Source organism: Phaethon aethereus (genome assembly GCF_964289735.1).
Source record: "Phaethon aethereus genome assembly, chromosome: 2".
In the NCBI taxonomy this organism is placed as follows: Eukaryota; Metazoa; Chordata; class Aves; order Phaethontiformes; family Phaethontidae; genus Phaethon; species Phaethon aethereus.
Window position 1 is genome coordinate 67,675,516 of NC_138582.1, and position 143,840 is coordinate 67,819,355.

At 44.4% G+C, this 143,840-nt stretch overlaps 5 protein-coding genes across 6 annotated transcripts; 2 read left to right on the top strand and 3 right to left on the bottom strand.

Moving 5' to 3' along the window:
* Nucleotides 1-13,971: 13,971 nt before the first annotated feature.
* On the bottom strand, nucleotides 13,972-21,268 carry TDP2 (tyrosyl-DNA phosphodiesterase 2; the record flags this gene model as incomplete). The annotated part of the gene is given in 9 exon segments (XM_082015501.1): nucleotides 13,972-14,367; nucleotides 15,236-15,406; nucleotides 15,786-15,904; nucleotides 16,373-16,464; nucleotides 17,823-17,990; nucleotides 20,739-20,845; nucleotides 20,919-21,155; nucleotides 21,157-21,231; nucleotides 21,233-21,268. Coding segments are annotated over 9 exon segments (1,287 nt in total). The 3' UTR covers nucleotides 13,972-14,085.
* ACOT13 (acyl-CoA thioesterase 13) lies at nucleotides 21,225-27,694 on the top strand (the record flags this gene model as incomplete). The annotated part of the gene is made up of 3 exons (XM_082015502.1): nucleotides 21,225-21,305; nucleotides 25,166-25,350; nucleotides 27,538-27,694. The coding sequence occupies 3 exons, from the start codon at nucleotides 21,225-21,227 to the stop codon at nucleotides 27,692-27,694; spliced, it is 423 nt and encodes a 140-aa protein (XP_081871628.1).
* Nucleotides 27,695-36,665: 8,971 nt separating this feature from the next.
* On the bottom strand, nucleotides 36,666-42,004 carry LOC309417207 (uncharacterized protein C6orf62 homolog; the record flags this gene model as incomplete). Its single annotated transcript, XM_082014667.1, has 5 exons — nucleotides 41,181-42,004; nucleotides 39,028-39,204; nucleotides 38,333-38,455; nucleotides 37,338-37,472; nucleotides 36,666-36,791 (listed from the first exon to the last, which is right to left on the bottom strand). Exons 1-5 carry the CDS (start codon nucleotides 41,307-41,309, stop codon nucleotides 36,666-36,668), a joined length of 690 nt encoding a protein of 229 aa, XP_081870793.1. The 5' UTR covers nucleotides 41,310-42,004.
* A 12,422-nt stretch (nucleotides 42,005-54,426) lies between these two features.
* Nucleotides 54,427-60,108, top strand: GMNN (geminin DNA replication inhibitor; the record flags this gene model as incomplete). Its single annotated transcript, XM_082014732.1, has 6 exons — nucleotides 54,427-54,933; nucleotides 56,729-56,827; nucleotides 57,217-57,355; nucleotides 58,048-58,130; nucleotides 58,206-58,316; nucleotides 59,905-60,108. Exons 1-6 carry the CDS (start codon nucleotides 54,877-54,879, stop codon nucleotides 60,106-60,108), a joined length of 693 nt encoding a protein of 230 aa, XP_081870858.1. The 5' UTR covers nucleotides 54,427-54,876.
* Nucleotides 60,109-67,602: 7,494 nt separating this feature from the next.
* Nucleotides 67,603-101,681, bottom strand: RIPOR2 (RHO family interacting cell polarization regulator 2; the record flags this gene model as incomplete). Of its 2 annotated transcripts, none has more annotated exons than XM_081996780.1 (21): nucleotides 101,551-101,681; nucleotides 100,177-100,332; nucleotides 99,457-99,535; nucleotides 99,215-99,238; nucleotides 98,146-98,199; nucleotides 94,988-95,137; nucleotides 93,995-94,058; nucleotides 89,760-89,803; nucleotides 88,343-88,468; nucleotides 86,249-86,397; nucleotides 84,976-85,105; nucleotides 82,249-82,938; nucleotides 79,443-79,627; nucleotides 77,446-77,656; nucleotides 75,875-76,010; nucleotides 74,802-74,963; nucleotides 73,489-73,647; nucleotides 72,253-72,455; nucleotides 70,664-70,747; nucleotides 68,545-68,635; nucleotides 67,603-67,703 (listed from the first exon to the last, which is right to left on the bottom strand). In XM_081996780.1, the coding sequence occupies exons 1-21, from the start codon at nucleotides 101,658-101,660 to the stop codon at nucleotides 67,603-67,605; spliced, it is 3,108 nt and encodes a 1,035-aa protein (XP_081852906.1). In that variant the 5' UTR covers nucleotides 101,661-101,681. The 2 variants fall into 2 exon arrangements, with proteins under 2 accessions (XP_081852906.1, XP_081852905.1); XM_081996779.1 differs by having other exon boundaries at nucleotides 77,446-77,614; nucleotides 101,551-101,675.
* Between the last annotated feature and the right edge of the window lie 42,159 nt (nucleotides 101,682-143,840).

The following is a 143,840-nucleotide window of genomic DNA, read 5'->3' on the forward strand; positions in this document are numbered from 1 at the left end:
CAACCTGACCTTCAACGCTCCCAGGGATGGGGCACCCACAACTTCTCTGGGCAACCTGTGCCAGTGTCTCACCACCCTCACAGTGGAGAATTTCTTCCTTATAGCTAATCTAAATCTACCTGCTTTCAGTTTAAAACCATTACCCCTTGTCCTATCATTACATGCCCTTGTAAAAAGTCCCTCCCCAGCTTTCTTGTAGGCCCCCTCCAGGTACTGGAAGGCTGCTATAAGGTCTCCCCGGAGCCTTCTCTTCTCTAGGCTGAACAACCCCAAGTCTCTCAGCCTGTCTTCATAGGAGAGGTGCTCCAGCCATCTGACCATCTTCGTGGCCCTCCTCTGGACTTGCTCCAACAGGTCCATGTCCTTCTTATCTCAGGGGCCCCAGAGCTGGATGCAGTATGTTTTTATATTCTGGGAAGTTCATGGGTAGCTGACTTATGTGTTAGAAATAACTTTTTTTCAGTGAGGCCCAAAGAAAGCATGTTATTCACCCATATCTTTGAAATGTCTTCCTTGAAATCAGTAGGCTACACTGCTTTTACATTTTTGTCATCAACACCATAAAGCAAGTGTTAACCTCAGCAGTCATGCCAAATTAGTAGTGAAGAGAAATATTTTGTAATTTTTACCTGAACAGTGTAGTATTAAATACTTGGAAAGTATTATTCCACACATAAATGAAATTGTGGTCTGCCCTATTGCACTGTACGTTGTATTTTACTGAGAGAAACAGAACAAGTCCAGACAGTAGATGATAAAACCACAGCAATTCATTCTTGACTTACACCAACTTGTACCTCTCAGAGATAGAAATATAGGTTTCTGATCATCTAGAGTTTCATATCTACAACAAGATTAATAATTACTGACAGTTGCACTCAACTGGAATTTTGTTCAAAACTACTGAATTCTTTCACTTGAAATATTCTAGCTGGGGAGTTGTGTCCTCTGATGGAGTGTAAATTAGAGCATCTCTGTGTGGCCACAGGCTCCTTCCCAGTGATCCTACTACAGAATTGCTTTTCATTTTCAAATGGCCAGTCTGAGCTGAAGAGTACCAGATTTGTTAATGGATTGGGTCTGGCTGAGAGGGAGTTAATTTTTGCCATAGCAGCCCTCATAGTGCTGTGCTTTGTACTGGTAGCTAAAATGGTGTTGATAACACGCCAGTGTTTTAGCTACTGCTGAGCAGTGCTTGCACAGCATCGAGGCTGTCTCTCCAACATGCCCCCCACCACTCCCAAAGGCCAGTAGGGTGGGGGTGAGCAAGATCTTTGGAGGGGACATAGCCAGGACAGCTGACCCAACATGACTAAAGGTGCCCTTCCACACCATAGGGCATCTGCTCAGCAATAAAAGCCAAGAGAAAGGAGAACTGGGGGGGTGGGAGGGGGCATTCATTACTGCAACATTTGTCTTCCAGAGCAACCGCTACACGTACTGAAGCCCTACTTCCCAGGAAGAGGATGGACATCACCTGCTCATGGGAAGTAAAGAATAAATCTTCTGTTTGCCTTTGTTTCCACACATAGCCTTTGCTTTTGCTTTATTAAACTGCCTTTATCTTGACCCATGAGGTTTTTTCTGTCTTATTTTCTCCCCCTCCTCTCCTGCTGAGGAGAGGAAGTGATAGAGCACCTTGGTGGGCACCAGGCATCCAGCCAGGATGAACCCACCACAGTTAAGAATGATACTCCTAGAATTGTCACTGGTAATGATCTGGAAAATCTACCCAGCATAATTTACTCTGTAGAAATCATCCTTCAATGTACTTTGTTTTTCTCATTTCAGACATAGTTTTTGATTGTCATATGTTTTCAATTTGTAGTGATTTAAAGCCTTGCCTTTCTTTGCATCAGAATGAAATTTGGCTTTAACAATTGTCTCAGTGTGATCGGTGCTGCACAGATTTTTCTTTCCAAAAACCATGCCCTGATGGTGCTTTTTTATTTGCCCTATGCTTAGACTAATAAACAAAATTCAACTGAAAGGATCAGACTGAAATTATTCCTTTTTTTTTTGAAGTTGAATTGCATAGCTCTTGAAAGTGACTTATTTCATGGCAAAGGTCAATACCGTTAAAGAACAAAGAACAACTTTACTGAATCAACAGGTTGCTTAGAATTCTTTACAATATTGTCAAAATTAAACTTGGAGAAATGAAAAACATTCCTTTAAAAAAACCTGAGTATTTGTGAAATACCTCTACCCTGCAGGTCTAGGGTGGAGGAAAGTACAAGATCACTGTGTTTTATGTCTAGTTTGCCATACATACAAGCTGAAAGCTTCCTGGAAGGCCAATAGCTCATAGAGAATGTTTGGTTTTCCTTCACAGTCTGTAGTTGTCTTTGTTCAAATAAGCACAGAAATGCTTATAATAAAGCAGAAATATCCTCCAAGAACTTACTGAAGGGTATGCAGCAAAGCTTTCAGTCAAGCTTCAACAACCACCACCACAAAAGGAGCTAGCAGATTCTTCTTCAGCAGGAGGGAAGACAAGTTTTGATATAGCCCTTCCTTGAAAAACTCTGAGTAAAGTAGTCTTAAGAGAAAGTTCCCTGCTATGGATTACCTATAAAAAAGAATAAGAGAGATTAAGATTGAAGGTATTTCGTGGCTACAGACAAGTGATTTGTGATCACATTGTGCTCAGAGCACACGCAGGACCAGGAATTCGAAGCACGCCTAGCTGAGCAGCACATACGTCTATCATTTGCCTGGTGTGATGAAGATAACCCGACAGAGATCACAGTGTGACAGTTTTTCTTTTGCATTGGCTGCTGAAGGAACAGAAACTTTTTCCCACAGCCAGCTAGCTATTGATCCAAACCCCTTCTGCCAGCACTGCAGTGAATGAGGATTCCGCAGGCCAACCAAAGCCCCATTTTGTCTTCATTTTCATCTGAAATATGAGCTGGTCTTTTGTACTCTAGACAGTCACTTACTACTCATTTTCCTTTATCGATGTTTATGAGCTGAAGCACAAAATGATTCTCAAATGTAGTTTAACTGAGGCGACAGTTGACGTTGTGACCACGACTACTGCTGCCCCATCAGCTGCATTAAGTCCGTGAATCAAGGTTTGCTTTTCACTCATTTTTGGGGCAGAATACAGCAGAAAGCATCCTTAAAATGCAATTGTGCTGTAGTCGAAGAAACATATCAATTTGGCTGCATAGGGACTGAGGGGGAAAAAAGCACCCAAAGTCCTTAGCAAACAGCAACAGAGCAGTAAAGTGTTTCTTATTACTTCACATTCAAAGGCTTTTCCCCACACCGTGTCTTAGAAATAATTTGTAAAATGGTCTTTCTTATATATGTTTTAATATTTTTCTCACAGAATTATTAGTAACAAAATAAATAGAAGGAAGAGGTGCCATACAGAGCAAGAGGGAAAGCCAAGGCACATGATTCATTTGTAAAATGGTAAAGGATAATCAATACCCTGGGCAAGTACTTTTTTATATGCAGTTATTGACCCATAAGCTACAGTACATCTCATCTTATTTCAGCAACAGCTGATCTCTCCATTTACCCCTGGAAACCCCTGCAAGTCCCATTAGAAAAATCATAAATAATATGTGCTAATGAGATATGGATTTATTATGTTGGAAAAGTTGACATTTTCATCCATCATTCTAAATGATGTTTAATGATGGATTACCAGACAGTAATTCCTCTGATATAAAATTAAATAAAATAGCAGTCTGTTTCAGCAGGCTAGTCCAAGGAGATGGCAATAAATCTGCTCAATTATTGTATTACCAATCTGGTTTTCACTGCTTAAGGACATTATTATTTCATTTAGACTAGTTCATGCATCGCAGATTATTTTATTTCAGTCAGTCAGTGGGAGAAAATGCAGTATTTTTTTCTCAGAGCTGCAAAGAACCGAGCTTTGAGAGAGTACAGTACTGGCAGCTCAGCTGGCCTCAAGCAAACAGAAAAAAAAACTACCAAGCTCCTATCAGACCCAAAATACGTTGTGAAATCCATGTTTTCGAAAAGTAGCATTTCGTTTTCAACCTAGTTTGCTTATCTGAAAAGTGTCAGCCAAAGGATGCTGCCTGAGAAGCCGATCCATTGAAACAGAATTACTGAATCCTCTATGATGATTTGTACTTCACCTTGGTCCCACAGTATATTGAGAATTAGGTCATTTAGACTAACATCTTTTGGCCTGGAAAATTAGACTGCAAATAGCCGTAACAAAAAGGGTCCCTTTTTTTCCCTGCCTCATGCTTGGGAGGGGAGAAAGCATGTGAAGTTTATTAACGGAAGCCTCCCACAGAAAGTTATTTTCTCTGCCAGCCTGACCTTACGGTCCTGATAAGCTCCCCTTCCAAAACGAAACCAAAACCGCTGCACTTCACTCAGCGCCCACCTTCTCCCCAGAACGTTTTGTAACGACAGACAATACAACAACATGGAGCATGTCCAGTGCCCGGCCAAGCCACCCAGATATGGGGGAACTTCTGGATAGACGGGGAGGTTTTAACCATCTATCCCAGCCTGCAAATCGGTGGAGCAGTTGCTCTGTGGAAAACACGTCGCGCTTATAGCGTGAATGATCCCTGCTACTTCACTGGTTACTTTTCTGTAAAAGAAGGAAAGATGAGAACAACCGTTCCTCCACTCCCCAAACACCAGAAAGGCGGCAGCCTTTCAATACCAAGCTGCAATCTGTGCCTTGCGGAAGGGAACTTCTCCCACCCTGATCCAAAACCTGCTTCCCAGATTTTCACAGACCTGACGCTTTCCCTGTGCTGATGGGCTTCCCCAAAAGAAAGACAGCAATAGGGTAGAATTTTTCCTCAAAAGCAAGAGCACAAGATGACCTACACTCTAGCTGTGGAAACTCTACTGAAGTGCAGTACCTAGATGAAGAGGAGAGATGCGTGGAACAGAGAGTTTATTTCTCTCCTAGTTTTATCACTCAGGGGCCAGCAAAGAAGCGACAGCTGCCGAGGTGCAATGGAAGATTTCCTCCAGTAAAAAGTTTCCTCCCTGACTTGTTCCTGTTCTGCAGCCCATCAGAGAAGTTTTTATCCGATCGATAGACCAAAACAAGGACATGCTCCAGAATAGTGCCTCCACAAAGCATAACCGCAAGCGTCTAGGCAGTGCTGGACTGATTTAGTACTAGGGACGGCGATGTGGGAGTCAGTGTGGCTAGGTCTTCGGAAAAAAATCAGTTTGATTCTCATCATTAGTCAAAAAGGCGAAGAGAATTATTAGGAGCTACTGGGGCAGGAGGGGAAGTAAAATAAAAATGTCGTTACATCACTGCGTTGACTTACATCACCCATTGAAAAAGGGTATAGCAGAATTAGAGAATGCGATACGATCAAGAGCCAAGCCAGGCCTAACCTATTGAATAAATATTTGAAAAATTTATCACCAGCACAGCCAGATTCCAGCTACTGCTAAGACCAGCAGCGAACAGATCAGCAGCTAGCTGCATCACAGACATTGCACTTCAAAATGCGCAGCACTGCAGGTTTCCATTCTGGGCACCTCGGCAGTGTTTACTCGGTCCAGATTTCTAAATGTATTCATGTCACCCATCTCCTAGAGGTTGACAGTCAAAACAGTCACCCTGAAGATAAACCCAAAAGCCAAATAACTCGGCTAAAGGAAAAATTCCACACGCCGTGTCCAAAGCCACGTACAGAAGCCACGCACGCCCCTGCGCGCATTTATGACGAGGATGCTCCCGGGGCACAAGCTCCTGAGGTTGCGTTTGGCCAGCCTCGCGGTTTGAAATCTCTCTGCAGGCCCTGGCATGAGGAACAGAGCACCCAGGGACAACGAAGCCCGCTGACCACCGTGAAGGGAGGGAACAGGGTTTTTGCCACCGTGCTGCCTCGCTTGTCAAAACGGCTTTGTCTGAAAGCTGCGTAATGCAGGACATCAGCACAGACCTAGGAGCAGAGCCATGTAAGTGCTGTGGGAGAACGAGCGCAGCCTATAAAATCATTGCAATGCACGCAATAAACAGTAGGTATTTCATTCAAGTTATTAGCAAAAATGGTTCAAAGATGTTCATATTTTCCTAACATATACAACAATATATACCTAAATATATTCAAAGCGTCGTCAGTACCACACTCACCAAATGCGGCCAATCACAGTCGCTCTCAGAAGGGGGCCCAGAGGGACCCCAATAAAATAAGAGTCTCGCTTCAATGATGATCCTGCCATGGAGTCTGGAGTCAGCCAGGCGCTCCCGGCAAGGGTCCGGTCTGTCTGGGGGATCTCACAGAAAAGGCTTCGTGCATGGGAAGTTCTCAGAAAGACAGGCTCCATTTTGGGTAAAAAATAAGTAGTTTTCATATCGCAGAGACATAAGGGGGCATAGGACATCACCACCTGGAGCAGGCAATGGCTGCTGTTAATTTCCATTTTTCACCTGAGACAGCCAATAGACAATGATGGTTTCTATTTTCTCAGATCAATTTTTATTTTTCCAGACTGCTTTTCTCCCAGGTAGAACAGCCAATAGCTGTTGCCAGGTCCTACCTTCTCAGGATGTTTTCCCCCTTCTCCAGACTATTTTTCACCTTTCCAGATGATCGGTTGCTGTCACAGTTCCTTAGTTTTGCACTTATTGATGGTATCTCACGATGTGTCCAGTTTCTCAGTACTCAGCTGCTCTTCAAAGATGCCAGCTGCGCTTCCCATGGATGCTCCTGGTTCCCAGGCTGGCAGGCATTCTCCCTTTCAGCATTTCAGCAGGCTGCTGCTTCTGTTCTGTATTTTCCCCTTTATAACCCGCTCACCTTTATGGCTGCTCCCATCAGTTGCTGAGTTCTGCTTAGTCTTTAATAAATCGACAAACCTTGACTCAGGAAAATGGTATTTTGCAGGTGCTACAGGATAACTGAAAAAAAAGTGTTCTAAAGATGTAAAAATGTCATCTCTTCAGCTTACAACTGTTTTTACCTGCTCTTTTTACTTTCTTTCTGATTCCTGCTTTACCAATTTTTTTAACAATAACTGTATGACATTTCCTGAAGCTACTCAAATCTCCCTTGGCACGAGGAACTCATGTACTTGCTCTGTAATGCAAGGAGTTCAGTCTCTGACCTGTAATGCTGGGCTGCTTGTGGATATACATGAAGGAGCTTAAAGAAATTGTCTGATTGCATTTTCAAAAATATTTTTTCATGCTATGTTGCTATGTCAGTTTTGATCCCCCAGTTCTGCAATTTCCATGTTTAGGCCAGACTTACGGAGGCTGAAGTCTGCTCATTCGATGTGAAAACAAACATTCTAGTAACAACACGAAAGGATCAATGAGAATATTTTTGTTTTTTCTGATGTTTGACCGAGACTGCCTGGCTTTGAAGAGGAAGCGTGTGAGGAGAGAGGACGCCTGGGCACCTCTCCTGTGCGAGGCAGCCCCACTGCTCGTGCCTTGCAGCCTTCCCGACAGCGCCCAGCCTCGATTCACGGACCCAGCCGGGGAAGGTGACTGTCCTCCAATGCTCCGCACGCTTGTGCGTTCCTACTTTTACTGACTGTAAAAGCACCAGATATAGCCGCGCACGGTTTTTTATTTCTTCTGCAGGAAAGAATATTCACTTGTATATTCAATGCTAGCGCTTTTACGCATTTTAGCGTTTTTACTTTTTGCAAGTACGCAAAAGGCTCCTCAGTGCGGCGCAGGCATAGGGAGATAAGCCCTCTTCTCCTCCCGTCAGGAGGGACCTCCCACCATCTTAGTGAAAGCGGGGGGAAGAGGGTGAAAGCAGGGGCTGCCCCTCTTTGCTTTCTCCGCACGGCGGTAGCTGGTCCAGTGCCCTTGACCTTCTCGCACACAGACGTCCCTCTGCGTCGGGTGAGCGGGACGCGGCTGGTCCCGTGCAAGCACAAGGGCATCAGAGCAAGCGGCTCCCACTCCAGAAACCCACCAGCAGCACCTGCTGCCTACTCGCTGCCTGCAGACTCCAGAAACGCCACGAAATGGAGGAGCAGGCCGAGAGAGCAGGATTACCGCAGGTGGCTGAGGCCAAGATGGTATTTTCTTGCTGAGCCAATTCTTGCCTTTCATAACGCTGATGAGCTAACAGGCTTAACGCTGATGAAATAATAGGCTTAACACTGATGAAATAATAGGCTGAGTGTGCTGTAATGCTATCTAAAGACCATTAAATCTTCAAAACATAGCCTACTAAGTAAATGTTGATCTGGTTACCTCCAGCTTCTTTCTGCAGTAGGTGCCTTCAGTCGGTCAGACAAAAACCCTGTGAAGCTGTCATCAGCCAGGACAGCTAACTCGCTGCCAGACATCCAAAGGTAGTTTAGATACCTGACAAGCACCCCCACCCCTCCCCATCACCACCAAATGGCCCTTCTGCTCGCCACTTGGTGCTGGTGGCACGGAAGCCCTGACTTGGGGCACGAGGTTACTGCAGCGTGCAGGGAGGTCCCTCCCGTCGCGGGGGGCTGGCGCAGCCCTCTGGGCACCCTGCACCCTGCTCCCCGCCCCTTCTCACCCAGCTTGCTCACCACTCCACCAGCTGCTTTGAAGTCTTTCACGTGACATCAGTTCCAAAGCGGCCTGGGAGATGCGCTAGTTTGGTTACCAGACCGTTGTTCGACTGTGTTGTGCTTTTCCAGAAACACCCTTTTTCCCCACCTCCCATCTTAAATGGGTAAAAATCTTGACCTGTTTCAGTTCAAGGAAGCGTCTGACAACACTGAAAAAGAGGGTTGTATTCACTTCCAGGGCATCTGAGACAGATTTTTTTCTGATTCTTCAATAATTGGGAGAATTTTTGAAAGCCACAATGAGGCAAGTTCCCTTTCTTGGCCGTATTTGTCCAGCATTGTCAGCTGTACTCGCGTGCAATATCTACTGCCACGCTCAGGTAAAGCTTCTGCCTCCACAAATGATTTCTGAGTAGGTTTTCGTTAGCTTCTCTGCCCCACCAGTAAGAGTATTAGAAAATCTAATAGTGCAAAATGTTAGAATGACATGGTGCAATCCTTCCTTTCTTTCTTTCACTGATGTATGTTATCCTCCATCAAGGCTGACGAACACTTATCCTTTTTCTTGGTGAAAACTGTAGCTCTGCTGTATCTCTTTGTGTTAGTAGGCCCATTTCTTGTCATACGTGCATAAATACATAAATAAAGATAACACCAGTGATTTTACTGTGGGTTGCTGCAGGTACAGTATTACTTTCATTTCGATTGTTGTGATTTAGCAACATTTCTGGCTACTGCACCTCCTGTTTAAACCTGCTATTTTCTCAGCCGCTACCAAAATGGCAGTGTTAGACCGACGGCTTCTCAGTCGCTGGGAGTCTGTTTTCTCTGAGCTGATGTTACACAAGCCTTGCCTCCAAGAAATAAAAAGATGCTATTTATGAATCTTCATTAATGAGTCTCTGTTGTACTCTTAGTACTCTTAAACCTGGAAAATTTACCCTAATGAAGGTGAGTGAAATCATTCTGTAACCCTTGCGTGGGTTTACTTGCGCTGGGTATTTTCAAGACAGCACCCACAGGCACCGCGTCTTCAGCAGGATTTTGTGCCGGCTTGCCTGCCACTGGGTAAAAGCACATTAAGATACGCAGAAGTGATAACACGACCTTTGCGGAGTTTTTCAACCGTGCTGAGCTGATACAACTGAAAATCACGCCATATTTGTTCATCAAAACACGGCCCATGTTTCTGTGTAATTATTCTCCTCCTTTATTTTGTACAGCAACCATAACAATAGGCTCTGCAGGTGTTGCCATAATACAGGCTATCATGTTTGTATTTGGATCTAGTCATTTTGGATATTTCTCGTCTGTTCTTGTATCAAATTGACTTCCAAACCTGTATATGATGTGTGATGTTCATAGCTTTAATCTCCCATGCGCTTCCTCTTTGTAAAACAAATTTTTATTAGTTATAGTTTCAGATGACTCCCTACAGTCAAGAGCATACATATTCTTTAGGTATATAAAGTAGTTTTCTGCTGTTACTGTGATTATGCCTGCTACTATTTTTTCCTTTTTTTTATAATACATTTATTTATTATTTACCTCCCTAGATGTTTAACATTTCTTTATTTTGTTCTATGTATCTCTCTTCTCTTCTAGTAAGTTCAAGCTCTTTTGATGTAGAAATATTTAAGACTGGCTGGATCCTCAGAAGAAATTGTTTCTCTTGATACCTAAACCAAAGTATTAATAAAATAATGCCTCTGATAGCACATGATTTCCACAAGGTCCATTGTTGCTGTTAATTATTAATAGCAGAGAATTATTGCATTTTCCCCACATTCACAAGTTTGTGTAAGTCCTTTGAGATGTATAGATGCCATAATATTATGTTACTGAATCAGGAATACAAATCAAATTGCAAGTTGTAGGCCAAGAAATCTTTTGCTTGGTTTAACTTTGTTGTTTGCATTCCTTTAAGTTTTAGTTGCTATATTCAGCAGATACTTTACCTTTTATATCACTGAGTAAATTAAGAGGAAAATTAATTTAAGGGTTCTCAATGCTCTTGATTGTCAGCAATTTGGATGCTCATTAAGTGGTTTAAAGTATATTTAATTAAAGATGTATTGCTTCACATCCAGTAGTCAGCAAAACATTTAGCATTTATGTCTTCTTAAATTTATCACTTTTTCCGTAGTTCAAGAAGAAGAGTTTTAAAGGCTGTATGCATAATTTCATCATTCTGAAAGAAGGACTAACCACTAATTGCACTGAATGTAGTCTTCCTCTTGCCTATCTTTTATAATTAGAAAAATGAATTGGCCCTTACAAGGTGTAATGTCTTTGCTTGTTCCCAATAAAAATATCACGTCCCCACCCACTATCTATTTCAAAGGTTAAGAAAGACTGCCGATCAGAGGCGGGATCAGTTAGTAAATGCTAGAGATGGGTCTGGAGTTTAGGCATCGAGCTAAATCACACACTGCTCTGAATCCTTTTTTTTTTTTCTGTTCTTTCTTCCCAAAATTATTCTAGAACAACAGCAATCAGCCTTTTTCAAAGGCTTCCAAAACGGTCCAGAAGGTGCAGCCACATAAACAAGAGCAGCCATAATACCGAAGGCCACATCAGCTGGTGTTTCTTGTGACGAAGCACGAGTTTATTGTGCTTTCCCCTTCTCCAACACCTTTAGCAAAGTTAAATCTTCATCCCCTGCCTTCACCTTCCCCACAAATGCTTTGCCTGTAACTACTAGGGAGGAGGAGGAGGTGTAAGTGGTGAAAACAGACCCCAGGCCCTTTCTTTGAAGCCTCTTGGTGAGGAAGAAGAGACCATGCAGCAAGTCAGAAGGTGTGACTGTGCCAGCCCCATTTCAAACCCAGAAGGAAAATCCTGTCAGCTGTAGATATTTTTTTACTTTTTTAATAGACCTCTTTATTTGGGAATAGAAAGAAGAGGTCACAGGCCCAATTTGAGCTAAAAAAAGTATCAGTGACTTCTCCCTCCTTGTTTTTGAAGCTGAGTAATTACAAAATAATGGGGTAAGTTGAGTTTGATCAAGACACAAGGATTTGGACATCCTTCCCAAAACAGGCCAGCCTCTGTTGCCTTTAGTAAAAGGAACTTGGGGTTTGATGTTTAAAGAAATGAAAGCAGAACTGGAGATTTCTGAGGCTGATTTCTGTGGAGATGAATTAACAGAAAAAACACATCTACCTCAGGCCTCCCTGTTCCTGGGACGAGGTGGAGCTGGTTGAGGATCCTGACTATTTCAGGGCACAGATCCAGATTTTTCTTCTGCTGCCTAGTATCGCACCAAGCCCCACTCCCCGTGTTTTCAGGGTGCAAGACAGAGGCGGGAAGGGCAATGTTTGGACATGCTTCTTCCCCTGCACTTGGCTGGTCGGCGCACGCAGGCAGCCGTGTCAAGTTAAGCAATAATGGAGTCAGTGGAGTTTTCCTTGCTGGGCGCAGAGGGCTGCAGGGGAGTGCCACCACTGATTGCCTGTGTGAGAAAATGCTTTGCTTTTTTTTTTTAATAAAGTTGCAGTGGGTGTGGAAGACCCACCCCAGAGCAGAGGAGAAGTGGAAGAGGGAGGGCATGGCCGAGAGGCACGTCTGTGCGCCGCTCCTTACCTTGCTGAAGGGACAGAGTGGGACCTGTGGCAGTAACAACAGGAAGAGAAGAGCCTGGAGTGACAGTGAGCCAGAGAAAGGAGACAGAAAAAGGCATATTTTAATGTTTGTCTTCTCGCTTCCCAATACCCAAATCAGTAATTAAATATCTGTATGAATTGGCCATAAATTAATTTCCCCAAATCAAATCCTTTTTGCCCATGAGGGTAATTGGTAAATGATCTCCCTGTCTTTGTCGTGACCCATAAGCTTTCTTGTTTCTGTTTTTCCCATTTCCTCCTCCCATTTCACCAGGGACTGAGCAAGCAGCTGGGTGGGTAAGCGTGGCTACCAGCCAGGGCCAACCCACCGCAGCAGTCCAACAAAACACAAGTTGTTTGTAAACTTTAGGCCTAAGACAAACAACAACAGAAATAAGTAGAAGAGTTTAGGCTGTCAGCCTCTGTCTTCACTTTGCGTCACAGGGGTTGCCTTGTGCTTCCTGCGACGGTGAGAGAGACTTCACTGTGAGGTTCAAATTAACAATATATTTGAACTTCACTCACAGGACCAATACGCCACTAGTGCAGGTTTTTATGAATACAATGGAGGAATGCACTACTGCAACTCTAAACCACAGGCACGCTAGATACTAATACCTTGAAGAGTGCACTAATCACAATCTTAAAGCGTGCCAAATACCTACAGCCCAGCTGTGCCGTTGGAAAGACGGCCCCATTTCGGCCCAAACCTTACGGGCTTTATCTCCTGATTGGATGGGTGGGGGCAGGACTCGGCCGAGTGGATAATTTTTAGTCTGGTGGTGTGATGGCCCATTAAGTCTACCTTGACACAAGGTTATGAATAGCGGTGGAACGGTGCTCCGTGCATCTTTGTTAAGGGATTACTGAAGGCGCCATTCCGGTTTCAGTTCTTACCATGGTGCAGTGTTCATGTGCCGTTTGTGCAGCTCCCCCCGGGTCACCTCCACATAGGTAAGGGTCTGTCAAGGTGAAGCAAAGCTGAGTGATTCACAACTCCCCCCATCTCGCCTTTGTGCTCAGAAACCGGTCTAGTCCGGGTGATCCCTTACAGTGGGACATCCCTTACACTTCCTGTCTATGCCTGTGCACTGAACTTCACATGAGAAAGAGAGAAGACTTTCTGTTTTAAACCAGCTCAGTACTTTGCACATCTATAAAACAGCTGGGTAAGAAAGCGTGTCTGATCTTTTGCAAAGCCGGGGAGACCTTGAGCTGCTCAGGCTTTGCACAGCAGTTTGTAAGAGCACTGTTTCTAGAAGCTCACTGGAAAGATACCAGGTTTTAATCTGCAACTCCTATCCAGGCTGATAAACACAAAGCAAGGTATACACCATCCCACGTGAAAAACTTCCATGCATTTGCCTTTATCTTTTTCTTGTCAAATAGAAGGCTTACGGTTCTTAAATCTGTTCAATATTAGCTTAATTTTCACTTAAGAAACCCTTACTCTGTGAGAATCTAGCCCTTCTTTCCTCAGCTCCTTTATCTTGCCTGAAGGTGTACCTACATACAACAAACTTCAGAAGCTAATACAAAACACCCTACAAGAGAGAGATGTAAAGGATGATGGAAATGGTTACAAAAGAAACAAAGCAGGCATAATAAAAACATTTTCAAAATAAAAAAAGCACCATTTATTACAAGACTATAATACATGCTAAAATAAAAGTCTTTTCAACCACCGAGTACATTTATGAATTGTATTTACAAGTTTTTCCCTCCGATTTTAAAATGAGCATTTGTTTTTGTATTTGTGTACATTGTTAAAAAGAAATATTTAAGAACATGGTTCAAGAATAGATGCATACAATGAGGAAAAGGGAACCCTGTCTTGAAATGAAGCCATTCCAGCGTAAGTCAAGAGCAGAGAATGCGTTAAGGTTGAAAATTTAAATACATCCTACTTAAACTGAGAGGGCAAAATTTTGTAAAAACAAGAACAGAACACCTAAAAACTAACAATGCAAACCTTTTTTCTTTTTTATAATATCACGTCAAAGTTACACAGAAGACCCCAGTGATCACTAGGAAATCTGCCACAGTCTAGTTTTTCCAATCCAATTAAGTCCATACTTCGTGGAATAATATGTCCCCCATCTGCTGCAGGCCGAAAGTAAATGCGGTCAAACCTCATCTTGCACTTGTACTCTGCATCCAGGTTGGTATTGGACTGGGTGTCCCAAGTATAGCGGCAGTGTTGAGGTTTACCCAAAAACTCCCAGATATCTGTAATGTTGTTCGGTAAGTTACCCAGTTTACTAACCTGAAAGTAGGAAAGGTGGGGGGGGAGACGGGATGGGGACAATGGACACGGGACATGAGAAATCCACAAGATAGTGAATTCACAAATTTTACCTTCAAAATTAGAACTGAGTTGTCACAATATCACTTTTTTCTGCAAAACATGAATTTTTAAAAACAAAGATATTGGAGATGTTTCTAAATTGTGTTATTTCTCAGGATACTCTAAAAGCGTGACCAATTCCTGTAGTACTTTGTAAATCCAAACCATATTACAAAATAAACATTCATCCTGAAATTTTGAGGTATGGGGTTCAACACCATATTCTCCGAAAGCGTCGTTGCAGTTCACTGCAATGGAATTTCACGACAGGTAAAGATGAAACCTTTTAGTAATAACGCACAAATTTCACTTTTAATATCAGCAGCCAAAAACTACTTCTGATTTTCAATGTCTCTGTGATGGGGGATTAATTTTAAACCCCCAAGATGTATTTCTCCAGAGCACGCTCTTCTTTCATTGATTCTATAAAAATTAATTGTCTGATAATTGAAGAGTTGAGCAAGTAAAGATCAGGTTCTCAAAATAAGAAGATGCTTTTGAAGTTGAAGCTTCATCGACTATCCCTGCGTTTTGTCAGATATAAATACTGCCAATAAAGCATTTTGGTATTGGGGCAGATCTCTTCATATACATCTCCTCAGCTATAACACCACCTCAGCATAGCAATGCCACAGCTTCTACTTAGTCACGCTTCCACTTTTTAAGAATAAATGTTGCATATCTCTGTTCTGCCTCAGCAGATCATTTCTCAAAGAGAACAGAAAAGCCTGAGAAGATTTTGTCAGAATACCTTCCCAAAACAACAAGGTTGCTTATTTCTATTTACCTCACTGTCTCTGAGGTTTGTATCTCCTCCAAATATAACAGTGGTGGACTCAGACTCCTCCTGCATTCTGTTTAACACTATTTGCAGTTGCTTCATACGCTCTTTAGAGTGATTTTTAGTGCTTTCCAGATGAGAGGTCATAAGGCAAAGTTCATTACCGGATATGCTCACCTGCGCATGAAACAAAGAGGCAATGTTACTACCCACACCACAATAAGAAGTTAAAAGACAAAATCTAATCACAAAGTAAATTACTGAATGACAGAGCTCTGGTTAATATTAGTTTTACATTGAAGAGAAGTGGCTTACAGGAGGATAACACGCTTATATTTTGTTTTCAGAGGTTATGAGTCTTGAAAACAAAGTACAGCTAGTAACTTACATAGAAGATGTAAGTTTGTTAGTATCAAATGCAACTGGGTTTGTATGTTAGAAGAAATTGTTCTTCTGCTGTTTGAGACTGCCTTAGAGTAACGGCAGTCCAGCCTTTCTGGGATTTTTTGTTTTGAAGGCAGAAATACAACCGTTTAGTACATACTGATTCACTCACATACACAACCAAAAGGTTCCTCATCATGGAGGTTGTTGGAAAAGGTATTATCTCATGTTTCAGTAGCTTCACTCTTGATTTCTTCAACATTATGGCAGTGAAATAGCCATCTATGTTACCTAGAGAGGAACAGGGAAAGAGGATACCTTCTGCTGTGATATAAAGAAGTTAAGGTTCTGAAAGAGACCTTTTTAACGTGATCTGGGAGGATCACTTTAATTTGTAAGGTGTACAAAGTCATTAGTTAAAAGCTTCATAATAGTGGTGTGAATTTCTCAGCCTTTTTAAAATGCAAATATTTAAGAAATGGCTTATCTATGGCACTTTTTTTGGCTACCCTTGCTATCAGTCTTTCAAAATGCAGAAAAAATACAAAGGAAACCACCAGGCAAGCAAGCTTTTCACATGCATAATTTGCATCAAACTACATCCTGGTATCAAATCACAGAAAGTAGTTAAAGTGCTTCCTTCTTCACTTTACTCTTTTCATTCCTACAAATGGTCACAGATTTTGGCCACAGAGACAGAATAAAACCGAACTTACTTTTTCCCGTTTCTGTCTTTAGAAACGGAGGGTTATTTCTTACCTGGAATAATAGTGTAACTGCCTGCTCTCATCTGTAGAATACAGAGATGCGGTGGGATGACCTCTTGTAAAAACACAACATCTGGACTGTATCTGAAATTGGCAAGACAAGAGTTCAAATTAACTACTGAAAGGTAGTAGTGTTACACTCTGAGGCCAAATGGAACAGGGTCAGAGATTTCAGGTGCACCTTGACCTCATCTTCCTAGATACTGTAAGAATCTATTTTTTTTAAAAAAGAAAAAACTTTCTCCATCTTATTTAGTAGCAGGTAGACACACTTCACCATTGTTAAAAGAGAGGAAACTGATTATTGTGGACATGGAACTGACATGGTAACAAAATGCATGACTTCCTTATACCTTGGTCTTGCAAACAGTTGCACGGGTTTCATACACTACATAGATAAGGAATTCAACTTAAGCAGCTGAAAAGCAGCTTTGGAACATGTTCTACAACGTCTAAGTTCTCCAGGAGATTCCAACCGCCACCTCACTGCCTTACAACAGATCCTCTCAAGTAACCTGCCATTCATTTTCTCCAGTCTCACCGATGCCAAGCTCTTTTACTTCTTAGAGCTGTGCAATCAGTAACAGTTCACGTGGGGCAGCAGTCTTGAGAACGCTGATTTAGACATGGCTTTATAGCTGTCCCTGTTTTTCCTACATGGCTGAATAGCCCTGCTCTAGGCAGGTGAAGGACAAACCTAAGGCCTTATTTACAGAAGAAAAGTAGTCACCCCAGATTAATAAAATCAAGTGAAAAATTGATTTAGTTAAGGGGTTTCTGCTGTTCTAAGAGGAACATGAATTACCACTTGTTTAAAACATTTAATGTACACTGATAAGTTACTGTATTAAAACAAATCTTTTTATGTAATTGCTAAATTGCTCATAAATATATTCATGGGAGGCTTCCACTCGTGGAAATATAAAAAGGTAATCACAGATTCTATTGCTTTCATCTTACCTCGCACATTTTCTTTTTTGATAGACAAGTAACAGTAATGGCAAGAGAGCCACTTTTCACGTTTGACTAAAGGAATCTTTTTTGTTGTTTTAAACAGTTTGCTCTAGTGTGAAGTTATTCATACTACTGAAATGAGACAAACAAGTTTCTTGCAGTTTTACCCTTCTCTCATGTACAGGATGGAAGTACGAAGTATGCTCTTGATGTATGACTGTAACTTGAACAATATTGTTCATTATAAATAAGCTTTTTAAAGTAGCCATCGCAAAATACTTAACCTTTGGGATTCTGCATAGGTTCACAGCTCTTCCAACCAGTATATCACCTTTTATTCATCTATTTAGGATTTATAAAGTGATTGTATTGTTGCATCTAATGTTAAGATAATTTGGGCATGAAGATTTGGAAATAGCTAAAACAAGAAGCTTGCTTTTTCCTTTAAAGCTGGGTACATGACAATACAAAGATTAAGCTATACTTACAAGGCCAGGTAAGAACAGATTCCTCTAGCTCGTTCTTTCAGATTTCCTAGATCCAGCCCATCAACGTTCCAGGTTATCAGTGAGAAGCTGCTGTCATCCTCTTGTTGCCTCGAGTCTGCACTATTGACACCAGCATTACTAGTAGTTGCATCTGCTGTGAGGTCAATACTAAAGAGAGAGTTTACTTGTTTGTCAACACGCATAATATTATTCTCCCCGCAATTACCTCCCTTATCTTCTACAGGAAAATGTTTTAGACCCATCACAACTTACAGGTGGCCATCTAAAACTTTCCCAACAATTAAGTTAACATGTATTGATCTCAACATAATTTAAAAGCACAGTAACTAAAACATTCAGACCTCAGTCATACAGAGCCTTAGCACACAGGTGAAGTAAGTGTTTTTTTCCTCCTCCCTATAGACACAAGTTAGCATTTACCATTCCGCTTTAAGTTTGATAATCAGACAGCAACCAGTGTAATCCAAAGCACTTGAGTAATTCAACTCTTTCCCCATGCTAGAGGCAGGTTGTATATATTAGTTTCCAAACACTTTCCAGCATATTAGAGCAAAAGAACTGCAGCCAGGACTTGCTTTTATGTGCCCATTTTTGGGCACATACAGCTGAGATTCTTCCAATTGCCGAACCCCCTTAGGGAGGTACATGTGCAAACTCACTCTGTTACAAACTGATAGCCCTCTTCTTTGGGAATATTGACCCCAAAGTCCACCTCAAAAACACAGGCTCTGTCTACCCTGTTGATTTGACAAAGGCCAAACAACACCGTCAAAGTTTGAGTGCCCAGCCTAGTAACTGTCTGGGGACTGTGTTGCTGAAGAGAACCAGACTCTACCTGCTAACACACGATTGTACTGGTTTTGGCTGGGATAGAGTTAATTTTCTTCATAACAGATCATATGGTGCTGTGTTTTGGACTTGTGACCGAAACAGTGTTGATATCACAGGGACGTGTTAGCTGTTGCAAGGAGTGCTTAGACAGCATCAAGGCCTTCCGTGCTTCTCCTGCTGCCCCGTCAGTGAATGGGCTGGGCAGGAGGCTGGGAGGGGACACAGCCAGGACAGCTGACCCCAAATGACCAAAGGGATATTCTATATCATATGACATCATGCTCAGCATGTAAAGCTGGGGCAAAGGAGGAGGAAGGGGAACGTTCAGGCTCACAGCATTTGTCTTCCCAGGTAGCCGTTACACATGATGGAGCCCAGCTTTCCTGGAGACGGCTGAACACCTGCCTGCCCATGGGGAGTGGTGAATGAATTCCTTGTTTTGCTTTGCGGGTGGGCACAGCTTTTGCCTTCCCTATTAAACTGTCTTTATCTCTACCCACGAGTTGTCACACTTTTACCCTTCCAATTCTCTTCCCCATCTCACTGGGGCTAAGCTGCCCACCAAGGTTAAACGACAACACTGATCCAATGTAAACTCCATGAGTAAAGGGAAAGTCTGTAACAAAATACATTAAATAGTATAGCTGAGACTAGACAAACTGTATTTTGGCAAAGTTGGGATACTAGAATTTTGTTTTTAGGAATTTGTATGCACACATGAACTTAAGGCCTGGAACCAAAACAAATCTATTCCCTAGAACTTAGTACTGGTTTTGTACTTGGTGCTGCACAAACGACGTAAGATTCTGCTACCGTGCACATGTAATCTAAACTGAACAGAAAAAGAAAAGCAGACAAAGGAGAAGAAGCTAAGGGATATTTAAGTAGGTAAATAACGTGGCATATGCCTCCAGTATTTCCATGATGACTTTATATATTTATACTGTAACCTGAAGGACTATGAGATGAAATATAGAAGTCTGCGTCATCTGCAGTGATCTTTCCCTGACTGGGAGGTCTCCAAATAGTCCTCCCTCCCAACACATCCTGCATACAAAAGCTCAAGACAGAACCCACAGTACAAAGACAGACAGAGGCTAGAAAAGAAAAAGGTGCTGCCAATGTGATACAGATATATTCTGACTCATCATGGACTACCTAAAGACCAATGCTAATGTTCAGTAGGCTTCCACTTTTTCATACATACATATCAAGCAAAAACAGGTATGTTGTTATCAAATATAGCTTATTCATAACTATAATGGTCATAAGGGCTCTTCTATATAACATGCAAGTCCATAATAAATATAATCTATAGAAAAAGAGCTTCCCTCGGGACTGTGAATAGCAGGTATCTGTAAAAGTGCAATTCCACACGCAGTTCAATACCCTTGGTATGCCCTACGAGCAAGCTGTGAAATCCTCTGTGTATGTAAGACATGGATCTTAGATCTTAACTTCTGCAGGTACATGTAACAAGTTGTGCATGCTACATGCCAATTTTATTTATAGAAATATAAATATATATACATCTAGTATATGGCATACATGCACAGTTTACACATGTACAAATGTGTGTGTGTACAGTAAAATCTGCCTATGTATTGCTGCACAGGACAAGGCAATAGAAAGAAGATGACCTTGTCCCTCCTCCGAAAAGCTCACCATCTACTAGCCCAGAGGAAGGTGGCTGAAGCACCCACAGAGGGAAAGTGCAGCCTCAGAGCCCCTGGAGAGGAGCTGGCTACGCCCCTCGAAGGGGCAGCCTTGGGAAACAACGAGAACCAGCGTGGAAACATCAGTGTGAGGAAGGGAAACTACCTGCCTCACCGCATGTCAGCCGGGTGCGAAGCCGGGCGGGGAGCGCAGCGCTGCGCCCCGGGGGGGAAAGCTACGACCCGGAAGACGGCCCTCCCCGGATGCCGGGGCCCCTGCCCCTTCCCGCGGAGGAGAACCTGCCTGCCTGCCTGCATGCGGGGAGGTGCGGGGAGGGAGGAGGGGCCGCTCCCCTGGCCCCCGATCCGCCTCCCTCTGTCGCAGCCCCCCGCCGCGGGGGTCACCTACCAGCTCCCGGGCCCCGCGCAGGCCGGCGACACCCCGCCTGCCGCCGCCGCCTCCTCCTCCTCCTTCTCCTTCTCCAGCGGCGGCTCGAAATAGGCGTTCAGCGCCCTCTGAAACACAGAGGCAGATGGCAGGGAAGGGGCCGCCGCGTAGTGCCGCGTCGCCGCCGCCCCCCAGGCGTACCTGCATGTGCCAGCCGTTGCCGGCCAAGAAGCTGCGCGCCACCGCCGCGTCGGTGGTGGTGATGGCGGCGAACTCGGAGCACAGCGCCTTCCTCCGCTTGGCGGGGTGTAACGCCTCCTCTTCCTCCTCATCCTCCGGCAGCGGCGGCTCCCCCATCTGCGGACACCGGGCCGCCTCGTCCTCCTCCCGCCACCCCTCCGCCGCCTCCATGGCTGCCCCGCGGTGGGCGGAAGCCGAGTGGAAGCCCCGCCCGCCGGGGTTGCCGTTCCGGGGCGCGGGCAGGTGGCCGTCGGCAAGGCGGGCGGCATGGGTTTCACGGTGGAGAGCCTGAGGGAGGCTATGAAGTACATGGTGGAGTCGCAGGGCTTCGACAGGGTGCTCCGCAAGGTACGGGCGGGCCGCGGGGAGGAGGGGCAGGCGGGGAGGCGGCTGGCTGTTAGCGGCAGCCTCTGACCGGAGAGACGGCGGTTCGGCCGACGCGGGGCTGCTCGTTTAAAAGGCGTTTTTTCCCCCTGCCGGAATAAAAGGCTGGACCGCGATTAGGCGCGTTTCCCTACGCGCGGTCTCGCTGCTGGGGACGCGGCCGAGGTCTGGCAAAGCCGTGCTGGCCCGGGGCGGGCAGCGGCGCGGCCAGCGGTGGCAGCGGGCCGGGCCGCCAGGGATGGGGAAGGGCCGAGGACTGCGGTGGGCCCGCCTGCCCCCCCGCCGCGTCCGCGGGCACCTCGGGAGCCCGGAGGTGCAGGCCTGCCGTTGCTTTCCCCGGATTCAGCGTCTCCGAACGGAGGTGCGTGGCTGTGACGGTAACACGCGGTAGAAAAGATGTTACTCAGTAACGCTTTTAAAATATGACAGCTGCCTTCCGGTATCTCTCTGAAGGCGAGGATTGTGCTGAGTAACCTTCCATGAGTTATTTAGCAATTAGTATTCCCCTCTTCCTAGTACCTGTGACTAACCTGTGTCAGAAATAGTGTGGCCAGCAGGAGCAGGGAAGTGATCGTGCCCCTGTACTTGGCACTGGTGAGGCCGCACCTCCAATACTGTGTTCAGTTTTGGGCCCCTCACTACCAGAAGGATGTTGAGGTGCTGAAGTGTGTCCAGAGAAGGGCAGCGAAGCTGGTGAGGGGACTGGAGACTGGAGCACAAGTCTTCTGAGGAGTGGCTGAGGGAGCTGGGGTTGTTCAATTTGGAGAAGAGGAGGCTGAGGGGAGACCTTATCGCTCTCCACAACTACCTGAAAGGGGGTTGTGGCGAGGTAGGTGTTGGTCTCTTCTCCCATGTAACTAGCGATAGGACGAGAGGAAATGGCCTAAAGTTGAACCAGGGGAGGTTTAGATTGGATATTAGGGAAAACTTCTTTATGGAGAGAGTGTTCAAGCATTGGCACAGGCTGCCCAGGGAGGTGGTGGAGTCACCATCACTGGAGCTGTTCAAAAAATGTGTAGACGAGGCACTTCGGGACATGGTTTAGTGGGCATGGAGGTGTTGGGTTGATGGTTGGACTTGGTGATCTTAAAGGTCTTTTCCAACCTTAATGACACTATGTTTCTAAGCTAACTTTCAGGACTGTGAAATTATTAAATAAATTATGACTCTTCTCTCTTTAAAAATACAAAAGTAGCTTGTTATAACATCTCACACCTCACCTTGAAGTCGGACTGAATGCGCAAGCACCTCAGTGCTCTGTGAGTTTCTACACAAGGCCTACTATAAAAGAAATGTATTTGACTGGTATGGCTCTGATGTAATGCTACGTTATGATCAAAAAAGTTGAAATGATGTTACTGTGTTGTCTTAAATTTTGTACTGCGCAGTAGCATAGCTGATGTGTTGTTGAGCTCCTGTGTGGGGTGGTCCTGTGAAGCAGTTTCAGTGTTCTCATTGAATTTCACAATGCTAGACTTCTCCATTTAGTTTCTATTTGTCTGTGTAAATTTTTCATTTAATTTCTATTTATCTGTGGTTCAGTAAATATATCTAACTATGTCGAAATTTATATAGTTTGTGTTGTAGAGGAGCAAATGTACTACTGGATTCAGTGCTTTCATTGACAGCTCCATGAGCCAATACATTTAATAGAAAGTAACTATTTGCAAAGCAACTGTTACTGTCTTTTTCCCCCAAGACATTTTGGTCTTGTTTATAAAAAGTATAAACCTTTAAGTTTAAGAAGCTCATTTATTTATAAAGAGTCCAATTAGTTCTTACTCACCTCTTCACTGTGATAACTTTACTCTCCTTTACCTTAATATTCTACTAAGTGGAGAGCAAATGCGGTATTTCATCTCATAAAGGTAACTTGCTGGAAGCAAGCCTGTGAGACAGGCTTCCAACCTTGCTCTGGAATACTGTTAGACTTTTTCTGCAATCTCCTTCTAGAATTATGATGCTATGAACATAATCATAATAACAATAAAAGTACAGTTTTGTTTCAGTTTAAAGTATGTGCTGTTCTTCTGTCAGATACCTGAAGCCTTTCTTACTGTAACTAAACATGACTCAAGATCTTTCCTGTTCTGGAGAAGACAGATTTTAGTCTGAAACTTTTCAGCTCCAGCATCAGACTTAGTTTATGGTTTAATTCCCATGTGATACCTACATAGGGCTTAACGACTTTGGGTTTTAAAGCCCTTTCTCCAAAGAAGTAGTGCATTGCAGTAGTGGCTGGAAGCTGAAGCAGCATACTGCTCACCGAGACAGACATGGGGGAGGACAAGCACAGAAGGGCTGTGAGAAGTGCAAACCAGCAGCTCTGTAAGTCCTGGAAGTGTTCAAATGCTGAACTATTTTCATCAAGGAGAACAGGCAGCTAGTGCCAGATCAGAGGAATAACAAATGAAACCAGATACTTTCCTTGCCTCGCTGACGGATTGGAGCACTCCCCGGCGGTAGTGGAAGCCATCTGCTCCCAGTGTCAAGCATCAGTAAAGTCCTCATTAGAAATTCTGTCAGAAACGTAGGCCTCCAGTCAGTGCAGCATGCCTCGTTTAGGACTTGGGATTTTCATTGATCAAGGTGCTATTTCTGTATTAGGACACTGCCTCAGTGATTTCCCCTCTGCTTAATTTCAGCTTTTTCCACTCGTAGATGGACTGTGTACTAACTACATCATTTATCATAGTATCATTTCTCTGCAAAATTTGGATAAACTTTGGCCTATCAGAAAGGGAGATTGGCTGAAACTGAGCTCTTACATTGCATTATAAATAAGGAATAGTGAAACTGGAGAAATTTCAATCTTAATTCCTTTTAAGACTAAAAAGATTTAAGTCAACTCAGCTGATATGATATGGAAACATGTACGTTAAAAAAAAAAAAAGGTTTGTAAAAAAATGAGGAAAATTAGTAGGAATTGTAATAAATATTATGCCCACATTTCACTTGTGACAGTCTGAAGGTAATTCACAGTCTTAGTTGTAGGTGTAAATACATATGCTGAACTTACCCCAGTTTTGCATCTGCTTTCAGTTTTTGAATACATTTCAGAATTCGAATATAGTGCTACTAGCTGAAGAAACTTGAAAAAAAAGATTTTAAAATACTGAATTGCAGTAACTTCTTGGTCTCAAAAATACAGCTTCTTGTGTTGGTTACAGGGGGAAGCATGGTACCATAGATGTACTCTAACTTTTCTATTTAACACCTATGGGCTGGAATAAAAGCATATATGCAAGTCATGATTCTGTAATACAGTGTGATACAGCCTTGGATACTTCAGCCAGGAGTATGAACTTCAGTTCATGGAGGCCAATCTGATTAGCATTTCCAGTGCTTATTTCAAAATACTGATTTTTACTGAGGTTGCTCCAGTGTAATGACTAATGAACTACTGTCAGTCTCGTTTCCATTTTGTGAGCTAACAAACACGCCTTCACAGCTATGGTACACACAGTCAGAACAGTTTTGTGTTCCCTCTAATCTGGCTTTTACAGTCACAGATTAAAGCAAAAGGAAAATTGAAGAAGAATGTTGTCTCCTAAGCAATTCCTGAGAGCAAAGAAAATACTGAAGTTTTGTTAAGCTGTCTGTTTAAATATTTAATTGCACTAGAAATACAAATTTTTCTAAGACAATCTTCTGCTCAAAATTTATGGAAATACCTAATGTGACAGTTGAATTACTGTATTTTCCATCTTTTAATTTGTCTCAGGAGTCCAGAATTAAACAAGATTTACTTTCAGTTTGATTCAGGGCAGTGTCGGGTGTTGGTGCTGTTGTAAGTTTTTTATTTCTTCTTTTTGGTTATACAGATGAAACTTCTTTCTGCAACTCCTGGAAAAATTGTTTGTGAAATGAAAGTAGAGGAGGAGCATACAAACAGAGGTGGCACATTACATGGAGGTTTGACTGCCACACTTGTGGATGTGGTGTCAACAGCAGCATTGCTGTACACAGAGAGAGCCCTGCCTGGGGTCAGCGTGGACATGAACATCACGTAGGTATCATCCACCATGTTTACCAGAAAATACTAACTTTTCTTCCCCTAGCACAGTGTTGACTCCACTGTATGTCATTTCTATGCTGTAGTACTCACTTAAAAAAGGTGTTTTTCTTTGGTTTCAGAAGTCTTGTTTTGATAAATTAAAGGAGGGTTGTATTTGGAGATATTGCCATGTGGTTGCAAAATTCAAGTTGGAGTTTCTTAAGCTTTTGTTTGTTATACACGTTTAAGAGACGGTACCCGTTAATTCATAGAATGTGAAGGGATAGTGGTATGTGGTAAATTATAGTCCTATAAAATTGGCTCAACTTCTGTCTTCGCTTATGAAGATAGAGTATGTCCTCAAACACCAAAATCTAGGGTAAGCAGCTTTCTATAAAACCATTTTTAGTACTAGTCCATAAAATGTTAAAACAGGAAACAGTTTAGCTCTGTTGTGTGCTCACACAGAGGGTGAATTACAGATTGAATCAGAATTTCTCTCTGGAGGAAGATTCCTTTGCTCTAGGTGATGTAAAGGTAGTTTTATATTGAGAATAGCTCTTCCTGTAATGCAAATTTAAAGCACAGTGTCTTTAAAAAAAAAAATGTTTTTCTGAAACCTTTGATCATGCTATTATAGCTTGTCAGCTTTGCTTCATTACTTCTAATGAAGAAATTATGACTGGAATTGGAATAACTTGGAATAATTAACACAGAGCATTAAAAATCTTGGAAAAGTAACCCCTTGTCAAAACTGTCTTTAAAAAACCCCCAAAACTTTACAAGTATGTGGGGAGTGATGTATATCTTTACCCGGTTCCCTCCTTTCCACCCCCAGCACCCTCTCATTTCTCCACTGGGACCGGAGCATCTATTTAAGCTTTATACTACCACTGTGATTACCAGGAAATTACTGGAAATTAAAACTTGAAATTCTCCTATGATTATGTTTTTTTCCCTACAGTCGTATAACAAGAGGCCAACATCTGAATTCTTTACACTGTCACGTATGCCTACTCAATTACATAGGGGTGAAAATCTTAAGAAAGTGCTCTCTCTGGAGGTGATCCAAAATGATTGAGTAGCATAACCTTTAGGAAATGTTATCTGAAGCAATATTAATAGCTTTGTTTAACCCAGACTACTGCCTGCATTGAACAAGTGATACTGGATATCAAATATTGCTATAATACAACTTCTTCCTTTTTGGAAAGTAGCTTTTTAAAGGGTTGTCACGAGGAAGCTATTTCAGTAATGGAAAGAACAGATGGAAACAGAGAAACGTTTATTTTTTTTAAGTCACAAGAGGATCAGCAGCAGCCTCTGAGAATGAAGCGAGACTGAAACAGGATTGAAACCCTGCCCCTGTCAACTAATGGGGCTTGTGCTACATCAGCATTAGGCATGACTGACATACTTTGGACATGGTGTCATGTATAAAAATGGACTGATGAAATTTATCTCAGATTTATATCCAGCAATTACACATTCTCCTCTAACATTTGAATATTGTTCCCTTACCTCAGATCATGGTTGGATCATGTTCCTCCTAATTCTTTCCAGGCGTTTTGTGGAGGAATTTCTTCCTATTCCCTGCAGAGTTTGTTTTAAAAGCACACCCTCCTACTCATGTAAATAAAAGCAAGAGAGTTATCTAATGAATGGAAACAGCGTTAAACCTGGGAAGCTTGAAGGCCTCCCAGATTTCCATGACTTTTCTCTGACCAGGGTGTGGGAGTTAAAGCAGTTAAACTATGCTTAGGTTCCATACAGAAATGACCTTCTCGAGCCTTGGCAACAGAGACATTTTGCAACTGAACCAGCCAGACTGGTTTAGAAAGGCTGCAGGGAGCCAGCAGGGCCTGGAATAGGACTTGGAGCTGAACTTTTAACTAAAGTCTTTGATAACCCAATTGTTTCTCCCTCCAAAATGGAACAGAACTTGCTTCCTCAGAACTAAGCCAATGGCTTGCTTTCTAACCTCCATTTCCTCAGAGAACTCTTATGCTGAATTACTGCTTGCAGTACTTAGGGGAACTCAAGGACTTTTAAGCAGTGGGGATTTGCAAGCAGGCAGGCAGAGATGTATCTTTATTACTCATTTTTGCTAATTCCCTTCATGATAATTTAAATGCAGGAATATTCTTGGATTTGTGCTCTGTACAGCCTCTTACCTGTTAATTTTGTTCTTCATTGAAGATACACTTCTGCTGCTAAGATTGGAGAAGAGATACTGATTACAGCTCAGATTTTGAAGCAAGGAAGAAATATTGCATTTGCCAGCGTGGATTTAACAAATAAGGCGACAGGAAAGTTAATTGCACAAGGTAGACATACAAAGTATCTAGGAAATTAATATAAGAAAGCAATTTTAAAAATAACTATGTTGGGCTTAAGAATCCCGTATAGAATGATTTTCTCATTTAATGCAATAAGACATCATCTGCGTAAAGTTGTGGTAGTCTATATAAAGTTAATTCATCTCACTCCCATAATAAATGAACAAATTTCTTAATTACCACCAGAATCGCTCCAAGCCTAAAATTAGTACCTATTTTGGGATGAACAGCAGAGTGTGATAGCATGGGGATGCATCTGGCTTTTTTTGGTCAAGATAGCAGGAGGAAAGAGCATATGGTTTACCAGCATGACAATGTTTTAGGAGATCTCTGTTTTCTTTGCCTGTGGTGTCCTTGTGTGACAAAGCAGCCCTGTCTTCGGGCCGTTAGAGTCACATTCAAACAACACTATATATGCTTACAAACAAAACTTGCTTGTTCTGTAAGATGGTAGTACAGAGTTTCTATAGCATACTGTGAAACTGGTAAGCAGGCTAATACAGAATGTAATTTACTGATGCTGTAACAAATCTAAAAGTATTCAATAAAGCTTCTGAAACTACCTTTTTAAAGATCATTTAATAATTTTGTAATCTCTTTGCACTGAGTAAAAGCTTGCCAGCATGGAGTGGCTTGAGAGAAGGTGTGGTAGAACCCTTGTACATGAATTCATGTGAGATTTTATCATCATCATCTCCCTGTGATTCCTGAATGTGAAAATGCAGGTACCTGATCAGGGCTTTTCACCTCTACCTCTGTGAAGCTCTGGCTATATTTGTGTAAAAATCATCAGCTGAGAGTTAGAGTTGTATCAAAATAACTTTGATGAGCCTTTTGTCAGGCAAAGGCTGTAGATGGTCTGACTTGCGTTGAACAGCAGCTTAACTCTACCAAATCCATCAGCTGAAGACTCATCTCTGCATGCACTGTTGTGGGCAGGTTTAACTGTTTGATTCAAACTGTGGACGAATGATCCTTAGTCAGGCTATCCCACTGTAATACAACCAGCAGTGCTATGCAGCCAGTGCAAGTTTACATGACCCATGACCTTAGTTTTTCTTCTCTATTGCAAGATTTGAAAAAGTTAATGTATACTAGTAAAGGGCATGCATGATTCTTTTTGTTAGGGGAAATTGACTCATTGTCTTCAATTATTTGAATTTTGTGATGAAGTGTGCAGTTAGGGTAGTTTTTTTCTGCATTCATAAACCTAAGGAAGTAACTTCCAATGAGCTGAGTGACCTGATCATGCACACTGTTTTTTCAATATGAAGTTGAACAAGTTTCTAATATGTAAGAAATCTTTCCAAAATTACTTTCAAACAAGTGATAAAGCTGGTAACTTACCCTTCAATGGAAGTTCTCTAAAAAAATACTTACAGTAGGCTCAGGCTATCCAACATGTATTTTAGCTGCAAGTTGAGATCATATATACCATGAATGAAGTTCTAAACTAAAGCTTTTTCTCCAAGGGAGTCTCAGAAGTGTATGTGGCTTACATGCCTGGGGCTAGTTGAACTTTTAATAGTAGCATCCTCTCTTCAGTGGTACATATGTAATGATTTTTTCCCAGTGCTCACACTCAGGCTCAGAATAATCCCTGAATCCCAGTTGTAGAAACATATGCTTTGCTAAAGCAGTTCTGTGAAGGTACTTACTACAGGAGCAACCTTTTTTGGTTTAAATCTTTTCTCAGTAGAACTATATGCTTCACTGTATTGTTTCTGACTTTACAGCTTCCTCTGTCTCTAAATCAATTACAGGTCTTAAGCATCTCCAGCTCCTCTGAACAGAGGATCCATCATAGCATGCAGACACACCTAGTGGCTTTTGCAATTGCTGTTCTGGTCGTCATCTTACCAACATGTTCTGGCATCTCCAGTTATCTTTTTTCTCATTCTTAACTTTACCAGTATTCTTCTGTGGGTTACCCATGTAGTAGAACGCAAGAAGTGAAGGAAATAACAGTGAGGATTAAAACTGCTCCCCTGACTACTATAAACCCACCCCCCTCACTGGAACACAAGAGTGATTTTGTCTATTATCTGAAATAAAATGTAGCAGAGGGTGAGAACAAAGGAGGTGCCGAATTCAATACATCCTGAAAGATTCAGAATGCTCTCAGCTCTGTGTGCTGGGGCAACTCTGTCCCTGTATAGCTGTCCCACTGCAACTTCACATCACTCCCCTCAATCGAAGCTGGCCACCTCAGGAACCTACCATAGTTCAGTGGTCTCATTCTATCACTTAACATTCATCATGTCTACATAATTACAATTGAAAAATGTCCAGGCAAATTAAGAGTGGCAAACCTCAACATGGAAACAGCAGTATCCTCCTGTACCCATTCAAGCCTAGCAAGGACTGTTGCAGGCTGAGAGGGAAACAGAAAAAACCCTTCCTGAAGTAAGAATTCTCCCTTCTATCAGACTGTTCACAGTATCTTAGTGCTGCCTAATTTGTAAAAAAGAGGGACATCGTTAATATGCAGGCTACTTATTTTAGAAGCAGTTCATGAAACTGATTATTTTAAGACAACCCTGTTTGTTAGCCCTCTACCAGCAGCAGCATGCTGACCTCATAATTTATTTCACAACTTAACTTAGGCTTGGAGGTCATCTTAGAAGGCTTTGTCACCATTGAGCATGCTTAGCTTTGGGAGCAAACTGTCAATCAGACTTAATATTTGGAAGCATTCTTTACTGATTTCACCCTAACCTACATGTTGAAAAAAATCTGGATCTTAGCCAAGTCTGAAAGGAAGTGACAGAAAACAGTCACCATAATAAGGACAAAAGGCACAAGGTTCCACCTGGCATCAGAACACACAGACCTCCTGTAGGGTTGACCTGGTTCCATCACCACAGATTTAGGCATAATTGCCTTACAAGCAAGCAAAGTGACTTGATGAGATCATCTTGCAGGTCTTATTAGTATACCAGATTACATATCCAATAACTGACAGACATCTGCAAGCTCCATTTCTTACAGCTGCAAGGGAGACTATCCCTCCGTATTGTGCTGGCTTGGTGTTTTTGGGGGTTTGGGGTTTATTAATTTTTTTTTTTAAACATACCAAACACCTACATGTCCTGGTTTTGGCTGGGATAGAGTAACTCTTCATTACAACAGCAAGCAGCTGCATGGTGCTTAGTTGTCAGCTGAGGCTAAACCACAACACTAGACCATACTCCTTGATGTCCAGAGGCCTGTCCTTATGGAGAGCCACACTTTTGACACAGCAGTGCGTGACAGTGTGGAACAATTTGTCTCCATCAGTGGCAGTAACTGCAGCTTTCCACTTCATGCAATGTATTGATCAGCCCAGTGTTTCATGCTGGTTTCACATCACAGCTACCGCACAAAGGCATTCAGGCTGACAGCCAGGTGTTCGCACCATGGCAGAACTGTGAAAACTGTGTGAACTGCCTCAAGAAAATGAGGCATCAAAACAGAATCTCACTGGTGTGTAAAACCAAGATACTAGTCAGGGCAAATACCGGTTACAGATTAAGGTGCTGCGAGGAGGGATTTAGTCAAAGATTCCAGCTCTTGGGAAGAAGCAACCTGTCAGTGATAAACTGGTGAGAGGGTAAAGAAAGACATCACTGCTGAAACAGGCATTAAACTATCAGGACTCCTTGTTATTCTTTCAGGTTGAGCCACCTGTCACTGGCATGTCATGGCTGAGCCGCTTCACCTAGGTTACTCTGCCAATTACAAGCTAGTTGGTTTACAATTCTCAAATTGGCAAGCATTACCACCTAAAGGGGATAGGGGCAGGGAGAATTAGGCTGTCAAGTAACTGTTCTGAACAGTAGTTCAATTCTGTTCAGCTTCATTGACTGGCTCTGAGCCACTGCCAGGGCATACAGAAAGTTTTCCAACTGCATTTTATCACTACCCATTTTAGAATTCTCTATCTGCAGAAACCATTTAGCCAGTAGAAAGAAACCCCAAAACCTCTCCCTTACCTTGCTGTCCACAGGAATGAAGAAATAAAACACTTTGATTCCTATTTTGCTACTTAAGAGTTCAGTAACAACACGACGGCAGGTATTACCTTTGTGATTCTGTAATGCATTCACTAGACTGCTGTTACCAGATCCCCTGGTCCCAAGCTGCCACACTTGTGGGACACTGCAGCATATACAGTTCTCACCTAAACCACAGCAAATTACCTGCAGGCTCTAATCAAACAAGATTTGGGACTTGTGGGACACTGCAGCATATACAGTTCTCACCTAAACCACAGCAAATTACCTGCAGGCTCTAATCAAACAAGACACACTGGCTATCCACCAGAAAAAAAAAAAGCCACAAACCAAACCGCTCTACTTTTGTTCACTAAAACAGTACCTGGGGTTGTACCACTGTAGTAAGATTCTGGATCTTTGATTTCTTATGCTTGAATAGTTTCTTAAAACTATTCTTATGCCTGAATAGTTTTTCATGAGTCTGGAAAAGCAGCTTGTAGAGCAGGTGCTCTAGCATACAGTAATCATGCTCAAATTAAGGGACCTTTCCATATGTAAATCCTTTCCAAGCAGAACTAGGTCATGGATATCTTCAGCCCTGAAAAGCATTTCAGCCAGCCACGCAAACAAGAAAAAGCTTCTCACTTTGCTTGCCTCAGTTACCCTGTGGAGCTGACACATTTCCCCCACAGCATCAGCACAGTGCTGTCAGCCTTGCCAACTCCCAGCTGTGGCACGCAGGTCAGCAAGCGGCAATGACTGCTGTAGCCAAACTGCGGCTTCCTTCTCGGGATTCCTGACAGCAGAGCGCTCACCTCTACTCCACCACCACAAGGAAGATTTAAACACCAAATACAAAGCCCCCAGCCCCTGTGCACTACAGCAGGGAAAGCACGAAGGGAACTTCCCGTTCTGGTGCGAGGGGCCCTCTGTGCCTGAACCTTTTAACGCACAGCCCTGCTGAGCTGCTGCAGCACCTTGGAAGCAGCCTGGCAGGTAGGGAAGGCACCAACAAGCTGAGGCCTTGATGCCACGCTGGTGGTATGACAGCACGTAGTACAGGTGCAAATGAAGGCCAAACCTATACACAGAAAGGTCCTTTCTGTGTGCTAATGATACTAAGGGACAAATAGTAACATTGGCCTTACAGTTTGGGAAAGAGTGGTTTGACTGTAAGATTGCTAAAATGAAAAGGTAGATTTGTTCCACAAAAGGAATTCTAGAATAAACACCACTCGGGCTAGTACCATCCCTGGAACATGCATGCTAACCTCTTTCCTAGATAAAGGGCTAGTAAAGCCCTTTATCTCATTATTTCATTCCAGAAAGCTGTTCCAGAATCTGCAGGCTTATACAGCTTATGCATTTGCTGCTGCAATAAATGCGTAAGTAAAAACAGGACAAGCTTTTCCAGGCTAATAAAAGAAAACAGCAATTAAGTAAACTCACACCATATATCTATCTGCTTAGTGGATGTAAACATAGTCTAGTAATTCTTGATTTCAACAATGATCATGCTAGTAGCATGAACTTTAATGTAGTCTTAAATTCATCCTGTAACAGCCCATTAGAATAATCTCACACTTAAGGAGCAAAAAACCCGTTAAGTGACCATTCTTGCCATTCAGCCCCCCGAGATCCAAATTTATCACGAGACGGCATTCATTCACTGCAAGTCATCCCATGACTCGGCACATGACAAGTGCAAGAAAATGCCATGTTCTGGCAGCAAACCAGAAATGGTCAAGAACGGAAGCCCACAGAGCTCACTAGCCAAGAGTATGTACAAGGAGCAGGACTTCATGGCACTTGTATCAGGTTTCAAAGTAATTTAAAAAGTAATACATTATGCCTTAATGTGTCAACAAAAAGATGTTGTCATTCACAAGACCACAGCACCTACCTGTAGGGAGCTAATCCTCTGCTTGTTTCATATTTCATAAGTACAGATCAAGTAGCTGTTTCAGAGATTTAATTTTTTTTTAAAAGTCCAGCAACTTTCAAACTGGCAAAACTACCATCCTTCCACCAGCTTTGTTTCTAATAGACTTAACATTTTGCTATGCAAAAAAACCAACTTGCAGCAAGACATCAGTAGCTTGAGCTAAAGCTTTCAATGCTCAAAAATTAGTTCGTTTGAGTAACCATTTTTTTTTTTTAAAGAGAAACACTGAATAATCCCAATGCATTTCTAGTACCCAACAGATCACTTAATGCAGCAATTTTAGTATAAGGCAATAGCTTTTAAGAAACAATTTGTGCTTTGTTTGTGACAAAGGGCATCCACTGCAAACTAGCTACAGGCCTATCACATTTGGGCAATGCTTGTACAAGCAGTTTGTCCATCTTCACTGTATTTTTGGTAACATTCGTGCAGCTGAAAAAGCTTGAAAAGCAATGGGAAACTATACAGCCATGTACAGGCTCGGACCCTTAAGTTTTTCCTCATCATCTGGGAAGCACCTGACACAAGCCCTCCTTTGCTAGAGACTTCGTTTAGGTAAAAGATTTAATGGGCTTCTGCCTACTTCATTTTGCTGCCTCCACATGTATCCCTGCACCATTCACACTTGCCTACCAAAAAGCCACTAAGCTGATACAAAGAGGGCCTGAAACCAAAATCTAGATACTGTGAAGTGCTTCCATTCACTTCTGAAGGGCATTTTGCTGAAGAATACTCCGAGATTGAACTAGAAGCTCTATTGAGAAAGAGCGGGATGATTTAAAGTTTAATCTTTGCCCCTTCAAAGTCAACCTGCTGAAGTGGAGGAAGAGATACCTTTCAAAGACACCAGATGACTGCAGAACAAATTCTCATATTCTCCCAGAGATTTTCATGCTCTGAAGCCTGTTGTTCTCCGTTATCTTTTTTTCACAACTTACACAATGCAGATGGCTGTAAAAAAATCTGATAGCACAGCAAAAGCATGACATTTGTTAGCTGGGTAGAAGAGACCACATTCAACATAACTGGCATTATACAACTACGTTCTCCCAAAAAAGCACAGTATTTAACTCTGGGATCGCTGTCACGAAGAACAAATGAGTAGCTTGTGCATCTTACACATCCCATACAAAATTAAAAAAAGCAATTAAACTGAACAGGTTGTTCCCTGCAAGACAGAGAATTAAAGTTCAAGATCATACCACTGCCGACACTTAAAAAGCATTGCACACAGCCACTCAGGCCAACATCTTAAGAAGCTAGAATGAAATAAAACAAAATTCCTGATGTGAGACCTACTAAGTCATTTGCTTTGCTAACCAAACTAACTATGGCCATATTCTCACTACTGTGAGATGATGTCCAAAATGGCAAGTTAAGAAACAGAAGGGATTGCATTTAAGCAGCAAAATCCAAACCCATGAAACCGGAATGTTCAAGACCCTACAAGACCTCTCTCAAGCATCATGTGGACACTTATCCTACAGGCCGTTCAAAGAAAGATCACAAAGCTGGGAAATTTTAAGTACTAATAGCAGGTATGGTGGTTACTAAGTATTCTAGAAGTCAGCATTCTGTAAAGCAGCATTTTCAAGATACTTCTTTGTAACTTAAGGCCTTTATTAATGTGAAGTGGCAGCTTTCAGGCAGCACTTTTCCAGGGTGATCCAGTTTAACCTGTAGGACCTTATGACCAAAGAACTAAAAATATCCATGTACCAATACAATAGTATGCTAGTAATTCGATTGTTTGACAGCTGCTTTTGAAAACAGACATTGCCCACATATGTAACACCACCTTTGCCACTAATCTTTGTTAATCTTAATACCATTTTACAGTCTGTACATTCTCCGTTTGCAACGGATCACAAGATGTAAGACACTAAAATTCAATTCATAGGATTTCCATAAAGCCAGTCATCTTTCACCTAATTTATTTAAGTTCCAATTTTTTCCAATTCCAAACAAAAGCTAAATACAAGTTTTAAACAGGTAAGCACTAGTTTTATCCAAAGGGAGCAGGCTTATGCAGTTTTTACTCAAGTACTCAACCCTTAAGCAGAGCCTTCTTTGTCTTCAAAGCTATACAGTAGTCTTCCTTTTATCATTGCACAATCTTAAAATGTTGTGTCAGAACCAACTTTTGACACTCCAAACACTATTTTACATTGGTTATGTCTATTCCAAAAGAAAAAACCTCAATGGATTTTCCATAAGAAATGTTTTAGAAACCAGTATTTCCTGCACAGTTCACCTGCCAGTTTACAAGTCTCAACTCTCAAGAAAAAAAAATAATCCTCTACCAACATTGTTTCTGCAGCTATTATTTTACTTTATTTTTAGCTGCTTTAGCGGCTTCAGACTCCAGGTCTGCCTCATCTGTATAAATGCATCCAACTCAAAAGAATATTTTCATACAGTTATACAGCAACTTGGGGAAAGAGATCCAAAACAAAAGTGCCAGTAAACTTAGACATGGCCCAGCAAAATTAAAGTGGCAAAAAATGCCTAGACATTAAATGAGATGCTTTTTTTTTTAAAGAAGGATTTCTTTCCCACGTTTACTTCCTATTGTAATAGCCACTTTTCCGTTCATTACAATGAATGATAGTGCTCTTTGATACAATCATTAACAGCAAAGCTGTAAGGCTTTTATACCCGTTACATTCACTTCTCACCCTCCAATACTGATGGTTAACATTATAGATGTTAGGGGGCATGACCAGCACAAATGGGAACACCACCACAAATGATCACCTTGTGCTTTTAGGCACACTTGTTTCAGTGTACAGTCCCTTCATCTCACATTTTAGGAAGATGCTGATGCAGTGCAGAAGCATGCAGCGCATCTTCTCTTTCACAAGGTCCATGGAGAAAACATCTAAAAAAAATTGTAAAGTTCTGAGATACAAATGATAAAAAAAATCCAGGATGATCAAGTTTCACAATGTATAGTGTTCTGAACATGAGTCCATTTTCTTCTAAATTCTGAAAGAATAAAGTGGTGAGGAAAGTGAAAATCCACTGCTGCATTCTGTGATCTTCCCCATTTTGCTGGCCAGCACCTTACTCTGGCATGTAAGGACGGAGGTGATCCTCTATGGTACCAACCGTCCAGTGAGTGAGCTGCTCCTGTGGCAGGTACAGGCAGATGCTGCATAACTTGAAGATTGTAGCTTTGTTTTTTGGAGTCTAGAGGCAAAGAAAACCCAAAGAAAAGCTATTAAACATGAAAGTTAACTCAAGACTAACAGGCAGGCCCCCAGCAGATTGGGCTCAATTATTAGCTTGCTGCTGGTTGTGGAGGAATGTAAGACATTTAAAAGCCACTATTTCATCCATATGAACAGCCTGAACTCAAAATCACTCTGCAACCTCCAATGCCTAAAATATTTTCACTATTCTGTTCATTCTTCCCTTGAGTAATTTCTGTAGTATCACCCAAATCAAGCCAATGTTTTAGTTTTCCACAACATTAAGTCTATTTTAGAGCTTAATTTTTAGTACAAGAACATTACATTAATTCTATGTTAACACATCTGTGGCCTGTAGCTGTTTTTTGCATGTGTGAATCCTATTTATAGCGTAAGTTTCAGAGGAAACTGATGAAATGCAAGCATGAATGCAAGATCAATTTTTCTACTTGCGTATTTTGCAACAGTCACTGATGTTCCACAGAAGAAAAAGCATTTTATGATTAAAACACACTTGTTAAAAAGAAGGACAAAATAAGCTTACCTGCAAGTGCTGTCTGTCAATGAAGAGAAACACTGACTGGTTAGGGTTGTTGACAACAATTCCAGTCTTGTCCTTTCGGCTCAGAACATGCAGAAACTGTTTTTCATAGTCACCATGATGAAACTCAAACTTGGCCTGCATTGTGTGAGGGAGGGGAATAAAGTATTTATTAAGATAAAGCCCACATTTAACCAATTCATTTTCTTCAATGTGGGGCTTTACAGTCAACTTTCTTTCTTTTTCTCATTTATGAAAAACAGAAGTTGGAGACCACAGCAACACCACCGCACTTGAGTCTTGGCACAATTTAACACAGACATTAGTCATTGCAATGACATATTAACAATTCAAAAGGTGCAACTTGAACTACATGTATAAAACCAGATTTAGCCTGTTCCATCAGAACATCCCTATGCATCAACAGTACAACACATTTCTTCCAGTAACTGTCTATTGTTGCAGAACCAGCAAAGACATGTACAATACATGTACATTCAGACTTCTGAACAATGTTAAACAGCTAAAGCTGGCTACTGAAAAATAATCTAAAACACTTCAAATTTATTCTGAGGTAAAATTATGATGCGAAGATTCCATCCATCTCAGACCCTCTTCCATCTGACAAAATACAGCAACTTGGAATACACAGAGTATCATGACACCATCATATTTAGACAAAGACTTAGTTATACTAAGAGCCATATCTAATCCAATTCTACAAACAGTAACATCATATATGTATTTACACATAAATGTCACTTGCAAAGGACCTTCAGATGCTTAAATTTCAGAAGTGATAATATAACAGCACATAAAGATAGGAAGCAGAATATGGCATTCCAAACATTGACTGCTTTATAAATAAAACCAGCCAGCATACTTTCTAACACCCACAGAAGTGTCACACCTTATCAACTTGTTGGTTAAAAACAGAGTACTTATCCTTGCCTCCAAGTGTAAGTTACTTATTGAAGTTAAAAAACAAAAACAAATACCTGAACAGGCCTAAAGGGTTCATCAGATCCCTTCCACCGAGAAAACAGGAGACAGACTATCTTCTCAATATCATTACGAGGCCAAAGAATGAAGTCCATCTCCTGGGTACAGCCGATCACATCCTGTAAGCAGTAAAGTTCTGTACTTACATTCCCTCCACTAGCTGAAGATACAGACAAGCAACTTACCTATACAGGCACATAATTAGAAGGTGGTACTTATTACCACATTTGTGCAATTTCCCATTTGTATTACTCCTAGGACAAGTCTTCCTTGCCTTCCACTGAGTTTTAGTATCAGTATCCAGTTAGCATAAATTCCAACTTGAAGAAAACATTAGCAAAGATTGTCTATCTTCCAATATTCATACAGCAAAACCACTCAGTTGTACAGCAAGAGCTGTTGCAAGAATTAACACATGCCTACCAAAGGACAAAGATGGCTAGAAGATATAATTCAAGGTATATTTGAATGAGAGAGATGAATGGTAAAGCTGGAGCTCTACATCTTTAAACTGATTTCAAAATACATACGCCGTTAGCCTTCAAACTAGGCCCCATGAACACATGCCCTCAGAACCCTCATCCAGCAGAAGAGTTGAGAAAAAGCCAGCAGGATTAGCCTTAACATTCACAAAGAAAAGCAAAGTGTTGAAAACAAACTAAAATTCAGCAAGCATGAAGAGTAACTTTACCCTGCGCATAGACTGGTAGCGGGGTGCATGAAGCTGTACTACATCCTTCTGCAGAAGCTCTAAGGAACTTTCCAAAGAATAGCTGGAATCCCGCACACCTTTTAGGATATTTTCTTCATAATTATTGGTCATGACTGGTATCACTTCAGACACTTCAAAAAGCGCTGACTTTTTCTTCTAAAAAAAAAAAGCACAGGTTACATTAAGATCACAATCCGTTCTAGGCAATTACAGATAAGGTATTCTTTATTTCAGAATTTGTGATTTTCTGTTAGCATTTATGTATGAAGTGCACATCACGTAAGTTAGAACTTTGGTAGAAACCACACTAAAATTTACATGCAAAGTGTTATAAATTGTAAACAGAATCAGTCCAACAACTTTTTTTTTTAGGAGTTTAACATGTTTTTGTAGTCTCCAAAAATGCAGATTTACACACCAATCTTGCAAACATTAAAGCTGCGTCTAAACATTAACAGAACTGCCCTTTCCTCAGTTAGAATACATGACTTTGGGCTGACCAAGAGCCCCTGCAAGCTTCTCTTTGCAAATAAAGTTACACTCCACCCCCACTCCACTCTTTGAAATCCTTTAAAGTTGGCCTTTTATGAAAAGTAAAGTCCTCCAGTGCAACAGTTGGTAACAGTGGGTGATCAAGATCCAATCTGAAGTTAGCTACAAGTATAGCCTTCTCAAAGTAGGACTATTTTAATTTGCTAAATAACTTTTATATTTCAGTATCTTTCAATCAAGGCCAAAACATTATGGGGAATTTGGAAGAACAGTTTTTGCTGTATGTAAAAAATCGCTTAAAGTTGTATGTCTGCTGCTAACAGCTTTCTTATAGGTCAAGATTTCTCATGAACTATTTAACAACTACATGACAGACAAAGCATATTTTATCAAATCACTCTCCACATCCCCAGCCAGAACATATGTAACAGACAACTATTTGCTGACCGAGCTAGGCTGAACTAAACTCCTACTTTAAGCAAACTGGCACTGGATGGACATCTTCAGTTCACTGTGATAAATCCTATAAAATTTGCTTATAGAACAGGCATTTGCAAAGAATTTCTACACAGCAGCCAGAAAGCAGTATGAATGCTCCAACTAAAACCACTGAAGTCATCTAATCTAAGAAAATCTAATGGTTACCACTGCTTAAACATTCATATTTCTCTTTATTAATATGAGACAGTACCAAGAAATTACCTCCCACCATATCCATCTCTGTTTGCACTAGAACTGATGAACAAAGGCAAATTAAACTTAGGAATTTTAAGGAAACTTAAAGTTCAAAGAACAGAGTCTTCATTAAAAAACACATAACTATTACATTCAATGCAAAAACTTTACATTTGAGGGGGATTAAACAATTTCAGTGCTCATCTACATGCATTTCCTGCATTAAGTACTCAAGCTGCCACTTGCTTCTATCTTCACTTCCTCATCATTTGCTCAGCACAGTCACTTACTACAAGCATCTACTTTTCTTCACCACCTGTGGATGGAAGCACTCCTACAATTCTGGATCTATAGTAGCTTTAGAAATACTACCAGGCTCCCCATCCTGGCCCAGACACACAGCAGGCAAGGCAGCCAAGAAAATAAAGACCTCTTCTTTTCCCTCCCACTCCCTTTCAAAATGGTAGCAGCAGTTTCACATTTGCCTGCATGCTCGATCCATTTCAACACTGCATTTTTCAACTTCTTCCTTCAACTGCCAGGTTCTCCCTTCTGCTTTAACCAGATAAACGCAGTAACTTTAGCAATCACTCCAGCCAGGTCTCCCTTTTCAACTCACCTCTTCACAGCCAACAATGATACAATTCAGACCACAATGAGGCTTAACGAATTACAGTATTAACTTAGAAAAAATATTTACTCAATACAGAAGTTACCAAGTCATCATTTGAGGAGGCACTTGCACCCTCTGCATTACATAACTACAAACACACAAAAAGCCAAAATGACAAACATGAACTAAATAAATATTACAGCAATTAGCTATTTAAAAGCAGCTTAAAAGTCAATGGAATCTATCAAGGATAAACCGTAAGACACCATCAGGCAGCAAGATTTTGCACGGCATAGTTAACATGCATTGCAAGAGGCAACACAGTAAGACAGAAACATTAAAACCAAGTTACCTTGTCTTTGAACACAAAGGCAATGTACATCTTGAAGTCAAACTGGTCAGCTAAAGATTCTTTTTTCTTTCTAAGCTGAGCACGAAGTCTGTTTAGAGCTTGTTTCTTCCGGGAGTTTGGGTCCCCCATTTTGTAATACAGGTGGTACTAAAGCCTTTGGAAACTGTCGCTAAACTATGGGCACCTTTTCATAAGACTCAAGTACAACAGAAACAAGCCGTTTTATTCCTGCTAATACAACTGAACAGATAAAACGCGAATGTAACCAAAACCACACCTCAGGCAATATTTTACGAGAATGTCGTATTGGAGGGGTCAAGAAACAAAGTAAGCAGTTGTCCAGCCATGGCTGGACAAAAGGTTTTAAAATAAACCAAGGAAAAAAAAATTTGAAGAAAAAAAATTGAACAGTTTAGCCGCAGGAATAAGTGGGCAAGAATGAAAAAACCCCAACGAATCTTATCACAATTTATGTGTACAATAAAAAGCAACTGGCATAAGCCCAATCCATGGGGGGTGGGGAGGTATTTTTGCTCTGCTTACAAAAAAAAGCTGAAATTACAAATTGCGTTTTACCCCAGCCAGATTCATGACTCTACTGATAATTATTCTCACCTTTCCACTATTGCTATGTTGCCCGACTTTTTTTTGTTTAGAATTATTACACTTGGTGGAGAGCAGAGAAAAGGGTGCAAAGGAGGAATGCACATCCTGGGAGATACGCGATTTCTCTGCCAACAACAAAGTCAACTACAGACAACACAGTGCTGGTTTGCAGGGGAGCAACGAGAAAAAACAGCGGAGTCATTTCTAACTTCATCCTGCTCATCATCAGGCACATCACTGCCCTGAGGCTACTGCTGCCAAAGAGAAGAGGGATCATGATGGCCATAGATGAGGGGCGGGCAAGGGGTTCAAAGACAGTATTATCTCACCTAGAGACTAAAACCCAAACCAGTGCCCCAAACCCGGGTTCTTTACCAGTGGGGATAGCCCTACATCCCCCAACCCTCACACGTTCCCTGGGCTGCTGATCCCCCGGGGATCCTTCTCTCTCTGCTGCTGCGCTCCACAGCGAGCACGGTTAGCCGAGGCTGGGCATGGCCAACACCTTTCGCTTCTCCTTAGGCCCCTCTCTACACAGGAGGGCAGAGGCTGCAGCAGGCGGCCTGTACCCAAGGCAGCCGGACACTCACGGTTGCACGGCGTCTCCCCTCTCACTTCATGGTCACCACTTGGAAAACATGGAGAGTTTAGCTCCTGCTTTTCTTGCAGAACACGTTTCCGGTGTTCAAAAACAAAATTTTTTTTTTTTGCAAGGTTTTTTAATTGCAAGCCTAGGTTGCAAGTTTAAACCTCTAAAACACCCTCCCCCTAAAAAGCAAATCCCCAATCATCAGGTTTTTTTTTTCCTCTCTCCAGACATTTTCCCCCCCCAGGTGTTTGATTAGTCGGGGTTAAAAGTTTTTAGGCTAGCAAATCTGCCGAACCAAGTTAAGAGGGGAAAAAATATTCCCCCCTCCTCTCTTGACAAAAAGAAAAATAAGAAAAAGAAAGGAAAACAAAACAAAAAAAAAGGAACCCCTCCCAAAACTTCCCCCCCACTGAAGCAAGAGACTGAGAAACTCAGGCAAGAGACCAAGACCGTGGCCCGCTCGCTACCCGCAGCCGGCGGGCGCAGGAGGAGCAGTGGAGGCGGCGGCGCTGCTAGCAGCACGGAGAGGAGCCATGTCAAGATAAAGCCACGAAGCCGCGGAGCCCCCCCATGCCTGCTGCAGTGGACACGGTGACCGGGCCGCCCGCTCTGCCGCTGCTCAGCCCCAATCTGGTCCCCATAGTCTAGCTCAGCGCCCCGGTGCCGGGGAGTGGGGAAATGGTGGCGGAGAGAGGAAGAGGAGAAGGAGGAAGAGGCGACGGCGGTGGCAGCAGCGGAAGGAGGAGGAGACGGCGGCGGATCCCTGCGCTAAAGGCTCCTACGGAGGGCGGCGGGCATAGAGATCCCGGAGCGGCGGCGGAGGACGGCCGAGAGAAAGATGAAAGGGCTGAGGAGAGCCTGTCTTGGGCTAGGCGGTCCCGGGACGTCCTCGAAGGCGACGGCAGGAGCGCCTCGGTCTGCGCCTGTGCCTCGGCACGGGAGCGAGCGCGAAGCGAACCTGCGCCGTCACGACCGTCCGCTCAAAATGGCAGCGCCTGAGTCACACAGGCACCGCCCTGCGCGCAAGCGCGCTCTGCCGGGGCGTACCAAACGCTCGGGTCCCCGGGGGGGGACAACAGAATATTGTGCTCTGGGGAGAAAGGCTCAGCAGTAACTTCGCTAGCCAACGAACGTTCCCGTTTTGGTGAAGAACGGAGAAGAGTACAACAGCGTCAAAGCATCTCCGAGTCGCCCCCACGCCAAGAATCTGGGTCGCACTTCCCTGCTTCTCCTCCCCCCGCACTGTCACACCCCGTGCCACCGCCCTCATGCCCCACGTGATGCTGAGACGGGCACTGCCCGCGGGTCAAGGACCTGGATGGAGTTGCTCAACGCAGTTCTTGGGGGGGGGGGGGGGGGGGGGGGCAGGGCAGGAAGGCAAAGCGAGAGGAAGGGAGCGTCGTCCCCCTACTCGCCCGCCTGAGGTGGTATCTGCCCGGGGCAGCGCGCCTCCCCTCTGTGCCTCAGCGGACAACGCCTCTCTCCCCAATCCGTCACTTTGTCCCTTGGTGGCGTTCAGTCGTACGTAACGGGGACGCTTAACTTGTTCCCCCGCCCTTAAGCGTCGTGATATTACTGGCAAATACAGATTTCATTTTAATTCTTGTTTAATTTTGTGCGTCGGGGTTTGTATTCAGCCCAGAACGTATATGTGAAGTAAACAGTAAATAAATAAACATTAAAATCCAGCATTTGACTAAAAGAGAACAGGGTGATGGTCTGCCTCCAGTACTGATCTTGCAACAGAAGCCAGTGTGCGGCCCGCATATAACAACGTGCGTTCCTCTCTGGCGCCCGTAAGGCTTCCTGAGGCGAACGGCTCATTTTCAGAAACAGGTGATTGCTATTCCAGAGGCGCAAACCCAATCCTTGGAGAAAAGTTCAGCATTTTTATTTCTGTACTACGAGGAAAGGCTTATGCCTCCCTCCTTTCACCTTTCCTGGAATGGAAGTGAAGCGAGGACGCAGGCAGGCCCGAGGGGAGCAGGAAGAACCACCGTCTTCCGCGCTAGGCCTAGGTGTTTGATGGCCCACTTCTCCTGTCTCCCCTCGGCCGTGCCAGGGGAAGCTTCACCATCCAAAATTACCAAGACTGGAAGCGCTTCTAAAATGCCCGGCAGCGCGGGTTGGTGCTGTGCTGCACCAGAGCGCACTAAGGGCACGGTGACTCACCGGTTTGTGCTACAGCGAGATGCAGGCCACCATGGCAGGTGAAGGCATCGCTCCCACCTTCTCTCTGGAAGCTGGTGCCTGTGACTTGCCAGAACAGCAGCGATATGAAAAAGATGACACATGGAAGTCAAGTGTGGACAACGTCTATCTCATTTGATTGTGTTTCGAAGCCCACGCAGCATGGCGATGGCACTCTCCAATAAACCCCAGTAAATTTCAGTCTTTTTTTTTCTCCTGGTCTCTGCTCCTACTGGTCTCTGCTGGTTTCCTACTGGTCTCTGCTGTTTTTTCTCCTGACCTTCGTATTAGTTATTTCCCTGTAGCACACCTTTCCTTTACACACTTTCCCTTGGGCACCTTGTCGACTTTCCTCCTGCCTGTCTCATCGTAGGCAGCTGCACTGTCACAACCCTTGGACCTCATTGCTTTCACCTGGTATTAGCCGGGCCCTCCGATGCAAACACTCGGTCCTGCCTTCCCTATCACAGGCATTGCCCAGAATACTTGCTTGAACAGGAACAGAGCAGAAACAGGTAATTTTTACCCACTTACAGACTGCTGTTCACTCCTAATGGCAAAGCCTATTGAAAAAAACCCCCTACATTTGGAGGCAAAAAGCAAGCTATCTAAATAGAAGTATTACATCAGCTCTGCACTGCTGGGACTATTTCAAAATGCCAACACTTTTTAACTGTAGTATCAGTCTGGCCTTAACAAGAGCTGTGTTTAGATAGCCGCTTTTTCAGACAAAGCGGTTTTGTTTGCCATGCTGCCCTGTACAGCATTTTGTGCTGCAGTCTGAAATCCCCTCTTGTGCCCGCTGCTATTTTAAGCCGTGACTCAACACTTGGCCTGTGACCCTCTTTGTGCCGGCACAGCCAATGATGCAAAGGAAGCCGGGTGCAGCAGCACTGCTTGACGCAGGGATTGCCTTGGCACAGAAGGCCCTCCGAGCGAACTGGCGTCTTTGCCTGCCCGCAGAGGAGAAAGGAAGGAATTTTCTTCCAGCCCAGTAACTCCAGCTGCCCTCTGAAGTGCAGGGAAGCAGCCACAGCTACTGCTCTTTGTCACCAGGGATCCAGCAGCTGCCCAGCCCTGGGTTGAGGAAAGCATCCAAAACATGTTGTCAAATGTACTGCTGGCACAAGAACAATTTTTCTCCTGCAGGACTTTCTAGAAGACCTATGAGGAGAGGAATATACATAATTAGAGGAAATACATATGTACTTAGAGGAAATGGGAGATGGGTGCAGAGTATTATGTGTTAAGCAGCCACCAGCTGTCTTTTGCACACTCAGGCTGCTCAAATCCTTTCAAATTTCAGAAGGGGATGGGGAACTGAAATCACTCCAGGTTCCTTGTGTCTAGATTGCTGCTCCTCCTTATATAGGCAACTACCTCCCTTACCAAACTCAGAGAAGATTTTTTTCCTTTGGCTCATTGGCTAGTAAAGGTATCCTGACGTTTACACAAATGGATAGACCTACTAACCAAACTATGTTTATTATACACATGTACAGAAATAGCCGCACTATTAAAGCTGTGAGTAATAGCTGAGTCTTGTCCTACTTTTATACCACTGAGCTTCTTTTCCTCCATAGTGCACAATGATGAAGCTCATATAGTAGGAAAATAGTATATATGAACATCTTAGTTAAAATATATATTACTAAGTAATATCTCTTACTTAATGAAGGGGGAGTTGAGACTTAGCAAAATAAATACTTTATCTAATTCTTTTCACCAGATAATTGTATATTATTGTTATGCTTCTTACTGGTTATGCAACGTTGTATCATTTATACCAGAGGCTTGTGTGCCTGAAAGCTTGTGCGCGTTTTGCAATTTTAACACTTGGCCTAATGACAGACTGCCTCTCTCCGAGTCTAGTTTAAAACGATAAAACTTTATCATTAAGGAGAGAGAAATGTGGGTGGTATACAAAACAAATCCGACAAGTAGGTTGTGTCAGTATATGCAAAATACGTAATAGTTTTTTTTTTAGGCTTCAACCCCATTAGCACAGCAAAAATAGTGTTTCTTGTGCCTGTTAAATCCACGCTGAGCAAAAACAGTCCATAGAGTGGGTCCGCTTCTGCTTGGTTAACATAGCACAGACAAATAAGCTGTTGTTCTTTAGTCTTCCTCCCACTCAGTGTGAGGAAGGCTTTGTACGTTACCGGGTAGCTGTAGTCCTGTAGTCTTTGGGGAATCAAATGCACACACATCCCTAGTGACTTCGGTCTCTGCCGCTGGGGGGGAGACTCTTCAGCTGTCATCCTAGAGAAACACAGAATCGGGCAGTGTGGGCAACAGCCCATGTGAAGGCAGGAAAGACCTTGTCACAAAAATATATTCCTTGGGAGAGAAAGTGTTGGGGTAATGTAGTCTTGAGAAGCACTGCAATTTGGGATGTCTGCTTGCTTGTATACTTTTTCTACTCTGAAAAACTTGTGCTTTCTATTCACCATTTTATTGTTCCCTTGCTGTTTTCAGTGAAGTTAAGCACTTGTAGTTTTTTTCATATTTCGGTTGCATAATTACAATAAGTTGTAGGGTTTCCTGTAAATTAAAGAGGATCGATAACTTTATAGAAACACCTTAGTTGTTTGGGGTTTTTTCCAAAAGCTATATGATTTCAGAGTCTAATGCTTATTTTCAGAATTAAATGTTTACTCATAAGCATGTGGGCAAGATTGTACTCTAATGCCTCTGCTCCTAATTTCCAGCTTAATAATTAGTTACTTGAAACTTAGTAATTTTTAGGTAACAATTAGTTTTTGACAGATTGTAGCAATTGATATATATGTTATAGACATAGTTAGGAAGAGATGAGATGGATTCTGTTATCTTTCTGTTTATGCTTTCCATGTATACTATACTGTTTCAGTATGTTAGAAGTAGTATCAGCCCTGAAGCTACTTGCTTCAAAACCAGAACTATGATTAATTCGGTGCCAAATGTTTATGCATCAGACAAAAATAAATTAGTATTCCTTTCTAAGTTCAAACAAGACAAATTAGGTGGTAATTAAAACTCTCTCATACACTTCAGAGTGTACTGTGATTCACTCTTTCTGCCTTTAGAGCAAACATTAGTTTCCAAGGCATAACAGGAATGCTTTTGTGTAGAGAAATGGCAATGTTTAATGCAGAAAACATTCCTTACATCATGCTGCGGACAACTATATATCCACTGCAGAGCTACTGCTACAATACTAAGCTACATTCATCACTTCCCTATGTCATGCCTTCTAGTTGTAGGGCTGTGGTCATAAAATGGACCATACATTCTTTGGCACGTGATCCTAAACTTTGGCTGAACTACACCTGCTGTCTTGCTGGGTTTGTTCCATTTTAATAATCATGTGTGTGTGTGTATTTTTAAATACCCTTGCTTATGTGTGTTCTCATTTTTTGCTTGTCCAGGTTGTGCTTTCCTGACTCACATAGGAGTGATGAGTATGTGCAGTTATGATACCAAAAATAACTAAAGGTTATCTGTGCTTTCGCTGAGAAGATAACTTTCACAAACACTGGCACCCAATCAATTGCCTCTTTGAGTATGGTAGTCATGATTTGGTAAACAGCTTGGCCCTTTGTTTTGTTTAACAAATGCATGCCCTGTCTCTGAAACTTTGCATTTATTCTGAAAATGTCTGAAATGCACACTGTCTGCAATTTGTACATAAACCTGCAATTCAAATTCCATTGGACAAAGTGTTTTGGTATCTGAAAGACTATTGACTCTTTGTCACTGTGCTGCTTCATCTTTAAGTTCTCAGTAAATGCTATGCAAAAGTGTTTGTCTTTATTAGATTTGTCTGATCTAGCAAAAACGGAGACAGTCATGTTCCAATGTAGGTTTTGTGTTTGCTCAGCAGGTTCTTGCAAGAATAAGAGAAAAACTGAAACCGCTTGTTTTCTTTATTCAGTCTGCAAATGATATCATAGAATCATACAATCACAGAATAGTTTGGGCTGGAAGGGACCTTTAAAGCTCATCTAGTCCAACCCCCCTGCAATGAGCAAGGACATCTTCAATTAGACCAGGTTGCTCAGAGCCCCGTCCAGCCTGACCTTGAATGTTTCCAGGGACGAGGCATCTACCACCTCTCTGGGCAACCTGTGCCAGATATTCTAAATACTTGTAGTCAGCAGAATTGGAAGTAGCTTTACATTAGTAAGTGCTAGCCTTTATAGAGAATGGTTCATTTTTAAATCTATAAGCACTACAAAAATGATGTTTTTTTCATGGCAAATCCATAGCTGAGAAGGCTAGGACTTCAGTAGTTTAAGGGATGTCTTAGTGACTCACACAGTACTTAACTAGGGAAAAATTCAGAAGGCAAGATGTAGATTTTTCTTTTAACCTTTCATCTCTGAAGCACTAAGGATCACTATTCACAGGAAGTCTTTTATTCTAATACCTGAAAATTGCAGACTCCCTGGGAAGATTTAATTAGTAGCAGCGACCGTCATAGAAAAGCGGCCTGCATTATGAATTATGCCTGTATTGTGCTGCGTATATAATCCACTCTTGGATAGAGTTTTATAAACATGCAGCCTTCCGTGATGACCACCCTAGGGAAAAGAAGACAAATCATGAAATTCTTGTCCGTGACATGCGAAACACTCGTCTATACAAAGTAATACTCCTGAGACAAGACTCCGCGAGAGAGGAAGCTTTGGCAACATGACGCCACGCTGCCACCTGGTGTCACCCAGCGGATTGCGGGGAGCCGTTTTATCCCTCAAATAAATGGTCTCTTTATTGGACAGAAGGGCCAGGAGAGCAGCAGCAGGGGACTCTGAAAGCCACAGTTCCTGCTGATCGATTCAGAGGTCCCAAACGCAGTGTCGGGGCTTCCTTCCCTGCACCCTTCTGCAAGGCTTGCACCCAGAGCAGGACCGAGGTAAGACATTCGTGAGCTTCAGAGGCATTACACTGCCCTGAGTCCCTTGGCACACTCCACAGTAGTTCTCTGCATCTAAAACAGTCACAGTAGTTGCCTACATTAAATACTAATAAATAGGAAAGCATTTATGATATTTACGTAACAATGTGATTTATGAAATACAAAATTATGATGTAATTTACCTGCACTTAATGTATCAGGTAGAAATAGAGTCCTTACACACCCCATAGCTAGGTAACTATCTCTGGGTTACAGTAACGGCCTTGACAAAAGGCAGAATATGACTGTCAAGTAGAAACACCATTTTGCCAGTACTTGATTCAGACAGCCAAGTCCAAACTCTCTCTGTGTAACGCTTAGGAAGCTTCCACACAGGGGAGTCTAAGCAAGACTGGACTCCAGAGTCACTGGAGACCGGGTAGCGCCTTCCCACCTGTTCCCACGTTCCCAGGCACGTGAAGTCCTCCCAGAAGCTTTTTCTTCTGTTGTCATTTGCTGTAAAAAACTGATAACATTTATTAACACCAATGGAGTATAAAAGCTCTAGAAAGTACACATTCTCTACCACCATGAATAATCTGACAAATTGGCTGAGCTCTATGGGAAACCTCGGTGTGTTTGCTTAGGCTCACCTGAAGTGCAAATAGTCGTAAGTTTTCATGACAGAGTTTTATTTTTCATGAAACAAACAAGCAGAAATGCATTATATTGCACTCAATCTGAAGACATAGATTCTGCTAGTAGTGGGTTGACAGATTTTTACATGTAAAAAGGCCATAACCCCTATTTAAATTTAACTTTCAGCCACAAAAAAGGGAATTATTACAATAAAGTAACCTGAAACCTTTTTCTAAGATTTTTATATAACTATACTGGTTTCCTACAGTTAAGACTATGAATAAGCTTCTGATAAGCTCTCAGTGTTCTTTCTGACACAGTGAAGGGATTCTTTACAAACCTTTCAAACTGAAGAAACTGAACTGAAAACTCTGAGACACGACGGTTCATAACAGGACATGTTCTTCATCTGGATAAATTGAAGGAGTGTCACCTTTATAATAAACCTCCAGATTGTGTGCCTCCAGCAAGGAACAAATTAAAAGGAAAAATAAACAGAACTGTCACAGCAGAACCATCTCCCATTACCTCGGCCCTTTCCAATTGTCAACATTTCCAAAAGCAGTTATTGTACTTCTGAACTGTAAATCTACCTGATACCTTTTTATGAATTAAAATTGAATTTTGAAAAGGTAATCTTTAAGAAAGAGTCACTTGAAAACGTTAGTATTACAAAAATTGTATCACAGCCATGAAATACACACATTGCCTTTTATGTATATAAATCTATGCATGCATCTAATTCAGATGTTTTGTATAATGTATTTTATTTGCATATTTCTATTGCTATATAACAACACATAAAACATAAAAATAGAAATGTTTTGGTATTATGTTTATGTACCCATTACCTGTATCCAGATCTTTCTGAAATGGGCCAAATGGGATGTACCTGCGAGTGCTGAGGGGGCTGTCTGACATTGCAACACCTCTCTCCATCATTTTTGAAAAATCATGGAGAATGGGAGAGGTGCCTGAGGACTGGAGGAAAGCCAATGTCACCTCAGTCTTCAAGAAGGAAGACCCAAGAAATGATAGACCAGTCAGCCTCACCTCCATCCCTGGGAAGGTGATGGAACAGCTCCTTCTGGAGGCCATCTCTAGGCACATGGGTGAGAAGAAAGTTATCAGGAGTAGTCAGCATGGATTCACCAAGGGGAGATCGTGCTTGACCAACCTGATAGCCTTCTATGATGGAGTGACTAGCTGGGTAGATGAAGGAAGAGCAGTGGATGTGGTTTACCTTGACTTCAGTAAGGCTTTTGACACTGTCTCCCATAACATCCTCATAGTGAAGCTCAGGAAGTATGGGCTGGATGAGTGGACTGTGAGATGGATCGGGAACGAGCTCAAAGGGTTGTGGTCAGCGGCGCAAAGTCCAGTTGGAGGCCTGTAGCTAGTGTAGCCAGGGATGAGTATTGGGTCCAGTTTTGTTCAACATCATCAATGACCTCGATGAAGGGTTGGAATGTACCCTCAGCAAGTTTGCTGATGGTACGAAGCTGGGAGGAGTGGCTGATACACCAGGAGGCTGTGCTGCCATTCAACGGGATCTGGACAGACTGGAGAGCTGGGTGGAGGGGAACCTCATGAAATTTAACAAGGATAAGTGTAGAGTTCTGCCCCTGGGGAGGAACAACCCCATACACCAGTACAGGTTAGGGGCTGACCTGCTGGAGAGCAGCTCCATGGAGAAGGACCTTGGAGTCCTGGTAGACAGTAAGTCATTCATGGGACAGCAATGTGCCCCGGAGGCCAAGAGGGCCAATGGTATCCTGGGGTGCCTTAAGAAGAGTGTGACCAGAAGATCAAGAGAGGTTATCCTCCCCCTCTACTCTGTGCTAGGGAGGCCTCGTCTGGGGTACCGTGTCCAGTTCTGGGCTCCCCAGTTCAAGAGAGACAGGGAACTTTTGGAGAGAGTCCAATGGAGGGCTACGAGGATGTTGAAGAGACTGGAACATCTCTCGTATGAGGAAAGGCTGAGAGACATGGGGCTGTTTAGTCTGGAGAAGAGAAGGCTGAGAGGGGACCTTATCAATGTCTATACATTTCTGAAGGGTGTCTGTCAGGAGGATGGAGCCAGTCTCTTTTCAGTAGTGCCCAGTGACAGGACGAGGGGCAATGGGCACAAACTGCAGCACAGGAAGTTCCACCTCAACATGAGGAAAAAATTCTTTACTGTGAGGGTGATGGAGCATTGGGACAGGCTGCCCGGAGAGGTTGTGGAGTCTCTTCTCTGGAGACCTTCAAAACCCAACTGGACACGTTCCTGTGCAACCTGCCCTAGGTGATCCTGCCTTGGCAGGGGGGTTGGACCAGATGATCTTCAGAGGTTCCTTCCAACCCGTACAGTTCTGTGATTCTGTGAAAGATTTAATCCCGGTAAGTTTTATGTGTATATTTCAAATTGTCTTCTAGAATCAACAAGAATTAAATTAAGAGCATGTTTTTTTTTAAGTACTGTAACAGAACAATAGTAATTTAGATAGACATTTCTGCATGTGTTATTTTAATTTTCTTGACAGAAGACAAAGCTTATTGAGGTGACAGCTTGCCGATGACACTATATTATTCAAAATAATAGGAACAGAGCTGACTGAAAAACTGCAGAAGGGCATTATGGAATTGAGTAACTGGTGAATATAGCAGTCAATGAAATTCAGTGTAGATAAACATAAATGAAGATACATAGGAAAAAAAATCTTCATTTCACATACCAAATAACAGACTTTGAACTGACCATCATCTAAGAATAAGATCTCAGAGTTATGACAGACATTTCCATAAAAATGTTAGCCCGATGTTTAGCAGTGGTTAAAAAGGGAAATCAAACAGCATACTGGAACAGCTTTCATGTAAGGGATGGCTAAGTAGACCTGAGAGAGAGAACGGGAGGGGAATCTGTGTAACAGTGGCCTAGATGAAGACCAGTTGTTTGTTGTCCCTTGCAGTACAGGGACTGGGGACATTAAACTATAGGAATCAGTTTCCAAAGGAAAAAAAAAAAAAGGAGGGGATTCTTCAGGTGATGGCTTTTTCTGCTCTGTAACTACTTGCCAAAGGATGTTGTGGCAATGAAAGTTTAAATGGGTCAATGGGAGACTAAACAAGTTTATGCAAGAGAGAACAGCTTTATTTCCTTATCCTTGTTTAAAGATTTCCTAATACATCATTTTTTGTGTTCTGCCTTTCTTTCATCGGACCATGACTTTCCCCTTAAGACATTCTCGTAAGTGCCATGCAGTTTATTTCCAAACAGAAGACTGACAGAGAGCCATGCTAAATAAATACTTCTCTCTCTAATTATCCTACTTTCTAATAGCTCCATCATATTGCTAGGAAAAAATGCTGATAGCTGCTGTAGGCTAGATAGGAGATCTTGATTACAAGGAATGTGTCCTTCACTCTACAAACTTCTGCACAATTATTGGACAGTTGTAGTCTCTATCATATGTAAAATTATTGTAAATCAGTTGTTGTAGCCTAACCATATTAATTTTGTTCCACAGTTTTGCAGATTGTACTGTGTTTAGGTATGAGTGATGACAGTAGATACGTGATTTAAATTTGGTTTGGTACTGTATCTTTATAAAATAGAACAAATGCTGGCAGTACGAAAGCAGTCAGGAGAGATCTTCTCTAGTTTTGAGGTTCAGGGAGATTTTGAACGTGTAACCAGCTGACTTCCTACACAACGCTGTAATAGCCGAGATGAGCACCAGGCAATGCTTGGGTGCTTCATTTCCTACTGCTTCAGTTCAGCCGACTCCAGCACCAGACAGGCCCGTGCACCCCCCCAGAGGCACTGGCAGGGCCCGGCTGTGTAGTTCATGGCTGAGGCGTCTCATAACCCAGTGCTGTACTCTAGAGGCTTCCTCTCACCTTCCTCAAGACCAAAGGCTCTCCCCGAACCGCCTGCAGACACACTTGCCCTACCTCCTGCGGCTCAAGGCCCTTTCAGGAACCCTCAATGCCTGCTCAGGCCGCCCACCTCGCCCCGCCCCTCGTCCTCCCGCCAGCAGCCCGCGGGGCGGGGCTCCGCCGGCGGGATGGGGGAGCGCGGCCTGCGATTGGCTCGGAGAGCGGCTGACGGATCACGTGACTGTGCCCCGCTTCCTCCCCCCGCGCTCCTTATAGGCCCACGCCGGGAGCGAGAGGGTGGCTGGTTGGGTGCGTGCGCTGTCGGCAGCTGAGCGGGAGCGGCCGAGGTGAGCGGACCGTGTGCCATGGGGTGGGTTTTCTTTGGGGGGGGCTGGCGGGCAGCTCGCTTGCTCGGTCTCGTTCGGGCCGTTGGGGTTGAGGTGGCCCGCAGGCTTTCATGGCCGCGTTTGGGTCTTGGCGGGCTGCTGGCTCACGTCCCTATTGGCCGCGGCGGCGAGCGGGGGAGGGACGCTGCGGGCTCGGCTGGCGGGAGCGGGAGGGTGGTGTGGTGGTCCCCTCCCTCCCCCGCCATCTTGGGCGTGCGTCTGCGACAACCCCCTGCCCCAGCCCTGGGAAAAGGCTTCTCGGGGGCTGTAATCGTTAATGGGCTAGCGTGGCCGCGACACGAGGTGTCTCCTCAAGGTTTTGCGTTTCTGGGGCGCTTGCAGCTCCTAACTCTTGGCAGGAGGAACCCCAAAAGGGGCTCCAGGGTATCTGGAAGAGCCTGCTGACCACGCGATTCATGACTGAATTTTTTAATGCTGTAACAAAAGTTGACAAAGTGACATTATAATATTGAGTAACTACTGTCCCTCAACTTCAGTTACAGCCAGGTATTACTATATTTTAATTTTTTTTTTTGCAGTGATCTTATGAATTCCAAAATGAAACAGAAACTGAATGCAGAAAAGTCATCAGGATCTTTGCAGGTATAAGCGCTAAAGCCTTTAAGCAAGCATATGGGAGCAGATGATAAGGGATATAAAATACATTAAATTTATTAAGGGTATCTCGGACACAGGATTTGCTTTGTTCAGAGGTTTGTACTCAATTCTCTGGAAATGGTCCCTCTGACACAAGTTTTGTATCGGCTGAAGGAATACAAGGAGATCTGTTGCAACGTGCTTCCACCTGGTTTGTGTCCTCTTGGCTTGAGTAACCTCCTGGCAGGCCAGGTGGCTTGGGAACACTGTGCACTGCTTGGGAATATGTGCTTATGTCTACTTTTTTTATTGGTTAGTAAATCCTTTTTAGTTTGACACTGAGCTTGCTGTCTTTCCATGTATATTTTTTTTCTTTAGGTGCTGGCTACCTGCCTTAGTTCAGTTACTGAATCAGTCTGGCTGCTAAGAGTTTGTAGAGTAGGTTCTGTAGCCTGTCCTTTATAGGGATGAACTCTCTTAAAATCTGTCTTGACTTGAGCATGCTTTAACTGAAGTACTCATGCAGGCACTTCTGTTTCTGAAGCCACTTTCATCAACCATAGTTGCCTTGGAACTGGTGGAAATGCTTAAAGGATTTATATTTTTAAGAGGTGACTGATTAGAAGTTACTAAAACTTAATACCCATATCTTTTAATGTAGGCCCTAATCGAATTGTACAAACAGGCTAATAGCCCTCAATCATGTGGGATAGAACATCTGGAATGAGAATTTCTAGTATTAATGAAAATTGCCAGTTGATAAGTCTGATTTATACATGTGGTAATCCTTTCCTGTAATGACTCTAGATAAGGTCCTCAGGGTGGCTTTTTGTACTTTCAAATACTTACATGCAATGGGTTAACTCAAGTATTAGTCAATAATTTCTTGGCAGAGTATACTTAACTCTAACCTTCAAACAGCAGCAAGCAGTGTCTGACACACGGTGTGATTCTTGTTCCCACAGCAGTTAGTGTTTGTCCTTTACTTCAACAGTAGGATAATTGGTAGCAGAAACTACCGTGGGAAAAGTGAACTCCTGTCATACGAAGTATAGTGTGAATCAGTAACTTTCTCACGCTGGTGTGGCATTGTATTCTGGCTATTCTTGCTTGGTTGTCTGCCATTGTTTGCTATCCCATGGTGGCAGTGTAACCAACCCAATCAGAAAGCTTTAATGCAGGAAATAGGTATTTATGCATGACAGCAAAGGTGATAAACATACTGTTTATACAAAACAATAGCCTGTCTGGATCGAAGTAAGGAAGCTTTAGATCCACTTTAATGGATAATTGAAGCAACACATCTATTTAAATGAACGCCACTTGAGGGTGTGTTCACAGGGAGCAAATATAGGTACTGCCTAAAGTGATGTATGTGACTTTACCAAGTGAGCCTGCAATTGCAGTCACTGTTCTCTCTTCCCCTGGAGTCTTAATACTGCTGTTGTCAAATACCACTTTGGAAACTTCAGCTGAAGTTTACATGTGTCACTGTACTGTAACTGGCCTTGAAATCTAGTCAGAATATTTCTGCTGCAAGACCTGTTCAAGTCCCTTTATGAAGGCTAAGGATTTTCTTCTAAGAGGCAGGGACTGAGCATAGCTTCATGTGATTAAGGTCCATCTCTGCTAAAAATAACTAGATCCCTTCTTTGCACAAGCCTTAGCAGAGACTAAAGCATCATCTTTTGTCTTGACAAGATGAACCATGGGTTAACTTAATGGAAACATGACAGATTCCCAAGTTTCAGTTTATGTAGAGAAGAGTGGCAACCCTCTGAAGCCATATTTGTCTTTTTAGAAGTACCTCACAGACACCACGTCCAGTGCTGCCCCAAGACGGACTCTTAAGATGATTCAGCCTTCCGCAACAGGTTGCCTGGTTGGCAGACGTAATGAGGTATGAATTAGAAGATAACCTGTAGATGTGTAATTATTTCTAGTCATAGTGAAATGATTTTGAGCTTTTAACTGAAAGTGAATATATTTGAAAAAACATATAATCCACTAACTAGTGTGATATAACTTAAGCTTACTATTTTAATAATAAACATACCAAGTATTTTGAATAAGTATTAAAAACTAGCAATTTCTGAGTACTTCAGGAAGATGTTTGGTATTTTTCTTAAACCTATCTGTATCAAGGAAGACCTCTGTAAACTAGAACTATAATGTGAAGAAAGCGGGGCTTAAAGATTTATTTGCAGTTGTGAGTGAGCAGACTTACAAGTTTCTTTTTAAAAAAGCTGAAAGATTCTCAGAAGTTAAACCTGCCTGTGTTTTATGCAGAAGAAATCTTCAGTCAAAAGGAAACTCTGGAATAACAAGTTCACCTCAAAGACTTGTAAAGCTGAGGTGTCTGTGGACAAAGAGCAAGAAAATGAGAATACAAATGATGTCATTCAAGCTGTAGATCTCATGGTAAAAGGTATGCGGTAATTCCTGAGAAGTTTTCTTGCACTTAAAATGCCATGCTCCCATTGGAATATAACTTGAAATGTGGTTCTTTTGTTGCTTAGCTAAGGGCTTCATGTTTTTATGTAAAGCCTAGCAGGAACTAATGATACTTATCCCTTGTAGTATAATAAATACAGTATAGTTACCTAATGTTTAAGAATGAGTTTATGGTAGCCAGTAGCTGAGAGCCATTGTATGCAGCAGTGTTAAGAACTCCTGTAGTTGTTACTTTGGCTACGAGCTTTCAAGTGACTAATAATTAAGTTGAACTGAAAAGTTGTTTTGGCATAGTGTGCTGCATGTGCAGTTTCTCAGAACCATTAAGCCCAATGTGGACAGTGACTTGGGAATAAGACTTCTGTCTTCCACAAAGTATGCATTAAGACTGACATTTGCAAATGTGACTATCTTGCAAGGCCTGCTGCCGTGCTAGAGGCAGCTTCTTGAAGAGTCTGCCTATATAGCTATTAATACAGTGTAGGATCTCTGTTTTCTGTAAGCATATATCTCCAGTTGTAAATTTACAATTAATCTCTGGGAAAACACTGTATGGAGTGAGTTCTAACTATCACAGTTTATAGAACACTTGTACACAAGTTGTATATCTAAGGTGATCTCAAGAATTCAGACTTAGCACAGATTTACTGTATCTTCTCACTTCAGGAAGTCCCTCATCTCAATATTGGAAAGAAGTGGCTGAAGAAAGGAGGAAGGCTCTGTATGAAGTGCTTCAAGAAAATGAAAAGGTAGCTAGTGAAAGATAACCATCTTTACCACTGGCTATTGTTTTTCTGTTTTAATGTTTTGTTATTTGAACTCAGTTGCACAATGAAATTGAACGGAAAGATGGTGAAATTGCCCGCCTAAAAGAAGAAAATGAAGAGCTAATGTCCCTTGCTGAACATGTGCATTATATGACCAGCATGATTGAGGTAAAGGAATTTTCAGTTAATGTTGTAGAATGAAAAAGTGAGAAACCAGCAAAACTATTTTTAATGAATCATGACTTGTTTTGTGCACTTACACAACTCTTAATCTTAGTCTGACCTGTTTTCCTGCAGGATCACTAATGCAGCGGCATAAAGCCCCTTCAGGGGGATGAGTTTTATTCCACCATAGAACCCATAGTAATGAGTACCTAGAGTTATGTTTTCTGCAGAGGGGAGTCAACCTATTGTCTTAACAGAACAGGCTTTGCATCTTAGATAGTGACAAGGGAAAGAAGGATTCACTTTCAATTTTCTGAGATGACTAGAATTCAAATACCTAATAGACTGTGTAAGGCTGTTGGCCAAATGAAGTGTTTGTACTGGCTGTGACCTTTGAGGAACTAAGCTTGAAATGGGGACACACAAAGTGGAGCAGTGAGAGGGAGAATGGAGCACCTGTGTTCTTCAAAGTTGAAGTTTTACTGAAGAATTGCCAGTTTTGTCATCCAAAAAGGGGTTAATGCACAGTCTATAGGGTTCATAAACTTAAATTTCAAAACAACTTCCTCTGAGAAGTCCTTGGGGACAGGTAGTTGTGTCACTGATTCCATCAAGGCATGAGTAGATTGTCTGGAATAGCCTCTGAAGCAATGACAAGTTTAGTATCAAGGTTCCATAGCTATATATTTATCTAGGTTGTTTTTGTAGGGATTGAGCTCTCAAATGGCATATGAAGCTGGGTGCATGGCAAGTATTTTCTCTCATCAGACTGGGGAGGTGGAAACAAAATGGATGATTACTGCAAGCAACTTGATTAATCAAGAAGTAAACTTGATCAAGTTATTTTTCAGTTAGTGCAATTATTTGGAGTCTTTCAAGACTGATCTACTAGTTTGCTACACTTGAATTTTTTTGGTAGTCAGGAGTGCTTCTTGTTAGTGATAAACCCACAGGCAGAAATTGAATTACTTAAGGACTTAAAAGAAATGTTGGAAACCTCTCTGCAGTTCCTCGAAGGTTAAGTTCACTTATTAGTTGTAAGCTGCTCACTTCTGAGGCTTTAATGAGCCTTAAGTGATACATCAAACAGCCAGCAGCATCAAAAGCAGCCTCTTACAATCCTGTTTTTCTTCCTTAGATCAGGTTAGGTGAGGAATTTTGAGTTTGATCATGAAATGCTAGAAACTGCCGGGTCTTCTAGTTCATCTAGACTTAATGTAGCTTCATTATCTCTGATTAAAAGTTAGGAACTTAGTCTGTTGTATAGTAATTTTTCTAAAATTAAACCTATATAGTACTACAGTAATATTTAGCTTGGGAAGCTGTTTCCCCATATTTTGTTGCCTAAGATAAAACCTGTCCTACTGAAGAACCTAAGGAGGACTTAAACCAGATGGGCTCTGAGTTAGAGGTAGTAATTTGAGTTGAACTCAAGTGTCTTAAGATTTTTGTGACTGAGGAATGTTTTAATTATATCAACAATCTCCAAATGAAAATAACTAATTTGTTTGCTCAATTCAGTAGGCACAGTCTTATCTCCCTGGCTGTTAAGTAGAAAAGTACTAAGTTCAGTCTTCTGGTTTTGTCTTAGAGGCTAACTGGGGAAGCACCTGACAATCTTGAGATGCTGAAGAGCGGGGCTCTAGAGGAATCCAAACAAGAAAATGAAGAGCTTAACTGTGGAGATGATGCAGGCAGTGCTTCTGAAGAAGGGCCATCACAAGTATCATGTGGCTTAAGGGAGAGTATATCAGATCTTGCTTCAAAGGAAGCGGATAATTTGCAGCTGGAATGACAATGTTAAATAGGCTTATATATGTGGCTTTTAATGGCAGACTTCCTCTTGAAAGGATATATTGAAACTTCTCAGGTATAGAAACTCTTGTGGAAGCATTACAGATGCTGGTTTTTAACTGGGACTATGTAGCAGTGGGAGTAACCAGATACTGCATAGAAAACTTACTACAGGCTGCTCTTAGTTGCTTGTATAAAATGCAAATACTGTGTATTTTGAACTGTTGTGTAAATATCATATGGTCTGACATGATACCTGAAAATCAATAAATAAATCTTTGCCTTACCATAACAGCCTCTTAAATTTGAGTGGGGAATGACTAGTTCTAGGCTTACAAGTCAATTGTGACTACTGTAGAGGAAGCTTTCAAGTTTTTTGGGGAGAACCTGGGCAGCTTTTAGCTCCCTAGACTTCCATAATTCTGGAGAACAGAATGGTTTTGGTGGGTATGAAAAGCAAAATAAAACTTGTGTGCTGTTGGTGAGGCTTCAGAATGCCTCAAAAACAGGTAATAAGAGTCAAGATGTAAAATTTAGTTAGGTTTTTTAAATAATTGCCTCTGTCTTTTAAGGGAACCTTTTCCAAGATGTAGGGATGAGAGTTTAAGTAGAAAGTGTTAGACAGTATTTAAGAAACACACTTACTGGCTTATAAAGAAAAGGTGGACTGTTCTTGATCTGTACTGAAAATTAGATGGAGACAAAGCAGCCTACACTTCAGAGCTATTCTGAAAGTAAACTCAGTGTCTCATTTCAAAATACTGCTCTGGTAGTTACCAAAAGGCACCTTTTCAGCAAGGAAGTAATGTTCTGAAGGGTTTACAGGAATAAAAAGCACTTTTTAAAACTTTGAACACCTTATCTGGCATTGATATGGGGGAGAAGTGCTTGCAGTTGAATACAGCTTTTCTAGTCCTGAGTGAACTCAGCAGTTCTGTAAGTGACAAGGTCTTCCAAGGATTGGCTTTAAAAGATGGTGGCTACTGCAATATCTGTGAAGGACTTGAGTGGCTTTTGGAAGCAGAGATAATTGGAGGAATTCTCATTTATGAATTTATCAGGCCTTCCCAAAACGGGTGCTTCAGGTTACACATGAACACACCAGTGGAGTGATCAGATTGGCACCTTTAGATTCTTTCCCTATCTTATTTGCTCCCTGTGGGTGTCAGTTAATAGATGTTTCACAACTGACTTAATTTGTGACATTTGGGGCATGTTGGAACCATTGTAGGAAGTAATATTCTTTCTGGCTTCCATTTCACCCTGAAAATGAATCTGGTAACCACAAGGTGAGGCATCATATTTTCCTGGCAACTCCATAAACAAGAGATGACATCTTCTAATATGTGCTCTAGAGGGTGCTTGGACATAATACTTCCCATCACAGTACAGAAATAGTGATAAAGGTGTGTCCTTTAACTTGCACTGATGCTGTGTTTAAGAAAAGAAAAACTATGCTGGATAACTGCTTTGTAGAGTAACCCTGGCTTTCTGATCAAAAGAAATAGATAATACTTTCAAGTGACTTAAACCTTTCCTATCCCAGATTCGAAGCAACCTGCACATAAAAGTAGTTACTCAACAACAGTAAATGAGGACATGTAAAATTTAACTTGTTATAGTAATCTTCATGTAGTGCAGTTTAGGGTGTTCATACTGAAGTCGTTCTTCAGAGGTGGCTTTATTTTTAAACATCTGGAATATTTTGCATTTGCAGAGACTGTAGGAGGGAAGAAAGCACTGCTGTATAACCAGCTGGCCAGGCAGACCAATCCAACTGACTCAGCAAATGCAACTTTTCCACCATTTCCTTTCCTGCTCTGTGAACTGCTGTAATACAGGTGCTGTTATTAGAATGAAGAACTGCCAGGCAGTAAGAAGTCCAGAACTTGCATGTGTTACCTGCATCTGCTCTTCCTTTTTTTGTTAAGATGGTCAAAAAGAATGCTTATTAGATTTAAATCTTGTGCTTTTTCTTGATTGATTGATTTTTTATTTAATCCTTTGAGTAGCTGGATCCTTGCTTCTGTTGAAATGGATTGTGTACAAAATAAATCATGTGAGTTTTTCCTGTAGGCTGATACATTTGTTGCAGCATTTGGCCCACCTGTAGTAGAAGAACTTTTTACATCAAGAAGACTTGTGCCACTTAGTAAAACATATACTTGCACCAGAAGTCTTCAGACCAAAGCTACTATGGTTTTATTAAGTTTAATTCATTAGCAGAGGGAATAATTTGCTGCATAAACTCTTGGGGAAAAAAAAACATGCTGCAGGAGAAGACCAGGTGTGAGACCTGTATAGTGGCATAGCAATAAAACCCATGTACATGCTCTATCTGTCATGGATGTATTGGACCTTGATCAAATCTCTCTATACTTATATCAGAAATACTAATGTATGAAAAGTATTGTCAGAAGTTTTGTGATGCTGCATTAATAACTGTTTAAAAATGTTCTCAAACAGTCAAGTTTTATTTATTGTCCTGAAAATTCCTGAGTATTTTTTTAAAACATGCATGCAATAGAACTATCTTATATAGTAAGCATAGGAACATTGTATGCATGTGTAAAAGGCTTGTCAAATGTGTAGAAATTATACAGAGATTTGTGTAATTACTTCTCTTAAAACCATCTGACCTTTTGTTTAAGTGTATTAGGGAAACTGTCATTTACCACTGAAACATAGCTATGTAGCAGCTGAAAATCAACGTCACTAAAGACAAAGACATTTCTTATCCAGCTAAATTACAGGAACATTCTGTCTAGCAGAACAAAATTCTCAGTTCCGGAACCTAACCACAGAATATGATTCTTTCCAAGAAGTCATAAGTCCTTTTGTGCACGAAGTTGACCAGCATGCTGATTCCTTCTCATTGCAGTGGTTATGGCCTTGTTCTCATCCTTCACTGGAGTGTCCTAAGGCTGCTTGGAAGAGGGACACATCTACTGTGTCCTAGCGCTTCTCCCGTAAAATGTGCGTGTCCTAACAGGATAGAATTCCAGATATGTAAGACTGAAGTGTTGGGAGATGGGCCATTTGCAGGTGTCAGATGTTTTAAGAAGGAACAGCTGTGCAGGGACTAGTGGAGGCAGGCAAACTGTGGGGTATCTGGATGGTTTGTGCAAGGAGGAACTTGTAACTGGTGTAGCAAAAATAACAATTTTTGTGTAAACACCCATTGTGTTTAAGACAATGCGTGGAGAAGTGAATTAGACCATAACTACTTGGCTGGGCAACTGAAGCTCACTTGGTGTTTGGCATTGTATTGCTTTACATGGGTGCCTACAGTGCTGTCATGTGTCGCAGCTTGTTTTGCAGCCTGTGCATAAGTAAAGAAGTCAGTCATTGATTTTTGTAAGGAAGCATACTGCATAGGTGTTTACTTTTCCTTAAGGGCCGTCTGAGGTTGTTTTCTTTTCAGAACTGGATCCGAGATTTTGAGCAGAAGGTTTGCAAATCTGCCAAGGCCGTGTGTTTCCAGTGCTCTGTTCTTGAGACTGAATAGCGTTACCACCAACATTTTCTTTCGGCAGAAAGTGCTTATTGTGTATTGTTAATTTCTCTTTCTATTCTTGTAAGAGCACAAAGTAGTTTAGCAAATGATAATGGTGTTCTGAGAAACTTTACTTTGCTGCTGCTTTGTTGATCTGCCAACAACCACCTGTAGTGAAACGTGATCGGCTGCGTTCAAGGTCAAACCCTTGGGTGTGACGATACCCGGGGGCACGGCAGCCATTTGAAGGGGGGTGCTGTGGATCCTATCTGCTGGGATAATTCCATTGTACATCAGCAAAGCAGGGGTCCATACTTAAGAGATGCAGTCTGGCAGTCCTCAGTCCTATTGACTTCTAATTTTGAATGCTTAAAGTCAGCAATTGTCGGTACATAGCAGACGGCAGCATAGGGTAAAGCTATAGTAGATAGCTTTTCTGAAGGTGTAGTGGGCACAGGAGGAGTCTCACCGATAGCATGAAATGCTGGGCAGCCTAACTTAAGCTGCTGCCCTAATTAGAGTAGAACGGAGGTACTATGGTTTTAAAACTACCAGGCAGAATGCTGAGAGAGGAAACCAGCATGGCGGGGGTATTGAAAACCACCGTAGTTGATGAAAAGTATGAGGTAAGAATAAGCCACCACCGTCTGGTTTCTCGTACTCCACAAAGGAGAGTTCTGTGGTAGGAAAGGGTGGCATTGTCAGCTCTGGGAGCATAAAAATGTGTAAGTAACAGGACAAATATATGGTTTGTTCCTCTTTGTTTGCCTTCTGGTTTTGGCAGCTTTAAGGTTTGTTCACTTTTTCAAGGGTTTGTTACCCTGAGGGCAGGAATTTACAGGACTTTGTTTGGTTTTGTTCTGAAATCAAGAGTATGATTTTATTCATGCATTGTCTCCTAAAACAGTATTAAGTGAAATTTAGCCTCTGTACCTCTATGTGCCAGGTTCAAGCTTGTCAGTCCCTTTTCAATCTACCGCAATAGGAACTAAATTTAGTCCAACTGTTCCTGCTAAAATTCCTGTGAAATTCCTCACTGACTTTGAGAGCAGGATTTGCTCCAATCTGGTTCATATGAGCTGTATACAGGGTTTTTAATGGTTACAGTGGTGTAGCAGATCAGCTTTAGGTTAATAAACTTCTGAAAGGGTGGGCGACACGATGAAAGTAGATCTAAGTTGATACAAGCTCTGTCTGACGTGGTAGCGGCCTATGCGAGCGGCTCTATGCTCTCTGCAGCTTTGGCCCCCTGCTCAATAGGCAGGTCTGTGTTCCCCAGGTCCGTGCTATCAGCCTGCACGTTTGTAAGAGCAAAAGGAGTGTCTTCTGCCTGAGACGAGCCTGTCGTCTTCGCAGGAGGGAAGAAGTAATCAGTGAAAAGTTTGGAAACAGTCCTGGAGCCTCTTCAGCATGTTTTCGCTAAGTCCTTGCAGAGCCTTTCGTGATAAGTATCTTGAATGATACACAAAGCGGGTTTGCTCTGAACTTAAACTAGGAGTAGCTAGAAATGTAGGGTACTAGTGCTTGCTTGAAAGTAAACTCATCTCATTCCTAAGCACAGTTGGGAATGTAGCACCTACAACCTGCTACCATCGTAGCTTTTGCGTGAACAAAATTGTGTTCTGTGCAGTGATACGCAAACGACAAGCAGGCTTTTGACAGATAGTATGTATTACATGTAGAAGCTTTTGACAGATACAGGAATGTAGGAATATTCTCTTTTTATGTAGTGTATGCTTCTCACTGATGCTCTGGGATGGGAGTGAGGGCCTGCACACACATGGAAGGAACACTGAGAGGGTACAGTCCTCCCCTTCCAAAATAGCATTTTAGTTTAAAAGTGGCTTTTTAAAAATGTGGTTTGGCTCACCTCACTATAGTTCAGTTGTTTTCACTATAGTTTAATCCCTTCTCTACTTTTCTTACTTTGGGTGTTTATTTCAATTACTGAAATAGTTTGCCATTTACCTCCCCTTGGCCAGCAGAAAGATGAAGATGCAAAAGTTGTGCATATTAAATCTCAAGCTACTGTTGCACCGTTTCTCCCACTGCACAAGAAGTCGCAGTTCCCTGCCCTCAGGCAGTGGTCCTTGCTACGTGTATTGTTCGCTTGCTGTAATTCAGATGTTCTTGTAAGATCTTAAAGGAATGTTCTTCTAAGTCTTAACAAAGATGATACAGTATGAAACACAAATTATTTCTATGCTGTAAGAAATCTAGCAGATGACTTAATATAACTTAGCTAAACTTCTGGAGATTGTTGTACGTCAAATCTTGTCCTGGTCACCAGGCTTGAAAAGACAAATATTCCCTACAGGCCTTTCCTTTAATATGATTAAACAACTCCCTAACGGTTTGCCACAAATCCAGCTGCACGTATGGTACTGGGAGCTGACTTCCATGATGTCTGAAGGTTTTATGAGCCTCACAGTGGAGAGACTGCTGATAGAAAGAGTGACTATACATATGGACTGATGTGCTTAGTAATTAAAAAATAATCTTTATTATAACTTAAATGTGATAGGAAATATGGTGAGTACATATACCACAAAACTAAAAGCAAAAAAAAGAAATTAAAAAAAAAGCAGAAGTTGGTACAAAAGGGCACCTTGGAAGAATTCAGCTGATGGAACTTGCATGGTATAAAAACCGTAATGTGGTTATTTCACCTTCTGCAAAAAGAGTCTGTATCCCTCAGTAAACAAGTAAGCATTTTGAACTGTACAAAATGTACTTTTTTAATTAAAGGAAGAATATATATATTTATAAATATACAGATATGTACACTGTTGTAACATTCACAGTAAAAAACCCAAAACAAAATGACCCCTGCCTGCCAATGTGTTTGGCGCACGAGGCTTCCTTGTGATGTGAATTGTTTGCAATCTTTTCTATGTATGTAGTCTATGCAAATTTGGATACTTTAATTGACATCTAAATAGCATTTCATGCATAACGAACACAGTACAGGAACACTCTTCTGTTAAATTCTATTCACCTCCCCTGTTAACTTAAGGCTCGTAATCAACAGCTTGAAGCACTTTCATCCTTGCAGTGAGGGGGGGATGCATTCACTTCACTCCCGTTTATTGCTGCCTCCGAGGTCCACTTCAGTTTGTTCTAGTCCGTTATATTGAAATCACTCTAGAGAAGCTATGATCCACTAATTAGAGTGCCTGCAACTTACAGGACCAAATGGCTTTGGAGACTCGGGCAATTAGTTGTATTCACTCCTTCTCAGAATAAATAAATGTGCTTTACCTTTTCATTCAGTTTTTGGAAACCTATGTGATTGATTGATTCCCCCTCACAAATTGTTGGATTAATGATGGTTTGTTGTTGGAGGGCAAGAGAAAGGAAATAAAAGACCAGCAGAGGCATTTAGAATGAGTCACCAAAGCGACAACTCCCAGGGTTTACATCATGCTGTTTCTGCAGGCAAAACTTGAAGAAACTTGCTCTATATTTCATTACTGAGACAAAATGGAGAAAGCAAAGTGGTGTTCCCTGCTGCTGGAGTGTTGCTGGGGACACTGCACAGCAGCAGATGTGTAGCTCAGGGTTGAAGAGAAAGCTGCTTTGCAGTCCTGCTCAGGTGCCCTCCTACTTGTCCTTGTTAGATAAAATATTGCACATCTCAAGCTTTCACGACAACTTCAAGGAAGTAAATGTAATAGTAAAATACATGAAGATGCCAAATTCTAAAAACTCACAGAAATTTGTTGAAGCTGAATAACTGCAATTACATTATGTGTTACAAACCAGTCAAGAAAGTATTGTTCCTCAGCATCCAACTGTTCCATCATGAGCTGCAAAGAGGAGCCAATAGGAACTCTTAAGCTGGATTTTAGACTTCGCTTTTGCTTCAAAAGTCTGTAAATTGCTACATTTTGGGACAGTCTCACAGAATTCTTCAAAGTCTTCCTTCTGTTCCCCACACTGAAGTGCAGCTCCATCCTACTTTAATGACTCTTAAATGTAGGCAGATTCTTCTTCCACCTAAAAAGCTGTGGCAGCTTCAGTTCCACGGCGGCTTCCAACTTTAACAAATTCCCGTGGAAATTTGTCCAGCTGTTCGTATGCCAGTCTCCCATCTTCACCTGAATGCACAATGTTAAAGCATAATAACGTACTATGTCATTGCCCTACAACATTTAAAACACTGGATTCTCTGCTGTTAGAAAGTACTGATCTGCCAGTAACTTCTTCCCCTTCTTAAAATTTATCTTGTTGAAGACAACTCAGAAATTACTTGGAAAAATTAAGCATGCTCTGAATATTTAAATTATTTTTTTTTACTTTCTCATGTAATTTGCTGGTTTGATCTAGAGCAAAACAGAAGCAGATGTGGCTTGTATGATTAGATGACAGTATCAGTACACTTGTCTTACTAAATGACCTGTGGTTCTTGTCAAGGTCTCAGCTGCAGCTGTGACTGATACACTTAGAGGCAGATGATGTTCATCCACTTCTACTTTGGACAATATGAAGTTTACGCACTTCTCACTTCCTGGCGCTTTAAAGAAGTGAGTCTAGCCACATCTTTACTTATATACTGCTGAAAAAGAGGAAGCAGTACGTTGGCTAAATTTAACTATTTGTCTTTCTCAAACTCTTTTCTCTTAGGTACTGTTGTCTATACGCACCTGAAGATAGCCTAGATAGAATTATTGCTGTTTGTCAACTTCTCTTTTGCTATTTTTCCTTTTCTACTTCCCCCTCCAGACTCATACAACTCATTTTCTTTCACTGTGGTCCATTTTCATGATTTTCAAAATTAATTATTTCTACGGCTATATATTTTCTAACCTGTCCGAATCTCTAGGTAAAGCTTTGTTTCGATTTAGAGTCTCACCTTTGTGTAACTAACTAACTCAGGTGTCTTACATGCTGCTCTGTCAAAAAATAAAATGAAATACTGGTCTAAAACAGGCAACTCACCAAGTGAGAGCAGGGTTTCGGATGCCACTTTTCTGATCTCTTCGTTGTCAGACTGGCAGAGCGTGACCAGCATTTTAATGCTCTCAGCAGCCTGAGAAATGCAAAGACAACCGCATTAGCACCGCACGGTACGCCACGGTTTTATTTCACAGCCTGGCGTGGAAATGGTGACGATCTTCTGCATTGCCCTTCCTACTCCAAGGAGAGGGCCTTGGTGGGGACACGAGGAATGGGGTTTCCCTGAGGGGGAGCACCTAGGACTATTTTCTGCTGTCAGTGTGGACCTTCCCTAATTTTCCTATCCTATGTGCTACATGCATAAATCCGGCTGACCAGCTACGTCCGCCACTTGTGACCGTGGGCTGTGTGATGGGCCATGGGACGAGGCCACAAACGTGCCTCGGCACGGCAGGGAGAACAGGAGACAGGCGGAGTGAGGGAATGAATTCCACGCTGAGCATGTCCAAGCTGGCAGGTCTGACAAGGCTGTTCTCTCTGTCTGCAGGCACGATGGCTGGCCGGCCCACTCACTTCACCGCAGGCTCCTCACCGACACCTGCACTCGCCAACGTTTCCACATTTTTGCTCTCTTTGCCTCTCCAATTTCGGTAAGAAAGCAAGGAATAATCCTGTTCTCTGCTACAAAAATGTCAGGCCTTTGGGGAAAGCAGCTGTCTCTGGCAGGATATTTAATACGGTAGGAGAGAGGAGTGAGAGGAAAGGCAGGTACTGCCCCGGTGTGACACATGGAAGATGCTCTGAGCCACAGAGCCAGGATTTGTATGAGCCTTGTCGACCTGAGGGGCACAGGTCTGGTCTACAATGCTCTGAACCAGGGCTTAGCTACTGTAGCCACTAAATCTCACCACTCCGTCTCGAACGTGGTCGCTTGTGCTTGACTCGGGGCATGTCTGCCGTGGGTGCAGTACTGGTGACTACAGCTCGGATGCTCATGAATGATGGGGCCACAGCAACATGGAGCTTGCTGTGATCTGCAAAACCTCTCAGAGATTCACAGTGGGACCTTGTGCGGCTGATGTGGTTTGATGTGGATGAGACTGCCATTGGGTTAGCTCATCCACAGTCACCTATCCACTGTAGCATTCCCACCTCTGAAATACTATATTCCAGAAAGGCTTCAGCTTTTTCTTTCAAGATCCCAAATTATGATACTTCCCCTCAGCAGTGTTTTTCCCCAGCAATTGCCATTCTCGCTACGCAAGATGCATCAGAGCCACGTTGCTCAAGTTAAATGTGTCTAACTGCAGTTTCCACCACTGGTTCCTAGTCTGCCTTTTCCTGAGAGATCAAAACCCCCACTGCATGCAGCAGAGGTGTCATGTCCCTCATCGTTGCCTCTCAGGGATTTCATTTAAGGGAAAACAGTTTTTTCATATTTAAACAATACTGGATTATGTACTGGATGGTACCAGTTCTGGCTGGGATGATGTTTTAGAGCTGTCTTCTCCAGGGGATAGTTCTGAGGGAGAAATAGTCAGTCCATGGTGGGTCTGTCCCACAAAACATGTTTTCTGCCCCAGTGTCCCGAACCAGTCGGGCTTTGGCCAGCTGCTGTTTCCCATGGCTCTATACAGCCAGAACAAAAGTGCATTCTTCCTTCCTGTCATGGGAGGGAGAGCAGAAATGGTACCAGATGCCAGCTGAAGCTGTAGTGCCCAGATGTACCAGTTATTAGTCACAAAAAGACCTGTGACCTGTCTCTCCCTTTCTCTTCAACCGCTGCAACGCACGTGCATTACAGCTAATTTTATCCTGGGAAAGGATGTTTTTATTCCCTCTCAGTCGGTACTCTATGGATGTATAATTTTTTTCTCTGTGATGTGGAAGTAAACCTCCGAAAGTCAATATGAGAGGGAGGAAGAGATGATACGCAAACATAAACTTTGTCATCGTCGCAGAGCCCGGCTGTTTTTGCAATGAAGCTTCTAAACCATTCCCAAACAGCACGGTATCTGTAAAAGGATGCAGTGCAGCAATGCAAACCAAAACCACTACTACTGCTGCTACTGCAATTTCCATTTTGGTGTTTGTACCTATCAATCAGATGTCCTTTCTTTAAAGTAAAGCCAAGTGCCACAGTGAATTCCTTGTCTCTTACCTTGAGGTATCTTAGAGCCAAGCAAGCTGCTTTCTGCAGCTGGAGGTTGGGCTGGGTTAGTGCTTCACAGTAATAAATCAACGCCTGAAAACAGATAAAGAAGAGTAGTGATGCAAATGTCTGTGCCTGTGTGGAGCAGCAGGGCGGAGCATGGAGGCATTGCTACCCTACTAAAGGGAGAGGCATTGCCTCCCTGACAGTGAGCGTGTGGGACGGAGAGGCACCTACAGGTAATGTGGTGGGATAATCACCTACAGCAGACCCAGGCCAGGCCACTAGTTACAGCTTAGTAGTCTCAGGCCAGCTTCTGGTGAGGAAAAGTTCATGTTAAAGCGAGAAGCACAATCTGGCATCCTTGAGAACCCTTCTGCATAAAAGAGCTTTCAAAGGGCCTTGGAGTCTAAATATCTGAAGAGCTGACCCTTGAGATGGTCTCTCTAATGTAGGGGTAGTAATGAACGGGCTGGGGTAGACCCCAGGGAGACTTGCAAATAACTATTACAAGGTCAGCATGAGCTGCTAGACCAGTTTACTGCTTGGTCCTAGAAATTAGTAGCTACTGCTGAGCAAACAAAAGCAGTGCGAGCAGCAAACCTCGGTGGCAGTTGGCTGCATGGCCATCTGCAATGGCCATCTGCATCTGCCAACTCATCTGCAGCATAAGGCTGCATAATGCCCTCATACAAGGCACCTTCTGGTCCTTCCTGCCAGCAGTGAACCAGGTATCAGCTACATACGCCTGTTCCCAGGAGAAGGTTATGTCTTCCGTGAGATGCTGCCTCCATGAAGCTGGGGAGGGAGAAGGATGGAATGAGACACCAAGAGGCTGCAAAAATGAAAGACGAAGTGGGAGGGCAAGCAAAGAGGGGACTGGATTGACAGAGGAGAGCAGCAAAGAGTGAGCTCCTTTTTCTCCTCCCTCTGCCTTCCTTCCACCACTCTTCCTCTTCCAACTGCCTTTCCTTTTACTCTCTCCTGACAGGGAACAAGCATGATAGTAGGGAAAGGTCTTGCCATGAAAGGGTAGAAGCCAACCCCTAACAACTTCTTATTCCTCTTCTCCCTTCTCTCTAATTTCTGTGTTTAATCTGGCCCTGCTTGTTGCCTTCAGTATCTGTGATAGACTCAAATCTTAGATCTCACAGCTGAGCTGTGTTCATCCAAGGCAGTCCATCCCCTCCAGAAATGGTGGGAGGTCCCAGAGACGCCAGCCTCCTTTGGGAAAAAAATAAAAATCTCAGACCTACGTCTTTGCGCGTTGATGATGCTGGGGATTGTTGCCTTGAAGCCTTGGACTGAAGCCAAGTCTGAGACAGGCCAGCAAAAATGCTGAAATGTGGAAGATAGCTGGAGAGCACAGCACTCAGTATTTGCGGAGTTTTGGTTAGTACCTGCTTAGTGTAATGACAGGTAGAAGCAGACTGGCATAAGGACAGAAACAGACCTGGATATTTGCAGAAAAATTAGACAAGAAATCCCTCTCAAACTTGGAGCAATTATTTTATACACATACATTTGAGACACACAGGCAGAAAAAATGTCACGATGATACAAGTCTCTTATGCGACAGGTGATTTTCTGTCACTTACCTTCTCCCTGAAGTGCCTGTTTTCTGCAGTAGCTGTCAAAAGTGATGCCACAGTCTCACTGACTTCATTTTTATTTTCATTGAGAAGTAAAGCCAAAGCTCTCAAAACTTCTTGCTGTGGTGGAAGGTTATTGGAGTTTATTTTGGCCACATTTTGCTGCAGTTTTCCATCTTTCACTGACTGGAGCACCTGAACCACAGAGGCTAGAAGTGCAAGAGGAAGGTCCATGTTACTTATTTTATCCTCTTGATATTTCAGATTGCTCCTTTCCCTGCTAGTGATCCTCAATTTTTACTACACAGACAAAGGACATGAACAATCCCCATCTGAGCAACTGCCATGGATCCCTATTGCAGTGTGTCTGCATGGGGAATTGTCTGGGCTTTAAGTTGGGCCGGTTTCTCAGATGTTCTTCCAAAGGAGGAGATGAGTAGATGGGCTAGGTGGGACACTGCGGCACTTGCGTCTACCCAGAGCTAAGGGCCTACCTGTCAAATCTTCACTTTCTGCTGGAAGATGTAAATCCTCCCTATTACAAGTGAAACCCAATGTACTGACTTCCAGAGCATCTTTGTGAGAGCTTTTCCTAGGCAGACTGATGTCTGCCACCAAAGAGTCAGGGCTAATGTGTTTCAGAGATGGGCTGAAATGCCTTTTTCATGCCAGGTTTTTGAGCAAAAGCTCCCCAGTATGCCCACATAAAAAGGAAAACTAGGCAAGGTTCCTCAAACTCCTTCTCAAATAGAGAAGAAAGCGTGGCTTGCCAGGGATTGCAGTCTAGCATGCTCTGTGGAGCATCTGCTTCTCTCCTTAGCTCTCGATGACAGAGCCTGCCAAACACTGAGGTGCTGTGATCCCTTGGCTCCTGAGAAGAGCGCATCTCTTCAGAAAGTCTCTCCACAAAGGATGGTGAAAGACCAGAACATCATCCCAGCTGCGGGCACAGAAAACATCCCAGATCTTGGGCCCAGCCTACCACCATCAGCCATTTCCTAAAAACTAACTCTTTCAACATACTTTTTGCCCATTCAAATATGGAAATAGAAATGACTGATTGTAGGGTGTATCGGCATCAGCTCTTTTGCCTTGATACATACAACTGTTCAAGTGTGTTCAGACTTAGTATCCAAGTCTTTGTCTCCTTGCCCCCCTTCTTTTGTAAAATCAGCCTCAGGGCTGAGCTCAGAAGGACACCAATGGACTCCCCCATTAGCCACCAGAATTTATATGCCCTACCTTCTTTTGCGAGCTGCAGCAAATAGCTTCCAAGGTCGTTAACGCTGTGGCTGGCAAAATAGTTGTAATACTGAAAGACGGTAATGATCTCGGAGGACATGCTGGAGTAGAGGACAGGCTCCGTCCGGTCCAGGATCTGAGACACCAGGATCCTGAAGACTGCAGGCAGTCACAGACAGAGGGACATGTTAGTGAGAGCAAAAGCTGCTGGCAAAATGACGCAGTCCGCTTCAAAGTCGGAAAGAAAGAACCGTATTTGCAAAGCCAGATACTTCCCAACGTTTCTAACCTCAACTGTGGTTACATTAGAAGCTAGACAGACCTTCTCCCGGTCTAGCTCTCCTCAACAGAGGGTATCTTCTTAAGGATGAACCTCTGCAGTTTATGGATGGTTACTGCAGCTTCCTATCCGATCCGTACAGCATCCTTTCTACCCAAACGATATCCTGAATCACTAAACACATATCCACGTGCACTGCCAGTTACATCTCCAGGATGCCACTGACGTGGAGGGAGATGCGCACAGAGGTGGGATTTGGCTTTCCTCCTGAGTGAGCTCGTGGCATGCAGAAAGCTAGTCTGAGGCACTGTCTGTGAGAGCTGTAGCATGGAGCAGGAAGGAAAACATTGCCCTGGGTAGGCATCTGCAGTGCAGGTGCCCACACCTGAGCAAATCACCCTACGTCCCCATTTTGTCCCAGGGAGAGCTAGTCAGTATAGCTGGAGTTTGAGATGTGGTATATCCCACTCCAGACAGGGACCTATGTTCAGATAGACTCACTTGAATGTGTATGAATTTCATCCCAGTGCACTGTAAAGGGGCGCGGACATTATATAGACACATAAAATTAAGTGTGAGGCTTCCTACTTCACAGAATCGCTTACAAACCTGTATTTGGGAATGGACTTACTTTCTGATTAGCTCATAAACCTTAAAACTATTTTTTTTCTGCTGACCTCACCTTTTTCTCCTGTTCAGATCTGATTATTTTGGGCCAAAACTGCTTCAAGAATTATACCATTAGTTTTCAAATGATATCTTGGAGCCGTTGTCAAACAGGCTTCAAAAGGGCTGGGAAACCCTTTCGTTCAAGGTCATGCTGGATGGGGCTCTGAGCGACCTGATCTAGTTGAAGATGTCCCTGCTCATTGCAGGAGGGTTGGACTAGATGACCTTTAAAGGTCCCTTCCAACCCAAACTATTTTATGATTCTATGATTTTATGAAACAAAACAATGAAGATTGAGTAAAGCCCAGTACACAACTGTTTTCCATTTTGATGACGGACACCATTTTTTTGCAGCAGTTGGTACCTGTTTCTGCAAGTCCTGGACACTCCTCATTCACAGTAGTGGCAAAATTGATATCCAGCTGCTTCATCATCTTGTCTGCAGATGTGTGATACACTCCTGAAGGGCCAGTACACTTCATCCAGAAAGCCAGCAGTGACAGCTTCTTGTGGAACTCTGGAATTGCTGGAGGAGAAGACAAAATGAACGATGAAACAAAGCTGTGCTGGAAGTATTGACTTCCAGAAAAAATGGTAAGAGTGGAGGAAATCTCACCCTAGCCCACTGATGGACAGTTACTGTTTGGTGAGTTGCCCTGTGCCATTATCTTCACAGAGCGTGACCATGTGCTCACCCTAAGTTTGTAATGTGTTTTTTCTTGTTTCCCAATTTGCTCTTGATCCAGTTCTGGGCACTGATGAATCATCCTTTTAAATACCATGAAATACTAGGGGAATACTGCAAATGGTCTGCACAAGACTGGTCCCTGTCCTAGCACTGCCCTGCGGCCTTAGGTAAAAGTCATTCTATTTTGCCTCTATTTTATGATAAACAAAGTAAATGCACCATGTTGTATTTGCCTATCCTGCCAGAGTGCTCATGAGGGTGAGTAACTACGTTTGTCAAACTCTTTCAAGGTATTTAAATAGCAACAACAAGAAAAGTAACTAAATAATTCTCCATAGAGATGACTAAAAATGAAATGGATAAAATGTTCGCAGAGTTGTATTATGGCTCTGATAGTATAAGGCAGATCCTGCCTTTCCTCATGAAAGAGAAGTGGAAGAAGAATTCGGCTCTTCAGAGGTGGCAGCATCCCCACCCCACCACAGCAATGGCCTCTGTCCATTTTCTGCACATCAAGCAGGGTTGGAAGTCCTTTCTCTTCTCACCTGCTTATTTCTGGAAACCAGCGCTGAAGACAGAATAAGGCCCCTGACCCGGGGTGACTGCTACATCTGCTGGTAACCGTGAGTTGGCCCTTACTACGCTAGCATCTCCTGCAGCGATGGTCAGCTCTGCACAGCAATCATTTCAGGAGGCATGTGTGCCCAAACCAACCCTTTTCAGAGGAACCCCCCTAACTTATCTCTTACCATCAGTAAGGGAGGTGATGTTTCCCAAGTTCTCAGTGCTGATCTCTGCAATATTGTCCATCACAAGGATCTGCCTGGACAGCTTATCCAGAAGGTCTCTTGCCACGAATGGTGTTTTACTGGAGAAGACAATTTGCTGGTGAAGACAAATGGGAAGAGAGGAAAAGGAGTCATTGAACCAAAAAAAAAAAAACCTCAGAAGAAAACAAAAAACTCCAAAAACACCTGGCACCTGAAGAAGTGCAATAGCAAATTCACTGCCTGGAACCATGGGATCTCCTTAACTTCAAAAGTTTTTTGTCTCTGGGATATTTTACGCTCCCTGTTGATATGTGTTGTTGCTTCTATCTTTAACATCTACATACAGATCCAGACACTTGAATATCCAAGCAGCCATTTGCATTTCTGTAATTTCCGATTTACCCACTCTGCATCCACCATCACCATAAGCCTTAAAGCCAGAAAAGAATATTAGTCTGATTTTTGCATAACATAGGCCGTAGTCTTTCAGGATATACCTGCCTGGAGGCAGACCACAGGTTGCTCTTTCTCCACTCCTTTTTTTTAAGCTCTGATCCACTACTTATGTGCCTGTACTAATTTGGTGCTTTCTCCTTGCTCATACTCCCTTGCTGCCAACATCTGCATTTTCTTCAGCAGTCCATGTAAATATTGTTCATAACAGATCTGCTCCATGTGTGGACATAGTTCGAGCTTGCCGCCGCCAGCTGCATATTTACTGTGTACTTTTGTATTTATTCTCATACTTGTGAGTCAGCAGCGTCCAGCTCAGCACTCAGGGTGCTAGAATCAGGCTTGCTCTGTATTGCATCAGTGGGCCTTTGGGAAAATAAAGCTAATTACATCTAAGATGGAAAAGTCAAGTAATTGTAAAGAGGAAGTTGCAGTATGTTTTGCCCTTGCTTGCTGGAGGATTAAAATCGCATTTGCTGTGCCTGGGCTCTGGGAAAAAACCCTCTAAAAGGTTGTGCTAGTTAATTGTGGGCAGGAACAGACAATTCTGATGTCCCAGGAGGGCTGTCTTCTGCTGCCTTCACTGTGTGTGTGCAGACAATCTCTCCACCTCACATGCAGAAATTAATTTCTGCTCTTGAACATCGCAGCTGTGTCTGGGGCTCGGTTAAACAGTGGGGCCACGAGCTTCTGTTTTACGTCTGAAGACATGGGCTGCCTTAACCAAGGACCAATCTCACCAAGGACCTCCCGGTGAAGCTGGTGGACATTTGTAACCCAGAGCAGGGGCTGCCCCTGTCATCTGCTACGCTGCCCGTCAGTCCTGCTGGGCAGCACCTGCCAAGTGCCCCGTAGTTTGCACGTCAGGTCTGCTCCGAGACGGGCTGGGATGGAAACAACAGAGGCTTTTCTGGTGTCACCTTCACACCGGCACGGCGGCTGTCCCAGGCCTGCGCTCCCACAAGCCAATGTCCCAGCCATTCCCTCTCACGAGCAGCGCTGACCTGGCCAGCCTGCTCAGACCCCACGTTATGGGTACGTCGGTGCCTACAGGGAAGATTTTAAAATATATGCCCTAAATGAGCTGGGCTCGGTACCTGAATGAGCTGTGTGCAATACTGCAAGTGCTTAACTATGGTTATATCGAGGCTGTCGTTCCCTGTGGTCAGGGGCAGGGGGCTGCCGGCCACGCTGGTGCCCACCCCCGTGTCCTCGGTGAGCGCCTCGCTCAGGTGGCCTCTGGCTTCTGGGTGCTCCGTCCTGTAACTGGGAAGGGATGAGGGAGGGAGGTGAGTGCAGGGCCGACAGCCGCCATGGTGGACACACAGACACACACAGACAGACGCTCACTCAGGGCAACGAGCAAGGCAAACGAGCTGAAAGCAGCCAGCAACCTGGCGATGAACACACCATATCCCAAAGGAGCAGTGCTGCCCTGGCCGGGCGCGGAAGGGTGTACCCACTGTCCCCCGGCTGGTTTGCCTTGAGAGAGGCGATGCCCGCGCCAGCGAGCCTTTTTAACCCGCCGTTACTGTCACTTGGTGGTGACAGTTTTCTTCCATCCGCTGGTGAACCACCTCCCCAGTCGCTCTGGGCTAAGCACCGTGACAATTTGTGCTATCCCAAGCACCGAGCTGCGAAGAACAGCTCTGCGCTTTCAGTGTCCTCCCAGTGCCGAATTCAGTGCTCATTGCAGAAGGAAAGGAAAACCACTGCTGGAGTAAGAGACATGATGTTTCCATATGCTGTTTTAGGCACAATGTGTCCAGCTTGCTTTGCCAATTGTTTCTGTAAGAGCATAAAGCTTGTCTCACTGTGTTTTAAATCATTATTTCCAACATTGTCTTGTACAAATGGTCCTCCCTGTGTTTAAGTGCAAAGCCTGAGGTCAGTCCCCAGACAGCAAGTGGATCTGGCTGCAAGTTCAGAAGTTTCAACACTTGCAATCTTTACACTGAGTCACACACTTGCACGTCTAAAAATGGAAGCAGGAATCTACACTGTCTGGGGATGAGCCAGAGGGGAAAAAAGGAAATTTTAACTTCTACTTTGACTTAAAAGATTTTAGCTGATTTCTAAGTTAGCTTATAAACTCACTTAATCGTAATTTTTGCTGCCTAAGTTAAATTTATGCTGAAGTGCCTCGTTAAAGCCAGATCCTTAAATCAATGCAGACTGAACTGTGCTCAGAGTGCCAGTTTAGCAAGCAACACATTTTTTTGAGTTTTAATTCCCACCAAGCCTTATTCTGGGAAGAAGCTATGCAGTGACATTATGGGAACTGAACGATCATTGCTCGTTTGTACGCAAAACTGTTTTAAACAGGCCGCGATAAGCTGTGGGAAGTATAGCTCCCTGGTTGGAAAGCAGGGGGTCCTGAGGAACCATGTTCTTGTCTTTTTTCCCAGCTCTAGTGCCACTTATGTGCCTGCTGGGCATCGTGTTGGCTCTGAGGATGCAAACATGCTTTTAGGATCTAATGATTGAAACACAGCATCTTAAGGGCACACGGCAATGGCAGACCACGGCACAAACACCACAGGGTTTTTTTTGTGTGTGTTTTTTTTTTCCCCTCAGAAAGACCGAAAATGATGAAAGAAGGGCAGGTAACACGCAGGGCCATGAACAGAGTACCAGTCATCACTCTTACATTCCAAAGGAAACCTACACCATGCTGCTTAAATCTGGCCCTGTGTTACTGTTACTGACAAGCTTAATCCACTGCAAAGACTCATTCGGCTAGAGAGAAAAGACAAAGGGAGGGGGGAAAAACCACAGAGGAATTAGTAATTATATCCAAGGAAAGCCAGGTCCAAACCTATGTCAAGGAAGAGGCTCTGCCAGTATTGATGTCAGCTTAATTTAACTTATCCTTCTTTGGAGGGCAGACTGCGCGTACTTGGACAGGAAAAAAGTGATCCTGGAAGCTAAAGATTTTGTATGCAGCAGCCACGGGGAACCCTCTGACCCTATAAACTCATGAAGGATTAGTCAGTCTTCCTTGAATAATGTGTGCACCAGGATCCCCTGTTAGTGACGAAGAGCTAGGGTATCGGTTTGGCATAAGCACAGCTGGCAGTTACTACAAACTTACCTATTCTTCTCAATCTCAGTATCTGAAAATACTGAGTCTGCACCTCCTCCACCATTACAAACCTCCACACCACCACCATCCTCATCATCAAAGTCAGAGGTGTTCAGGAAATCAAAGCTTTCTAAAGCACTTTCAACTGTTAGACTTAAACTGGAGGACCTGCTTCGGCTTACTGCTGGCTTGCACTGCAAAGGCAGAACGAACCAATGAAAACCCCAGATATTAGCTACTACTGAAAGAAAAGAAAAAAAAAGGATAAAGCTTAAAACTTTCAAATTCTTCATTTTATTTTTAAAACTTCATTTTATTGGGTGTTTCATTTCAAACCTTCATATTCATAGCATATACAATCAAAGCCTGAGACTTGGAAAAACCCTTCCCTTCCTCCTCCCCATCCTACCCCCTCTCTTCCCCAAAGGAAAATCCTCAAAGGCAAAATTCAGCGTGTTTTATAGAAATGAGAAGGACATCTTGAATCCAAGTGATGCAGCTTTCAGCATCCTCCAAAAGGAGAGATGGCAATTAACACACTGTAAGTTGAAAGGGGAAGGCACGTTCTGTAATTGCTGTTCTAGCTTCAGAAGCCAATTTATACATATTCAATGGCACTATCAGATTTATTCCAGATGTAACTCCAACAGACCTTAGGCAGGAATGGATTTGGTCCCGTTCCTGCAGATTTATTCAAGGGGTGAGAGGACTTTTGTAGCCTTTGAAGCCGCTGAAGCCGCATGGCTTATTAAGGAAAAGCCAGTCAGGCATCAGATTCCTAGCTGACAGAGAAAGGCAGGATTGTAACAGGGAAATTAACAGTGCTAGAGAGGGGGGAAGCCATCCTGTCTCACTGCTGTGAAGAAGCACGACTGGAGCCCTGCTGTTGCTGTAGGAAGTATCAAAGGCCCTCGTTCCATGTGGTGATTCATCCAGACATGCCCACAGAGTTACTTCCAGCGTCACTTTGCAGGATCAGATGTAACTTGAGGGATCACCTCTGTTGGTTTGTGCAATGACTTCAACACCTTTAGCCAATATGTCATTAATTGACCAGAAACAGCCAGGAGCCACCAGTGCCGTTCCACAAGCCACATCTTCCAGTCCCAGGCAGGAGCCAGGACTTTGTCTCAGTTGGTAGAAAGAAATGCATCGGCCTCTGAGTTCAGACTCAGCACCAGCTCCTCTAGAGCTAAGGAGGCTTGGAGTTTTGTTTCCAATTCATTTGCACACAATATGCTATATGGTCGTATGTTAGCACTTGACACCTTACACTGACTGTAGAGTCATGAGCTGATCAAGCACACTTCCCAACACCTCTGTGACACAGGCGGGTTCTGTATCTCGCTTCCTCTGCGGCCCCGATGGTTTTCGCTACCATTTCTTTCAGGGCTGGTAGTGCAGCTTCTTCAGGCGAAAGCAAAGAGCAACACGTGGGCTTCTCATTTTCTCTGCCTATCCGATACTGCCAAAAGAGATTTCTTCAGCCACAGCTGGATTCCAGCTCAGCCTTTTTGCATGGGGAGCCCAGCCCAGCTGCTGGCAACGCCGAGTGTTGGTCTGTGGGCCGATCGACAGGCGGCATGCAGATGTAAAGCAGATCTGGAAAAGGCGTCCTTCTCCAGTGCGCAGGAAACCTGTTCGCACACATCCGTCCTCTCTCTTCCCCCCCATCCTGTGTCTGTCCCTTTGTAACTTCTGATAGAAGGAGTGTAAATAAAGAGTCTCCATTGCTCCTCTGCTGTTTGGATAGTTGACCTCTTTGTACAAGTTGCAGAGCAGCCACGAAGTTAAAAAATATTAGTAACAGTAGCTTTGCCTGCTTGACCCTCCTTGGGAAATAGTGCAAGTAACAGGGGCTGCAGGCTGTCAAAAAAGCACTTAATTTGGGAAAGTACCATGCAGCTGCAAACACCAATGGAAACAAAGATGTTAACAAACTTTCTTTGTAAAAAGATAATGCTGAAGGATAAATGCTTCTCTCCTTCCTCCTCAGCTGTGTTTTTAAATGATAAGGCTTAAATGACTAGCAGACCAACTTGCATATGAATATGAAGCATTTGAAATGATTACTTCCCATATAATACTCTTTGCACAGTAATGTGTCATGAGTTCATGGGGGAGATACAAGTCACAGTGATTGGCAGTAAACATATTAACAACACACATGCAAAACCCTGTTCTTCCTTCTAATTTTCAACATGCTATGTCCATCCTAGCATAATGACAGGATGTCTCTCCTTTTAAAAATGGATGGCGGAAAAAGGAAAAGGCTTGGAAAAAGCCTAGGCGATGTGGGGATGGCAACCTTCAGTGAGACCTGTGCTTCTAGATCCCTTTGGCAATTTAGAAAACTCAGTTTAAATGGCTACAAGGGCTAATCCTCAGCTGGTGTAGTTTTGCACAGCTCTACAGAGTTCAGGGGAGGTATGCTCAAGTACACTTGCTGAAGATGTGACCCATAGATTTTAAAGACAGAAGGTTGGCTATAGTCTAATCTCCAGCATGGCACAAGCAATGGGTTCACAAGTGGTTTCTTCAGAGGAGGGTATAATTGAATGACGTCTCTGCCATTGCACCTTTTCTCTTTCCCCCAGGTTTTGAGTAGATTAAAAGATCCATTGCTTGAGGATACAAGGCTACAGTTAGCACGTTGCAGACAGGTTTAAAAATGCAACAGTGTGAAAGGACGCTCCAAGCAGGAGCAAATCTAACTGCTACTGAGGAATTTTATTAATCTCCAAAAACTCTACTTTGATGTTTGGAGGAAGGGAAGGAAATTCTACCCACTCAGATTTTCCAAAAATGTACTCACTTTTAAGATGTCATCCAGATGCATCACTTCTTGGTCCAGGTCCTGAAACTCTTTATACTGCTCTTTATGTGGCTCAAGAGCTAAGAGAAGCCCTTGTAAGGCTTCTTCAATGCTTCCATCGAGGTAAGACTTATATCCTTCTGACTCCCCACTAATCGATCCCTCACACGGCAACCTCTCTGGGGTCATGGGTGCCTCTGCTGACGTAAGCCTTTTTACCAGCTGCTTCGTGATGTTGCCCTCACAGGTATCCAGCTCCACAGGCTTGAGCTCTGAACCTTCATCCGTGTCCTGCAGGAGAGACACCGGGACGCTTGTTTCTATAAAGACATGATCGCTCCCAGTGTCAGAGGTTTTTTGGCAAACTTCAGGAGCTGCCCTTGGGGTGGACTTTTTCTCCACCACTGCTCCCTCTCCCCGGGACGGCAGGTCCTTCGGCTCAGTGACAGAGTCTCTGCGGGAGTCATTGCTGCTACAGTCCAGGCTTGAGCCCTTGGAGGACTTGAGAGCTCGGTGCTGGGTGGGGGTCGTGGTGATGTCAGGGCTGGAGCTGACGTGAGCAGAAGAGGACTCTGCTGCATTGGCAGGGGGCACGCGGTCTTCGTAAGGCAGGTCGCCAAAAGTGAAAGAAAGAGGCCGCTTCTCGGTGGTTGCCATTCCATTTTCAAAGACGTCATCTGGCAAATTTGACTGAAAAGGTAATAGAGAAAGAGATAAAATATTTTTCATGTAGCACTGGAAAGAGAAAAAATACAGTATGTGTCTGGGAAGGAAAAATGCAAGGAAAAAGATTAAAGAAGCATTCAAGTATTGAGAGATGGAGGAAATATTTCAAATCCAACTTCTGCTTTCATCTGGCATGGGTCCTGATTTCAGCAGGAAAACTGCTTGAAAACTTGGGCTCAGCATCTCTCTGGTAAGCTGAGAGCTCTAGGAAGTAAGTCCCGGAACAGAGACCCGAATACTGCTCAACTTACCAGATTCCCTCAGACAGCTTTTCCACTGCACTGCTCTAGTGCCTGCAGGATACTTCATTTTAACGGGTTGTACTTAAGCTACCTTGGCTACATTTTCATATCCACTATAGATTTCTGTTGTATTTATTTTCTGACTTCTAAAATGGCAATCCCTAAAGTGTAAAACAGGTTTCTTCAAAAGTTTCTTTAGTGTCATAGCACTTTAACCACAATATTATTGTGCTATTACTTTTCTGTTAAAAGTATGTTCTGCATGTGGCATAGATATCTCTAAAAATTGTTGAACATGAGCTATACAGGAGTCATGTTCAACATGAGTTTCTTCTGAAAGGAAACAGAATTTGTGTGGTAGTGTATTGACCAGGACACTGCTTATTGAGGAAAAAACCCAGCATATACAGACCCCAAAATTATCACCGCATATACTTATGTTCGTCTTTTGGACTGACCTATGGGGAAAAATCACTGCAGGGGTCACAACCTGCCTATCTGACCTACAAATCTTGCTTTGTTATGTGGCAAACTCATGGAAATGCACAGCACAGATGAAAGGCAACTACTATTTTGCTGACAATTTGCTGGAAAGAACTGTAGGCATTCACACGTTGGTAAGGTGAACAAGGTTAAAGTGTCCAAAACTTGCATCTTTTTTCCCCAGCAGCTTTTTTCCCTAAACATAATTATATTCAAAGGTTCATTTCTTCTTTTCCCCAACATGGGTGTGCTTTTAGCATCTGAAAGTCATGTTACTAGGCAAATGTGTAACATCAATCAGTGTAGCAGGCAATTTTTAAAAACACCATGTTGGCTTGTATTCCTGCCCTGCTCTCCACCCACAGATAGCTGGCTTCTAATCATTATCTCTGTAGAAACCAAGAGGAACTTTGATTTAATGCAAGCAGCATGGGCTTACAGTCATGTTCTCCCCTCTAATCAGTCAGCAAAATAAGTGAGTTGCAGCAGAGAGCAACACGTGAAGCATGCGTGGGAATGGAGATGCCACATGGGGACTGAAAAAATCCTTCACCAAACAAAAACCAGGACTCACATAAAGCTCTAGCCCTGCTTTTGGGCTTAGCCTGAGCGATGGCAGGTCACTAAAAGAGCGACTGCGGCGAAGCTTGTCAAAGAAAGTGTCTTGCAGAGCATCTAAGATTGTCAACTTTGGCCTGTCTTGCAGGGGATGCAGCCATTTCTTCAACAGTTAAAGCAAAGAGGGTGTGAGGAAGGGCAAGTGAAACGAAGGCTTTGTAGCAGAGTACTCAATTACAGGCATGGGATGCAGCACTTGTAAAATTCCCATCTGTACAGATGGCCCCTGTTCAGCTTAATACACAGTCCTGATTAAGCATTCAGAATTTGATTCATGCAAAATGTAGGAGCACCCTGTGAGTATCTTTGGTACAGGGGCAAATTTTACCATGGGATACATTAAAAATACTAGTGCTATAATGGTTGTTACTGTTACAAAATGAACACACCTCTTATAAAGACTATTCAAGTATTACAGCAGTCAGACAAGAAGAATCGGTATGCAATAACTGGCCACCTCGTTCCAAAGATGCCAGGATCATAGTCACCTTCTTTTAGGATTAGCAGTGACAAATGCACTTGCTTTGTAAGTGTTTGTAAGGGTAACCTGCTGGAATCAGGGAAAAAAGCTTAGACGAGTAAAGCAATGAAGCATTCGCAGGGTTGGAACTGCTCTCGGGCTTCTCATTACATAAACATGAATCTGAACAGAGCTTACAAAGAATGAGCGGTCCTTGAAGGTTGGCGTTTCGGGAGTGCCTTGGCTGTACATGGACATTCTCCTCTGGAGAGCAGATGCCTTGCTCACATTTCCAGTGGATGGGGTCAATTCTTCAACATCAAAGGGACTACGGACACACAGGCAGGAAAAAAAATGGTTGTCAGGCTGAGCAAGAAGGAATTTCAGGTCCATGGAAAAGATTTTTGAAAAAGTGGTTTATTAGCACATCAAAACCCAGAGGCAGCAAGTTTTTTAACTGATGTGTTTAAAAGAAAATGTTGTTAATTAGACAGCAGGCCCAGAAGTGTAGTTTTCGGTTCTGATAAAAGTATTCCACTCTCAGAAATCATTTACGTAGCCTAGTCTGATGTTATTCTTCTCACATGAAGTATTCTTGGATTTGAGCTGACGAGTGTCACACATACTAATGAGAGAGGTGCTCTACTATTAATAGAGCTGCTGCATTATAAAGGAAACCAGTAGCTGTTATTGCTGGCTTCATGTTTATTGCATTACAAGAAACAGCATACATGACTGTAAAAGCTAAAAGCATCAATGCTTCTTTAGAAATGACAGTTACCAATTTTATTCAAGTGTTATGAGAATTGGGTTTGAATCCTAACACCATCAACTTACCAGTGCTGACCAATGCAGATAGAATCATAGAATCATTTAGGTTGGAAAAGGCACTTGAGATCTGTAAACCTAACACTGCCAAGTCCACCGCTAAACCATGTCCCTAAGCGCCACGTCTACAATGGACAATGCTAGACTTCCCACCACCCTCGGGGTGTATGAAGCCCTTAAAACCCAGCTTTTAAAAATGGGACAACTTCTGAACTTGGCTACGCTAGCATAAATCCAGAGCAACCCCACTGAACTTTACACTAATGTTAAAACATTTTCATGAATATATGAGGACTCAGTTATGCCCCTTTCTTGAGGCTGGGGAAGAACTATACTCTTTAGGCAATTCTGTGATCTCTCATCCCCATGTGTTTGACATGCCTCGTAATGTCAGTACTCAGCACACCTACTGTAACAGCCCAAACCAGGCACAAGTAAGAACCTAGGCACAAACCCATGTGCCACAGGTAACACAAGGAACCTGTGCCTGACCATGATATTTTTCATCTCCCAAACTTGGGCCACAATTCCCTCCTCATCTGCCAGGGAGCAAAAAGGAGAGAAGAGACCACATGGACATTTTTTCTTTGGTTGAATTTTTACAACCACTTGACCCAGTAACCCACCAGCCAGCTCTACTTACTACCAGGTGATTTCAAGGTTCAGCTTTATTGTGCCAAGGTCGTTAATGTCTACTGCAACCACCTGAGGCCGAGCTGCAAACAGGTCTTTTGTTTCACAGGTAACACTTCCCACAAGGATATGAGTAGCAAGTCCTTTAACTTCTGTGACCTGTATGAGACAAGAACAAGACACCTAGGACCACACACAGCATTGCAATTCTTCATTACAAAGCAATGGTTTTGATTTTCTGGCCTGGATCCCTTGCTAAAAGGCTTCCAAAATATGACTGTATTTGTTGCATCTTTGTTACTTAGGGGAAAAATGAGATTTTTTTTTTTAAATAGATGTATAGTCACATGTGAGCATGCTTCTGTGGTTTTTTTTTTTATGTTTTTATAGTGTCAGAAGAGAACCATACTGGCTCAGACCAACGGGCTGTCCAGCCTTGGTATTTGGTCTTTTGCAATGACCATAAGCAGAGCTCAAGGAAGAGTAAGAACAGGGAGAGCATATGAGAAGTTTTCCCATCTAATACTCTCTCAGCAACTGACAATTTTCATGACAGGCAATCTCCTGATGTAGCTGGTCTACTTAGTAATTCCCAAGGAAGCTCTCTCCTGTGTATTTGTCTCCTGTAACTCTGAAGCTATGCAATTGTTTGCATCTATGATGGTCTTCGGTGAGGGTGAGGACTTCCACAGTCCATATGCTTTTATAGTAAGAGTAGAGTAGAGCACTATTCATACTTATATATGTATCTGCCTGAAAATTCAGAGTTACAGTTATATATGCAGCTCCAATATGCAAAGAAACATTGGCTATTTGCTTCAAAGTCAGTTCTTGAACCTTCTATGTGAAAGTCTTTGGAGAGAGCCCAAAAAAGGGTAAGAATATACACATTAACCTTAATAGGACTGGGACTCTCATTTGTAGCTCTTGTGTACTACAAGAAAGGGTTCTCTCCTAAACTTCTACCTTAAAACTGTGGTGTTAGATTGAGGTGAGTGACTCACCTTGTGTCACAACTTGACTGTCTATAAAAACCTACTGTTTGGAATTATTTTGTTGGTGGTTTTGTAATTGCATGCATTTTTTTTCATGAAGGTTTTGTAGTGTCTAAGTAGGACATTTCCCATGAGACTTTCAAGACACTCCTCTGTTTAAGCTGCCTAAGCAGGGACACCTGGTATAATTATTGGCAGTAATTTCTAGACAGGGATCAGGGGATGGGTATTTCTAGGCTGGAGATTTGTTGGAAGGAAAGCACATGAGCATGCGGACCTTCAGCCAGCAGAAAACTGTGTGGGGAGACCTGGGGCAATGAGGCAATGAAGCAGTGGTGGAAAGACTCCAGTTTGGGAGGAAAAGTCGCTGCTGACTGCTAGGAGTTGCAAAAGTTGCTCTTTCCCTGGGGAATGGAGCATAGAGTCAGAGGAAAGCAGAGGCTTGCAGGCATTAAGAAATTTTGGGAACTGCTGTGCTCTAGGAAGCTGCTGAAAAGTTGGAGTGGTTTTCCTACAGGCCTCCATCTCACTGTGAGCAGAAACCTCATAGCGCTGGTACCTCACACTGTAGCTCTGCTGTACTGAGCAGGGTGGTGGGATGGGACTGTTCTACCTTATGCCCAGCTGGCCCTGTGTGTGTTCAAATGAGAGACCTGTGTATTTCTCCAGATCAACAGACGCTGCTTTCTTATCTGAGCAGCATTAACAAACTCATCAGTAGTGGGATTTTTCGCTTTTGGGTTTTTTGTTGTTGTTGTTTTCCTGAATGCTGTGAGCAAACAGGTTTCCAGTGTTCCCTTGCTTTGGTGCAAATAATCTGAGTTGCTGGAGAGTGATGTGAGCCAAGGGTTATGTTAGTGTGGCTATGACACCAGTCTGGGGAGAGTTAGGACAACCTCTCCCACAGGACTCCCAAGCTGATTACAGTCCCGTAGCATCTAGATTGGACGACACTGTAGCACTTCAGTCTAGTGGGTGTGTTGGAAATACTAATGATTGCTCGTTTCCAAAGAGGTTAATAGTCTGCTGCTGCGTTTTTGTGATGGTACACAAGAAGGCAGCTTCTTGACTCCTGCTTTACTTCTAGGAAAAGGAGTTGGAATGCGTACCTTAATGGAGATGAGTCCAACAATGAGAGGGAGAAAAACCATTTCTTCTCCGTCCCAGCTCTGCTTGCCATTCACTTCTATTTTGCCTTTCAGTTTCCATCGCTGGCGACCGTAACGCATGAAAATCTGAAAAAGAAAAATCCTCTCATTTTCTTGAGAAATCTGCTCTCACGATGCACAAATATCAGAAACAGAATTGGCGAAAGGGTCTGAAAAAGGTTGGAAGAGTTAGCTGTGTAGGTGCTGCACTCCTGCCTCCCATCGAGCCAAAAGGAAAAGGTCTCCTGCAGGATCTCTGCCTCTCAGCTCTCCCAATGTACCCCTCACCCAGCTTTCACCTTCATGTAACCAGCAAAAAAGCTGCAGGAGTTTTAACTCTATTCACAAGGAAAGTGGCACGGGGAGGGGGGGAGATTTGGGAGGGCAGGATGAAAGCCCCCATGGCCTTTCCTAACATCTACAGCTTGCTGGATCTGTTGTCTTCCCAGGCAGGGGAGAGGGTACCTGAGCTTTTGGCCATCCCCCATCAGAGGCCTCCCCAGGGGCGAGACTTCGCCTGGCTGGTGATGGAAATGAATGAGACCCACGGTGCAGCAGGACAATCTGAAGCGGTAACAGCAGCAAGCCCATTTCGGGCTGCGGGACTGGCCGGGACAGACCTGAACCAACTCATGGGCCCCGCAGAGGCAGCACACGCTGCCTGCAGGCGTGGGAACGGCAGTGGAGGTTTGTCACGGGCAACGAGAGTGGGAACAAATGAACTGATGATCAAGACAGCTGGGAAGTACAGGTTGGGGGGATCCGTTATCAAGCCACTGCAAACTTCTTGCAGGGTTAGTTCTGTTCTGGACAGAGCTGGAGGCTTTTCTTTTAATCTGTCTCTAATTAAGCTGCTCTTGATGTTCTCCACTGGAACACTGCACTGACCGGAGATCCTGGCACAGCCTCACAGCAGGTAACATCTGGGTCTCAAGAAACGGTTATTCTGTGTCTTTCTGCTACTGTTTTATGACAAAGTAAAGCCTAAGCATCTGGTAAAAAGATGCTTGCAAGGATGTGTTCAATTTGCTCTGTGTGCATGGGATGGGGCACATGTTTTTTTCCAGAGGAATTAGAAATGTTTGTCACTAATAAGATTTTTAAAAGTTAAAAAAACCCCAAATGGCTTGTAGTTCTTCAAATAGCCATCATCCAGTGCTCCAGATATAATTTTCAGATCTTCTGACAGGTGCCCTGACAAAGGCAGACATAAAGACAACCACAATATTTTTCAGAGTATATACAGGAAAAATAATAGCTGTTTCTTGGGGTGCTGATGTGAAAAGGTTTTATTCACCATGATGTAAAAAGCAGCAGAAATCTACCTTCCTTTTGATTGTTTTGCTATTAAATAAACCATAAACCAAGGTGGACGTACCTCATATTGGTCTCCCGGGCAGAGCCGAGCGAAGCCAGCCAGACCTGAGAAGGAAAGACACGGAGGGGCTGTGGGAGGGCCTGGGCCCTGAGCGCAGGGGTGCCCGGCGATGGGGTGCCTATGGCCACCAAGATTGCAAAGGAGAGGGCAGCAGCCCCCCCGCAGCCCGCACAGCCGGGAGGTGTTTTTAACCCCTCTCTTACTGCTGCCTTAATGCCCTCCAAACCAAGACTAATACCACCACCCCCCCATATTAATTTTCTTGCTCTTTCTTTTCTTTTTTTTGGGTATACAATTCATTGGGTTGTGGTTTCTTGCATATCAAAGATTTGCACTTTACAGCTTTTTTTCCTACAACAGCTCCAATTATTCTATAGTAATTATAGAAAAAGAAGAAACAGCTTCCTGACATCATCTGGCTTCAGAAACCAAGCTTAGCACCCTTACTATCATGATGCGTAGGCGAGCTGCTGATTACCATGTACTGCTTGCTGCTCAGCACTAATCAGACTGAGCTACACATTTTAACAGATTCCTTTTTAGTACATCTTAATAGAAACACAAGAGGGGCTCCTTCTGTTTGGCGTTTCCATAACATTATCATTCCCATATGATCTGAGTACCTTTCAATAGTAAGTACATCACAGAACATGACTGACACTTGTAATATGAGATTTATCCTTTCTTTCCCCGGAGGGGGAGAAGTAGTGCAGCAACGCACTTGTGGTATACGTTTGTTTAATTAAAAAAAAAAATTAAAATTAAAAATTAAATGTAGGACATGATGATGCTATTTCTATATTGGCACTGTGCATATGAAACGGAAGGCTTCCTGAGGCTTGTGACCATCCTGAAATCCCAAGGACATTACCATTCCTCTCCTTGTGACCTGTTCTGCTACCAGATGCAACTGGTTGATTTTCACTAATCTAATCCTCTGCTTCCATAAAGGGAACCTCTCCTTTCTGACAGATCTCCTCAGTAGTTAGCTATTGCACTTGTTTTAGTATAAAAATTTACTCAGCTTTGCCTGGATAAGCCTAAAACTATGCCTCTAGTGTTGTAATGCCCAGAGAAAGCAGTCTTGAGGACACATACAAAGCCTGTGGCAGAGAAAAGAATGAAAACAAACTTTCCAGGATCTTTGAGCTGCCTTTGTCCTAAAATGCCATGGATGAACATATACAGGTGTATTAAGATCAAGGCAAGTAAGATGAACCCTAATGTTGGTTTTATTTACTGGGCTGAATTAGTCCTAGCTGGAATGTAGGAGCAACTAGACCCCTGCACACAGTCATGGCCTGTCCCTGAGATCTGCTGATCCTCCTCCATTTCTTTGACCAGAACAGAGTTTTCTTCGCTCATCCTACTGTTTAGCAGAATAGAGAGTCCCTTGGGCAGAGATCGTATTACCAATTCTTTTCTAATTTATTTACTGTTTATAAATAATTTAAGCTTACTAGCACTCCACTGCTGCTTCTCTCTCCCCAGGCATGCTTTTATAAGTGAATTTGATCTCTGCTGGGACATCACTGAAAGTATCTGAGGAAAATAAAAGGTCCTTTCTTTGCTCAGTGGGTTGGGTGGGAGGGGGGGAAAAGGCAGCTTAAAACTCCACATGGACGTTGTCTGGAGTCCGAGGCCTGTGAGCCATGACTGGCCCAACCAGGCACTGGTTTGGGCAGAGGGACAGTAGGAAGAGGCAGGAGTGGTGAACCTGGAACTGAGCTCCTGCAGCAGTAGGTGCTGGTCAAGTCTCTTCAGCCTGATGAAAAAAGGGCTGACCTGATTAGTAACTGTGTGGCACTCAGGGCCTAAATGTATGGCAGGAACCAATGGCTCTATCGTACCATTTCAAATGTTGTGCCTTCCTAAAAGCACTGTCCTGGGCTCGTAATGCAGATGGAATGGCAGGTTGCCCCTGGGGCTTCAGCATAAGTAATTAGGGGATAGGGCCATTACGTGGCTGCGGTAAGGAGGCAGCGCACTGGTGTCCTTCGTCAGTAGGGCCACCTGAAGGCATCAGTTCATGCAGCATGGGCAGCTCTGCTCACGTGGACGATGCTGGACACGCGGACTGTGGTGCTTGTGCTGGGCTCGGTGTTGCTGAGCCCCTGGTGCGTCAGGCCAGCGTATCACTCTCCCTGCGTGAAACAGCTGGGCGTTTCACTTCCTGCTGTCCTGGCACTTCCAACAGGTATGGGGGCACTTCCCTGTACATCATAACAGGACATGCACATTCCATACAGGAACTTCCAAATTTCCATGCCAGGTTTCCCTGTTTAATTTCAACAGCTGATTAATCCTGAGCAGTAATCAAAGCCTGCTGGCAAGTTTATTATTTTTATTCTGAAAAATGATTAGGCTTTTTTTTTTTTTTTAAAGTATCAGTCATAAAAACAGTGTGGGTCTCCTGCTTCCTGACAGCACTGTGTAGGTTGGCTTGCTTTCAGTGGAAGTGACAGAGGGCACAAAATAAAAATAACTTTCACTGGAATGGCTAGGAACAGATAAGCTTTGGGGAGAGGAATGCTTTGATTTTAAATTAGATCCTAAAGTTAGCTAGATATGCTGCAGGATAACATAAGGGGGAAGCTTGCTGCATGATCTGTAGGCTTCTGTGCTAGAGCTGTTGGGAGCTTTAGCAATAGCAATATCTGGATTGGCTTATTGGATTCCTATTCCCAGGGAAAACTATCTAGATAGAAATCTTAGATGTACCAGTTAGAGAATATTTAATGATATGACATTTTTCTTTGCTGTTTTCTAATTTTTGTGTTCTAATCTTTACGCTCTGAGAACTGTGTTCAGAAGTAGCTGTTGTGTGTGGTTTGTGCTCTGCTCCTGTATGTGAGCGCAGCACCTGCCTTCTCGAGAGCCCTTAAGCTTCGCTGGAGGATTTGGGCATACAAAAGAGAAGGGGCCAGACCTTTTCAGCCCCACCATTTGTGACACCTTCTGCAACATGTCCTGCTGTCAGGAGCTGTGCATTGCCCTGTATTTACAAGCAAGTAAAAAAATGCTCCAAGGGACCTGGCCTGATGCAATTCCCTTTCTACACTGTGTGACCCTATGTTTCCTTCAGCGTGTCCACGCTGCAGTTCTGCTGTGGGTTTTTGTATAGAAATATCTGTCCCAGTGTCTGTGTGTCCATCTTGTAACTTTACATCTACACGTCTCTGCCTGCCTTTCCAGTACTGCAGAGTGAGGGCTTTAAAACCTGAGGTTTGATGCTGTGGGATGGAGCTAGGAGAACTCTAACAGCTGCTGCACTTGTTTTCTCTAATAAGGGAGCACAAAGTAACTATTTTAACTTAATCTAAGCTAGATCATGTCTTACACAGTGCAACCACGGGACACAACTAACAACCATAACAAGGCAAGCAGAATAAAAACCGTCTATGAGATTTGTGAGCTCTAAAAACTCCACCAGCAATACTGTGGGTTTTTTAAATGGCAAGATTTCAAGTGAAGAATTAAGCGTGCATGAATATTTAGATGCTGATTTTGTGTTACAGAACTGTTTTCATGCCAGTGATTGAAGATCCAAAAAAGACATGCCCCCCACAATCTCTTCTTTAAGACACTGAGTCTTAAAGGGACAACAGCATTACCAATACCTGGTGATTCACTGAGGCTTCAAGTAAAACTGATTCCATTGTATTCAAACCCATAAAGTCCCCTGTCATAAAGACAAGGAGTAAAACGGAAAGGTGAATGCCACCACTGAGTTATTGAGGTGTTTAAATGGTAAACTACCCCCAGCTCTTTGCTTTTTTACATTTGTTCAACAATAGTAGTAGTCGGAATCGGCAAAACTAAAGGACTTTGGAACAGCTGGTATCAAATTAAGGAAGTAGTTTGAACTTCAGCTCCACGGGCATTCACATAATTTCCCAGCTGTTGTCTTAAAGGATTATGGAAATAGAGGCGAAAGGTACAGCAGCCTTCGAAATGGAATTGCTTTGGCCGTCGGGAGGAGTGTTTGAGGGAGGTAATTAGCCTTGAAAACAAGCAGCAGCATCTCAGAACGTCGCTCTCTAAGCTTTGATGTTCCTTGCTCTGTCATCCTTTCCACTGGGCAGGGGTTTTGAAGGCACAGCAGTGGGTGTGGTGGGGGAAAACCACACTTATCACACATACATGTCACACTAGTGTGCCTCGATGCCCTCACTAGCGTGCACAGCGACTGTCGCTGTTTAGGAGAAAAAAGGGAAAGGCGAAAAGGCAATTACCTTTCATCTTGATGCAAAATTCCCCCAACAGGTTTTCCAGTTCTGCTTCTATGGTACACATGTTCTGTGTTGGACAAGAGAACAGTGAGGTCAGACAAACCATCTTTGTGCCTTTTTTCTCTTTTCTTTTTTTTTAAGTTCTGTTTTGAATGAAAGATATTTTGCAATATAAATCAATCTGCCAGAGCCATCCTTGTTGTTTAGCTAGGTCTGGCCCTAAAAAAGGCAGCTGAGCTATGCCTGCTCACGCCGAAGCTGAATGTAACCCCGCGCTCTTCTTCTGTTGCGCTCTAATCCTCCTGTTGGCAGCGGGCAGTTGTGGCCCTTGAAGCGTACCCTGGTCACTGTCCCAGTCCCCTCCAGCCAGGACATGTGCCAGCAGCAGCTCCATGCCAAAGTGGCTCCCAGCATGATTTAATCTCTCAAGAAACGTGGACTACATTAAGAAAAAAAGGCTGCAAAAAAAAAAAAAAGGTACCGGACCCTCTCCAGTTCAGATTTAGGAAGGTTGTCACAGCTTGTGTGCTGCAATGTTTGCAACATTATTAGACTCTTGTTCATCTACTGCCTGTTTAATAAAATAGATGTTGATCACAGCAACTAAAAGAGGATAGGATGCAGCAGATGTCTGTATACACATGGGTTCCAGCCAACCTGCCATCCCAAAATCTGTGGGTGGGAAGGAGGTGGTTAGGGTATAAGCAGGTTCGGGGCAAATTTACGCTTTTTTCTTGTGCAACGGTTCCTGAGTATAACTCTCCTCTCATGTAGCATAAACATTATTTTTTCAAGGAACTCTTTGGGCCCATGTAACCTGTCCTTGTAAGTCATCAGGAATTCACCTGAAGGCAAACAAATAAACAGTAATTCTTCTTTGCTGAATTTGCTTTTAATTTTTTTTATCTGGATGACATTCTCCCTGCAATCAGTGGCAAAGTTCTCATGGCCTTCGAACAGCGCGAGAGTGAAAAGACTAAACTGATAAGGATGTACCTCTGTGTACTCCTTGTAACTCCTGTTGATTTCGGTTAAACTCTCTCGAGCTGCTTTGCTGGCAGGAGACATTGCAAAGGCTTGCTTCATTTTGCTGGCACCATCACAGAGACGTCTTTGGATACAGTAGGCTTCATAAAGCTCATCCACCTAGTGGGAACAAGGAAGATGTATTGAAAAAAACCCAGAAAATCCAAGAAAATAAAACCAACAAACAGTGAAGTAATTTGCATTACAAGGAAACTCAGCCAAACTGTTAGATTCAGTGGAGGGGCTGAGCAAATGAAGCTGTGACACCGTTACAGTCTATGAAAAAGAAACACAAGATAAAAATAACATCCACTGTAAAAATCTCATTACAGCACCACTAGATGCTGCCAGCAATTCACCTGCTTGCCCTGCATGCCTTTAACCATTGCTGCTCCCTTTCCTCTCTGTCTGGCCTAGGTACAATCGTAATGGTAGGGCAGAAATGCAGCAAGCTTCTCAAATCTGTCGGTGTGGAAGAGCTCTTTCCAAGGCAACTGCAGCGTCCACACAGTCAAATGGGACTGGTTACGTTAAATGGCACATTTAACAGGGCCAGCAATGTCTTCTGCATTGCTAATGCCAACCCTGGGTTGAGGGTTGTAATATTTATGTATGTAATATATAAATATATGATATAATAAATGATAAATATAATACATAAAATATATGTAATATTTGTATAGTTGCAATATTTGACTAATAGGTAGTATTGGAAGCAGGGAGTGATTTTTTGAATTCTGACTGCCCATCAATCAGAAACTGGGAGTCGGAATCAGCATAAGTAAAAGGCTTAGAAACAGCTGATGTCCAATTAAGAAAGTATTTTGAACTTCAGCCCCCCAGGCATTCACATAATTTCCTAGTCATCTTAAACTTCTTTGGCAAGCCTTAGGCACCCAATATTTCGTAAGCACTCTGGAAGTTTTGCAAAACCTAGTCACACACTGTTAAAAGGCTCACCTGGATCTAGCTTCAGAGTGCAATGGTTTTACACGTCTCATGCTTTGGTTTCCCTTTTCCCTCTAATCCCTGCGCTGACTGTATACATCTACTCCATCTGAGCTGTTTGGTAGGAGTCTACAATGGTATAGCTGGTATATATATGTGTGTATATATAAAAACAGGCCTGCCCTACCGTTATGATTGTACATATATATATGTGTGTATGTATATCTCTCAGCTATATATAGTGATATATATTTATATAAATTTAATCTGCCAGATACAGGAGATGTAGGTTTTCTAACCTGACTTTGTCAGGATGAAGAGAAGGAAAGGAAAAGAAGCAGCTGTCTCTTCTTTCTGCTTCTGATGTTACTGCTAAGATAGGATCTACAATAAGTTCTTTCCTTTGTTATCTCTGACATCAGGCAATCGCCCTGTGCCCCATGGAGCTTGTTGCTCAGTAGAGGATTTTTCACAGCAGAATTTCTCTCTGTGAAAACATCCATTGCCTTGGCTTCCTCAGTCTACAACTCTGTGTTGCTGCATTACAGATGAGCCTGATGTGACGATCCAGGTGTGTTCCAAATCCTATTTTCCAAGCCTGCTTAACCTCTAACAAAAAGTGCTGTTGCCTATTTGTTTGGAATGGGACTGGTCTTCCTGACAGCTTCAAAGCTTTAGGTTGACTTTTACAAGGCTAGCTTGGATTCCCGATGGCTGAAGTCCCTGACTTGAGGGATCTCTAACCAAAACAGGGACTGCTTTGCAAAGTCAAAGAGTTCAGCAAAAGAGACATGGAGGCACAGGTAACATTTTGCCATTTCAAAGTTACAAAAAAAGCTTCTTGGAGTCATATCCACTCCTATTTCTCTTGCAAGTCAGCAAGCTAAAGACACCTACTATAAATAGATGTTACTTGGTATTTACTTCTGCCATCGGGGTGGAGAGTTAACCCAAGGTTGATGTCCTGTCCCTGACCATGCAACCACAGCTAGGGCATGCTCATCTGTCCCCCTAAATACACGGGGTCTGCTGCTGGGCACCCCATTTTCCTCGCTCTGCTTCCTGTACAGAGCAGTGGTGGGTAGGCAGCAGAAGGCATCGCTGCTGCCCTGGTTAGGCACAGCTGAAAAATACCTTCTCTATCATTAGAAACAAAAATGTTTCTTTACCTGCCCAAGGCTGTAAGCTTTAACGCAGAACAGCTCGGTTCCTTTTGTCTCTGTTGCTGTGGGTTACCTAAAGTGAACTAATGTACTCAGCAAGCTTGAGTAATACTGACCAGCATTACCTCTTGCGTTTGGTGCTTTTCAGTCCTATTATAATCCCAGAAACCATTAGCTCTGAGCAGGCTGCAGTGGGAAGGACTTGAATGGAAATGTACTTTAAGCACTAATTTTGCCATTCATGTTGCCAGCAAGAGAGAAGGTGGTTTGGGGAACAAAATTTCAGTCTATCACCTTATGATTTATTTTTATTTTTTCAGATCAAAGAGTAAGAGAAAACTGAAATTAAAAGGTTTGGATGTGTTGTCATAATTGGAGCACTTCAAGCTGTGCGAACGCTTTTCAAATGACTCTCAAAAGACATTTCATCCGTCAAAAATAACTCATTCTTTTGTCAGGCTCAGAAAAGCAACTGATCGCTAGCAGGTATGTTTATAACTAAGACAACACACGCCATGGATTTTGTCCAGCTCTAAAATGTATTAGTATAAATCACAAGCACCTCTACTGCACATTCTCACCGATGTCATCAAGTGGATGTGGGCCCCAGACCATGCAGCAAAAGCGTTAGCAGTAAAACCCAGGAATAAATCCAATCTAGCTGCTGTGTACAGTAGAGACAACTGCTGAATTAAATTACTTTCAGATGCAGTTGCCTTTCTACCTATAGTTTAACAATAAGCATGCTATGAGATAGATCTTTCCCAGCAAGTTCCTGACCCGATGTTCTCTCTCTACCTAAAAGTGGGCGGGAGTGTCTTGGGGAACGGCTGGACCTCAGGGGCTACAAACCCTTTCTTTGGCTCTGACCAGCCCATCTCCATAAAAATACCAAATCTGGGAGAGGCTTTGTCAAGGCGGCCTCCCTGGAGCAGAGGCGTAGCAGGAGCCCAAGGGTTTGTTTTCCTAATAACAGAGGGGCAGATGCAGAAGAAAGAGGATAGCAGTGCTCATTACCTTGCTAATGTGGAACTCCAGCCTTCTCATGTATCTTTCAACTGCTTTGATTTGCTGAAGGAAAGGAAGAGGCAGAGGGTGAGGCACATTGAAATAAATCAGCAAGACACGGCCACACTAGCTCTGCTCGGGTCTTTAGGTCCCCGTGAGGCTGAGAAATTCTTCCTTAAAACACGCAGGGTTTCGTTGCCCATGAATCTGGAATCAGCTGTTCCACCTTACTATGTGCTGCTGAAAATGGAGCTCGCTGACTTCTGTACCTAATATATTTTTGAAGAAAAAAAAGAGTTTTTCTTTGATGGGATTTCCCTAGATGTTTAAATTCTTAAAAAAAAACCCAAAAAAACCCCAGAGCTTTTTAAGCTCAAAATACAATACTTTGAGTACTTTGAAAACCTGTATTAAAGTTGGTCAGGTTGTGCGTTTCAAAATCCATTCTGTTCTTCAGCAAACTGTTTTTGACAGCAAAACCAAGCTTGGCATTTTGACTGAAAAAATGCCAGCCTGGGAAATGTTTTTGAAAACCTTCCTTTTGTTTCACCCAAATCTTGCTGCGGGGAAAAACATTTTCAGTTGTTCAGCTCTTTCTTCCCCAGAACTGGCAGGAGCAGGGATGAGCCGGGGCTTGACCCAGCTCCCACAGCCACCCCCGGCATGCCCCTGCCAGCCTCCTGCTGGCACGAGGCAGTGGATTTAGCGGCTGGCAGCTGACAGAAATAGGAGGTCTCACTCCTCTGCCTCCGTCCTCCCCTGGCATGGGTCTGCCTCCTTCCCCGTGCCTGTCCCAGAGCCGGTTTAATTTGACAGACCCCGGGGGGGAAGGGCCGATGGGGTAAGTTCGATGCCAGGTTAGTGAGCACAGCTGGCTGGCCGAGGCAATACCAGAGCCCCTGGGAAGAAGAGGGGAGCGGGACTTCTTCCTTCGCACATACAAATTGTCAGGTAACTTCTCCCTCAGTGGCGTTGGCCTGGCTAGTAGATCCAGCTGAGAGGCTTCCCACACCAGCTACGCACGCCATATGGATACTAACGCTTCCTTTCAAAACCAGCGTCAAAGAGGGTAACGTACCTTATCTAAATCGTACAGGACTCCCTGCAACAGAGGAGATGAAACTGTGATTAATTTTGCAACATCGCAGCCGCATGAGAAAGTAACGTTTATCAGGCAATAGGAATCACAAACAAGATCAGGGATGGAAGGGGAAGAAGAGCATCAATGCAAATTCCCTGCATCCCGCTCCCACCCCCAGCTGCTCGAGCACCTCGAGAAGGTTACTGTGCATCCACACGATGAAAAAGCGTGACACGTACCAGGCGTGAGTTTCTTTTCATGTCTTTCAACTGAGTAGTCAACTTATCCAGCTCTGTCTGGTGAACTTCCAGATACTCGCTGTAAACACAAACCAGAGAAGGGACGCATGAGCTCTGCAGCACATACCAAGCTGGCTGCTGACCTTCCTAAAAGAAAATCTGCGCGACGAATGGCCTTCCTCATTGGATTCATTTTCAGACAAAAACTCATTTACATTGATCTGTCGTAAAAGCACCTCCCTACTGCCTTTTTGGGAATAAATAGGAGCCACTTATTTCACTGTGTATAAGAGCTCGGTGCTCTCCTTATGCTGAACAATGAGTTTCAAGTAAGCTAATCTGCTGCTTAGTTTATGGGCTGGAGCCTTCCAGTCGCTGCCCTTGTATCTGGCTGGTAAAAGCCTTGTTATCATCTGGGACGTTATCTTAAAGGCAATACAAGCCTCTGATAGAACTCTAGGAAATTCAGAAGAAAAAAAAATCTAATGTTGAAATCCCAGCCTTTGGGAGCTTTCCTAGCAATTTGAGTGGAAATGGGATTCTGCCCCCTGTATTCCCGTTCCCCATACAAATATTTCAGGTGCTAACTGTTACAGTCCAGGCTCCAAGAGGTATATGTTCCTCTCCTATGATTAAGGATCCCTCTTCCTCTGATATGTTTCTCTAGACTCCACAATGTCACAGAAAGGTTCAATCAACAAGCAGGATAAAGGCTCTTACTCCAGGCCATTCTTCAGGGCTCGGTAGACCTCTTCCATCCTTTTAGGCTGAGGCTCTTTGGGTGTTGTGCTGTTTTTATGACCCAGATTATGCATTTTCTTCACCTTTGCTTGGGGCTTCTTGAGTGCAGAGGAATTTTCAATAAAGGAGTTACACCTGCAAAATGAACATTAAAGAGGAGGAAACCCCTATAAATCATAAGGATCTCAAAGGAGCATAGCTTGAAGAAATCCTCTGATATTATCTCTGCTAGCAGAAACGAACCTGCTTCCATGCCTGCCAGTTAAAGGACTGTGTTTGTTTACAGGTTAAGAGGTCTGAGCAGCCTGGGACACGTGCTGTCAGCTTTTGATGTGCCAGTTGCCTTGCTGACATACGAATGCTGGTCTGGAAACGCTGGGCTGAGTCTGAGGCTCATCAGATGTTTCTCTGTTTTATACCATGCCTGTTCTGCTTCACGTTGCTCAGCCACAGCCATAAAAGCTCTAAGCTAAAAACAGCAAAACCCAGGTGCTAAAAACAAAGGGGAGCTCAGGTGATCTCAGGCCTAAAGCCTGGGGGGTCCTAAGGAAGATCTGGGCTTGGTTAAGAGCACCTCTGGAGGACAGCATCACGCTGCTGGTCTTGAGCACGGACCGTAGGTGGCTCCGTACGGCAACGGGAAGATAGTTGTGCTGCACAGAGGCACCTCTTTGGTGACTCTGCTGAGGGTAGGTCAGCATCTAACCACCATCACTGACTTGAGCTGGCGATGGGAGGTGATCCTTTGCCTGCCATTCCTCCTCGAGGAGGACCACTATTGCTAACTGGTGGTCCAGCACTCGAAGACTTTACACAAATTAAAAGTAATTTTAAAGTAGCCTCTGGGGGCACCAGGAGCTGGTTGACTTGGTAAGTGCCTGACTCAAAGCCCTAAGTCCTACCTAAAGGGTGGTGCAAGGAAAGGCTCTGCGGTTTCCAGCAGGACATGAAGGCAGCCCCGCAAAGGAAATGGCGTTGTTTTGAATTCATAGTGGCGTGGCACTGAGAAAACTGCCTTTTACACAGCAACGGTCTTAAATTGGGGGCGGTGGGAAGTGTATTATGTTCCTGCGCATTTCACATGTTGAAACGATCACTGCGTTTAGAATGATTCTCCGAGATTCTCTCACAGCTCTAAGGCACGTGAGGAAGATCTGCATTAATGGGGGAGAGGCAAACATGCACTTGGTAGCTAAGGCAGAGCGCAACAGCTTAATTATACAAAAAATATGTAGAGAGATTTTAGCCTGGAAGACTTTACTCTGCAACCAGAGAGAAGGCAGTCCTCTCTCGCCTTTCTTCCACCTTCACCCTCCCTTAGGGCCTGATTTGGGAAGTCCCCTTAGAGAGCACGATACTTGCCTGGAGCGCCTCTCCTGAAGCCCGCTGAAGCCAGCGAAGGACTGGCTTCTAATAATCCCATTAGGGCCTCCTGGAGAGAATGAATGTGATCCTATTGACATGATTTCGGGGAGCCTGGAAGATATTCCTGAAAAACAACAGAAAGCAGGTCAGTGATGATGGAGGGTAAGGGCCAGGCGGTGAGGCTGGGACTGCCTGGTGCCCATCAGGCATGGTAAGGGGCAGCTGACACAGGGGCCGCAAGCCAGGGCGCAAAACTGTCTGCACTGCCCAATCATCCCACCTCAAAAATAAAACAGCCTTGTCTTCACTTCTGACTTACGGCCCAAGGGTCTACTGAAAATGTGCTGGAGACACAAAGAGAGTCTGGACGTGGGACTAGAAACCAGACGCTTCAGCAAGCTAATCCCAAGGCCATCCCCCATTTCTGCTGCGCCTGGCATGCTTCTCCCCCAGCCCTGGTGTCCCCATCTGCTACATCAAGGCGTCCCGGTGTCGGGGGTGACAGCAAGTCTAAACTACCCTCTTATCCCCACAGTGGAGGAATGATCACGAGCGCCCAAAAAAGCAGCCACTTGTGAAGGCCACAGATTTGCCATGTAAGCCTTTGCAACCAAACGTACTTATGAAAGACAAGCACCGGAGCTACGGGGTGCCGGCACGGCAAACACTCACTGGAGAAAGCAAATACGTGGGGAAACGTTGTGCGGCGCCCAGTTACATTTAATTTGTAGGGCTAAGCTGGGCAAATACTCTTTGAGGTGGCAGTAGAAGCCGTGGTGAGCTACTGCTTCTCCATGGAGAGGACCGCGCTGCCCGAGGAGCTGCTCTGTCAGGAATATTTCTGCAAGAGCTCTGCCAGAAACACTACCTGCAGTCCCAGCGTTGCCAGCGCTACCGGTAACGTGAAGCTCTCCCTATGGCACAACCCAAACAGCATACGTCTTTCTGTTTCAGAAGCAAGGGCTACCCCCTCTGACTGGATAGCCCTGAGAGATGCCATTAAGGTCAGTGTTCTCCTCCACTGTGGCCAGCAGACAACAGTGCTCCACCGCCTGTGTCCCCAGCTGAGCCAGTTTAACCACGGCAAGGTTGAACCCTTGGGACAGAAGTTGCAGAGCAGGGCTGTGAGCACCCATGGCAGAAAGCCACGGCCAGGAGAGGCGGAGGAAAGGGAGAGGGTGGGAGCAGGAGGTGCTCGGGAGAAACCGCAGTGAGGATGTGCTTCGGCTGACTTGCACGGGGATAAATATGCTCCAGCCACAGCTGCAGATACTTCAGCCTTTGGTCAATGAGAGCCCAAATTTGGCCCTACATTCATCCATAGCTCTTTCAGGCTCTCAGCACACGTCTGCTGGGCTGAGCTCTGCTCAGGCTTGCCAATACCCGGCATTTGGCAGAAGCCACTTTGCAGCTCCCAGGGCCAAATCTTGCATCCCTCTAGACAGTATCTACCCGTGCCAGCTGATGCCTAACAGTTCAAACCCCACCGAGACCCAGCTCCTGAGAGACAAAGCAGAAGCCACCCTATCACAGTACTCTGGGCACCTGCACAGCAAGTCCCCTTTAGCTTTGCAAACAACCTTAAGACAGTTAAGGCTGCGTGCTGTATGCTGCCATTTGCATACAAGGATTTGCATTAAAAGTCGGGTCCAGAGTGCCAAGGAGCAGCAAATCCCTTGCAAGCGTTCAGCACTTGCCCCATTTGACAGAGTGATTAACACACACACACATCCCCTCCCACACCCCTGACAGCACCTGGACACATGAGGGTAGAAGCTAAACAACACTGACAGTCAGAGGACATTTAACTGCATAAACATCAGCTGTTCCTCCAAAAATAAGAGGAATTTGAGGTTGGGTACTAGTCATGACCACATTGGCTATAAAAATGTAATTACTTTAGATTCAAAATTTTTGTCAAAATGCTAGGATCTTCCACATGATGAATACATTCTGCATTAATGTGAATGAAAGATTTGTTTGGTTTTGCTCCAAACAAATTCTTTGTGTCCATGTGTGACTGTGTGCACACATATTGGAAGTGTTTAGGTTTTCTTTTGCTTCAGGGAAACTTAAAAGAATAATCATTTTGGAAAACGAATTTACTTCTTTATTTTGCTCAAGCACTCAGATGGCTTAGCAATACTTTAGCAGCTAAGACTTTCTTCAAGATCCCAGAAGGAAGTGCGGAAGAAGTGCAATTGAAATGCAAACTGAAGACCTGCCTGGAGCTACTTTTGCTCTGCTTTTGCATAAAACGGTCAGAACTCAGAGCCCAGACAGGCTTGTGCTCTCTCTATATATATTATATATAATCTTGGTGATTAATATATGTTTAATTTCTGTACAGAAGAAAATTGTGATAAAAGAAGGTAACAGAGTCAGAACTGATGAAATCTCCCAGTTCAGTTCAGCTACTTTTCAGTTTGTCGGGTTAGAGGTTGATTCTATTGTACAAACACGATCTGTTCTTAAGATTTAAACTTACATTGCCGACACCGCAGATACTTCCAACTGACCTCACAAAATTGCACCAACTCTGCCTGGCAGCAGCAGCCCCTTAGCCCAGATCCACACAGACAGTGACTGCATATGGGTGCCACGTCGATGGATTATTTGTGGTACCTACATCTAGCGAATACACGTTGAGTGATGAGTATCTGTCACATTATTGTAACACACTTTGTAGAGGGGGACTTATTTTCCTGTCTCTTAAATCATTTACAGGCCTCTGTGCTATTGACTAAATAAACCTATCTCTGTATTTAAAAATACAGATATATTCTGATTATACACATAGATGTAGTCATTAGTATAATTTCAGTAAGGTTCAGACCACAAGGACTTACCCAGATCTCTTGTTTACCCTAACCAGTATCCCTACAGATGAACACTACTAAGGGGATTTTGGTGCTACTCCAATGCAGCGACCAAGTTTCTAAGTCCGCATTTAGTAGTTAACTGACATAATGCTACTGTCTTCTAGATACAACATGACTTTTCCTCTCAATATAAAGCATACTGCACATCTAAAATGGTATTAAAAGCTTTTGAGATTCAAGAGATCCACCTCAGCAGCAGATACAATGAGTACGTTTACATTTTTAATTCTACTCGTCTATTGATGTAAGCGGCTAATGAACCACTGATGTTTCATTTTAAAAAGTCACCAGTCTGCTTACTACTAATATAAGCATGCGCTGTGTGGGAGCATAATTAATATAATTAGTGTTGCCCGTGCTAAGTGCACGGCAGTTGGATGATCTGAGCCCATCAGCAGAGTCCAGGGACACGGTGAAATCCTATCAGTACTCTTCCTCTGCCCTATTCACTGACAGCTTGCAGCAGGGAATGGCAGATAATTGATGATGTCTCTGTCCCCGGGGAAATAAAAGTCCCTTCTCCCAGCTCTCCTTTCAGTCTGCAAACAGGGAAACAGCTGAGCCCCAGCTAATGAGAGGGGAAGGGACCGTCGAGCCCATCGCTTCCACAGGGCTGCCCTCTCTTCATCACCCTCAGCACGGACCTCCGCCTCCCATAACGCTGAAATATTTTATGAACAGTGCGGACTTCAATCCAAGCTAAGAGAAGGGAAATTCAGTCAGAAACACAACTGCTAAATCTAGACTGACTTTCACACGGTCCCTTTTTATTTGCTTTTTCCCCATGACTGATCTGGAAACGATATTTTTTGTTCATCACATGATGAGGGGAAGTTGTTTTTGCTAGACATGTGCTAGCAACCAGGTAAAGCTTCAAAATATCCCAGTGGTGACAGTGCCCTTGATTCCTCCTGGTCTCTCCTTGTAGCAGCTGCAGTTATGGCTCTGGGTCTAGGGTTTGCTATAGGGTGTTAGGGAGCTGTCTGCAGCTGGGGGTTCACCGAATAGAGGCTTCGAGGACACTTTGGGATTATGTATAATCCCCGATTAAATGGGAATGGGGGGGTAGGACTCAATGACTGAAAGGACCCTTCATAATCCTTTGTTCCTGTATTATTTTTTGGTGTGACACATGTGTCAAGGTCCATTCTGGATCTAAGGAGTTGCAATCCCTACAGTGAGACGGTTTGTGTGTTGTTCCTTCTGCTGATCTGTGGTCTGCAGGCTGTCCATTAAAAATTGGTGATAATTACTTAGGTTAACGTAAACCAAGGGGGTCCACTAAGCTGATGCAAGTGGATGGCTACGGAAGTCAAGTGATTCTGTTTTGCATGCGAGGACCATAGCTCGAGTATGTCTAACAAATGAACTAGTAGCTTCTTGAATAATGGAGGAAAAGAGTATGTTCCTCTCTCGTCTATGTCAAGGTCTATGTTCTGCTTATCAGACTAGCTGGCCAGCTTTCAAAGGTAAAAACTTTTAATTGCAATAAGATCACATCTAGGAGCGTGCATCTCCAAAAGAATAAATCCAATAAGGGAAGAAACTGATTATACCCTAGAAGTCACATCCTCCTCCCAGCCAGACAATTCTTTCTGCTTTGTACTCATAAACCCAAAAAGCACAATTCAATTCTAAACTTACTCAGGCTGAGTTCAATGCTAAGCTCATTCAGTACGCCTTCAGCTGGTGTTGCTTGCTTTTGTAGCCTAAAGTCTAGTCATTTATAATATTAATTTCCCAACTTCTCCTTCTGATTTAATTGAATCACCCTGGCAATATGAGGCCAGCATGGCCAGTAGCCCAAGTAACCACCTGGAATTTATGGTTTTCATGTTCCCTAGACTCCTAGAAGGCACAGAGGTATGCATCTTGGATGATAACGCACACATTCTTGTAGATGTTTTTTTAATACAAAAATTTGACAATAGTATATGGGTAAGAGTGCTCAGGAGCATTATAAAAAACTTTCACTAAAAAATGTGATTCTTTCACAAGAGTTTTTACACTTCTAGGACAAAAATTCTTAGGCAGTAGTACACAGGCTCATAATTCCTGAATGTGCCAGGAACACTTCCATGGGATGGGATCTCCTGGAAGCACCCTTAGAAGGGTGTCTTCTGTTGGCCATTGGATTACCCGAATTACGACTTTTATGGCGCATTTTATGCTCCCAGTGATTGGGCTGCTCCTTCTTTGCGCAGGGTAGCATTTGCCAGAGTTGTACAGGCATGTGAGCTCCAGCTGAAGAACTATTCTTGGTTGCCAGAACAAAATCACGTGCATTTGTTCCATCAAAGTCCAAGGCTACGAGATACTCCTAAATAGCAGCATATGGCTATACTGACAAGCACACTTCCCAAGCCTGCATCAGCCGGTGAAAGGCCAGCAGATCTGTGAGCTTCAAACATTAATTTTAGCATACAAAAAAAGAGCCACGTGGGCTTACCAGCATGGCTGCGGAGAGCAGTACTGCACACGGAGCTATAGACAAGGCGGCTCGCTCGCCTTCAAATGAAAGATGTGCGAGCACCCAGGTCACGCTTGGGTAGACATCAAAGCTGTTGGTAGTCACGTATCCCTGCCTCAGCACAAGGAGGTAAACTCTGCCCCATCTTTTGCAGCAACAAGAATCTTAGTTTAACCCACCGCAGCTCATCCTGCCCTCACTGGCAGCCTGAGGTGGGTCTCTTCCCCCACCATGGACATCCAAGCCTCGCCTCTCATGCCACAAACTACACAGTGGCACCTCTCTGAAGGCTTGTGCTCACTTTTCACTGATGGCTTCATCTGCGTTAGTGATGCCTGCAGTCATTCTCTCTTTTATTAGTTGTATTTCAATACCTTCAGTTTGGGTGGATTCAGTTTTTACAATGCACAAAGAAGTGTTTATGTAACTCGTGCATCTTTTATAGCCCTACTTAAGCGCATAGCTGGAAGCTTTACTTTGTCATGCAGAAATCCCTGTGAGCGAGTACAAGCTACCATTACCTGTTTCTAATAAATGCAAACATTAGCTTTGGGTAATTCAGTACCAAATTTCAGCTTTTGTTTCAAATAATATTTTCCCTGAAATTTAATATTAATAGCAAGACTTGTACTTTATGGTCTCATTTCCATAAGACCATTTTTTATGTTGTATGTAAGGACATTTTCAACTCAAATACTACCGTATTTGCTAGCTCATCACTAGATATCCCACCCTGAGCAGAAACACAAGTTGTCTACCATCTGGAATAGCTCATGCTGTTTGTTCTGCTCCTCCTACCCAAATTGTATGAAGTACATAAACCAAGAAATAACAATAATAGTAAGAAGAAAAAAGCTAACAAGCCAGGTCAACAGGAAAATGGTAAAGAATCTGTGGTTGTATATGTGTAGGACTTGATACTTGATGCTCCCAATGCAATACAGCTCTATAAATTCAGTAAACTGTGGTTGTCTTTCACACCAGTCTAGGTGCCAAAGTCAAGGTGGGGACTTTGAACTCCATCTTTTCTTTTCACTGTAAAACGTGCCTTTGGCTCTAACTCTCATTGCCTCACTCGCCCAGAAATACAGACTGTCGGTGGCTAAGGCAAAGCAGCACCCCTTCTGTCTTGTACCACGATTCGCCTTCTTCCTGCCTTTTTTGTGGCTACTTTTTCACCAGAGCTCTTGGTACATGCCCCGTTTTCCCCAGCTGGAGAGTCACAAACTGCCCTTTCCTCTGCTTCACAGAGAAACAGCTACAGCACCACTCCTTACCCTTCGTATGGCATGTGCCGAAAACATAAGGAGAGGGAAATGCAAATGAGTTATTTCACTGTAATAAAGCCAAGGAAAATAAATTTGATCCTAAATGGCTCCCGCGCACGACAGATGGGTTCATGGTAGCTGACCTCATTTTTTTCAGTTCCAACATTTGTTTCGCGCTGGCAGCTGGAGTAAAAGCGTGCGCACGAGCCCCACGCGGTGCCCTCCCTAATGCCGCTCCCTTACGGCACTAGGAACACAGAGCAATCATATTCAGCTGGTAGATAAGCAAAATTTGGCCTGCAACAGTACGGTGAGTGTGGCTGAGGGATCAGAATCCAGCCCTCTAATTAGGTTTGACATTCATTCATTTCAAACCCGCCCCAGTATGCGGAATTATCTTTGATTAGAAGTCAACTCCAATTCTACCCACCATTGATTATTCTTTATGTCAATTAAAGAATTAATTAAAAACAAATCCCCCCTGCTGTTCAAGTGCCAGCAAATAATCTAAAGAAAAAGTATTTCTCAGATCGTCTCGTGCTTTAAACCCGCCGTGCACCGAATCCCTAACAGCGGTTCAACGTGAGCGACTTGCGCATGTAACGACTCACGCTGCAATTTCGGCAGCACTACGCAGGAGTAAACGTGGACGATTGTGCAGCTCTGGTATCTGTCTCTATGTTAGGAGATAAACTACAAGGAGCAGTCTTGCATGAAGGAGTAAGACCAGCAGAATGCAAAACGGGCCGTAGGAATTACTCTGTCTAGCAGCAGCCTGGCTACTTCTCTACCTCTTTCGGCATATGCCTCTGAACACCGCCCGGCTGACCACACGCCTTGGGTGGCATTTCAGTTTCTCAGCTCAGATCACAAAAAGTCATCAACCTATTCCGCAACTTTTGCCAGGTATTAGCAGTAGGGGAATCCGAGGAAACCACAAGTGGTGCTGGGGGTGCCCCTTGTCCCTTACTGACCAGCAATAACACCTGGACGAGCTCGTGAGTAAGATCTGAGAACAAGTGGGGTGAGTCAGCCCTGACGTCAATAGATGCAACTCCGGTGGGAGCCTTTTGGGAAATCCACGATGACAGTGAGCAGTGACCAAAATTTGTACGTCAAGTGCAAGCAGCAGAGCAGCCTCAATATCTCAGACTGTGTAAGCAACAAACATACAAACCTTCTCACTGGCAGAAGAGAAAAAGCAATGAGCCAGCAGTGTTTAATATAAAGTCATCCTTAAGAGTGCTACTTTCTTTGAATACTTTGCACCAGCGTTTCTGCTGTTTACGACCCTCGTTCAATGCAGACGGCAGCAGCACAGGCGAGGATGGCAAGCTGAGGCTACTGCCTCTTTGCATCTGCAGGAAAGTAAATGCTTCAAGCAAAACACATGTAGGACGGTTTAGGTAACCAGTGGGCTGCTCTAGAGATTATTTGTTTTGCTTCGGCCAAGACAAACTGTAGCTGTACTTGGTATCCACTCCAGGTACGCTATAACATAAGCATGAGTGAGCTAAATTAAACAAATAAGACAGGCTTTTCATCCCTGAAAGGAAAGTAAAACACCATTGTTGTCAAATCCTTTCAGTCGCTAATGAGACACAAACGCTTTGCTGCTTCTCTTTAAATACATGGGATTAGGGTGACTTAAAATGCCTTGGATGTTTATACCACCGGTTCTATTTCAAGCGTGTCTTAATGGCACATTACTCACTAAAATATTGTTGAAGACGCATCACAGCATCTTTTAGGACAGAAGACAGAACGTCTTCAAAGCTGAATGTTCTTGTCCCAAATACCAGTATTGCAGCAACGGATTTATTTAATCTTTTCGACACCTCACAAGTGTGGCCATTTCAAGACTGTTGCTATAAAGGTCCTACATGACTTCATTTATATTTGGCTATAGAATGTGTCTGAAGCTTTCTTCTAGTACATCAAGTGGTTGAACACCGTCCATGCACAACCAAGAGAGGCTGTGTGCTCTGGTGTAACGCTCTCATCTCTTGGCTTCAGTTCATTTAAATTCAAACTCCAATCTTGTGCTAGAGAAGATTTTACATATATGACTTCTAAAACTTTCATTTAAAGTTATGGCAGAGGTTATTATTATTACGGATAAAATCGTTTCAATTTTAAAAACTCTCAAAGGTGTAAGAGACAACAGTGCACATCTAATACCACCAGTAGCCTAAACTTCCCCCAAACCACCACCATCTCTTCCAGCCAGGATCATTAAAGGAGCTCTAAAAAGCAGCTGAAAGAGATTTGATGCAGGATAAAAGGGCTAAGGGGGAGAGTCTATGCTAGGTAAAGGGTCCCTATTGGAAAAGCTTATGTCAAAGACACTGGTACTGGAGAAGAGATCTGATGACCAACAGGGCAGCTGAGCAAAACCAGGAAGGTTACTGCTTGTGTGTGGACTGCCAGAAGGCACAGGTATCCCAGCTCCCTGTCCCCACGCTGCTGTTTGACCTGGAGCAGTCGCAGCCCACCAGCACAAAAAGCAGGACAGCTATATAGACACATAAGTGTTTACAGAAACCTCTTGAAAAAAATATGGAGAACTTTATGGAGAACTGCTGTCTTTGCCACCGCTTTCTGAAAACCACATTTCATTTCAGCAGCTCTCAAGTTCCTCAGTATATAAAAGCTGTTCCCTCTTAAATCTGCAAGGGCTTTCTGCTCCTTGGGGCACAGGAGGTTACGCTGTTTGAGCAATCGCCGGCACAGATTTGGCTTGCGCCAGTTAGCACTCTCCCACACAATTACCAGGCACGGTTCAGGAAGCAGCGTGGGCCCAGGACCATTCCCAAAGCAGCCTCCATGTGCTTCCCTCTTTTGGGGGACAGAGGAGTTTAATGCCACGGATACAGGCTGGTCTGTGCCCGTTGCCATTAGTGCCCGAGAACAGTCCCAAAGGCCCGTAGTTGTCACAGACACAGCCAATGCAAACCTGATGAAAACCTTAAATATACATTAAGTAGATCTAGTCAGGTTAAATCGGTAAATTTAATCTGTAGTGAACATTAAAAAAGAAATCTTGAGTTTAAAACATCCTATGCACCAGCCATACTATAGGATTAATTACCATTTGAGTCTTTTAGGCACAGAGACATTACAGATAAACTGAGTGTGGATTAAACAGATCTGACAGAGTTTATTGTTGCTGAACTACAAGGTAATTATCTTGTGTAACTTTTCATTGCACAAATTAAGGCTGCAAGCATCTCGCAACAGCACTGCTTTTCCACAGTCTGCCATTTAAAGGAAAAACCCACCGGGGCCATCGCAGGCTAATGAACAGCTTACAGGAACGACCCCGCAGTTCGTCCTCCGCTGCCCTCCCACCCTTACTCCTTCTCTGTTGAGATTTCTGCATTTTCCAGTTCACATCCTAATAACTGACCATCATTCTGGGTATAGGAAAAGGGAGGATATAAGGGGTTATGTGATGACGGAAAACTGTTTTGTCCTTTGCCGAGGGAAGCAATTGTCTTACTCATCTGGTGGCAGCACGACATGCCCACAAGAGATATAGTGGCTGGAGAAAGCATGCATACATGCTCATATAGGAGCTTGTTACACTGGATCCACCGGTGCCACTTTCCCTACCAGGAAAGAGGAAGAATATTTTCTTTTTAATGGTAGAGCCAGGAGAGAATGGGGAAAAAGCAACCCCTTGTTGGATAACTGCAGATGAAAAGCCATCTAACCTTCAGGGAGCTTCTGCTTTCAGCATACAGCATGGAAATAAAATATATTGCAAGAACCTCTCATTTAGCACCTGTGTGTATGGAAACAAGGCTTTGTGGTCCAGCTGTCATCTGGGGAGATGATGGCAGCATCTCCCTCTGACTTCAAAGAAAGCAAAACCTTGGTATATGCAGGCAGATTTTTAAGAGGATTATTCTCCAGCCTCAGCTGAAGTCTGAGCATTTTTAATATGGCTTTGGTTTGGTTTTGTGTGGCACAGATAACTTAGTGAGCATTTACAGCTCTTGGTTTTATGAATCTGAGCATCTAATAAAACATTCACCTCTCTCTATTTTAGAGAGACCTACTCTTACTTCTAAGATTTTGCCTATATCAAAGTAGATGTGGCCTGTGAGCGTTACACTGAATTCAGGAAAATGCCTCACGTTTCGAAGAGCACCTCACAGCCCATTGCTTCCTATCCCACAAGCATCTCTGCACAAAAACCCAAGCCCTTCTTTGAACTAACAAAACGGTATTTTGAGGATGTACCAAATGAGACAAGAAAAAGGCAGTCAGTCATGCAGGGCTTGACACATTATACACCTAATTGAGCAGTGGCATTTTTTCAACAGGATCATCACCCACAGACGTGCCTGTATGGTTGGAGAAGTGCACAGTAATAGCTGTTGCTACCATAATCCAGCAATGCTTGCAGTGGTGAGCAGGAAAAAAAAGATGCCTCCATACCCAAAGACCACTTGTGGGGATGTTAGTGCACCAGCCTGTAACTTTGCCCCTACTTCTGTACCACAATTAGAGTTTTCAAACCAAACATTTTAAAATTAAATACCAACAGAGGATGTCAAGTTGCTTAATTAAGGAAGGGGCCTTTCCCTCAGGGTGTATGATTAGAAAACATCTGTCGGACTTTGAACGCTCAGCTACATTGACTGCTTGAGGACCAGCACCACCGCCTCAGCCCCCAGCATTAGCCCCTCTCCCCAGGACGTCTGAGGCATCTTAAAGGAGTGCACTCACTACAAACCATACTCTTCCTCTGTTTTGCCTCAGTTTTCTGGCAGACGTAAGATAAATTCGATAAAAGAGGGAAGACACCTCGCTGAGGGACAAACGGAGCTGTTTGGGCTGCTCAGACAGCAAGATGATAATTTGGGGAAAGAGAAGGGAAGCTGCAATGCTCAACCTTGCCCCATCTGCTGAAACACAAACCTCCTGCTATTTGCAGGTGCTTATTTGCCTGTCTGCCTCAAACCAATTTCATTGTAAATGAGTTCCTTCCTTAGGTCAGCTCGAATAGAAAGGTTTAAACAGTAACAGACAGGGTCGGTCTAGCCTAGTCTTTTGTAGAGGTAAAGGCACAAGCTAAGACCAGACCCTCAGTGACGACTAGATAGATTTTTCTCTGCTGCAACTGCTTTTTGGAGTTGATGGATGGCTTGAAGTTTTCCTGTTGGTGATGTGTTCAGGACAAAGTCAAGTCTGACAAATCTCTGGGTGTTGCAGCTAAATTTGGTTGTTTGTTTTTTTTTTAATTAAAAAAAAATAAATAATAAATGCTTTCTTGCAGAAGGGATGATTTGAAACAGATCTGGTGTCACTGAAGGGTTACCAGCAGGCTGGGAACCTCTAGCTGCTGCAGCTAATAGGGCTGTTGGAGGGCTGGCTGGGAGCAGTGGGACAGCAGTAATGAGGTGGTTGGCTCTGCCAGCCAGGGTCAGCCTACTGGAGGCATCGGAGGCCAGAGAGCTTCTGCTGCTTTAAAAGGGCTGGAAGATAAAATGTATTATTGTGACTACTTCATGTGTTACACTGGTTCCAGGGAAATGTCAGCTTCAATTTGTTCCTCCCATTGAAGAGCAGAAAGATGCTCGCATATTTCTGTGCTAATCCATCATTTCTTTTGCGCTGGCTGGGGAGTAAAAATTACAGGACACCCCTGTAACATAAAAACACAGCAGAAAAAGGTAACTTTAGGAAAAAACACCACCACAACAGTTCTTGTGTCACGCTTAGAGGACTCGCTTCTTATTGAGGCCACCCGGTACAGAGCCTGGCAGGTCTGTGCTTCTGGCTGCCAAAAAGCAATTCAAGAGCACCAAGGAACCAGCTCTTCTCTGCACCTTCCCCTGAGCGGGGCAGTGCGTACTGGGACCTGTGTTTTGATCACGGCTGGGATACGGCCAGTTCCTGGAGCCTCGCTGCCACTCCCCAATTAACCTGGACATGGTCAGGGAGGAGGGGTATCCTCTTTCTTTCCAACAGCACCAGACCCAGCAGCAAAGATGATACTTCAAAGCTAGAGTTGGAGAGCTAAAACTTGGGGGACTGAACCCAAATCCCCTAGATGCAGCCCTAGGCTTATGGGCACAAAGTTGAGATAAAACCACTGCCCACTTGCAATTAAACAAGAGCACAGGGTCCTCCAGGGAGCAAACAAGCAGTGCTTGCCTGCAGGAAGATGCTCCACCAGGCAGCTGTCTCTAGGTTGCCAAATGGGGATAAAACCAGCTCCGGGAGAGGATTAGCTGGTACCCGCTGCTTTTCTTTCCCCTTGTAATACCTGCCCGAAGCAGCAGCCAGAGCACCAGCTTTGTGGGACAGGAGTGGGAGCGAGCCAGCCCCAGCCCAGCAGCCCAGCCCTGGGTAAGCGAGGGCAAGAGCAGCGTTTGCACCGAGGAGCAGAAATAAAGCGTCTGAGCAGCTGTGGCCAGGAAAATATGCAGTTTCTGCTTTGATTTGGGGTATGCAGGGAAGGACGGTCATGGGGCTCAAAGTGAGCTGGCTGCCCAGCCTTAGCTAAGCCATTCCTGACATTAGGCAGAGATATACAATATGATCTGGTTTACTGCATCCAGGGTTGGCTCTCAGTGCCGCTCTCCTCCGAGTCCTCTCACAGGGAGTTGGCAAAGCCCATCCTGCCGTTCCTCCTCTGGCTGCTCGGCTCTTCTGCGCACAGACTGCCCTCCTGCCTTGCTCTGGTAAAACTCAGTTGTCTGAAGGACAACAAGGGAAACCAAGACGTTGGCAACACAGCTATAGGGAGGAAATTAAATTCTAGTTTACACCACTGCAAATCCAAAGTGGAGCCACCATGGTTTGTGAAGTCCCCCTGAGCAAAATTTCTTCTGGTGTCAAAAGATTATAAATCTGATTTTCAGTTCACAGTGGGCCCAATTTTTTCTCTCTTGCTTCTAAAAGGGCAAGCACGTCTTGGAGTCGGTGGCACAACCTATGCAAAACTGGCACGGTAGGTGGGGGAACCCAGTCAGTGCATACTCTTGCCCATTATAGTTTTTAAAATCTCTTACTGAGAAACTTCTTCAACACATGCAAACACCCCACAAGAGCAGTGAGCACTGGAAGAACAAAACAGTGACCTCCGAGCTCCTGCTAAGTGGGAAAATAACCAGGTTTCTTAGCAGTTTGTTAATAGAGTCATCCAGGAGCCACCTAGCTTCGAGAGATGCGACAGGCCCCCACCCGATACTAATTCATGTCCCGTCCTCTCTAATGAGCCCATGCCAGGAGCCCACGTTCGGGCACCGCTCTCCTCCCTTCCTTCCCTGTCTGCTTTCAGCTGACGCTCTGTGCTGGCTTGAAAGGCCACAGGCACAAGCTGCCGATCTCCCCCCTGCCTGCAGCTTAGCTTGACTGATGAAAACTACCCCAGTAAGTGGGTTCTCCATGAGCAGCTTGTCACAGCCACATGTATAGCATGAGAAAAAAATAAAAAAAGTCAGACCAGCCATCCCTTTTTTGGAAAAAGCCAACGCTGCCTTTAGTTCTTACTCCCACTTCTTCCCAGTGGGGAAGCAAGGCGGCTTCACCCTGGAACCGGACCTTTCCCAGCAGCGTGCTTTGTACCTTTCTTCTTGCTCGGGTTTAAAAATATCAAAGAACAAAAGGTGACCCTGCATGACACATGAACGCACTGCTGGGAGTTTTGAGCCCATGCTTTGTACTGCTCTTACCCTGAGTGTTCTGTGATACAGGTGAATAAAATGGTCGTGTGCCTCAAGACCACACGGAGGAAAGGCAGCCTTCTCACTTAGGGATGCTCCTTCACAAACCACACACTTCTCCCCTTACACATTCCCAAGTGTTTAAGAAATAATAAATCTGCCACAGAAAAACCTCTAAGAAGTAACCGTACTATCATTCTAGAAAGGAGCAGAGACACGGGAAAGCTAATTGCTCTCTTCCTTAGGCAGGACCCTGGAAAGAAACCTGTTGCTTTTTAAAAAGAAAAACAACCAAACAAACAACTCCCCCAAAGCCCACACCTTGTCAAGGAAGTGCTGCGTGGATGTCAAAAGTTAGACCAGCATCAGGTTATGCATGCTGGGATTTTAGAAGTCCACATTGCTTATCTGCACTTGCAGGCAGGAGGGACACCATCTTAAGTGACTGTCCTAGTGATTTAATTACTGGTTGAGAAAATGCTGAATTTACGGGAGGAAAGATAGATTTTGCTGCCTTTAGACTCCCACTGTGTAATATATACCCACTCACACTTAAGTGTGGAGCAATCTGTCACATTTGCCCGTTATGGTGATAAAGCAGGGCTCCTAACCCATCCCAGTGGATACCTTCCTTGAGTCTGGCCACAATAAAGCAGATCACATTATCTCTCTTCCTAGTGCGTGAAGATCTCCGAGACGGCTGGGCAGCAAGCGCAGAAACCTTCTAGGAAAGACACCTTCCCCTTGCCTCCTTCCTCAAGCCCCCTGTTTGGGTATATATGCTCCCACTTTTTGTTTATTCAGAAGGAGAGGGATGCTTGTGAAACCTAATTAGCCACTGGAGAAGATGAAGATAATGTTTCTGTTTGGGAGTGTGTTCCCCGCCCCGGGCTCCAGCAGCGTGACAGCAGCTCAAGCACGGTAATTAAGATGAGTGTGGCAGAATGCACGGCCAGATTAATGAATGCAGAAATTACGCTAAAAATACGTTCAGCTTTTCCCAGCAAGATGTATGAAAGGGCGCAAAGGCTGAATGGCCACAGACGCGCACACACACAGTTTCCAGAAAGGTTTTTTGAAACTTTGAATGAGAGACAGCAAAATGCTCAGTTAACACAGCAATACAAAGATCAGTCATAGGATTAGGATGACCTTTTGTAACCAGGGCATTCAAAGGTAAACCCAAGTGCAATGCCAGTGTGTAATACGTTTGCATCAGTTCCTGGGAATGAGCCAGAGACTGAAAGGAGAACTTAAGAGGGTCTAAGCTCTCCTCCAACCAGTCATATCATAAAAGCTCACTGGAAATAGAAAGACAAGACCTAAGGAAAGGCTGAGATTTGGGGTTTTTTTTTTTGATGGAAACAAGGCTAAGCACTTCCACGCACTACAAGAAAACATTAAACCAGTTCTCCCAGGCAGCTTTTCATATCCCCCAGCGACCACCCACAACCAGGACCTTTACCACATTCCCAGCCTAAAAACCACACACGAGCAGCCCCGCAGAAGCCCGGGCTCCCTCCCCAAAAACCTGCCGCCGCCTGAACCCCCGCGGCCGGCGGGGCTCTGGCAGAGGAGCGGGAACGGGGGCCGCGGCGGCGGGAGCTCGGCCACGTCCCGCCGCGGTAGCAGGGAGCCCCCCCCCCTTCCTTCCCACGGGGGTTTTTGCCCCCCCACTCCACCCCTCGCCCCGGGAGCCCGGTACCTGTTGCTGCCGCCTCACTGCCCGCCCCGGGACGCCGCTCGCCGCCCGCCGCCGCCCCGCGCTCGCCGGGCACCGCGGAGCCCCATCGCCAGCGGCAGCGCCCGCGGCCGGAGGAACTAATAATAGCTAATGAAAATAACAATTTAAAAAAATTTAAAATTCTAAAATAATAATAATAAAGAAAAAGGAGGCGGAGGAGCTGGGGCAGCCCGTCTCCAGCGGCAGCGCACCGCCGCTCTGGCAGCCAGCGCAGCCGCGGCCGGCTGCTCCTTGCGGAGCGGCGGGAGGAGGAGGAGGAGGAGGAAGGAGGAGGAAGGAGGAGGAGGCGCCGCTGCGCGGCTGCGGCCCGCCCCCGCGGGCGGTGCAGAGGGGTGCGGAGCCGGTGGCTCTGCGCTCTGTGCCTTTTTTTTTGGGGGAGCGGCGGCGGCGGTGAGGCTCGTCCATTTTTTCATTCGACGCCTGTTGCCTCTCGGGAGGTTTGGCTAAAAGGCGGGACACCTCGGCCCGCCACCCGCCCCCGGGGAACGGCGCAGAGAGCGGGCTGCGACGCTCCCTTTCCCCCTGGCCTTGCCCTCAGTAGGGTGTGCGAAAGCAGGCTCTAAATTTGGATATTGGGAGGGCTGAAGACAGCAGTTTGAGGTGACTAGAAGTGAAAGAACATCGCAATGAGTGGAGCTTACATTTCTTCCCTGGAGCACCTTTCCTGTATTACCACAAGAAAGGAAAAAAAAAAAGCAGGAATGCTGTATTTTCCCTGAGATTGTGGGGAATTTTCTTTGAATTCAGTCTTCCTTCCAAAATGTACAGTCCTATTTACTATAAATACATCTCTCTGTAGAGGTAAGGACTCTGCATATGTTTATTGTTGCCCTTTGGACTTCTCCATTTCTCCTCTGCAGCTTTTTTCATGATGGACTTTACATCAGCCATCACCCAACAGAAGTACCAAACACGCATGTCGTATTTTCTGTATGGATTTGCTGTTCCTTTTCCAACATTTAAAGCTGTTGCAGAGTCCTTCAACAAACTCACTCTTGTGGCTCTTAAACAGCTGGAAGTGCTTCTTGGGGGGGGTGGAGGTGCAGAGGGAATCCCTGGCAAGTCTGCGGGCTTGGCAAATAGACACAATTTGGAAGGTGGCTTGAGGAGGCAATACTGATACCCTCCCTATATGCCTGCATCTTTCCCCATTTGGGTCAGAATAGATAGATTCACCCTTTCAAATGCACGTGTTTTTCATGGAGCACACAGACCTGTCACAGAGGATGATACAGTATGGAGAAGTTTAGGAAATGACAACAAAGAAAAAGAGTTGGGATTTCACAGAGAATTGTGCGTGGAAAAAAAAACAAAACAAACAACCCTCACTGAACAAAAAATCCAAGCTGCCAACTCCAGCTGACCTATCGTCTCAAGTAATTTTCAGCAGTAACAATGAACATGTGTTATTTATATTGCACGCTGAAAATAAACAGCACCCAGTAGCCTTAAGAAGCAGAAATGAGAGAAAATGACTCCATATTCAGTAAAAGCAGAAAAGGATACTCTTCACACTGAGATGCAGACCTCTGGGGCCTACAGGCCATTTCCCAGGTTTCCAGGTTCAGATGGGCTCTACAGCAACCACGGCGGTGGCATTTCCAGGGGCACCCGCTTCTCTGCTGGAAAAAGCGTAGGGGCCCCTGCCAGCACAGTGCTACTGCTGTAGCTCCAAGGCAAAATTTGTAGGGTGACCTTTCTATGTCTCTGAATTGACTACACCCCCGTTTCATGTGTTTCACACAGGACATGAACTCTGGGGCCAAGGCGGAGAAGTTGCTTTCTGGAAAAAGCAGCTGTGCGCTTCGGGCTGTGGAATGCCAGGGGAAGAGGAGAGGGAATATTTGTGGCAATGCTGAAAGCTATAAATGTCTCATCATGCATACTTAATATGCTTTTGAGTCCGTTTCAGCCTTTTAGGGGGTGGCAGCTCTCACTATGGAAGCTTGGTTAATTTGTTAAAGGTTTTCAGTGCCATATACTAATTGCAGCATCTTACTTCAGCCTTGAGCCTCCTACAGTAGTTCTTGGCAATTACTCCATGTGTAACCTGTGTTACAAATTCCCTCTGGCCCTTTTTGAACTTATCTTGCAGCAGATTTTTTGAACTTAAGGTTGCAGATGCAAATACCTCATTCATTTGCAGCCTCTTCTTTCAAGGAAATATTCTCTATCCTATGCAAATACATGTGCCAGGGAAGCATGAGATGTTTCTCTTGGTTTCTTAATATAGTTTTGCATAGCAAACACAGAAAGCTAATTTCCTCTTCTCCGTCACCCCCAAGCCTAGACACATTCCCACTTCTTCCCTGCTCCCAGTGCTTGTAGCTTGCTGAAACTCCTAGGAGACTGAGTAGGTTTACGGATGCTCTAGATAAAATCTTTGCCCCACTTAGTCCTTCCTAACATGTATTCATCCTGACACACATGCTTTTGAAAGGCTCGGGGTCGGTCATTCTACGTGTGTCTCGTTTTGCTAATTCAGTGGAAAATGCCAGAGAGCTCAGCCTCCCTCCATAATCAGGCAGGGACTGAAGCTGCCGTTGTATTGTGGCTGTGATCATGCTACTACTCCTATAAATTATTCACTGTATTGCAGTGTAATCTGCTGTTTTGTTAAAAATAGGTCAGCGTGAATGTCCCCAGTGAAATTTCTAAGTGACAACAGCTGATTCTAGCTTTGTCTTCAGAAAACAGTGACCTCTCCAAACTAGTCAACTACGCTGCACTTCCATCTCCCTGCCAGCTCCAGTGCACCTTCACAAACACTAATTCCCAGCAATGGTAACCCCACACTATACTTGAGAGAACCAAGCCAGAGTTCCTAAATTACCTGCTGGGCTTTGCCAGAGCACTTTGCTTTCTATTTGCCTTTGCTCCCAGGCCAAAGAGTAAATCAGGATTATCAGAGAAGAGATTATAGTCTGAGAATACCTAAATACTCTGCTCCTCCCAGGCAGCCAGAAGGCTTCTCACAAGGGCTGAGCAGGATTTTCTGGCTGATATGCATCGTTACACACCGCTCTGGGGGGTGGATATAACGAGAAGTACCGCAGTTTTCCCATCGCCCCATGGGCTCCAGCCTGCTGAATCCCCCGAATCAGCAGAGCAGGAGGGCCCCAGGGCTTTCAGGTCCATTGCAGATATGTCATCTGGAGAAACCTGGAAAGGGGGAGCGGGACCCGGCAGTCTGGACCGGAGTGTGAGGGGAACCCTCTTTCCCCCATAAGATACTCTGTGAGGACCCCTGTGAAAATGTGGGATATTTCTGCAATTTCCCTGCTTACTGAGGGGATGTATGTCTGTTACGCCGATACAAAGACTTAGCCCGGTCCTGGGTGACTTCATTCACCTGAAAGCGAGGGTTGGTGGTGGGTGGCAATGCTCAGCAGACCATGCAGATAGCAATTTGCATGGAGGTCCCTCGTTAGCATGTTCGGATCAGAGAGAGGCCAAAGGAGGCGGGGGAATGGGTGAGCAGACCATGGCTTTGAGCTTTGGATGTCTGAGGCAGATCAGGCCTGCTCTAGCTTTTAAGGAAGACAAATTGTACATGGGCTTCTTGTACTGTGACTCCTCTTTGCTGTATTTCTGTGGAACTGCTGTGCTCAGACGAAGCACGCAGCATCTTCATATTGCTGACAGACGCCCCACAGGACGTCTCCAGCAAGTATCTCACCCAGGTAAGCCTTCCGTGGGAACACAGATACCAAACCCAAACCTGAGTGCTCTCAACTGGGGACTTCGGTCCAAAAAAAGAGGTGAATGATCAGATTTGAGAGTGAGGAGTATGGCAGGTGCCAGAACCATCGGCTGGAAAGGCTTTTAGGGGAGAGGTAAAAGGCAAGAGCCTGACCCCTTCCATGAGCAATCTGGGCAAGACATGAGCTTTAACTTGCTGACCATACACAAATTTGCCATTACTCTTTCCAGCTAAATATACAACAATGTTGCCACAACTCTCCTACTCCCTGTACTTCACCCTGCCCGTGCTGCTCTTTGGGTTCGCTCAGCTCCCACATTGACATCTTCTTTGTCAGACGAGCCTGCTCAGTACATCAGGCTTGTGCTCATCATCATCCTGTAACACTTCTTGCTCTCCTTTTAAAAGCTTTTGGTACTCACTTGTTTTTCACTGCTGACATCCTCTAACCACTGCGCAACCATTTCCCCCCTTTTACTTCCCAACACTGTGTTGCTGCTGCAACCTCAAGTTCCTCATCTTTCTTGATGTTGCTTTTGCAAAGCTTTCCACCTGCAGCTCTCGGGGCACTTTGTGGGAAAAAGTTAACTGAGCTGGTCTTCTGCAGTGATTTAGGAACAGATTCAGTCTTCTGGGACTTCTGGCGAAATGCTCAGTGCTGCTGGATCTTTGGGAACGACTGAAGTGTAATGCAGTCGTTGTGCCCTATGGCGTGGTGGTCAGGACACACTTGGTATTCCATGGAGCAGCTATGGGTGTGGAGGGAGAGGGCTAGGGGCAGAAAGGGGAGTTGCCTTTAGCTTTTAACGCACTGCAGGTGATAGTGCCTTCCACAGGTAATCCTTCTTTTACCTCTTTTTTTGTCCCACTGTGATGCATTTGTGGTGGTCTGAGCTGCCTTCAGAGCAAGAGCACTTCCCACCATCTGCCACTGCCTCTGCCACCATTTGAAGATTGCAGGTTAACTTTGGGAGGCGTCCACACAAACATACCTGCGCTCACATATATGGGGGGGGGGGGGCAGGAAGAAGGAGCCACTGATTGCTTCTTTTTTTCCCCCCAGAACTGTCCCCCTTCAAAATCAGCCCTGGCGCTTCTTCTGGGCAGGTTTTGGGTGGCAATGGGGAGGAGTTCATGGAGGGCTGGAGGGAGCAGCACATTCCAGTTTCTCGGAGTGCTTAGCAACCAGGGCCGGCTGAGCCACTCTTAAGCACACGCCAAGTGTGTGGATGGCATGTCTAGTACTGCAGCTCTACCCTTATTTTTTTCCCCTCTCTTGTTTTTGAAAAGCATTCTTTGTTTTCTAATTAAGGTGCACAAAAGCTGCTGGAAGCTTATTTTTGCTTTCCTGGACAGCTGGAAGTCGGCTACACAACGTGATGATCAAAGCTATGGTAGTGATCAGAGACCTGAAGCGAGAGGTATGGCGCTGTCAGTCTGCTTTTTGGGAGCATGGCTGTCAGACAGCCTCTTCCATGCTCTTGGCAATGGGCTAGCTTGAAGTCCTGCTGCTGGACAGCCTCAAAACCCCCTCTCCCACCCCGCCCGGAGGAGTGCAGAGAGTGGGACGCAGTGCTTCCTGTGGGTCTGCAGCATGCGAGATACCTGCTGGAGGCTGCCTTTCCCTGTACAACCAACATGTATACCATCAAGAAGGCCCTGTTAGACCATCTCCAGGAAGGATTTGGGCTTTGTAGGCAGAAAAGTTGATCTGATCCCAGCTTCCTGATTGGGATCCTCTTGAATCTTTAGGTAATCTCTTGGCTCTTTGCTGTTTCTTGGCTCTCAAGTGCTGAGACCCGGTTTCCTGCCACAAACCTCATCTTCCATCATGAGAGCTGGCTGAGCTCACCCAAACACCATGAGAGCTGCCTGAGCTCCCTCCCTGTGTTTGGGGGTCTCTTGCAGATTGATGCCATCTCTACTCATGTTACCAGACAGTAACACCCACTGCTGAAACTTGCAAGCTACATCAGAACTGCAGTTAAAATATGGACCCAGCCCATGTTCACCTCCAGAGTCCCTTTGCAGCCTCACCTGCACTTGAGAGGCAAATTTTGGGCAAGCTCTGAAGCACAGAGGAGGAGAAAGACTCTCTTTCCCAAGCAGAGCCCAAGCACACTCTGGTTAGCAGTCCTGGGCGTGTCTGGGTCAGCTGCGTCCTTGTCCACCCCATGCTGTGAAGAAGGCAGTTGGCCTGGAAGGACCAAGGATCATGAAGGACAGTTATTATATGAGACAAGACACTGCGGAACATGTTAGCAACACTGAAGGTGTCCTAGGTGCATGACTGAAGTAGTGGGTTGGGAGCTTTGGCCTGCCTTGCTGTGCCCTCCAGCCTTCCTCCCACTCAGTGGGTCCCACCAGTCATGGCAAGAAGGGGAGGAGCTGCAGGGATGAAGAGCATGATCTGGGGAAAATGATGGTCATGTAGGAGAAGGATGCAAAGGCTAGGGTGGAGGGAAAGGAGCAAATAATGCCAGACAAGTTTCAAACCAAAGTACCATGTATGAACCCTTCAGTGCTGCACACCTGTATTCCTGCATGTTCCTAACGTAGCGGCTTCATAACAGAAACCCAGGAAGAGTTCTCTGGGGCAAAGGCTCCAAGCACTTTCCATCCTCTGTTACTCTAGTAGAAAACTAGAATTGCCCTGAAATAATTTCCAGATGGACAGCAGTATGGGTGACCCAGCCAGCGACCCGAGCTGACCGCACTCGTCTTTCCTTCTCCTGGGCCACAGCTCTGCACAGAGGACTGCAGCTTTGAGAAATTATTTTCATTCCCTTCCTGCCTTCAGGACACCACCACAGCCCTCTTTATCTCATCAGCGCATATTTCTCTGTCTTAAATATAGCAAATATAAAACAAGTGCAGCGCACGCGAAATGCCATTCAGGGGAGCGCGATGAACATGCTGCCTCCGTAACGTAATGAGCCCCAAGTGCATCTGCCAAATATTTGGACTGAGATTCGAAAGGAGAGATGGGGTCCACAGCACGGAGAAGTTCATGACCAAACCCTCAGGCCAGTACCCCTGTGCATCTTTGGGGAGGATACAGGTTGCTCAATGGTCCACCCTGCCTTTCGCTTGGAGGTGTTAAACCGCCTGCAGCAGTCGTTTCCTCTAGCAAAGGTGAAGAGCAGCTTTTCGTGCCACGCCACTGGGGCTGTGAGTGGTTCTGAATTAAAAAATCACAAATGATATGTAACATAAAGCAAAGAACTAGTGTTTCTTCAGGGGTGTGGCCTGGCTTTGTGGCTGAGGTTAAATGACACCGGTTAAACCACGCCAGTTTTTGAACATCTGACCCTGGGTACTATTTTCAGCGCAGTGATTTTTGAAGTGATTAATGACAACAGCTTGGCACTAATCAGTGGCTGGTGTTGCTGATTAAGCTAACTCTTCCTTGGCTCACAACCGGCATCAGGAATAGAAAGGGCAGGAAGCTCCCCAGAGTGACAGAAGAGGCAGAGCAGATCAGGACCTCCCGAGCTGCTTTTCCATGGGAAAATTAAAAAAAAACTATAGCCATCCAAGTCCAGAGCTGAGCTCAGCAGTGCTGGAGGGCTCTGCTCCTCCTTGTGGCTTTGTTTTGCTTTAAGAACGTTTTTATATGGACCCCTTTCAACATTCCCACCCCTTTTTATAAAAAAAGGGCTTCGCTTGTTATATGTATGCTAGTCTTGCTAGTGTGGCACTCCTCGCATGTGTTTGTAGGAGGATCTCAGAGACACTATCTAGCTTCAAATCTACCTACATCTATAAAAGATCTCCTTTCTCCAAGATGCTCAAGAGAAAGCAGTCTGTTAGTTCAAGTGTGAAGGCTGCACGTTATGACCAAACTCCCCAAACCATTCAATCTATAAATCACACAGATTCTCCAGATGCCACCCCGTAATGCAAGGAATCCCTAGAGGAAGCAGGCTGTGCCCTCTCTGCTCTTTACATCACCTCCATTAAGAAACTGCAGTGACCTCTGATCAGCTGGTGATGTTTGAGACAGAAAAAAGTGTTGTTTGCTTGGTGCTACTCCTGTGAGCTCCCTGACATTACCTGAGCCCTGTCCTATCTTTTGCTTTTTCCTTCTCAAGTGAGAAATCTCCCAGCAAGCGGGACTCCAAGACTTACAGGGAGCTCTCAGCTGGCAAACTGCACTTCTACACAGCCAAAACTACCCTGCTAAAATGAACACAGAATCACAGAATCACAGAATCATTAAAGTTGGACAAGACCTTTAAGACCAAGTCCAACCATCAACTCAATACCACCATGCCCACTAAACCATGCCCTGAAGTGCCACATCCACACGTTGTTTGAACGCTTCCAGTGATGGTGACTCCACCACCTCCCTGGGCAGCCTGTTCCAATGCTTGAACACTCTCTCAGTAAAGAAATTTTTCCTAATAACTAATCTAAAGTCCCCTGGCGCAAATTGAGGCCATTTCCTCTCGTCCTATCGCTGGTTACTTGGGAGAAGAGACCAACACCCACCTCACCACAACCCCCTTTCAGGTAGTTGGAGAGAGCAATAAGGTCTCCCCTCAGCCTTCTCTTCTCCAGACTGAACAACCCCAGTTCCCTCAGCAGCTCCTCGTAAGACTTGTTCTCCAGACCCCTCACCAGCTTCATTGCCCTTCTCTGGACATGTTCCAGCACCTCAATGTGCATCTTGTAGTGAGGGGCCCAAAACTGAACATGGTGCCTTGTAGGTCACATCCATGTTCACAGCAGAGCTCTTCCACTGCCCTGAGGTACCACAAAATGAGAAGGATGCGAACGAAGCTCCACTTATGCCGTGGAGCCTGAATGCCAGCCAGCCTCGTTAGCCACTGGCATCTTAATCACAAACTTTGGACAGCCAAAGGGGAAAGATGTGAGATTTTATAAGCTCGTCTCCAAGAGAGTTCTGAAGGAGTCCTTGAAATCTTGATGTTGATGGTAATGACAATATATTCACAGAGCCTTTAGCCATCCCGTTGAGCCACTCAGAGAGGCTCTCCCTCTCTCTTTTGCCGTGGGCGGCTCTGACACCCCTCCAGGGAAGCTCCAAGATGGCCGCTCGGCCCCTGCTGTTCCTGAACCATAGGCGCGCTCCTCAGGGGAGCCCGGGGGGCTTTCACTCCAGTATTGCATGGCGTGAAGAGTCGATGGCTTGCACAAAAGCTCGTCACTGTGGGTGACTTCCCCTTGGGCCGGGCACAGGGCGGGCAGGGAGGCGGCTCTGGCCCGGAGAGGAGCCTGGCATGATGAAAGGGGAGGTGTTGCAAGCCTCTGTGCGCCATGCTACACGCACCTCAGACAGTTTCATCGGAGGTTTTGAAGCAGTTTCGGGTTTTGCTTCCTGGGGCAGTCATTTCACTTGTGTTGGGGAATGGGTTGTAGGCTTGAGTATTTGTGGGGCTGGCCTATTTTCCACGTCTTTTCTTCTCTGTGGGATGGATAGTTATTAATTATAGGCAAGCTCATGCGAGGCAGTTATGTGGGCAGTAAAGGCTGGGAGGTGGTGACATCCTGGCACAGGTCCGGTGAGCGATGCTGCAGGAGCAACCTGGGCACTGAGCATCCCCACCGTGGTGCCACAGGGCAACACCAAGTGTAGGCAGTTTTCCCAGTGGGTCAAAACTAAAAGCACCGCTGCGCACTGGGGGGAACCTAACCCTGGGCCTGTGAGGGCAGTGCCTTGGCTACTGAGTCCTCTTCAGAGGCCAAGTACAAGGGCAGCATCACTTTAATGGTAAGCAGTTGCTGCAGGGCTTCCCTGCTACCACAAGGATGAGGCTCGCTGGCTCCTGCGGTGGATCTGCCTCCCGTGCACGGTGACGAGCCACCCCTATGGACATGCCTGCTGTCCTACAGGCACCCGCCACACTTGTTCCCACTGCTGCCAGGCCAGCAGCAGGGGATGACCACGGGCAGGGAAAGAGCCAGGCTCTTCCAGCGGGTGATTAAAGAAAGGATTACCATTTCCATGCCCTGATTTGGCACTGGAGGGACTTCTTGTTTCCATCCACTGCCCTCCCTCCTTCTGACATGCGTGTGCGCGCACACACACACACACAGAGTTGACTCTAAGGGAAGCTTAAAGAAACCAGCTTGAGAACTTAGGACCCTAACTGAGAAAGTTGGAACAGAAATGATTTGAACTGCCCCAGTTTGGGTGCAGCCAGGTATGTTTATCTCCTGCCATTTGTTCAAGCAGGGGCTGCTTGCAGTGGGACTTTCCCCCAAATCCCACTTTATTCTCTCTCTCTGTGTCTTCCTGTCTTGCTGCCTCACTTTTTGTCTTTCCATCCTTTCACCAACTATTCAAACTCTAGGCATCACTTCTGAGCTCTTGGTCTCTGAAGTTTCCAGTTTCCAGACTACTTGCAATTAAACCAGACTAAGCCAACGTCAGCCCTTGTAAGTTATGTGGCGCTAAGCCTTTTGTGGTCAGGATTTCCATAGTGGTTTTCCTTCACCTGTTATCCAGTTGCCAAAGACACAGGAATATCAGTGGCTCTTCACAGCGTAAATGTTTTCCTGCACCCTCCCCACCCGATCTTTTTAGGGTGTGCAAATGCACCCCCTCACACCCTTTGGCAGAAGGTCTGTGGGTCGAGCTGTGAATGCCAGCGGCGAGGAAGGGTTGCTTAGGTGGCAGCCACAGTGGGACCCCTTTTCAAGCCATTTCCCTGCTCTTAGATGCCAGGTCAAGACAATATGGCTTAGAATTCTACGGGGCCTGACAACAGCCCTCACCCCCCACGTGATGCTGAGATATAAGAGAAATCCTACCATCGGGAAATCATCCCACCGTCAACTTTTAGTGCCTCTGTGACGTTGCCAAGTTGCTTGACTACTCTCCCCTCTCTCTCTAATTCATGTTCTCAGACTGTTTTCACTCCTCGCCTTTTAACTCTGCACTTCCTGACCCGGTTGTTTTGTGACTGTCACACCCTTGGTACACCAACCACAAGGCTTTGGTTTTAGCATCCAGGCAGGCGGAAGCTCATTTCAGAGGTGGCTGAGCCGTGCCTTGAATTGTTAAAGGGCTGAAGTTGTTTACGCCACCAGCTCGCGCTAGCCAAACCACATTTATTTTGTGACTTTAATGATGGGACTGGGTGACAAAAAGCTTGTGTTTCACAGAACTTTGTAAAGACACTATCTAAAAACAGGAGGGGAAAAAAGGGTGCAAAGGAAGGCAATTTAGCTCCAGCCTTTGCTGAGACACTTGTTTTGCGAGCCTAGAAGGTGGCCCGAGCACACCTAATCAGTGGTTTCTCCCTGGCTTGTACATACCTTCCTCTTTTCTCTGAGGGCTGCTTAAATGCCACTTGTTTATTTGACCTGTTTTTTCCCCTCGCTGTTGTTATTATTAGTGATCTAGAAATATTGTCAACAAATATGAACCAAACAAGTTACCTTCAAGACACAGAGAAGGAAAAACCAGAAAGATCAAAGATCTTTAATTAAAAAATAGGGAGACAACAAAGCAGAAAGAGTCTCTCATTTCAATCTTTCCTTAATTTCGGGCCTCATGGACTCAGTTGTTTCTGCCTCAACTGCAGAGTGCGATGCCCTGTTAAAAATAGCCCTCCAGCTGCCCGGGACAGCTGGAAGTGCCGAGGGGCCGGGGCACTGCGGGTGGGTTGGTGTGGGGGTGCCTGAGGTGGGGACGGGCGCCTTGTATGGCCTCCTCTGACCACAAAAAGCTTCCTCACCCATCTGCATGCCTCCGTATCTGCCCATGGCCCATGACCAAAAAGAAGCAGCTGCAAGAAGCAGGTGAGTGAAGGATTTAGCATAAACAGGAATAAGCCAAAACGCTCCACAAGAGCGCACCCTCTTTTCCACGCCATCCTTCTCCTGCACTCTATGTGGGTCTGCCCATGCCCTTGGAGAAGGGTGCTTCAATCTGAGTTTATAGGCCAAACATCTCTTACTACGATCTATCTGTCTGGTTGAAGCAGACACTGTTGCTTTGGTGATGAAGTGGTGGGACTCCTTTTCCTCTGGGCTGCAGTGAGTACGGCTCACACGTTCTCCATCTCTGGGAACACGAGATAAGCCAAAAGGACAGGTAGGGCTGGTGGGACCTGTAAAGGTTTTCAGGACAATGAGCCGCAGTCTCACAGCAGTCAGGGAGGAGAAGCTACCATGCTCAATACCTTGCGAGGCTGCTCATCTCCTTCTCAGGTATTAGGCACTCGTATGCTGGAAAAAGTAGACATGTCAAACTCTGAGGTGAAAACATGGGAAAAACAGTATCTCTGTTATATATCTGTGAGGTACACATCTGCTGGAATACCGTACTGATACGTACACATGAATATCCTTAGAAGACATAATTTGCTTCAGGTTGCATCAGTTTGAGGTGCTCTGTGGGGAGGGGACACACCTGAGCTGGCTCTCACGAAAGCAGGGCTGGTGGCGGTGGGTGAACGGCTGCCTAGCTGCGGCATTGAAAGAAGCCTGGTCTGGTGGGTCATGGACAAGCTGTGACATTGCTCTCTCTTTTAGACAAGGGACTTTAAGGGAAAAGAAAGGTTGCTTAACGTGAATTGTTGCTGAATAAAGAGCATGTCTCAACTTTAAGTTAACATCCAAGACTTTATCTTCATTTTTCTCTAACATCAGCAGCGATGTTACAATACACCAGGCGTTGCGCGTAACCACGAACAGCAGCTACCTATCATTTTGGCTAAGCTTCAAAGTTGATCCCAAACCCCAGAGCTAAAACTCTTTTCTCTCTTAAAAAGAGCAGGCAGGCTTTACAAGGATGTAAAGGCATCTGGTACATTTTTGAAGCATACCTTAAACGTTTGATGCAGTTACTGTTCTGCTGGGAGCCTTCACGGGTGGCAGTGCTGGAGCGTGTCTGCATGCCACAGCAGCACGTCAGTCCCGGGCAAGGAGAGGGCCCTGGGACTCTGACACCATGCAGTGCACCATCTAAAGTGGGGCTCTGGTCTACTCAGCTGGAGCACACGCTTACTGAATGTTACGGAAAAAAAACCAGTTGTGGTTTTTTTCCCCATACTTTGGAAACACAGATGGGATTTTGTGCCGGCTCTGGCCCGAGAGGCAAGTCATGGTTACTGTGGGCACATTTAGAAGGCATATGCAGGAGGAGGGAGGTGGAGATGTGAGGAGAGGTTGGCGTGGAGCAGCTGTATGAAAAGATCTGCGATAAATCACAGTCTAATTACTATTTCTCCTGTGCATTCTCAGTTTGGGTATGTTGATCACTGCTAATGAAATGCCTGGGCCCATATGCTTGCCATGTTTCCTGAGTGCTTGCAAACTCTGGGCATGGATGTGTGTGCACTGATCTAGGAGCTCCTGTTATGCCAAGCCCCCGGCTCCCATCCGAGGCTGTGCTGGGGTGGTGGCATCACACCTCCATGTGAGAGCTCAGCTCTCCTCCTGGGGGAAACCAGGGTCTGCCAGGAGAGCTGACTCGTGCCTGAATCTCCCTCCCTCCCTGGGCCTGGGTGCTGCAGGAGCCTTCCTGGCTCCTCAGCTTAGACAGACCCAAGGAAAGCCCATGCTCGTTTGGGTGCAGCCATGAGGGGATGCCTTGTGCTACTGGAAGTGATTTCATTTTAGTTAAATATAATGTCAGAATCGCAGGCATTTAAAATTACTAAAAATTAAAAAGCATTTTCCCCAAATTAGGTGTTTTGCCCATATGTAAGACTAACTGAAGTCACTTGCCTTGAATTAACATAATGAGTAAGTCCATAAAAGAAATGAAACTTATCACTGCCTGTACTTTCAAGAGGCTAAAATAGTTCCTTCTCTAAACTTTTGTATACTACAGCTGTGCCCTGTTAAACAATGACCACATTGCAGAGAGAGAGTTGCGCTTCACTGAACCTAAGCACAGCCATTCGCAAACTCTCCACAGACCCTTTGAAGGAGATAGCACAATGTAAGTGCAAGGTTGTTATTAGAAAACAAGAAAATTAGCTGTCATTTTCTTTGAGAATGAACATTTTCAAGCTTTGAATAGCTATTACAAGAGTCAGCCTGAAGATATGTATAGTATACTTTGTCACACCCAGCTCTGTGACTTGGAATTTCAATGTATGATAAGGAAAAACATTGCTATTGTAGCATAAGTAGATGAAAATGGTGGAATTATCAATGATGCTGCAGAAAATACAGAAGTTTTGACCAATGTTTTTGTTTGCAGGTGGGAAAATATCAGTGCCAGCTTATGGTCTATGTCAATGGGAAAATATTTTTTCCTTTTATCTTTCACAAGTATTTTAAACTATAGCTTTGAAAAGAGTTATCCAAGGAGCTTTTTGTTGATTTTTCAAAAAACTTGAAACACCAGAGGATTTCCAGAGGGCTATGAGTTAGTTAATGTTGTGTCACTAACGGTGCGATAGCCCGGCAGTAGTCCTGGCTTTGTTACGGAATAGCTGATGTAGGAGTCATATAAGCAAAATTAAAGGATATAGAATACATTCAGTGGCTCTCATTAGGGTTTTATAGAAAATAATTGTGTTGGTAGTATACTTGGACTTTTGTAAGACGTTAGACTTGGTACAGCATGTGACCAAGCTTCTTGACCGAGAAGCTTGAAATGGCTTAGATCAAACCAAGTCCGAATGACAGATGTAACCCAGCTGAGGAATCATCACGGATGCCAGTTTCTAGCGAGGACCTGCACAGATTCTTTCTGTCCCTATGGGATTTAACTCTTCTTATGTCAGTGACCTGAAAGGGAACTTTAAACAGTGACTGACCGAATATGCAGATGGCACAATGTCTGTGGAAGGGATAAATCACTCTGAGAACGGGGCTACTTGAGAAAGTGAGCTGATTCATCTGGTTTTAGTACAGGCATGGCTGGGAGCACAGGATATGATAGGCCGTAATTACGGGACAGTGTTGATCCTGCTCCAAGAAATTTTGACACTGAAAGACTTGAGGATTATAGAGGAAAATTGCACCAAGAAGAGACCCTTATGTTATGCTGGGACCCAAAAGGATTCAAGCAGTTGTTGTACAAATTAGCTGACCCTTGAACTGATCCTGATATATATATGTTTATAAAGTATGAGTGAACATATAACTTCTGGATTTCTTCCTGGTGTAACAGTTTTACAGCGGTGGGCTCCATGCTGATGTCCCTGTCTCCAAGGGGACGGTCTCAAGAAGAACCATGAAAATGCTTAAAAGGTTAAACCTCACATTTTATAAAGAAACAGTCTTTGATAACAGTCTGCTTGGCAAAGGGTAAGAGCAGACTGAATAGAGTCATGTATATATATGAGACATATATACACACACATAAGCAATAGTGAGTTCTTCACTCTCCTGAACAAGAGGGCAACAAACTCCAAAAAGCTAGCCAAATCAATAGTAAAAGAAGTAAGATGTAGCTATCTTTAACTGTGACAGTAGCTAACCACTGGGACAAGTTAAAAAGGTGAACAGATCTGCCATCACCGCTTTCCAAATCAAGCTGGATGTGGAAAAGACCCAAAAAAAGCCCACACCCTAAAAGCTGTGGTCTGTGCTGAGCTGGGAGTTCAGCACTCGACAAATATCTCCATCTGGCCTGAAAATCTGCAACTAAGTTTTGGCTGGCACCTAGGTCTCTGCGGTGTGAGCGGGGTGGGGGCTGCCCCGTGACCGAAACAGGCCCTGCTCCTCCCCACTCAGATCCCACCCAGCCCCGGGGCGCGCGCTGGGATGTCCAGGGTCAACGGTGCTCCAGAAACAGCCGCCAAAAATTCATGTTTCCTTGCTAACCCGTTCAAGAGAGAGGAGAGGGGGGTGAAGGGGAAGGCTAGTGCTGTGCTTGTGGTGTTTGGGCTTTCCAGCTGGCCGAGGGAGCAGCTGGGGTAGATGCGATCCCAGTTACATACAGATGAACTGAAGAGGCTGTCACCAACTTACAGGCTCGTAGGATAACTTGGGTGGGACGGGACCTCAGGAGGTCATCTAGTCCAACCTCCTTCTCCAAGCAGGGTCACAGAGAGGTTTTTAAAATGTTCCTGCCTTTGAAAAGCCAGCCTCCTCTAACTGTTGCGGGATCAGCCCTGCCAGAAACAACTTAGCTGAGGAGCTGGAAAGGATTTCTTAAGCACTGTATCTTTCCCTTCAGATAATGCAATATAAATGTTGAATAACCTGCACACATTCCTCGCCATCCCCCCTACATTTCTGATAAAGAACATAGGCTGGAGACTTCAGAAACAGCAATGAAGCCTAAATCCCACTGGCTCTTCAGAGCACTCGAAAATGTCTGTATCGAGTCAGAGCACATGGCTGATTGTCCTGGGAAGCAGCATCCACCTGTGTGAGGGCAGGATGCAGGAAACACAACAGGGTTCTTTCAGTGCCAGGGGATTTGCCCAGAGGCATCAGGTCTTCCCCGGACTATCAGGATTTTTTCCTGAATGCAGATGCTCTGACCTCTCCTTTCTGCAAATCTATTGCTTTTCTGAGCCAGGACCAGGACATGGGGTGAGGAGTGGGGCCATATATATGTGAGAAATGTATTTGCATACAGACAGTACATCACTGAAGCTGCTTTCTTTTCTGTGTCGATGCCTTTCACAGAGGCTCAGATAACTTGATTTGGCACTATTCACTGCTAAGTTTTCCATACCAACCGCAGCTGAGCTTTGTTTAAATGAGGTTTGCTGAAGCTGTGCTGAAAGTGAGTTTAAAGGTTCACGGTCTTTGGAGGGGATCCAGGCAGTTCTTTGTGCCTTCAACTCCCTTGGAGACTGTGGAGGGCTGGGGGCCGGGAGAAGATTTGCATGAGCAAGTTCTGCCCCCCTTCCCCCGGCCCCTGCTCAAATGCAAAGGGGAGCAGTGAGCAGCAGCAGAAATTAGACACCACGGGCCAGATTATTCCTCCTTCTCTGGGCTGTCTCATCTGCTTTGACCTGGTAGCGCTCAGTACACACGTGAACGGTGGCACGGGATGCAAGCAGTGAGGAATCAAGCTCTGTCAACAAGTTTTAGGGATAAGAAGCTACGGCACTGCCTCTGTGCCCTGGCTTGTGGCAGTGGGAGAGGAGGAGGCTAATTTTGCTCAGATATGTTACGTAGCAAGTTGCCTTTAGTCCCTGTAAAGAGCCCCTACTACTTTAATGGCAGCTGCACCTGCAGTGTTGAATGCTCAACGCGCTACTTGGCATAGTGCAGCCACTGTAGAAAACACGCTTGGTGTCCCTCCGGCTTTCTTCTTCTGCAGTAACCTCCTCGCTGAGGAAGCAAGCTGCTGAACCAGTGTGGAAGTTATTTTTATTGCATCTGGGGTGCTTTTGTTCTTCATTCTCTTAGGAGAAAAAGAAAGTCTGGTCACCCCGTGACCTTGAAGCCCATAGACAACTTCAGATTTACCCAAGAAATACCACCCAAGCTAGAAACCGGTCTCTAGTCTGAGTAGGAGAAGAAGTAATTTTATAAAAGATGACTTTACCTTCCCCAAAGGCATCATCTTCTCCGGGCGCAGTCGGATCTTCTTGAGCGTGCTGCATCGTGGCGAGGACGCAGCTCGGGGAGCAGCCAGAGCCGAGTGCTTGAACTGGTTCCTACGCTACAGCTCGACTATTTCCTTTCACCAGTTTCCTAAACATTTGGGTGGTAACAGCTTCCGCATCTGCACTTACGAAAATAGTCTCATTCATATGAATATCGTTTCTTGTTTTTACGGACGGCCTTTGAGATGGGTTTTGAGGTGGGGTGTCCCTACTGCTGACAGAGAAGTTGATTTTGACAGCAGAGGCAGGCAGGACGGGCTCAAAATGCACCCTGCCCCGTCGCTGCAGATGCCGCTGTGCAGCGGCAGCCCTGTCAGCCTGGGGTGTAGGGGTTCTGCACATGAGTGTGGATCCTCTCTGGTGGCAGAGGTAGAGCCGGAGAACAACTCGCCCTGCTCGGTCTGCAGAGCAGCTCGCTTTCTCCCCGGGGACAGTCTGACCAGAGAACCCCGCCACGGGCTCTCTCAGTGCCATTTGTTCACATGATTTTATTTTTCATTTGGCCCGCCAGCGGTGACAGCCCGTTCTCACACATGCTAGGGTGACCCACGACATGTGGACAAGCTGGAAAGCCATGGCTGATGCCAGCTGTCTCATGGGCAGATGCACTAGCGGGGACATGATTCTTGCAGTTAGGCTTTCCCGAGTCGCCATCTTTGGCGCGTTACCAAACCTAAGTACCTTCCCGATGATCAGGTGAACAATAGAAAAACATCAAAGTGAAGCTTGCTTTCTGTCAATAATAAGCGTCTTATTTGAGTATCCCTGTCCCTCCTAATTCTGCATCACACTGGTCCCTCCAGTGGCTGCATTTTTTTAATTTAATAAAGCAAGTTGACTCCCTCCTGGCAGGTCTCTCAGCTTATGAGAGGACCATGCCTACAGACTAACTTACTCTAGTCTTGCACAAAAATACATCTGGGCTTCAGGTAACGTTTGAGCCTTGTGTAGTCCTGCTGACTTCATTGGGCCACTCAGGGGACATTCATGCGCACGTACAGGCGCGGGGCCTAGCACCGGGAGTCCCTCACATCTCTGCTGCCAGAAGATAGCGTGTCATGACAGTAAACCTGTATCGAGTTTTGATCACTCGGTCTCATAACTGCCTGTGTCATCACACCCTTGAAAGCGAGACTCCCAGCACAGCAGCGGCGTTCGCTACAGCTTCTGGTAGATGAGTCACAAGCAGATATAATGAGCTCATCTCTAATTATGATGGCTTTTTTTAAAAAGTGGGTTTGTTCAGGACTGAAAATGGAGACAGTTGGTCTCCTAGGCAGTGAGAGAGTTCACAACTTGAGCAAGCCCAGACGAAGAAGACAAGACGGGGCAGGTCCATTTGGAGGGCCTGACCTAACCCCAGCCCAGGCCTTAGAGCCGTGTTCATTAGCTCCTGTAGCAAATCCCATGGCAGCACTTTGGTCATCATAGGAAGGTGAAAATCCCCTTCCCAGTTCAAGCACAGCCTTCCCCGGGGCTCAGGGTGAGGTGCCTCCCGGTCCCTGGAAAGCGCTGCTGCATCCTGCAGCGCTCGTGCCTCTCCCTCGCTGCCACGTTAGGCACCTCGGCTGAGCTCCCCCGGGCGGCTGCTGCCTTGCTGGGGCTGGGAAGCTGGGTTTTCCTAGCTGCTTGCGGCCGAAGCCAAGAGCCTCCTAGGACTGGTTTTTGGCTTGACTGCCTGGTTGGTCCTCTGCTGCAGCAGCAAGCCTCCCTGAGGAACTCCATCCCTAGGATTCCCCTCTTGTGCTTTGCTTTGCTTTAAAACCACACTTTTTTAAGTCCTTGCAGAGTTTTGATGACAGTTTAACCCAAGGGGTGAGAGGACTTGTTTCTGGCCCTGCTGGACAGGCTTGGGGAAGTCACTTCTCTCACCCTTTTCTCTGCCCTGCTTATTTGAAGTGATTTCTTCAGGCGAGGACCGTCTCCGATCAGGTGGTAGCTGCACCCTATTGCGCTCAACAGGAGACTCCCTCTGCTTCAGCGAGGTCCTCCTGCCGTGGTGGTGAGTAGATGAAGACAGTGGTAAAAAGAGAGAAACACCGTTACGAGGTGATGAGGGGAAACAGAGCAGGAGAAGGAGAAGGATCAGTAAGAGGGAAGAGAGAGGTGTGAGAAGAGGAATAACAAGATGGAGATGTGAAAGCTGCAGAGGAAAAACATCGATCTGGAAGGAGGGGATGCTGCCGCAGTGGGACGGCACCTCTCTGGGCGCTGCCTCTCAGGGTCAGAGCTGGAAACTTGCTGAGCTTGCAGAGCCTGGCAGGGCCAACACGTGAGAAGATTGCTGGGGGTGAGGGAAAGGAGAAGTGCTGAAGGAAGGGCAGTCACAGGGTGTACCTCGCACGAAGACTTCCCGGAAAGAGCGGCTACCAGCAATGGGCAGCTGCTGCCGTATCGTTTCCTTGAAATAGGAGGAGGTGGATGGGAGAAATCTTGACCCCTTGGTAAAGTCAGTGGGTGCTGTGGAGCATGCCAGTCCCTGAGGACCGATGTGGGCCAGAAGAAGCTCTGCTGTTCTGCTGAGGAGGTTTTTTAGGCTTGAATCGAGTAAGTTGCAAGATTAGCGATGCTACACGTGTAGAGACGAATAACTCAACATAGCCAGCCTAGAGAAAATGCCCTGCAGCAGCAGTGTGAACTTTCCTGTGTTGCCTTGCAATGGGAGCTCATTTGTAAGTCGAGCATGGGAAGTTTTAGCCGTTTACCGCTTCCTTCAGAAACATGAAGGAGCAAGCCACGCTGTCCTGGTTATTGTGGCAGCTCCCTTTTGTGCTGCGTTTCCCTGGGACTTAAAGTTGTTTCCTTACCCACTGTTTTCAGTCAGCCTCTCCGGATGCCTGTTACCTTGACAGCCCTTTTTTCTTTTATATTCAGGAACTAAAAGGCATCAAAAGCTGTCCTCTATCCCGAAAACAACTGTCACCAGAATGCACACACCAGCCGGGCTGGTGATGAATGGTAATGACTCAGCCTCCATTGCAGATGCACAAAGAAGAGTTGCTTTGATTCGTTCCCGTTTGCCACATCGTCCCTTGACGGCAGCCTCACCTACACCGCCCGCAGCATGACATGTTCTTCCAGAAACCTGTCCCCCAGGGGAGCACGGTGCTCTTTCCCTCCAGATGGGATGAGTTAACATGGACAAAACCAGCCCACCTCGCGTGGGTGCCTGGGCCCCCCTTCTCCCTGCCCCATCTTTGCATTTGGGGCAGTATAATTTTGCCCTGCCAGTTTGCATGCCCGTGTCTTTGCTGTTTACTGATCTCAACCATCCAGTCTAACAAATTGGCTTCCTCCCTGCTTTATTTTGTAGCATCTCAGCTTTTTTTTTTGCCCTCTGTACCCACAAGAAGTAGTTTTATCTTGTTCTTGTTGAGCTGTTCCAAAGCATGGTAACTTTTCTTTTCACCTGTTGGCTAATGGAGACCCACTCCACCCCAAAAAAAAAACCCAAATCAATTTTGCAGTCACTGCAAAGCTCTCACATGTGTGTTTTTCATGTAACCACATCTGATGCAGCTCTCAGAAAAAGCCACCACCCATCCTCTAAAAACCTGTCAACAAAAAGCGGGGGAGACTGGGGAAATGTCAAAAACAAGGGCGGATCAAGCAAGAGGAGGCAGCTTTTAGAACAGTTCCTTTAAATCACCCAAACATTACTCTTCTTCTCCTGCAACCTACTTTATAAGAATTTCTGATCCAGGAGAAAAATCAAGTCTTCTGATGTTTTATCTTCAGATACAGGACTAAAAGCCAAGACATTCTTAATGAAAAAAAGTGTAAAAAATTCTGCCATTTAGCAGTGTTGATAGAGTTGTTTTAATTCATCCCTACCTTAAATTACCAACATCCTCACAAGCAGTAGGAGAGACAAGTTGGACCTTTTCTGCTCCAGCGCAGGAAGGGTTCCCACAATACAGCAACTTGCGTCTCAAAGGCTTAGTTAGTCCCCTACTTTGTTCTGGAGCTCTTTTGGGGGTGAAGATTGCATTGAGGGGGATAACCTACATGGAAAACATGGAGAAAAAAACGGAGATGGTAAAGCAAGGGCAGATGACCCTAAGGTGGAGATGATATATGAAGGAGGGTGTAGGAAAAGGTGCTTGACAGCAGTTACTGGTCAATTTGGGAAAGGGAGCATTCACATGGATTTAGAGTACTTGTAAAAGTTTTGCTCTGGATATTGCTGCAGTTTCAGTTCTTCTAGTAAACATCCTCCTTAGAAACCTGAAGGATGGAGTTACAATAACTTGTCTAGTTATTAACTCATTTGCAAGTTACAGGGTCTCCAGGGACCTAGATTATGTTTAGACAATCTGTGTCGGTGGCTGACTGAGCTTAGTATAACTTTTTCTTTGCCAAACTCTTGAAACCTTTTGCACTTCTCTCCCATAAAACTCGGCTCGTAGTGGTATTCTGTTCCAGAGAAAACTTAGGAGAAATTCTCCCTCTTACAGTCTGGGAGGAGAGTCATCAGGCCAGGATGGTAGAAGACATGACTCACTCCACACAGCTTCACAGACCTTGGGAGCCCTGTGCACAAATCTTTGTGAGGCTATAAAATACACACTATGCATTTTGGAGAGCTGAAAAAAGTGCAGGCTCCAGGACCCATTCACCCAGAGGAGAGGACAGTGGTTCCCAAGGACCCCTGTACTGCATTAGGTGGTGGAGACGAGCTGAGTGTATGAACTGGCTTCTGGGAAAACTGAACTCTTGTGCCAGGGGGATAATGGTGCCGGTCTGGGATGTAGCTCAATGCGCTTGACCTATGCAAAAGCCATGGTGGCTGAAGAACTGCAGCCTGGCTCTCCTAACCCAGCTGGTGTCCATGGACACCTTCAGTCTGGGGGCCTGAGGGGAGGTCTGCACACAGCCTTAGCAGGAACCATGACAGAAGTGTTGTTGGTGCCCTGCTGCCTCCCTTCGTGTTCTTTGCCGTGTGGTGTGCAGGGAACCTGTCACGTGCCCCAGAGGCGACTTGTATGTGTGTCCATTCGGGCATGTCACTGCAATCCACAAGACCTAGCTCGTCCCACCAGGCCCATCAAAGATGACTTTGACTTTCTTCTTCTGCTCTCTTAGCTGATTTTTCATTGCAGTATCACCTGGTCTATGAAAGTAAATCATTACCTTCTCATAGCAAAATACCATTTCAATTCAAAGGGAGGAAGCAAACCAGCCTGCATGAAACCTCTACAGAATTAATATCATCTGGAAAGTTGTACTCAGTAAGTAATTCCCAATGGTTTATTAGCAAAAGGAAACAACATGGTCAAGTGTGATTTTGCAGGGCTCAGCCTTAGATCTGATACTATTCAATATACCCTTTAATATCCTGGATGGATATGATCACACTCATTACATTTGTAGATGCCAGGCTGCCCGGGAGCGTAAGGACACTGGAGGACAAAATCAAAATTCAAGCTAATATTGACAAACAGAAGAAGTGGCCTGGAAAAAAATTAAATGCAGTTCAAGAGAGCGAGCTGTGAAGCACTATGCTCAAGCAAGAATAATCAACCTCATAAATGCAGGCTGAGGGATGGCTGCTTAAGCAGCACTTTTATCTGAAAAGAGGCTGGAGGCAGCCAAACACGAGTCAGCAATAACACCTGAGCACAGCAGACAAGGTGCCATCAGATGTGATCAAACGCAGAGACGCAAGGTAATTCTCTCACTGTGGTGGGGGTTAGCAAGGCCTCTGCCAAGGCAGGACACGGCTTTCAGGCACCTCAGTTCCAGGAGGATAGAGACCATTTGGTGACAGTCCTGAGGCAAGCGACCAGACTGCTCAGAGGGCTAGAAAACAGGAAATTAGGGAAAAGATAGGAGGAACTGGAACCACTTTCTTTGAGGGAGAGAAGATCGAGACAGGAGATACAGGCAGTCCGCAAGCCCTCTTCTCCACTTCTGTGGTGCACAAGGTGTCATGGACTCAGGCTGCAGAGGGAGGAAGCAAATTAGGAAGCAAATTAGGTAGCAAAGTAGCAGAAGCCAGGAAGAAGCAAGTTAGGAAAAAAACTTTCTAACAGTCAAGACAGCGAAGCAGCAAAAGCGAGTGCTTGGGTGAGTCAGTGCCGCGTGAATCAGAGTGCTGCTTTAACTTACAAAGCATCCGTAGAGCTTTTGAAAAGCAGAGTAGGCAAGTAGCTATTGGGAATAATGTAAAAATAGTTGATTCTGCCTTAGGGAAGGGCAGTGGGAGTAGAGGGTCTCTTGAGGTTAGGCTCAATGCTATTTTGCTGGAGCAGCTATTGAGTAATGTTGGATTTCTAGTTGTTGGATTTATTTCTCAGTGACAGCTGAGTGCAAAGTTGTCCCACTGCTTGAGGGGTTCAGCACATTCCAGTGGCTCTTGGCTGGGATGTGAATATCTTTGCTGTTTCAACCAATTTAAGTATCCCTACCATCTCTGTCATTCTGTGAAAAGTCTTCACACCTGGTTGCTTTTGCTTTCATTATTTCTTCCTAGTTATTTTCACACATATTCCTCTGTGTGGTAATTGTCATCAGCAAAGAATAGATGTCAGATTCTTCATCCTTTGATGATTAAATCCCATGGATTTCTCTCAGAAACATTTCAGATTGTCTCCATAAATTGTTAAAGAGAAGCAGTCTGCACAGCATAATAACATGCAAACTACCTGATGCTATCCCCAACGTAAGCAACAAATATGCTCAATCCTACTAAGCATCAAAACCTTATTATGTCTTACTGAGGGTTACACATCAATTACATAATTTTTTACCAGTCCAAAAATTGACCAATTTTTTAGAATTTTTAAAAATTCTAAAACTGACCAAAGAGGTCTATACAATATTCTAATGCCTATGCCAAAGCCACAAGACCTTCCCAATTTTCTTTACCATAAAATTTGTTAATCAAACATTATTTTCCCCCCCAATACCAATTTTCTTGGGTGTCGGAGGAAATGCAGGGGAGAAACTCATCTCATTGTTCACCTATATGTCTTCCATCCCAGGCAAAGGACATTGCAAGTTGGTTCACAGCAATATTTCACTAGTATTTCCATAAAGATATGAGGTCCCTTTCTTTCCCTCCACGTAGACTATTAGAAATGTAATGAAAGTTCTGGGTCACCTGTTTTAGACTCCCAGGTCACACTGTCAAACAAATCATGCCTGTAGGTGAATGCCTCTCCCTCACATTAAATTCATTCTGCTTGTGGACTGTTCAGTTTTGGACTGAACAGAAACAGAACAGTTTTCAGGCTGTTCAGAAACACCACGTTTCCAGTTTCCCCAGCCACTGGAAGGAGTTCAGGTGTCAGCCTTCCCCCTCTGAGTCTTTTCTGCTTCTTCCACTTCCTACCACCAGCATTTATTCTGCTGCTGTGTGATGGTTCTTGACAGTACTGACCCCAGGCATTTTGCAAGACATGGTTTTTTTTCTGTCAAAGGAATTTTTGAAGACATTCTCCTGTATTCCCACAAACTGTGGGTAAGATGGGCAGCTTCAGTTGTGAGATGGCTCAGACCCTGCCTGGGGGAGCTGCAATAGGAGCAGGCGTGCATTTCTCTAAGGCAGCCTGACTTAGCTGCTTCCATCACCAGGACACTGTCTAGTCTCAGCATTTCCCCCTCACCCACAATGCAGTCTTTTCATCAGTCCCTTAAAAAGCTATAAATTACTGTTTAACACAGTTCTGCAGCTCTCTTGCAGAGCACCACTTAGCAGCATCTGGCAGACATAAGGAATTGCTGCTGCAAATAACAGTCCCAGCAGAACTATGAAATTCAAGCCATGCCTGTACCTTCCAAATTGTGTTACAGAGAGGGTTCAAACGCCACATGTCATCTCTGGCAGGGTTTCCTCTGCCAGGCTCTGTATTTGCAAGAGCTGGAACAGCCCTAAAACTTGAACCTCCTCTGCCTTGTAGGAAGGCATCACTTCAGTCTAGCTCACACAGGTAACTGCAAAGCTGGTGTGACACTGGCTTCACCACAGGCTGGAGACACCAGTGAGGTAGTTTGGTTTCTAGCCCAGTTTTGTTTCTGTGAAACCTTTGCTGATACTGGTCCTGACTTAGGTGCTGTCTCCCAGGTCATGTGTCAGTCACATCTGATACCAAGGTTCCAAAGGGTCTGAGCATTTAAGTCCAAACTTAATGGCAATGCCAACACTCGAGATTTTGATCCTTCCCCGGTTGTTCCCACCCATGCACTGCAGGTCACCATGGCACAGTCAGTAGTGAGGTCGTATTAAAACTGAAGCATCTTAGTTTTAGAAAAATAAACAGTTTGCTGCGAAGGATGGAAAAGCTCTCTTCTGGTCAAGCATTAGGACAGGCTGCCCAGGGAAGTGGTGGAGTCATCATCACTGGAAGTATTCAAAAAACATATATATGTGGCACTTTGGGACATGGTTTAGTGGGCATGGTGGTGTTGGGTTGATGGTTGGGCTTGGTGATCTTAAAGGTCTTTTCCAACCTTAATGATTCTGTGATTCTATTGCCTGTTTTGCATGTGATAATAGAGGAGAACGTTTTTGTTAAGAATGCAGAGCTGGGATGGGCCTATTCTGTTCTGACTTACAGGCAACTTTTTGAGAACTTTTTCTGAAAAATGTCCCTGCTTTGTATTTGCAACCTCTTGGTACATCGGTGCCACTCTGGGATCAAGTTCTCAAAATAATTGCAACAGGAGGATTTACTTCTCCTTTTTCTGAAGCCCTAGAATAAAAGCAGAGCTGAGAACGGAACCTGTGGTAAAGGAAATCTCACCGCAAGGGATACCCGCCCTGCTTGCCTTCCTCCTTGAGCAAGCAGTATAGGGCATGCGCGGGGGCTGGTAATAGCTCTCCTGGAGGGATTGCTTCATTTTTACTTCTACAGAGTAGAGCAGAAAAGAGGATTTTTTATTTATTTATTTATTTTAGCACAGTGTCTCACTTCTTGCAATTTGTTGAAGTGATTAGCAGCTCAAAAACGATGTAATGACCAGAGCAAATCAATTTGGTGTTTGTGTTTTTGGTTGCTTTTAACTGAAGAGTAACACTTC